The sequence below is a fragment of the Anomalospiza imberbis genome, chromosome 6, assembly GCF_031753505.1.
Source record: "Anomalospiza imberbis isolate Cuckoo-Finch-1a 21T00152 chromosome 6, ASM3175350v1, whole genome shotgun sequence".
In the NCBI taxonomy this organism is placed as follows: Eukaryota; Metazoa; Chordata; class Aves; order Passeriformes; family Viduidae; genus Anomalospiza; species Anomalospiza imberbis.
This window is the reverse complement of record NC_089686.1, coordinates 44,585,466-44,723,778: the sequence shown is the minus strand read 5'-3', so window position 1 is coordinate 44,723,778 and position 138,313 is coordinate 44,585,466. Positions and strand designations below refer to the sequence as shown.

Below are 138,313 nucleotides of genomic sequence, written 5' to 3'. Positions count from 1 at the left end.
GGCCTTAGTAACAGCAACAGTGGTTTAGGGTATAGTAAAACTTCAGGTTTCTGCTAGTAGATTCAGATTCTACAATAAATGTAATTTTTTTATTCATCACAGCATATGATCTTGAGCTGGGAGGTCACAGCATTCCAGTTAACATTGCCAGAAGCAGTTAAACAAATACTACTGTTCTCACAGTTTATACCCCAACCAAACCTCCTACTTGCTTTGGAATATCAAGTCATGGCTGCTCTGGTATCCCTGACTGCTCTCTTGGTACCTGGGCTTTTTGGAAAGGAGTTCCAGCACAACAAGGCCCCATGTACCAGCTTCAAATGATAGCAATGTTATCAGCAATTACAGTGCTCCAGTTGAGTCTGAAAGGGGAAGTCAAGCCCACTGTGTTTGAAGAGTTAACCACACACAGCTCCCTGCTTTGAAAACACTGCTTGCCATCTGAGTCACTCCCAAACCTCTACTAAAATAGTCTAAAAGGGACTTACTTGTTGCCTGAATTCCTCTTTTGCACAGATCATTGTGATTTTCAACTATCATTTATAATATATTTTCTCCTTTCTGTGTGCCGGTTTCATCAGTCACCCCTTCCTCCATTATACCTCTACTTCATTTTACTAAAGGGGAAAAAACATGGGAAAAAGCCCCAAACAAACCACTAAGCAGAAAAGTCCCTCTCCCCATAAGGTAAGAAGAATTTTTATCTACTTTACCCATTCCCCTTCTCACAGCTGCAAGTGAACCATGGACATTTCTCCTCCTGGGCAGCAGCATCACAGCCCTCTCCTGACTGAGTGATGCCCACTCCTCTGGCACCACACCATAAATGCCAGCCAGTCCAGTGCACTCCAAAGGACTTGCAAATTGGCAGGTTGATGCATATGTGAGGTTAGTCTTGCCTCTTAGCTAAAGCCAGCTGCATCCACTATGAGAGGAAACGCAGCCCCCAGCCAGAGGAAGACTGCTGGGTCAGATGACTGCACAGATGATAAGCCTTTCCAAGCTAGAGGGCAAATCGGTGGCATGTGGGATGCAAGACCATGTGGCTGGGGGGATGGAAACTTTAATTGGCCAATATCGCGTCAGAGCCTATCTGGTCTGCAATTAGAGGCAGGTATGCAGTGGGAGAGGTGAATTGTTGGCACTTCCTCAAAGCCCTTGAATATGTTCCAGAGCAAACACAGGAAAAGTCCTAAGCCAGGCTGTGCTGCCCTCAGGCTGGCACACAGCAGCCCATAATATCCCCAGAGGGAAATAAAGTAGCAGCACAGCTGCCACTTGCACAGACACCCTACATGGAGCTCAGGTAAATCCTCCTCTGCTGCTCCATTTCCTACTTCACTGGTGATTGTCACATGCCAGGAACAGCCCGGTGCCATCGGGACAGCGCACAGACCTAGCACTGCCCACCCCAACTTCTTTACATCCCCTCTGAGTTGCGTCTGCCTTGTCTACACTTCACAGAAACACTTACTTCAGACCCCAATTATGCTTGGCACATGATTAAAGCACCTCTTTACTCATGGGTACAGAAGTGCTCTGCAGGCCATGTTGGGATTGCCTGGGAAGTGCTGCCTGCCTCCATGACTTCTGGGTGCAGCTCAGCTGAACCAGCTCCTCGTAGCCAGGTTAGAGGTGTCAGCTCTTCTCTCACGTGCCACAGCTGCAAACCAAGGCATGAGGCTGCACTCAGAGGTAATCAGAATATAAAGCACCAAAGAGTTTGCTCCGTGGCACTTCCCACAAAGAGAGAAAAGAAGACTGTTTTGTTCAGCCCTGACTTCAGTAGGGAATTGTTGCTTTCTACACATCAGGCTCCCAGGGGATCCATTCCCTGCTCAGTGCCACAGGATGCAAAGCAAATCTAAATTAGACACACTACAGGGCATGCAGCCCTGCCTCCTAACTACAGCAGCATCAAAGATAGCTGTAATTCCACCGACATGGGTTAGAGTCACCTAATGAATGCTCTGGGGAGGAAATCTGGCTGGATTTGGATCACTTGAGAGAAAGCAAGCAGAGCTTCCGAGGCTGGAGAGAGAAAATGGGACCAATCCAAGACTTCTTAGGGAAGTTCATCAAAGCCTGGGTGGGACAAGGACTGAAACCTAGATGAGGAAGGAAGGAAAGCACTGGAGGATGGTGTTCTACATCCTTTCTCACCTCCCTGCAGAGTTCTTGGCCCTGTAATCTCCATGTAATTTAGCATCATGTCTGAAAGAGAGAACCACTCCTGCTTTTCAGATGGCTTGTTGCTGCTAAGTGTTTCAAGCCTTTCTATGTTCCTGGATTTTAGGCCTGCCAGAACTGAAAGGGTATGGGATGGCTTTGGTGCTTCTGGGAATATGGATCCAGCTCCAGAAGTGTGTGCAAAGATTAAAGAGTATTCACTGCTGGCATCAAGCTGCTACGGGATACGTTTGTCCCAAAAAAAAAAAAAAATCCTACTGCTTTGAATAGAGAAAGTAGATTTAAAGCAACAGCAAAGCAAAAGCAGGTGGAAAGCACATACTCTTGGACCATTCATTTATGCTGTGCCCATGAAGGGCTTGCAGCGCTGGAAGGACTTCACAAGTCAATACGGATTGGTGTCACCAAGTCCAGCAAGGGGTTAGAACTACTCTCCTGCAAGCCCCTCAAGAGCTCAGCCTTTTTCTTCATGTCCTGCCTGGTGCCCACTGGGCCGCTCACAGGACCTGCAAGGGAGCAGATATGGAGCACCTCTCATTGTGACTCCAACAGCTGGATTTTCTAAGCAGGCACCCAAAACACCAGTCCTCCAGAGTTATGCTGGAGTTAATGAAGCAGCAGCCTCTCCACCTTGTTCCTTACCCACGTTTGCCCTGTTCTGACCTAGCTTCACCAATAATGGCTCCCGCCTTGCTGAGTGATTTCTCTTTGGTGAATGACAGTGAATTAATGAGTTTGTTTGGAACGAGAGAGTCTGTTGTGGAGATGGAGATGTGCAAAATACAGGGAGATGCAGCCAGGGAGCAGGGGCTTACCTGGAGCCTCTGGCAAAGGACCTCAGGAGAAACCCAAGGTCACCCGTTACAGTTTTGGAGCTGGAGTTATTGAGGACCAGAAGCCCACTTATACTCCCACTGAAAAAGAGAAATTAGCAGCCTATGAGGGCGTTCAAACCACCTCAGAAATTGCTGGGACAGAGGCATCTCCTTTTGGGACCACAATTGCCTGTCCCACACTGGATGTTCCAAGGAAACATCCCCTTAACACATCACATAACCAGCGCTAGATGGAGTAAGTGAGTACCACTGATTACACAACGAGCCCGAATAGGAAACCCTGTTTCCTAGGAATCCTAGAAGAGATTATGAACTGGCCAGAAGGTAGAGATTTTGGAATAGTGCCTGAGAAGGCGACTTGTGCCTGAGAAGCACTACCATATGAGTTACCAGAAAAGGAAAGAGGCTATGGGAGCTGGGAGAATGTTGATAACACACCTGGATTCTGGCTACTGCTGAGCAGCACTGTCCCTGTGGCATTCCTTCTCCCCCATGAAGGGCCTGGGAGTGGATAAGGTCCTGGGAGAAGACACATCCAGGCCAGCTGACCCAAAGCAACCAAAGGCATATTCCATACCTATGTGACATCAGCTCAGATATAAAAGCTAAGGGAGGGAGAAGGAATAGGGGACATTTGTTATTCTACAGTGTTTGCCTTCCAGAGCATCCTTACGGATGAGAATTAGAGATGAATGTTTCCCTTTGCTTATGTACAACAAAACTTTTGTTTCCCTTTTTTTGCTTTACTAAACCACCTTATCATGACCCAATAGTTCCCATCTTATTTGGCACACAGCCAAATGGCAGACCTCTTTTGGAATTTATTTGCAAAAGAGAGAGGAACCCAAGACAATATATTTTATACAGAACATTTCACTTCCATTTCTATCCCAGTAATATCAAATCCTGCTCTTTCCCTCAAACATAAGCCCTTCCTACATTCCATTTATATCATAGTAATAGAAAATATTCCCCTTTCACTCCAGCAGAAGGTCTTCCCAGGTGTGCACCACATGTGCAACAGAGTCCACAAATACTAGAGATGCAAAGTACAATAGAATTACCTAGAACAGAATGGAGCAAAACACAACACAAGATATTTTACATGCAACATTGCACTTCCATTTATATCCAAGTATCAGAAAATCTTGTTTTTTCATTCTAACAGAAGTTCTTCCCATGTGTGCACCAGGGCCAGGACTAGACCAGTCAGAGAGATGCACAACAGGGAAGTGAGGAGATGAGCTCTTTGGAATGCAAGCAAAACATGGTAGAGAGGTATCACAGTGTGGGACAGGGACCTTGGTTTGTTTCCTTGTGCATTAAAGGGAGCTCCAGAGCTTTTGAAGTACGAGACTAAGAGAAGTGAAAACACTGGCAGACATGGTCCTGGGGAAACTGTTGCAAAATCACTCCTCTCACCTGATCAATAGTTTTAATTTACTTCCTTCTCCTTTATCCATCTCTTAAATTTTCACTGAAAAAAGCAATTGCAAACATTTCCCACAATTTTTCTTCCCCTATGACTAAATGGATCCAGTTTCTTCTCCCACTCCAGCCTGTGTCTTGGTTACTGGATGTGGTTTCCAGGAAAATGAATTCCTCAAGTCCCTAGTGACCTTCCTGCAGCTGGCCAAGGCTCACTGGGGAGGAGAAAGCCCAGGCAGGCAGCTCTGCAGTGTGGTAATAGCCACCTCAGCAACAGGAGAGAGGCAGCACCAAAATACCACCGACAGCTGCTAAGAACAAACTATTAGAGGCTATTAGAGGATTGCAGCTGCTCCTCTCTGATTAAGAGACAGGGGCAGAAAGAAAAGCACAGCAAGAGAGGGATTAAAATCTGAAAGAGCCTGTCCTTCGTGGCCAGGGGTGAGGGAATTAGCCAATGCTTATTCTCCCTCTCTCAGCACAGGCTGGGCTGTGCATTTTATTCACTGTCCAGCCTGAGCTAATATGCAGCTCCTGAGTAAGGCCATGCTCTTTCCAGCTCTTCCTTCCCACTGGCTGAACCAGGACTAGATGTTCATGTTATGCCAGGAGTCCTGGCTGTACCACAGAACCCCTCATGGGCTCCCTGGCTCTACTGCAAAGGCACCAGGTCTAAACATACCTTTTTTCTTACTACCACTGTAGGAACAGGAGAGAAGTTCAACATGACCAGAGTATAAAAGATCCATACCTCTCTTTTCCTCTTGTCTTCATTTTCCTTAGGTGGAGTTGTTACAAACTGAGCTGAACAAGCCATGCTCCTCCTCCATCTCCTCCTTCAACAGGACCAAGAACCTCAGCAGTGTGAATTCAAGACTCCTGCCCTACTACCAGAACTAGCCCACCCTTCCTGCCTCCCTTCCTGCCTTCCTTCCTGCCTGCCTTCCCATCTGGATCCAGCTGCTGAGGCAGGTCTCATCCCACATCCCCAGACGCCAGTGTGTGGTCCAGGAGGGCAAAAATGGGTGGTGACAAACTGCAGCAGACCAGTCTTTGGGATCATTCTGCTCCCTGCAGGATGCTAAGATAGAGAAAAACACTCTGAAGTGGGAAGTGAGACAGGGTGTGAGCTCAGTAGCCATAAAGAAGGGTACCTTGCCCAGAAAAGAAATGTGTAGTGGCTTCTGGAGATGACTCCTTCTCTTACCCGCCATGAGAAACAGAGTGAGGCAAGTCACCAGGCCTCATGGTACAGCCAGATGAGAGGCTGGCCCTTTGCAACATGAATAAGATCCCAAAATTGCCATCAGCAATCAGAAGGCTCAGAACCGATCAGAAAGCCCAGAACACCCAAAATGTTTTAGCTTTCAAATGGGTGCCCTACCAATTTCTTGGACATTTTATTTTTGGGCTCTGCATTATTGATGTAGTGGGGGGGAATTGATCTCCCCAAAATCTGTGTTTCATTTTTTAACCAACTATTCCCTGCACATGATCTGCAGACACCATGGGCTGGCAGTAAGAAAGTGCACGAAACTGAAGGCTTTGTACTTTGAACCCCTTTCCACATTATGCCATGGTGCCCAGGAGCTCAGCTGAGGGAAGGGGGTCACCCAGAAAGTGGGAGTTGTACCACCAGCAGGATAAAGACAAGCCGGTACTACAGAGCTGGTGCAAGCTCACAGTTCTCCAGGTGTTAGCTAGGGGTGTAACCAGCCAAGGATTGATGGCTTTCCTAGGGCCACATATTCCTTTTCTGGTCTTAGGCATGTTTGCTCCTTGCAGGAGCAGCCAGCAATTGCTGGCAATTTTGGAGCAATTGCTGCTCCTAAAAGCATTGCTGGACTAGATGGCTTGAGGCTCCGAACCTGAGTGGCAGTTTCCACTTGTTGCTACAGATATCATGTTCCTTGACAAGTGTTCAGTTGCACATTATTTCAAAGCCCCTTTGATTTGGCCCCTAAGTTTTCCTGGGGTATCAAGCAGAAACTCAGGGAGCTTGGACTGAATGTGGGAAATGGCTGCATGCTGGAGAAACAGCTGTGCAGGGGGGACACAAAGAGGTGACTGAGGGCTGAAGCCATGTGTGAGCATGTGCAGTGACAGCCCCAAGCCACCATGGATCAAATGTGGGCAGCTGGCAGAGTTCATGCCCTTGTGCAAGGGATTCCAGCATTCCTGGCCCTCCACACAGCCCTGGCAAACCTTGCATGGAGGCAGGGCAGGACTCAGCAAGGTCAGAAGGGTCATGTCCTCCACACAGCCTGTTCAAGGTAGTCTGAGAAAGGGGACAGGGTGACTTAATGCCACTTGATGTTCAAGAGCACTAGGTCATTAGCTGGGTGGAACGATAGTAAAAGAGGTTTTTAGGGTGATACCACCAAAAGAAAGCACCTGAAATGCCCTTCTTGACACCAGCCCCTTTGCTAGTATAAGAGCCCAATCCTGACTTCCCCAAAAGCCCATGATTGTGAACAGAAACACATGAACACACGCCCTAAAGGCAGGTAGCATCCCTTGAATGAGTTTAGCTGTGTACCATATGGATGCACAATTAGAAGATAAAAAGGCACTAAAAGATTGATTTGTCTAATCTCAAACAAGAAATGTAGCTGGGAGCTTGAATTTGTATTGAGATCCTCTCCAGCAGCTCAGAAAGCCATCACCATTTTTTTTTCCTAGTAGCCTGCCAGGCTTGGCTTCTTAGGACTTCCAAATTTGTTACAGTAAGAGTGAAAACAGAGACTTTGGAGACATTGAAGTGAAACTGTCTTGGTGTGAGCCCTACTGTGCTTGCACAGAACAGGTTGGTAATGGGAATGTATCCTCTAACTCTCTACTCTGAAATACCAGAGGCTTTCCATGGCAGTACAGCCATCCCCAAACTGAGCACTGGCACCTCTCCTGTGCTGAAGACACAAGGGTCATATCTCATCTCTGACCTCTGTGCAGAAACAATTTCTCCAGGGAAGGAAGCTGCTCCCAGCATCGAGCACCCTGCACTGGCAGGGCAAGAACCTGGCAGCACCAGGGCGGCTGTGGCTGTGGGGCCCTGCCCTGTCTCCATGTCCAAGGGAACAGCGGTGTGAGACACACCGGACATGTGCCTACCCCACATCATCCTCCTGCTGCAGGAACCTGCCACGGATCCTCAGGGAGGGCTGAAGCTGGATCTGCTTCCCCACCCTTCTTCTCCCCACTCCAGCTGCATCTAATGGCTCAAATGTTTTCTGCACACTGAAGCAGGGAGTTTAATATACCTGATGACATTTTTACTGACATTAATTCTAATGAATCCTGATATTCTTGCCATCCATATCGATTTAGTCTTTCTCTGAATCTTGATGTATTTTTGCCCTTGGGAATTTCTGGAGCATGCTCATTGCATGTCATAGTGGAAAATAAATTAAAGAAAAATAGATTTTCACAGCCTAAAATTTCCTTTCACCTGTTTCACTGTCATGATGTGATAAGAGAGACCCATTTATCATTTCCTATACTCCCAGCCTGTCTTGTGACTGATTTCCCAGGCTTTCAAAGTGGCAAATTTCCTCATAAAAGAACCATCCTCTGACTTGCCTGCAGGCAGGTGTGGGTTGGAACAACAGTCTTCCTTTGTTTTGCATTTTTTCTTAGTGGCACTGCTTAAAAATCCTGCCACTATGCCTTAGTCACAGGACATAAAAGGTTTTACCTCCCAAGAAATCTGTTAAATGCGTGGATGAGTTTTGAGAAATCTGCTAAATGCGTGGGTGGGTTTTGCATAAAGCATCACAAAAATAAAAGAGTAAGGTCACAGAGGCTTCCGTTTGTGTGGAAAGCAAGTGAAAGGAGGCCAGAAGAAAAGGGGAGGGAAGGGGAGGTGCTGAATTGAAATGGGTGACCCTGCAGCCATCCCCATCTTTGCACAGTTCCTCTCATGTTTGCTTGCCCTACAGAATGTCTTTGGGTGGCAGCACAGGCCTGGCTCCTGTCCTGTGCAGGCAGGAAGAAGGAAGCTTGGAGGAGGAAGAGCGGAGGAAGGCTGTGATGCACTGCAGACTGGCGGGGGTGTGAGAGCTGGGATGGGGTGTCCCCAGAGACCAGTGTCCAGCTCTCTGGAGCTGAGCTGAGGTGTCCCCAGAGACCAGTGTCCAGCTCTCTGGAGCTGAGCTGAGGTGTCCCCAGAGACCAGTGTCCAGCTCTCTGGAGCTGAGCTGAGGTGTCCCCAGAGACCAGTGTCCAGCTCTCTGGAGCTGAGCTGAGGTGTCCCCAGAGACCAGTGTCCAGCTCTCTGGAGTTGAGCTGAGGTGTCCCCAGAGACCAGTGTCCAGCTCTCTGGAGTTGAGCTGAGGTGTCCCCAGAGACCAGTGTCCAGCTCTCTGGAGTTGAGCTGAGGTGTCCCCAGAGACCAGTGTCCAGCTCTCTGGAGTTGAGCTGAGGTGTCCCCAGAGACCAGTGTCCAGCTCTCTGGAGTTGAGCTGAGGTGTCCCCAGAGACCAGTGTCCAGCTCTCCAAGGTGCAAAGGCCAGGCAGGGCCATGGCAGTGGGTGACAGCTCAGGGCTGCTTGCAGGAGGTTGGCTCCTGGGTGGTGGAAGCTCTACAGGTAAACAGGATTTTAGAGCTGCAAGTAAGAAAGTACAGAAAGTAAGAACTCTTTTTGTCATCCTCTGTCCACTCCTTCCTGCAGAGGCCAAATGTAATTTGGTTGTCTTTGGGGTCTTCCTCCTTTCATCCATGACCATTTCAGCCCTTCAATCTCCAAAGCTGTCCACACGCAGCAGCAGCAGCACTCTTTGATGCCTGTCACCCTGACTGCCACTCTGGGGCAGAGGCTTTCTCTGGCCCCTTTGAGGATGTACCGCTGCCTGAGTTTAGAGGCAAGTTTAGGAGAAGATATTCTGGAATGAGTTGTCTCTAAAAAGTTCCAACAATCCCTTTCCACCAACAGGAAATGAATATTAATGGATGAAAGGGGGGGGGGGGGGAATAACCCAACAATTTACTAACAATCAGAATGTCCACAACGCAAGAGGGGGGAAAAAAAGTAAATAACTGTTAAGATATTAAACTGTCGGCTCTTATTCCCCGCCCACACACCGGAACAGAACCCCAAAATGCGAGGGGAAACACCTGCTCACGATGTGACCTGCGGCACAAGATGGCGCCGGCGTCTCCCTCAGGCGAAAAACCCCAAACAAACAGGAGCTTCACGCAGCAGTTTGGGCAACAGATGAAAACATGGTGACTCTCTGGCGCCGACCTCTTCTCCAGGGCAGAGGAAACAGCTGGGCTGAAGCCTCTTGGTTTCCTTTCTCGCCCGGGCTCGGCTTCCCGAAGTGTGGGGCCGGATCGGAGCGGCCCCTGTGCCACAGGTCTCGGACTTACAAACTGCCGAGCTCACCTCAAAGACAGCTGAAAGATCGCTGCTGCAGCTTCTCCAGGGCCAGGGAAGGGAAAAGCTTCTTGCCTGGGCTAACAAAACCAAGCTAGCCAAGCAAAAGCAGACTGCACTGCACTTTGTTTTTAGGGAGCGAGGATTAGGAAAAGCCGCCAAAGGGCTCAAGGCTACTCGCTCCTGCGGCCACACATCTTAAAGGTCCGACAGCCACTTTGGGGCACAAAGCGGCAGATCATGGAATAGATTATCATCATAAATCACCCCAAGACAACCACTTGCTCAGGTGTTCTGCGGTGGATGGTTTTTCTTTCCCAAACACAATATATTAGATTCACTTGAGGTTCACCAGGTCTGGTGCTGTGCTGCCTTCATAAGAGCATGAACGGACAACAGGTATGATTCCAGCTGCAGCCAGGGGATGCTGAGTTGAGGAAGAAAAAAGAGTATTTGTATGTATTTATAACTAAATACACTGTGTTTCTATATAAATATATATTATTATGTAATTTAAAAAAAATAAAATTCGGGCAGAAGTACAGACAGTTGGGCAAATAGCTCTGTAAAACCTACCAGGAAAATACCACCGGAACAAAGTACTACCACAGAGCCATAACTTTCCTTTCTTCCTCATGCAGATTTCCCTATCTCAAGGCAAAGGTGTGGAGAAGCCAACTTCTGGCTCACAGGTGAAAACACTGCTCAGGAGACTGTTATTCCACCCTCAGTGTAATGAGTCAGTGTGTTTATACAGTTAAACTATTAAGATAATTTTACTCAAAGTCTCAAAGCTTCCATTAGTAGCCTCGGGCAATTTTAGGTTTGGAGCGATTAACGTGAAATGGAGGTTCATTCCTGTACAATTGCCTGTCCTGGCTGTTGGCCGTGTTCGACTGGTTTGGGGGTGCCTGGGACAGCTCTGACAGTGAGCTGCAGGCTCAAGTCCTTACACAGCTTCTCCTGCCTACCTGTAGTAACTACAGGCAATGATGTTCTTAGGATTATAAAGCAGAATGCCCTACTGAAGTAGCAAAAAAAGTTTAGGTGATGTACTGGAGAGTCCCAGGAAACACACAGGGGCTGGGAACTGTCTGAAAGCAGCACAGAATAGAGACATGAAGGCTTTTCCCTTTGGTCTAGGTGGCTTCAGCAAGAGGCCTTAATTACCTGGGATTATTCCGTGTGTTTTCCAGGGTTTGTGCTTCCTTCTGCAAGCTTGGCTTTGTAGTGCCAGGCTCTCATGCAGGTACCAGCAGATTTGCTTGAGCTCAATGCACAGCTGCTTTTCTGGAGCCAGGATCCAGCTCTGAGGGCCCAGTGCAAGTTCAGCCTGAGACCAGCAGAAGGCCCCAGCATCTCCACAGACTTCATGCATTGCAATGAAGACAAGCTCTTCCCTAAAAATGGCTGTGAGGGAGGGGCTGAAGGAGGGAGATTTCTCACCTTAGTTCCTGTAGTTGCCTGAGGGACAAAAGTGTCATGCACTTTGCTTTTCTGTTAAAAACAGGCCTGAAGGGACCTTTTTTATTTAATGTTTATGTAGCCCTGGCAAAACACCATGTAAGTGGACTTGAAGCAGCATGTCCAGTTCAAGCATACCGAAACACCTAAATTCTTAGATCCCTTTTGTTCTACACTCATATTAGATCTCCTCAGACTATGGCAAATCTGAGATTAATCTCTTGAGACAAATTTTGGGGTCAATCCAGTTCAGCATTTAGTTACAAGTCCCCTAAGCCACAGTGTCCTGTGGTATGCTGCCATACTGGGAGCTCTGAAGGTAGTCAGGATGTGTCACTGAACACTTTGAGAGCTCTGGCATCCAAGACTTGGTCCCAGCCAGGAGAGTCTTCAGACAAGGCTTCGCTGGTAGAAACAAAATTATTATGGATTTGCCACATTGAATGGCACCTTCCTTCAGATGCTGGCCAGGAAAAATAATTTCAGAGGTGCTGGCAGCCAGCCCAGGCACATGGATGCAGGATTGAGCAGCCTTTGATCGGCTCAACTTGTTAATCTGCCCACACGTGCCACATGTCTCCTCCCCAGGATCTCCCAGCTGCTTTGGTGCCTGGCAAACCTCCCATATCCACCCTTCCCTCCCTCCTCCTCTCTAAGCACCTGCTTTCCATGGCAAGGGAGGGAGTAGAGCGCTGGCTCTCCCTGTTGCTGCCAGCCCAGTCATTGTGCAGTGCAAGCCCTGCTCTCCAGACATGTCTCCTCAGCTGAAAGGAAGAGACAAGAGGCAGCTGCCCAGATCCTGAGCCGTGCATCCAGCCCAGACATCTGCCCCACCATATCCATGCTCTCCGTACTTCCGGGCCTTTGGCAGCCCTCCCACCATGACCCTAAAATCATTCCTGATTGTGGGGCTTCTCATGCCCCACATGGGCCCTTTGGGTAAATAAAAGTCACCCAAAATTTTTGCCAAACGTGAGTCCTTTCTCCCCTGCTTGCAGCAGCCAGGCTGGCAGCTCCCTGCCCTGTTCCCTGCTGGGGTCCCCTCCTCCTGGCCTGTGCAGCTGTCCTTGGGGACAGTGACAGCTGCTGGAGTGGGGAGTGGGATCTTTCAAAGTGCCAGTTTGTGATGGGCTGTCACAGGAAGGAGTCAAAAATGCTGAGACTTGCCCCGTTAGCTTGCCTGTGTACCTCAGCTACCCTCCCTGGCACAGGTGGGCATCTTCAGGACCAGGTGAAATCTGAGGACCAAACCAGATCTGGATGCTGTTTATCCCTTGCTGTTGACTTGAAAAATCAAATCCAGGATGATTCTAACCCTCCTGGATGAGCATGATGACAGTGATGGCACAGTGGTGTTTGCTGGTGAGGTGGAACAGCCCACTTGCTTGTCCCCAGCCTTCCCCCACCATCCCTGTGTGCTAGTGGCTGCTGCTGGGAAAACCAGCACTGCATCTTCTCTGGAATAACAAGCGTGCAATTGTTTCTAATCCGACCTAGCCAAAGCAGTCCTGATAAGAACAATCCCTCATCAGGAGTGTTCCTGATGACCTTGGACAGAAGCTGCTGTCCCTGCCAGCCATTCTCAGCTGCACCAATATTCCTTCAGAAATATTTCCTATGAATACAGCACCCTACTCCTCCAGAAATGCCAAACTTTGCCTTTGACACACCGAGCCTGATGCTGGGCAACATCTCCCACTCAAATTGAAGTCTCAGACAAGAGTAAGCCATCACACGCAATGAGAGGTCAAAAACAGGGAGTCAGGAAGCACCCCTAGCTGTGCCTGCCCCCATGCAGCTGTGTCCCCCCCATACACCACTCACACACTCTGCATGGGGATATGATCCCTCTGGGAGCTCCTTTGTGTGTTTCAAGATTCTTTCTGTGCTTGCCAGGGCAGAAGTAGTGTGTGCTTCCTCATGTGGTGTCACACCACTGCCATATGGTCCTCACCCAGTCTCATCAGGTGGTGGTGGCCCACGGCCCCACCCAGATGTGCAAAGCAGGGAGTTGTACCGACAGCCAGCAGTCAGAATTTGTGCTTCCTTCCCCCTGTATTTACCCCACAGAAACAAAATGCAAATATGTGTTTAAAAAAACAAACTGCAGAGAGCTGGCAGGGGACCAGGTGTCATGTCTGTGTCACTGTGTCAGGTCTTGCAGGGCCTACGGCAGCATCACCAAGACAACAACCTTTCAAAGGAGGAGCAGTCAGTTCTCCTGGAGAACACAGCAGCAGCTTGATCCCGCAGCCTCCAAGGTCTGCTTGGCTCTAGATAAGCATCTGCTTCCCCACACAGCACTTATCTCCTTTTCCAAGGCTCCCATCACTGAAGCTAAGAGACTTCATGACTGATTTACCTTCTGCAACAAACTAGCTGGGAGGTGAGTATTATTTCATGCTAGAGATAAGGGCACATTGATTGGACTCACCTAGAAAGCTTGTTAAAAAGAAGGGAGAGAATTTAAACCTGTGGAGCCCTGGTAATTGCTCATTAGTTGCAGGCAGAGGCTTTACTCCATGTGGAAGTGCAGCTGATCTCCCTACAAACCATTTCTCACCAAAGACCCTGCTAGGAAACCATTTTATCCAACCACCCTGTGGCTGGGGCAGAAATGAGAAGATGAAAAGTGCTACCTGGTAGTAGCATAACATTTCCAATCCTGGGTTAAAATGAGAGGTTTTTAGAAAAGGAGATTGGGAAAGTGGCGGGGGGATAAGAGGTTAGAGAAACAGAAGACTGAGTTCCTTATGCCTCTAGGATTTGGCACAGGGATCACGGGCAGTATATTTGGCCTACGTTGCTTAGTCTGTAGCCCTGTCTCCCTGCACACCTGCCTGTGTCAAAGCTGAGGAGAGCCGAGGCTCAGCTTTTCCTTGCTGAGGATCCACCAGTGCCCCACTGTGAGCATCCCCAGTGAGCTGAGCCTGGCTTTCTGCCCCAGCTGATGCGAAGATCTCACGCTTGCTCCCGGCAGCTTCCTCTTCCTGCCGATGCAGAGGAAGCCCAGCACCCACCCCTCCAGACAACCCTGCTGGCACTGCCTGGCTGCAGTGAGCACGGTGGAGCTCGGACAACAAGTGCAACATCTCCTCTGGTCAAAGGAAAGGAATTCCTGAATGGAATGCACTCACCATTCAAGTTCTGGCTTAAGAAATATCTTGCTGTGGTCCCGATGGGGATAGCAATGTGGCAGGAAAGCCTACACAGGAAAAAAAGACACGTGTGGGGGCTGAGGTGGGGAGAGGAAGAAGCAATGTAAGCAAAAGGAGGAAATGCTATGGTGAGCCAAATGAGCCTGCAGGGAGAGGGCTTCTTCATGTGCCAGGGATCTGGCCAAGCACTGACTTCACTGTTGTTCTTTGAAGAGAGAGAAAAACAGCAGTTCACTCAGGCCATGGCCCAAAGAGCTTTGGCAACAAACCCTTCTGTTGCCCTCTCCTGGAGCCAGCTCTGCTCCTACAGGGAAGGTTTGCCATCCAAAGACAGCTGGGCAAGGGTAGAGAAAAAAATTAAATCTGTTGAGTGTTTTTGGTGCCCCAGCAGTTAAAGATCCCATCATAAGGGCACCTAATTTCTCATGAAATTTGAGTACATCCTGGAAGACTCAAGCCTCACCAAAGTGGCATGTTTGGGCATCTGATTGTGTGTTGAATTTTCCTTACTCTAACTCAAAAGAAGCCTGCAAATGTTTCTTGCACCCTTATTTTCAAGGGCAGCAATTGAACAGGTATTTTTATAAATTTTAGTAAAGCAAGACTGGCAGTTGGAAATACTCACATTTTAATGAGTACTGAGAACTATAAATAAGAGGAGTCCTGAAATGAATTCAGGTGGTACAGACTGCAGCATGCCCTGTATGCACACAGGGTTTAGAAATAGATATTTTCAGAAATAACTGCGGTGCCGGTGCCCCAGATTGTTTGTTGCTCAATTTGTGCAATAGTTTCTCTTTGTTTATTTAAGATTAGGCCCCATCATCCCAGGCTCCAGGTTGTTTAATAGGGAAATAGTACCTTTGTGCCTTTTTTTAAAGGCTTTCTGCATGGGGACTCAGAAGTGTTCAGGGGTGACATTTTGGAGATGTCCCTCTCACCATTCTCATCTCTTCCATAGCTGTGTTGTACTGAGCCATTTTCCTAAGTGATGCATTGTGGGAATTTGAGAAAATACCCTCAGCATGCAGTCTGAAATCTTGCTATTCTCACTCACTGGAAGTGAAAGAATTCCTTCCCTTAGAGAAATAGAGACTTCTGGTTTTGGGTCAAAACCACACTAAACATGTGCCTTCTGGGGGATGTCCTTGACATCTGTTTTTAGACATGTGTTAATGAACAAACCAGTGCCTCCAAGCAGAGTCACGGCTCCCAGAAGAACATCTTAATCATTAACCATAAACTGCACAATTTCCCTGCAGCTTAGAGAGCAGGGGTTTAGACGGAGATCTCGTTAAGGGCCATCAGGAAACATCCTGGCTCTGGTGCCTGGGAGGGCACTCAAGCCCATGGTGCATTATTGCTTACATTGACTGAAGATGTTCCCCCCCAGTCACTGATCTGCAGCAAGCACAGGACTAAACTCTCATATACATCCCAGGAGTCCTTTAGTTTGGTCTCTTTACAGCTTAAAAAGAGGTCTCTCCCCTGGATTCATCTTATCATACATTTTAATCAAAAGCATCCAGACATTGCTGAGCTGTTCTCAAGTTTAGTAGTTTTCAGATCTGCCCTCTAGCATGCAGGAGGGAGAGTTCAGGTCAACCCCAAAAGAAGCAACTAGGCTCACAAAAACTCAAAAAGTTTGTAATCAAGGCATCCCCAAGCTAATTTGTTGGTGGTGGGTTGTTTTGGTGTTTGTTTTTGTTACGTAGGCAGATATTCCAATTGCCTTGTGTGAGTGCAGGGAAGCTGCACTGTGTGAAACAAGTGAAACCCAAGGTGTGACCTTGGAAGGCAGAGTTGGCTTTGGTTTTCTTAAGGCTGAGGACAGGGGAGCCACTGAGAGCTGGAGGCACAGAAGTCATGCTGGTGTTTTGCCTTGCAAGGAAGCTGCCCCAGGGGCTGATCACCTCCCTTTGTCAGCCCAGCATCTTTATCAGTTGCCCCACAATCGCTCTGAGTCCAGTCGGTCACGCTCGCTCCACAAACATGGTATTTGCTTTCAAATACTGAATCCAAAATCAGTTGCTGAAAAGGACATCCAGGTACTGAATGGCCCGGAAAGAGAGGGTTGTTTTTTTTTAATATATGTGTATACACAGGACACATCAAGCCAGCTCTGTAAATAAACTGGTGCCATCAACTGAAGGTTCCCAGGGTTTCCAGAAACAGGAGGGGGAAACTGGCATGGAAAAAGAAAAAGCTAAGTCTGCAGCCATCACCAGGCACACAGGAGCTGAAGGAAGAACAGATTCAGGTTATTGGGCCAAAAATGTTTTATTTTATCATACACTTACAGAGCTTGTGCAGTCCTTTCCCTATACCTTAATTCAGCATCCAAACAACTTTGTCCTAGAAAGAGGAGACAGGGCTGAGCAGCTTTTCAGTAACTCATCAGTGCTTGCACTGTTCACAGAAATCTTGATGTAATTAAAATATGGATGCATTGATGACAAGGGGAGTGACCAGTCTTCTGCTCTGTATTGGTGGCAGGTAACAGTAAAGCCAAGAAATCTGTAATTTAGCTAGGGCTTGAGGAAAAAGCACTATTAAAATAACCTTTCCCCTTCTGAGTGACATCCTCATTTTCTGTATTATCTTTCTGTAGGATTAGAAATCCTACACAAAGGGCAGTTGGCCTTTACATCAACTGCTTGGTCCTGTTTTTTCAGAGAACCCCTCATTCTTCAGGGAGGATGCAGGGAAGACCAATGACTTCACTCCCAGTGACCTGAAAGCCACTGGGAACTGTAGGAGAATCCTGTGACTAAAGCTTCCCTTGGGGAAGGATCAGAGTCAGGATAAACAAAGTTATGTTGCAATTTCTGGGTCAAAAATGTGTAAATAAGCTGCTGACCCACTGATCTCCTTCTACAACAAGAGGATAAACCAAGTAGGAGGCTCCACTGAGCTCCACTAGACCCTGAATCCTGCTCCCTCAGGTCAGGTTCTGGTGAACACCACTTAGAGCTTTTAAAGTAGCTTCTTTAAGAATTGTCACCTACTGCTGCTTCAGCTGGCAGCATACCAAGATCCACAAGATCATCTCCGGCTTGACCCAGTGGAGAGGAGCTTTTAAAGCCCCATTTCTTACATCTCCTGCCCAGTGCCTTTGCAAATTTACACGCGTTTCTTGAGCCAAACACATCATCCTATTACACTTTTCAGAGGTCAGCAAGCTTGTACTCACAGAGAATCCAGTTTTGCCAGAGCCTGTGCAGTGATGCAATACCAGCAGCTTTCCAAAACAAAGCTTGTTCAGTAGATGCACAATGCCAGCCTTACACTACCACTGAAGCAACCCATGACATGCAAGTAAGTACTGGAGGTAAGGTTAGTCCTGGAGCAAAATATTCTGCAAGAACAGAAAGTAATTAACTTACAGATTTGGTCAGATCCCTGCCAAGATTTCTAGTCCACTGCACTGTTCAGTGATGACTTAGACTTGACGTGAGGAGTCCAAGACTTGACAGAAGAACATAAGGTCCTCAAGGTAGCATGAACTTGCTTGTTATGCCAAAGGCAGGAGTGCTAAAATGTGTCTGATGCAAACCCATGCTGGAAGAGTCCAACTGAAAAAGCTGTATCCAGAGGCTTAATTTACAGCTGAATTCTGAAAGCCTGTGTCTCTCCCACAGGTGAAGACAAAAGTGAAATATTACCAGGAACTCTGACATCTGAGATAGAAACTCTTTGCAATACATAAATATTTTAGTGGGAGACTGCAGTTTTGTTAGTGCTCTGGATGCTGCATTCTTACGTTGAGCAGCAAGTGAGAGCAAGAGGCCTAGTTTGGGTGTCTGAAGACAGTGAGGATGCTGGCATCCCATTCCTCAGGGCATTCCTGCCTGGAGGACCTTTCCTGGACATGCCCACTCCGGCATCCCAGGTTCATGTGAAGCCACTCTCTTCTGTTGGCAGCTCGTGGCACAGTGCCAAGCTCACAGCCTGGGAGGCTGTGAGCCATGAAGCAGCCAGGCAAAAGTAGAAGCAGCATGAGCTGGATTGGGAAGCCCCTTCCCTGAAAGATCCATTCTGTGTTGCCACCTTGCTCTGGTGCAGAGCAGCAACTCACGGTGCCTTGCAGGGGCCTTGGCAGAGCAAGGCCCTGAGGATGCCCAGTGAAAACCAGTGACTTGTGCAACAAGAGCATTTTAAAGCTGCTACTTACAGCCTCTCCAGTTTTGTCTTTCTTTTCCATCCCTTCCTCTTGTTTTTGTCTTTACTTTCTTGGGAAGTGAAAACACAAATTGTGACACAAAATGTGGTTTCACATATAATACAGCTGGAGCATTCAGCCATGGAAACTTCTGCTTAAGTATGACTTACTAGTTCTTTTTTTGTCTTCTCTTGATTAAATTGAACAGCAGAAAGGATCATGAACATGAGATCCACTTGCTCCTCAAAAAGCATCACTACCTGTCAGTTACTCAATACTTTTGTAGGTGTACAAATACTTTTAATATAAATATTTTACAAAAGTCTGCATATTTCTAATAAAACTGAGCAAAAATATAGAAAAAAATCAAAACTAGTTTGCAGAGGTCAGAAAGGAAAATAAATGAAGACATTAGGATAAACTTCCATTTTACTTTAGGTTGCTCATACTTTCAGACTGGAGTGAAAAGACTTCAGAGAATTTCAAAAACCAAGAGTTTGTCTTGAGCCTTCATCCAAAACATAATTCAATGTAAATTAATTATGATTAAAAAATGAGAAAATGATTCATCTTATTTCTAAAGACAAACTAGTATTTTTCCAAACAACTCTAATGAGGGATTTGTGAAATAACCATTTGTCTTTGCAGCTGTAGCCTTCTAATTAGACTTTCATTCTAAGGTGAATTTTTAAACCCTTCAGACCTGAGAGATTACACAAAATCCTCTATAATCTCTTCCTGAGGAAACGATTGTATTATTTAGTGTTCTTTGTCTTGGGTAATTACAGCAGGCTTCTTTCCTCCTTTCCATTCCTAGTTCTCTTTATGTACATTTGCAATGGGTTCCTAGGGCCACAGTGTCTGCTGCTTTCCAGTGTATTCTTCAGTAAGATGCAGCAAGAAGCGAGGGACACAGGCTTGGAGGGATTGTTCAGCATGGAAGATTTGGGTTTTTAACACAGAAACTGCAATACCCTTTGCCTTCAATACACATACCTAGACAAACACGGCATAGCAGCTGCCTCACAGGCTGAAGGAGGAAGTGCAACGGCAGGGAGAAAAAAGCACATGCAGAGAGGAAGCTCTGAGAGTTTCCAGATGGCAAACACCAGAGCAGAGGTCAGCAAATGTTTGAGATGATTGCAGGCCGTGCTTTTCCTCTGCCCAACCAAAGGCTGAGTGTCCTGCTGGGGAGGAGATCTCTATCTTGAGGCAGATCACAGGCAACTGGTAATGCTTCAACTCTGTTCAAGGCTGTGCCTTTTGGCTCTGCTTTATTTCTCACTTGGTGGAAGCTGGGAGCTTCTTATGGATGCCCTCACAGCATGTCAGAGCTCTTCAGACAGCAGTTGCCAGCCCTGGCTTTAAAGGACCTTCGGAATTGTTTCAGCTTTGAAAATTAGCAAGGATGGCTGATTTTCAAGGTGTGTTTTATTTTCATAAGAAGGAAACAATAAATAAAAGTAATATTCCCTAGAACTGGCAGCAGAGGCAACATCTGTAAGGCTTCTGAGAAGATATTTAGTCCAGCATGTAGGCTGGAATTCAAGTGCTGTGTGCTGTTTCTGGCTCTGCCAGAGTGTGCCTGTGACCTGTAACAAACCCCCTCACCTCTGCTTGCTCTCCTGCCTTTTCTTGCACCATTCCTCAGACAAGCACTCCAGTGCCTGTACCACATCTCAAATGGCTTCTGCTCAGGATGTTTTCTCCAAAGGCAGGACTCAGTGTATTCATGCAAGGCAGACTGGACTGCATTCAGAATTTATTAGCTAATCCCTCTTTAATGAGATTGCTAAGAAGTCATGTGTGTATATATATATATATATATATACACATACACACACACACATAGCCTGGTTTGTGCATTATAATACAATAGCACTTAATGCTGAGGTAATAGGAGCTCTGCATACTTTGAAAATGAAAGCCATAAAAAGTGAATCTTGCATTAGGAAAAAAACAAGTGGCCTGTTTTTTAGTGATCAGTTTTGTTGCCTGGGTACCAAGCACAGAAGCTCCTTTTTGCTTCTTGCCAGGAGCCTGTAAGAGTATGCTGTATTTTATTTCAGTCCAGAGCCATTATGGCCATTTATCCATCTCCACAGAAGTGCTCCATTTGCTGCTTCACATAGACCCAGGCTGGCATCAGGGACAATCCTCCCTGCCTGGTGAGGGAACTCGCCCAAGGTTGTCTCAAGGATCTTTCAGAGGAGGATTTGAACTCTCAAAAGCCTTATTGTCTTGGTAAGGCCCAGAAAAGAGTGATCCTTCACCTACCTGCTTTTCTGTAAGCCACTGAAAGAATGCAAGGCTGTGCTGCCCAGCAGCTGCTGGCTGTATCAAGTGGGATAGCTGAACTGGGGTAGAGAAACAGCAGCAGAGACTGCTGGACTTGGGATTTTACCAACCTGGAAAAGCTGTGATGACTGGCTAATGTAGTCTGCAGACCAGACAAGACAAGAGAGGACAAGACTGGTGTCTTGAGACACCAGCAGATTCAGTGTGACTTAACACAGCCTCACTCATCAGCTGAATCTCAGGAACTCACAGCACTGCAGTTGGAAAGGAGAATACATAAAGCTGAGGTGTTGGCACTTGGGCTAAGGAAAGTCATGTTTCTTTATTCTGGGAATGAATTTGCTTTCTTATTTTCTATTGCAAATCAGAGGAATCATTCTTCAGTTCCAAGTCCTAGAGATTCTTGCAGAATTAAGCCAGATTCCTGCCTTCCCATCAACATGTCTAATAAAATTGCAGGACATACTGGGTTCCTGAACAACAGGCTGCAAGCCCCAGTGCCTTTGAGGGGCTTCCACAGCCATAATCACCGAGGAGAAATAACTACATCCACCTGGAGGAGTGAAACCCAGCTGATTCCATTTAAGCTGCAGTGCAACCTCAGCCAAGTCAATATGCAGGAAAAAGCAGAAATTCTTATTGATAGTAGCAAATTTTCACTGAAAGAGTTGATTTGCACATTTCTCTGTTTTTCAGATCACTTATCACTCCTCCAAGCTGCTATGAAGAAAACTGCCAAACAATCCCAGTGAAATTTTCCCAGAATTATGTTCAGTGCTGGGGAACAGGGATTTTCCAAAGTAACTTCTGAAGCCTTGAGTGACAAAGCCTAGCAGTGAAAACGCAGCAGTTCTCAAACATTAAGAGATCAAAATCTGGTAAATCAGATTCTTCTCACTATGCCAAATACCTTTGCATTTGGTGGAAAGGCCCAGAGTCAGAGAGCAAAAGCTGCTGTTGCTTTTTGCCAGTTTCTCCTTGCTGAATGTGTACCCTGAGGAAGGGCTGGAAATAAACTTTTTTCCTAATTGATTCTATGAAGAAGAGCAACTCCAAAAATAGTGTAATTCTATTTAGTAGCATCACCACTATAAAAGATGTTTAATTTATTAATTGATTGTATGCAATTCAGCCCAGAAAAACCTACTTTTCCAGTTAAAGAGAAGGCCCTAGGACTGTGTAGGGAAAATCCTTAATGAGATGTAGTGAGGCACTTTGAACATACAAGTAGTTGTAGGAGTGATGGGGGTACACACTAAACTGGGCCAATTACCCCCTGAATTACCTCCAAATGGTGGCTGAGATAAGCTGTCTGGATAGACAAGCAATAGCTTCCTTTAAAAGTAACAAATGTTTTTCTTTTAACTCTTACAATTGGTAAAAAGTCACATTTTCACCAGTTAATAGCAGGTCCAGAGACAAGAATTCACAAAGTGGAGATAAAACTCAAAAGTTTCAAGTAAGAGCTCAAGCACAAATTGTTTTTACAAATCAACTGAAAGGAGGATCAATCAGTAGTTTTTAAACTGCCTTTCTGAAAAGCAAGTCAGCTTGACCATAACCATTTTGAAGTTAAAAACTAAGAAATACTTAACTACCTTTATACTAACTCTTATGAAGTGTCAATACATTTAAATAGCTGCTTTATCAGCCCATAAATCAGCTTTAACATCCAGTGACTATGAGTAAGAGAAGGTTTTACTCCAGTTCCTTTGTCTATTCCAAGTTCTCCAAGAATACAGAAGGAACTTGCCATCAATAGGCAAGACTGAAAAAATTACTAGGAACTAACTAAGCATTGTCTCTTCTCACAAGTGTTGACTTCCCTGTGTCCCCACCAAGTGTCCACACAACACTCAGGGGCATCACATCCTTTTAAAAGTCAATTTATATTACAGAAGGCACATCCTGCAGCATGCTTTGCTTTCCTTCAAGGTCTTTCCTCACCCTGAGAGAACACAGTAGGAGTGCTGCTGTATAGCTGCAGTTCTGGGACTTACCCAAAGCATCTCACCAGGGAACTTGAGTTTCCTCTCTGAATTTAAGAGGCACTGCAACTCCCTTAAAGGGAATCACCTCCAATCACACCTCTTATTATGATTTTATTATTACAACTTTTATTACAGTTAGCACTACTGTGACTGAGTCCCCTTCCCTACTTGGTTCTGAGAAATGTGACGTGATGAGTCAGTATCCATGGGTGGTTTCTCAGACCTTGAATTTACTCTTGGAATACTTTCCAAGATTCCAGACACCTATTACATATCAATAATATTTTCACTATGTGCAAAGCCTCATTCTGAAGTGTTTGTTCCCACTCTTTTCCCTATACTATCATTTCTACTGTGTTTGCTGTGTGCATCAACACTGTAAATGAAGCCTTCAGCAGCCTAGAGAAATGACCTGGCTGTTCATACTGGCACACCACATGAAGTGTTTGTAGTAAAATTCCATGTGTGCTGGTACCTTTTAACTTTGCTTTGGGAGTAGCCAACAGGGCAGATAGAGTGAAGTGCTTCAACTAAAACTCTTCCCACCTCTAAAGCTATCACCTTAGAAACTGATGTTCAATCTGCTTTGCATTGCTTGCTTTAAACACCTTTCTTTCTATTAGAATTCAATTATACAATAAATGCTGAAGACACATTTAAGTAGAAGATATATCCCAGAGCACTAAGCCTATATCTCAGTCTGTCTTTGCAAGGATTCAACAGAGATTAGGGCCAGAAAGAGCATCTATTTTATCCTGCAGCTGTAACGGATTCAAGAATATCAACAACAGTGTTTTTAAGTGCTTTATCTTTATTATAAAGTATTAATAACTGAATGTATGGAAAATGATTCTCTGTACAAGAGAGTAACGTGACAGCTTTTACAAGTTCTGCTATACAGTACATCAAATGCTGCACATTTTTTCAGCCGCTTCAAACAGTATTTGCTATACAAGTCAAAAAGGGTAAACTTAGAAGTTTGTTTATAATACAGTGTGTTAGAAAGCACAAACAAATAACATTCAAAATAAACAAGCTCCCAAAAATCAAAAGAAATCTTTAGATGGCATGTACACAGATTATACTCAAGTTTCAATATACATGTTATTGTTCCCCACAAGATGCTCCACTTTACTGGATTCCTGGAATATGATGAGAATTGAAGGCTTAAGAAAAGCACCTCTCAAACCACATAAGAACTGGATGAGCAGAACAGCAATTGCCTGAAGTGCTCTCCACAGTCTTTGGCTCTACTATTTATTACAGCCATGTACTGTGGCAGCACAAGAAGAGAGATGGGCCTCAGTTACCAGTACTGTCAATGCCAATCCAGTTATCTTGGGAGCTGCTAGAGCAATTCAAGGCACTCTTCCCAGTGCTGCCAGCCCACAGAACCCCCTGTGCAGGACACAGCATTTTAAGAGAACCAGGCTGGGCTAAAGCATATTCTTGAATGACATGGAACAAACAGTTCAAAACAAACTCCTTCAGAATGTCCAGTTCAAAGCTCATTTGTACTTCACTTCCCAGGCACACCAGCCTAATAGAAACATTCATGTGTGTGTCACTAACACTTTAAAGCACGCTGCTTCAATGTGTTTATTTGCTTCTGGTTAAAGTGGTGTAAGGTATCAGCAGCTTTGAAGATAGTGTTCTTGGGGCATGGTGAACCTAAACTCACAGTAAGTTTTTAAGCCTACTTCACAGTTTAGCAGTTGGCTCCTTCGCTTTTCCTTCTCCTTAAGAGGCAGTGTCTATAACAAATCAGCTTTTACAGCTGTTCCACTTACAACACAAACCAGAATGCCAACATCCCCCAAAAATGTACCCACAGCAAGTTTGCTCTGATGCATGTGGTATTGACACCTAATTTTAAGCTTCTCCCTTATTAGAAAATAGCTCCTAGATTGAAAAGATTTAAAGATATTGCATGGTTGTATTTTACTTTTGCCTCCCAATCTCATTCCAACTATTTACGGAACTGTAAACAAGTAATTTTTAGAGTCCTCAGTACTGTACACCTGCATTCCCAGGAACTGGAATTCAGTGACACCTTCATTAGAGATACAGTAGCCTAAGCACAGTGGAAGTTCTGTTCAGCTGCCCTCTTCATACAGTAACCAACAGGCTACTCCTCCCACATTCACACCTTCAGCTTCCTCTTCTGATCAAAGTAGGCATCAAATCTGGATAACGCATATTCCTGGAGACATAAGGGACATTCAGTATTCAGTAAACATAATGAGGTATTAACTGTGTTACTTTCCTAATCCATCATCTCAATGCACTAATTAGCTCTATTCAGAAGGATAATCTCTCCAGAGGTGTTCTGGCTTCTTAAGATTTCCTCCGGTTTTGTTTCAACTCTAACACAATTAGCTGCTGCCAAAGTGTCAAAAACAGGTACTAAGGAGGCCAGGACTTCACTGAAAAGGCTGGCTCCTGCAACACTTCCAGTAAGATATTCCATGTACCTACCAGTCCTATCACTTTACAGTACACTGAGCACAGACCACAGGCTGCCCTGATCAGTTTCTCAAGTACAAACTGCTACCTGGCACAGATATTGCTGCACACTGAACATCACCATGGGACAACATGTGCACTTTGAGTTTGCACTCAGTTTGAAATCCTCACTGCATGTTGGCCTCTCTCTTGCCTGGGATGCAGAATAATGCTGCAATATAGCTAGACACAAGGCTATACACTCTCTGCATAACCATGGAAACAATTTCTGAAGTTTTTATGATCTTAGATGTTGTTTACATTCTTAAGGAAGGAGCACAAACTAGTAACAAATGGATTTTTAAAAGCTTTACACCACTTAGAAGATACTAGTTTCTGTGAGAGGCCATTCCATTGCATTTTCAATAATGTACCACAGGTTATTTAGATTATTAATTTTCAGTTGTGTAAAACTACAATTATAAAACTCACCAGGTACCCAAACTCAATGGATGAGATCTTTGCTTGTATAATAGACCACAGACCCCAGAAGAAGTGTGATGCAAGGGCAAACCTGAAATTACAAGGCTATGTTATTGAAATAAATACCCAGCTAAGTCACAACACCTTATTTCCATGTCCTCTTAGAACAGTATTCCCTAGTTTGGGGATGTCCACATCTTTTCTTCAACTATGATACTACAAAAATAATGCCCCATTGAGTAGTATTCTGTTTACTTCACTAATAGTGTATATCACATATCTAATGCTACAGATTGTTCTTTACCACATATAAATAGCTTTCAATCTCTCATGGCTCCTCCACCCAGTGAGATATATGCAAGTATAGGTACCACAGTAGAATTCTGAAGATACAGTTGTACAAGGCAAGTTACCTGTTAACTTCTACCAACACTTCTTCTTCTAGTTCAGACTTCTCTTCATTGCTCAGATTTTCAAAGCCATCATGGAATGCAGACAGGTAACTGGAGAGGAAATGAAGCTGGAAGGCAAGTAAACAACTAAGTTATAACTTTTCATCTCAAGATATATTTGTTTCTTTCAGGCCTAGGCAGAACTTCTAATGAGTTGGCATTTATTTTTTTCCAATAATCAACAGTGTTGGAGTTAGCTTTAAGATTAATGGTGCTTCTAACAATTGCTTGAAAGTCTGGTTTAAGAAAAGTTATAGCATTAAGACAGGCAGCATATTGCTACTGCTAACTAATTTCATAGTTGCAGTCTACAACTACTAGACTTTTTGTGGTGGATGGCTACACCACACAGTAAATATTCTATCCTGAATAGCTATTAAGTTACTATGATTTTTAAAGCAAAGGTAGTCAGGATTAGACAAAGTATTACACTTGAGGAAATTGTGGAGGAAATATCTTGGGACACAATAAGTCCAATAGAGAATTGAAAAAGAATTAAGATGTGAAGACTGGACACTGGCATTTAACTATGTCTTTCATGTCTACCTGCTGTTTCTTTGAAGGATATTTAAGAACACTGGCTTTGAAGAATGGATACTTCTCATATGAGTAATCATACATCCATTCACAGAAGTGATTTCCAATGTCAAATCCTCTGAAAAAGAAATAAAGACAAAGTACCTCAATATTTGCAAACTAGCAATCTGGAGTTTTTTTAAGCAAACTGGGCTACTCAGAATTTACTGCACTTTTGCTGGAGGTCAAGAATTGATAACCAAAAAACAAGTTTTTGCAAGTTATTATAATAACAGTAAAGAGTGGCAGTTAAGAATGAAAGCTACCAGCTACATGGAAGTAGTAGACTTACCAAAGCAAAGCTGCTCTACATACATACGCACATAAAATCTACCCTTTTCCTCAGCTTCCCACCAGAAAGAAATTTTGACATGCAAGCAAGCAGCCATTTGTGCATAACAAACCCTCTAGTCTGAACAATCAAGAAGCCACAACAACTTCGCCTGTGCTGTGTGCCTAAACTCAACAGCATCAGAACTGTTTTGATTAATTATATTTGCTAACCACCACTATCAAAGCAGAACACAATTCACTAAAATAGACTAACAAGCAGTAATGCAGCACTTGGCCTCCCTGCAGCATGCAAAAAGGAACATACTCTCATGCTGAAGAGAAAATAAAGTGTTTACCGGTAATTATAGCTGCTGTATTCAAAGTCAATGAGCATCAGCTTTTGGTTTTCTGAACTCTCTCTGCCTTCCAGAAGCAAGATATTACCTGAAAATTAAAATAACACTGCATATTTAATAATGCAGAAAATCAGAGAAAAGCAATACTGTATATCTCAAGCAACATTGTTCAGCTAATCTCAGTTATCCCTTATATCGGCACGGAAGAATTATAGGTGTGCTGGTTTTGGCAGGGGCAGTTAACTTTCTTCATAGTAGCTGGCACAGGGCTATGTTTGGATTTGTGGTGTTGATAACAGGGATGTTTTTGTTATTGCTGAGCAAGTGCTTCTGTAGAGTCAAGGACTTTTCTACTTCACAGCCCAGCCCAAAAAGGGACCAGGGTGCAGGCAGAGTTGTGAGGAGATACAGCTGACCAAAGGAATATTCCATAGAATATGCTCACTATATAGAGTGGGAAGAAGGAGGAAGAGGGGATGTTTGGAGTGATGGTGTTTGTTTTCCCAAGTCACTGTTCTGTGTGATGGGGCCCTGCTCTCCTGGGGATGGCTGAACACCTGCCTGCCTGTGGGTAGCAGTGAATTAATTTTTTGTTTGCTTTGCTTAGGTGAGCAGCTTTTGCTTTCCCTAATTAACTGCCTTTATCTCAGCCTGTGAGTTCTCACTTTTACCCATCCAATTCTCTTCCCAATCTCACTGGGAAGACTGAGTGGTTCTGTGGGGCTGAGTTGCCAGCTGGGTTTAGTTAAAGCCAAGTTGCACTGGCTGTTCACCAGCTCTCTGGGAGTTGAAATATACAGCTTTACCTTGTAAAGATGAAAGCAAGAAAGTTTTTTTCTGTACAGGGAGAGGCAAATTTGTTCTCCCAAGGATTCTCTTTCCCCAGTTTAGCTTGCAGTTGGCTCAGGTGGGCCTGTCAGCCTCAGCAGTCCTTGCTGCATTATTTCTTTGCACAGTTTGAGATCTATAAATTTCACAGCATTTCTCATATCAGCATAGCACTATCACTGATCATACAACACTTGGGACAGAAATTGCTTTTCAGCAGCTTGAAAGTCAGTCTGATCACTCTGCTGTTCTAATATGTGGCACAACCAGTACGTATACAGAAAGTTTAGGCAATTGCTTCTGTGTCTTTCAATTCACACAGTCACTATAATTCATTTAAAAGACATCAAGTCTGTCTATGTCAAGTACCAGTTAGCAAATAAACGTAGAGCAATGTCAAGTTCTGCAGTAGTGTGACTCTGCAGGTACATCTGTTCTCCATGCACCAACAGAAAAAGCAGCACAGTACTTCACACACATCCCCCAAACCCCTTGGAGCTTTAGGCTCCCCAGCTTGCCTCAGCCCTATTATGCTCTGACTCCTCCAGTAGTGCACCTTGCCACATCAGGAAGGAGACCTCAAACTCCACCACCACTGACATCTCAGGTTAGTGGCCTTTTCCCCTTATGCTGTCTCTCCTTATGTGTCTGCCCTCCAGGGCAGTTCCTCTGCTGTAGCTGACAAAGCTGGGACCAGTGACAACAAAACAGCCCTATACACAGTCCCACTAGAGCATCCTTCCAGCTCAGCCCAGCTTACCCACTGTTCGGGTGACACAGCACACCCAACACACCTTCAGCCTTGCTTCCTTCCTCATCTTTTACAGTAACTGGCTCAGGAAAATTGTTATTCCTTCCATGACTCCCAGACAACACTATAAAAAGGTGGATAAGGTTTCCCTAATGTTTCTTACCAGTACAAATTAAAAACTGCAGCGTCAAACTGTCCTACTCTCCATGTTCACCACTCACTGCACTTCGGCATCTTTCTTTTAAAAGAACTCCAGTATAACCTACTCTGACCACGTATATTGCAGCAAAGCAAGGTATGGTCTAAACAGAAAACACATAAGGCTCCCATCATCAACTGACCTGTACTAACAGAGCAGGAGTACATTCTTGGCTTAACCCAGTCATGACACCAGAGTTCTCTGAAAAAGCCTGAAGAGTTGCAGAAGCCCATACTTTGCTTTGGTACTGTAGCACACCAGTCAGGGCAGTATCTCCACAACGTGGCTACCTCTCAGAGAGCAAACAAGTAACCAGAAAAAGGCTCAACAGTACATCACTGAGCAATATTGAAATAATAGGAGCTTACCCTCTTGACAGTCATTGTGGCAAAATACAACTGGTGAAGAAGTAGCTTCAAGCATAGCTCTAGAAAAAACCAACATAGCATCTATTAAGTAACAAATCAATAAGTTCAGTTCCTCTTCCAGGTAATTTTGTTGTAAGAATTTGAAACACTATTCCCTCCCAGCAACAGCCTATTTTCCTAATTAGGAACAAAACATCAGCACAATAAAGTTTGACTTCATGATCAGCAAGTCAGATTAGCAATTTCATCAGAGAATTTTGTATGAGACTCAGGTTGGTCACAGAAAACAAAAAAAGTCCGCAGCTTGCAAAGTAAAATTAATATAAAGTGTTATACTGTATAACATGTCTGAACAAGTATACAAAAATCCATCCAGAAACTGTGGAGATTAGAAGAGAGTGGTAGACAAAATAAGCCTACCTTAGATTTTTCATTTCCTGGGGGAGATTGTAACTGAGAAGTTTGTTCAGTTTTCTGGTTTGGCATTCTCTGGTAAATTTAATTCTCAGCACTTGATTTAGATACCTGGTAAAAAAAGAAGAGACAATAATGAAGGATTTGTAACAACAAGTATATTATTCTTCCCATACTATGATACCATTTAAACTAAAATCAAGGAAGTTTGAAGGAGTTACTGAAGAAAACATTACTGTTCTTCAAGGTAACTGAAGTCCTTCATGTGATAGTTTCTGGGTACAGTGAAAGCTTGTGTTCTCAGGCATTCAGGAAGAATGATCTGCTTATCAAAATTACAATAGGTCACCTTTTTTCCCCCATAAAGTATTGCATAACTTACTTTTCCATTGTTCCAAAAAGCCACTTAGGTTCCTTATTAAATGGCATTTTCATGCCATGAAATCTGGCCATCTTCTCAGCTATTTCAGCAGATATGTCAGGTAAGCTTAGTTCTTCAGTGCTCAGTTTCCTACTCTGTAATAAAATACAGTATTCTTACAATACAGTTAATTGATGAGTTACAGAATTGTGATTAGTTATAGACACTAGCATTAGGCTCCATGCAGTATAGTGTGAAATACTAGCATAGTACTCAAGCAATACTCTTTTTTGCTCACAGGAGAACTTACAAAGTTGCTGCCTTTGGAAAAGCTGTTAGCCAGCCCTACTAACAACTTAATCAATTCACTTCTAGATGCAAGAACTGGGGAGTATCACATCTCACACTAAGAATATCTTCAAAGCAGATCAAGTATAAATATTTAAGAACATCAAAAATGTCTGCTCTTGTTGCTGTTAAAGGGAAGTGTTACTCCACAGCTTCCCCATGCTATGTTTGGTATCTAATAGGCTTTTTATCTTCATTTATTAGCCTCTGCTAAAGTTGAAGAGTTTTTACATATCTCCCCCTGGCAAGAGCTACAATGTGGCTCTCCAACACCCACTCCAACTGTATCAAATTACAGACAGCAATTACTACAGGCAGCCAAGTATTCCATTCCCACATCCCTGCTTTTCTGGGCAGTCCAGAGACCTTCTTGTCATGGTTAATTAAAACAGCTTCCAGCAGCCCACTAACTAATTACGAGCAGGACTTACGGGAATGAATTCCTCCAGTCGCCCTTGTGGGAAGATTCCATACAGCTTTGGGCCGAGCGCTCTCTCTGCAAGAATGGCAAACATAACACTTTCCAGAACCATGGCTTCTGCTCCCTACCAAAAAAATGAAAGCATTAGTTGGTGCTTGCACAGAAATTACCGTGGGTGTGCGCAACAGCTAAACTGTTTCCAAGTGAGAAATTGTAGGGCTAGCTTTGAAAAGACTCAGCATTCTACTAATCAAAGTTTCTTGACTAATAACTTTTAGTCAGCATGGGAGCAATACAAGTATTTTGCTTTCAAGTTTAAAGCTGGGGAAGAAAATCTCTATTACTTAACTTCTAGTGGGCCAGGTCAAAGGAAAACTGCAAAAACCAAAACACCTTCTCCTCTCTAACCTGTGGGAACTCTGCAAATTCATTTCCTGGAAGAGCTCATCCCACTGAAACAACACAGGAACTACTAATATTATATCCTATAACAACTATTTTGATACTCTCCAGGACACTACCTCTCAAAAGAACATTTTAGCTACACAAGTGAAGGAAGTGAACAACTGAACAAAACTTTTCATTTAGAAGAATGACTTTGAATGTGCTTAATGGAAGGAATTCCAAAGGTGTTTTTTTTTTTTAAGTGAGGAATTCATTGAAGCTCCTGTTAAGGAATATGTGTGTGTGAATAAATGTTCTTCCCTTTCTACCACCAAACATACCTCAAGTTTCAGTAACTTTTCTCTAAGGTTTTCATACATCAATAGGCTTGCTTCATAACAATGACAAGCAGACTTTTTAATATGAATTTAAAAGTTAATAGAAATAGGAAATATTTAGTCTAAAAAACACAGTTAATCACTTTCTGGATGGGTAAGATTATCTGTAAGTAAGCACAGAGGTCGTATTATAAATATCTACTTCTAGCAATTATGTTCACCAGAATCTAGCTCTACTCAAATCCTACAGATCTTCCAAGCCTCTGCCTACTTTTGAGCAGCTCATCTCAAAGTCAGACTCATAAAACTTAATAGTGTAAGAATGACGAGTACAACATTAAGAAACCTCTCAGGTATTTCTGACCACAGATCCTTTTGCATTATTGCAGTCAACACAGTGTCAGACAGTATATAACTCTATACAAGTTCCACTCTTGCTTACACTCCAGGCAGCAATGTTGATAAATTATTTTTATTATTGCCCCACACATTATTCTGAGATTTTCAATAAATTCTAGAGTTTCATATTGAAGTGTAGTAAAGACTCATGTAACTGTGTTCTTCAGACATTAAGGCAGTTTGCATAAGAATGTATTGCATCTATGTTCTCCACCATTTTTTCATCCCAGTTCCTCAAAGCACCAAATGCTTTATCCACTAACATGCCAAGAATATGTTTTAAATCATTTCACATGCTCTCATCATCACAGGTCTGAACGCCTTCCATTCAGTTCTGAAACCTAATGCCAAGCACCAAGAAGGAAATTAGTTACAAGCTACTGAATGTCCACTCTATTATTAACCAACACTGACTTTGACAGCACATGGTACATCACCAGGCATGTTTAAGTCTATTCCCATTTAGGTATCAACTCCTTATTTCCATATCTTACTGAAAAGCAACTCACTATTCTTAAATAACAGAAAGAACAAAAAATCCCTGTTGTTCATTAAGACATGTCTTCATGCATCAGAAGTGACAAGCACTAGAAGAACTTTCCTGTACTGAAACCAAATGGTTATTTGAGCACAAGTCCAGTAAGAGTTTTGGAACAATACCATCCATGTATTGTTCCATCCATGAAGGCTTCTCCTTCATAATACCCAAGGGAGCTTTTACCAAGTTTCCACTCCACACACTGCTGTCAAACACAGGATAGGTGCGGAAATAAACTACTAAAGGACATTAAAGAAATTCTGTAGCATACTTCATAGGGACACTGAACAAATCTAGGTATCTGACTCTTCAGATTAATGTTCACCTGATGACTTCAAAGGATCAGGCATTGTAACCAAGGAAATGATGTACCTCAATGCCTTCAAACACTTTGCAATATACTTACACTGCCAAGACAACATTTTAAGATCTAAAGCTCTCAATTTTGACCAGTTTCAGAGATTCATCCATAAGCACTTGTATTTAGATTTCTGGAGAAGATTGGACCACTCATGTTTTTAAATGAATACTTAGAGATCAATGTTTTATTTCAAACCTAGCAATTATACACATTTTTTACAAGACTTTCCCAGGATGCAGCTCCCATACAGGCAAGAAGAGATCAAAAGCCTTTATACACTTCAGTTGGAGCTGAAGCTTCTACTTTTTTCCTGCCTTGACAAAAATTTCACTGTAGAATATGACAACTTTATGTATTTTAAGGAAGATTACTGCAACTAATAGCAAAACCAAAGTAAAACAATTAAATTCCTGTTAAAAGGCCTTGTGGGCTGACAGAAGACTATCCAATGTCTAGACAATTGTCACACACCAGGCAGGTCAGAAGCTAAAAATAACTTTGCTAGGGAACCCAGAGAATTTTATTGCCTCTAAACAATATAATCTCCTCTCATAACCAAACACAAGAAAATTAACAAATCCATCCTGACAGTAATTCTTGAGAACAGTGATTCAACAGTGACATTTCAGCACTATGAGTTTAATAGCAGAAAACCTATCAGCAGAGAATCAGTATTTTCAAGCAACAAATACCATAAATGAAGTTCTGAAGTTCAAAACCTTGCTTCCTATACTGCAAAACTTCTAAGAGCTTCTGTCACCAGGGTGGGACTTGTTTGGACATTTGGGGTTTTTTTTTTAATAATTTTAACTTTTTTTTACATGATTGTGGTAGACGAAAAATCAAGCCATCTCCATTTTTCATCTTTGAAAAAAACTGGGGTATCAAACCAGTACATTTTTCAGTTCAGTTCAGTACATTTTTCAGTTTCTTGGTTCAACTGATTGAAGCTATTCCAGTAAGCTAAACAAAGTTCAACAAAACTTCAAAAGCAGTCATTCAACAACAAAAAATTTAAAACCAGTTTCAACTCACTAGGAAAAAAGAAAACAAAGAAATGCTTGAAAATGTTTCAGATGGCATTCCCAGAAGGCAAAAATACAAGGGGAGAAAAGCAGCTCTTATCAATTGAGTAAAATGTACTTTTCCCTAGTCACTGCCAAAATCATTATGAGCTGAAAACAGAGTACATAACCAAGGCATCTGGCTAGCATGCTGCAACGTTATCCCTTACTGAAAAAATACTGCCAGGGTAGAAATCTAAATCACCAATTCCTGCTCAGATGACTTTAAGAAAAGATACACTCAGCTAAATAATATGCTGCAGGAGAAAAAGTTATTCCAAATGCAGGAAATTTAAAGTTTGCAGAGCAGAGATGATCCAAGCACAGTGCTAGTCAGGAGAGCAAGTTCTCTCCAGCTCCATGTACTTTCCTCAGAGGAGTTATCAGTGTATTACAAAATTAGGGATTAGGTAAAGCAGAGAACTGACATTCATCTACTCAAGAAGAGTCTAATACTAGAAATAGCAGTGCTGATACCAATATTCAAAATGGTAAGAAACCATTTAGGTTTAGGGTAGAATTGGGGGGCTGTTTCTTCATAATGTGAGATGCTTGAATCTTTTCAAACTATGTCCAGACACTCACATAACGTTGCTTCTGTGAGCAAATAAATTTATTTTCTTCATTACTTTCTACATTTTCTAGACACAGGCCAGGTGGAATAACTACTGGTTTAAACCAAGCAGGATCACCACATTTCCCTATGATCTACAAAATTCTGTGAAATAAGCAAATTTAATTACTCACTTGTAAGTCATTTTCCATCTGAGACTGTACAGACTCTCCCTTATTACAGGACCTCTATGAATGAGAAAAAGCAAACACAATGAGAAGATGAAATTTAAAGTTATTAACCTGCAACCACCAGAACAAAGGGAGTAGAAGTACCAGCTACAGTTAACTAAAAGTCTCAACACTGTCTCAGATCTGTGACAGCTACAGAACTAGTATCCATCTGACCTCTGACCACCACACTTTCAACAATTCCAAAATCTTTCAAAAGGATGTGCCACTGAGACCAAGCCATTCATGTAAATACCTGATTTTCACTTATTTTTATTGTTTCCCAGTCTTTCAAAACAAGATTTCAATGCACCATAAGCTCAGAGGAATGTTTTTAATTAAGAGAAAATTAAGCCCCTCTGCAGGACATCTGGGATGAGATTCTTCCAGCCAAAGCACTTGAGATGCATTACAGAAATTACATAAAAGCCTTACAAGGACTATTGGAAGAGTCATGTTATGAAGGTTGCAAAGCACTTTTTTTGCTTACTACCTTATTTTCCAAATGCCTTGTGGTTACAATTTTCTTATTTAGAGCGTGCTGTCTTGGCTGTATGTCCAGTGTACCACTGGCTGTGCAAATCCAAGATTGTTCTTAGAATGAATTGCCCATGTAAGCTAAAGGTGTCTCAGTAGGGACCACAGTATACTAGCAAAACTTTAACAAGTTCCATGAATAATGTATTGTGCTAGGGTTGTTAAGAGACATTACAAAGCAGTTTCAGAATATTAAACCATAGCCTCAGTAACTAAACCCTCAACGGCACATGCTTTTAATAGAGCTGCACATTTAAAAATACAAGATGTATTAAAAATCTTGTCCTTTAAAGGGTTTGAAGGTAAGGAGAAGAGAAAGCAAATATCTGCTTAGAATTAGTGACAGTTTGTGGCTACTATTTATCTTGCAATTCCACCATTGACTGTTTAAACCAGACTAGCTTTAGAGGCCCATAAAGGCAGCCTGCATCTCCACCTTCTGAACACAGACATTGCATTCACAGAACCATGTGCATACCTTCCTGTTCCAAAGCTCTAACATGTCCAAAACAAGGGTGGAAATATGAACTTAATGGAATACAGTTAAGCAACACCAGCTGCCTTAAGTACAGTACAACAAGCTCTGCAGTTACAGTATTTCAGAAGCTATAGAAGAAGGATAGTTAACAACAATCGATGGTCTTTCAGCAAGTACTTCCCATAACACTACTATGTAAGTTTAAAACAAGACAATATGGAAACTACTATTACTTTATATTACTTTCAAGGAAATGAATAAAGTCCAAACATATTCACTACAGCTAAACGTGTAACTACTCAATAGCATTAAAATAATTTACAAAGGGCTTCTCTGAACAAGCATGGTCTACATCAATACCGCTCTCAGATTTTTCTTGAACAGTCAAAGTTACTCACCATTCAGGAGTCTTTCCTGATAAATGGCGCCCTCAGAATGGTTCAGTTCAATCAGAAGGTAAAGCACATTAGACTTTTCCCTAAAACCTGAACTGGCATCTGCTTTCCAGAGGTCATACTGTATAAAGAGCGAGCCAGTTCCAAAAGTTCACCTCAAATTAGTGTTGGAGACAGCCTAATGGCATCTACTGTGCCATTAGAAAGGGACAGTTAGGCCTTTACTGCAGTCATCACAAGGGGAGACTTCTGCAACATCCCTTCCCTCTTTTCTGTTCCCTCAGCATGAAGCATTAGTTTCCAGAAGAAAATTAATACAAATATGTAAATAACTTGCAAATATGAATGGGAGCTTGGAGAGGATCGGCCTTCACAAGCGGCCATGTACTCAGCCTAGAATTAGGAAATTCTTCACTATACATGGGCAAGGAGAACAAAGTAAGCAGGATGCAATATTATGTTCCAGAAGTTTAAGAGTTTAACACATTAAAGTAATAGAATTTGATTATTTCCTGATTCCACACTCACCTCTGAGAACAGTGGTTCAAAATAAGGCATCTCATAATTTGATCAACCAATTTAGTTCACTTGTTCTTGGCGAAATCAATCAATTTCACTTTTTCCATAACTCTTAATAGCCCACTCCAACTAATGTCCAATTCTGAGAGCTATTTACATCAACAGAAATGAGGTGATTTTAATTACCTGAAAAAGAGAATCACTGTGTAACTGCTAGAGCTTTTAAATTGCTCTCTCTACATGGAAACTAACTAGAAAAAGACACATGTTCTACAGCTTCAAGATTTCTTCAAATATTTGTTCAGAGCTTTTTTTTATTGTGGGAAGATTTATTCTCAAAGCCCTGAGAAAGTTCATTACAGTTTTAGTAAGGGAGGACAACTATATTCAATAGAAGTTGTTTAGAGTCTAATTTGTGATCATGTAAATTGAATGGGAAACACTACACATTGATCTTTACTCAGGTGACCAGACAGTGTTTATACATCTGGCAATTTGATACAGAAAACTGAGCTCAGCATTTCCTTCCTAATGCCCCCAATTTATTTCTTCTGTAGCTGAAAGATCAAGTCTCTTATCAAAAAAACCCAAATGATGCTTGACCAGAGAATTCTATACAGAGAAGGAACTTTTATCTTTTTTTTATACATAACTTTAAGCTCTGCTTACAAATTTAAATAAAATATAACTCAATTTTTCTGAGCTTACTCAGCTTTAGTTTTCAATACTTCAAAATACTGCAATACTTTGAATTAGATAAATCCCTAGGAATTCAAATCTTAAATCACAACATTACAATGAATTGCCTCAGAGGTTAGAGGTGACGTGAGCAGGGGAAAACTTTTCTAGAAGCTGTCAGCAGATGTCAATTTGAACTTCAGTGTATGGAACAAAACCAGCTTTAGATTTCGCAATAACCCTTTCTCCTTCTAAGGATCTGCCACTGAACACTTATCCCTGTCAGACCTGAAGGAAACGATACTAATTTGCTGAAGTCCTAAAAATCCAGCATGTGAAGAATTCCCAATTCAAGCTCTACAAAAGCCATAACTCCAATCCTCTACATTTCAAGTTACCATTCTGTTATGAGGGAGCAGAGAAAAGGAAGGGACAGTTTTTGATAATCTGTTATTGCTGTAAACATTCAGATGCACAGACAGTAGCTGGTGCTACTTAAGGCTTACTTTTAAACAATGAAATCCAGTACTAAAGAAAATGAAAGCTGTAGAGAATGCTCCACTTCAGAGATCTCATACTATACCGTGAATCGTGTCTGTCACCTGGAAACCAGAGTGCTCTAGGCACGATCGCATGGGCAAGCCTGCAGCAGAGAACACATGCATATACAACTAAAGTGGTACATTACCCCCAGAACACCCTTAATGCCACCCAACACAAATATATCCCTGTAAGAGGTGCTTGGTTTCTTTCAAGCCGTCTGCCAGTGCCAGGGATTTGTAGTTACTCCATGCTACAAACAGACATGGACACCAACAACCACAGAAGACGTTGATAATTACAGTTACACAGCAGTCTGCATTTTATTTAGTTAGACAAAATAAAAGGCAGCAAGGCAGGTATGGAAAAAGATTTACCACAGAACTGTGGCAACCATTTATACTCATTTTGCATCTGCTCACACAGAAATTGAGAGACCAGAAAGGAACATTAGGTATCCTGGTTTGGTTTTCCTCATTTGTATACAAGATTTTGTTTTGGCTGTTGTAAAGGTAACAAAGTCCCAGTAAGTCAGAGTTCAAGGTTGTTTTAACACATGTAAAAGAATGGGAATCAATCCCTGAGTTACCTTCTGATAGGTGAACTTAAATTTCACCTTAATTTGAGCTTTTTGTTGATGCCACCTGAAGTTGAAATCCTATTAGCATTTTCAAGATGCTATTTTGAATTTAAGTAGAAACACTACAGTGATATGAATATGAAATCCAATTTTAAAGTCTGGACATTAAATGGCATATTGTTGGATAACCTTTTGTTTCAGTTGTTTACACTAATACAACCAACAGTTAAAGACATTCTGCCACAAGTTTTACTTTCAATGCTCCTCTTTAAATTTAGCAACTAAGCTGGAGCAAGAATAAGTGAAGCAGAGTAAGACATTTCCCTTTTTTCAGTGTAGGACATATCTGCATTGTGCCTCAAACATTGGAGTTTTAATGTGGTTAGTACTTTAACCTGTCACAAGTACAATACTCGTCTTAAAAAAAAGTTCTGCTCAAGGATATACTCAAGAGAAGTCCTTGATTTATAAACATCCATGCCAGTGTGACCATTCATAATAATGGCCGAGCCAGCACAGTTCATCTCCACCCAGCTCCCCCCAAAAACAGTCATGCACACAAAAAATTGGCTTAAACATATCAGCTATGACAGAGGAAGGCACAAAGCCTTCCCTGTGTGGCAGCTTTAGCCAGCTGGCATGGTTTATATTGGATGAGTTTTATGTACTGACATTTGTGTCTTCCAAGAGTCATAATAAGCAAACTGGAGCTATTTTCAAACTGCAAAAAAGGTTCCTTTAAAAGGTGGCTCAAAGAATTATGGTGCCAGTATCATTCATTCTTAAGTTAGTAATGAAGGATCCATTTTCCGCTTGTATTCAAAATTTTACCTTAAACTTTTCATCTGTATGTACAATAATTTGGTGCAGGTTGCTATAGATACACAGTATTTACAGTAAAGGGATAAAGAACTGATATCACTGGTTTGTGCTCCAATTTCAACAGAAGGTAAAATGGACAAGAGTTAAAACATGCTACAAAGGCTCAAACAAACAAGTGGTAACTACTAATACCCAGTGGCAGTTACAACTAAGTCATTGAGAATTAAGTTGTGATTTTAGCATAAGGTCTCAAAACTCAACTTACTTAAGCAGTGTTCCTTAATTCCTACAGGGTTTTTAACTTAAGCAACTTTACTAAAAATGTCAAATTACTCCCACTTAACAGGCTCGTCATAACATTCTGCTTATGCCACCCAGAAACTCATAGAAATCCTATGTGAGGTTTTCAAAATACCCAATAAAACAGTTTGCTTATATTTTAACTTGCATTTAAGGAAGAGGGGCTGGAAGAGACAAATGTTTGTTGACAAAAATTGTGAACCTCAATGCAATCAAAGTTTTACCTTGGGACTTTCTCTGCTTACTTAACCATTAGTGAACTGCACCAACAAGAGCAGTCATTTCACTGCCACTATGGAAATAAAGCAAGTTAGACATCTCAAAAGATCCTTCAACACCAAGAGCAGAAAGGTTAGAAAGTTATGAACACACTTTCAATTTTCAAACCAAATTAGTCCTGATTTTAGAGCCCAAAAATTTATTTTGATTTCTTCCATGGATAGGGGCAGAGAAGAGGGAAGTCAAAAAAAACCCTGAGGGAAGAGGGCAGCCAAATTCTAGAGTCCACTTTATTTTTCCTTTGAAAATTAAGGGAAAGGCTATATTTCATTACAGCTCTTGGGAAACAGAAGCTCTACTACTATAGTAGTTTTACAGCCCATGTTCCTACTCAAGCTTTCTACATATTAACTCAGCATTACATGGAAACCAGTAATAATTCTTAAAAATAACCCAAACTTAGATCGATCCTAGGAGTCATTTGGAAAACAAAGTTTCACACCCCCCCTTTTTCACTCAGCTTTTAGTAAGAGTGAAACTAAAGACTATTTAAGCTTGAATTACTGAACTTCTACACACTTTTCTTGTTTAAGAGTTTAACTTTCCCAACACACACATGGTGCTGTAGCCAAGCAATTCATGCTATTCCAAACCACTGGAATATTTTACATATTTCTGGTAAAGTTTGTTACCACGGGAAAGTTAACAAATCACATAACATAATAAAGGAGCACTTCAAAGTCAGTCAAGCAACAGTATCTAATGAGACTTTTAACAGTAAGTTTGGTCAAGACAGCAGAAGCAGGAAGAATGGGCTGAAATATCAGGAACAGAAAATCTTTTGCAGATAGTGGATCAGGTGTTCAAAGCAAGTGACTGAGTACTGGAAAATATAAAATTAATGGATAATAAAACCAGACCCTCTATGTCAAACAAACAATTGCCAACATACAGATGCAATGTTATGAAGCTACAATTTTTCATAAGGTTAAACACTTACATTGTGATTGCTTATTTTTAATATAATCAAGTAAGTAGCAGAGATGGATAAGAGAAGATCTGCTGTACAGTGCTAGAGTAACAGTCTGTCAGCTTTAGAAGAGACTTTCAGAAGACTACAAAATAGTCTTGCTTTTAAGTGTTACTATTTGAAACAGATTTGCCAACCACTTCACTTAAGGTGTGACAAATTTCAATACTATTTACATTTTACTAACCAAATAAAAGTAACATTAAAAGAGTTTGACAAAACATCTGGTTAAGTTTCTGTGCCAGCTATAAGGCATTTCACACATTCAGGAAAGCATGTTTTGGAATGAGATGACTGTACAATATTGATGTTCACGCTTCATTCTTATTCTAAAACTACAGATCAAATTTTCTAGCAGCACAAGTACTCATAATATCTAATAAAATGCTTGAGCAGTGTATAAGCTTGACAAAACCTTCAACTAATCTCCAAGATTCGTAAATGCTATCAAGATTAAAATTAAGCAGTTTAGTCTCTCGCAATCTAGCTAGTTATGGCAAAATCCTATATTCTGTACAGAAGCAAATTTTTTTGAAACACCACAGTTCAAACTTAAAACCATAAACAAAACATTAGTGCCCAAAGAAACAGCAAATGAGCCTCCAGCCAATTCACGCCAGGCGGATCTGTGTAGAAAGGAGTGTAAGCTCTAGACAATAACAAACCATAAAGAAAACTGCTTTCAGCTTGCAATCTACCCCCCACGACAGAAACATTCCCTAAAGGATAAAGCTGCATAGTGCCACAAATGAAGATCTCCAAACATTACAGTGAAGCTATAGAAACCCTCCCACTCCCAAAGCACTGTATATACTCACCATCTGCAGGATTGCACCGTATAAACGCAGGAGAACTTTCCGTGGCTCATCTGCAACTGTCTCAATGGTATCAGGTAGCGAGCACTGAAACAGCATGTTGCTGAGGCCACCTCTGGAGACACAGAAATACATTGATTAGCTAACCTGGAAAAGCACACCTTTTGTTTTCAACAGATTAGAGGTGCAGTAAACATCCTTTTGGTGGATTAATTGGTTTACTCTAACAAGCAAGTTTTCCAACAGTACCAATAACTCACATGAGACTTCGATAAAACAAAAGGCAGCTTCATGCTTCTTAGTGTACAGTTCACCACCCATAGCTATTGATCCAAATTACAGCTCAAGCTATTAGCAAATGGATGTAAAATGCAACAAACAACTATGTAGATCTAAGTAAATTATTTTCAGTGATGCTGGAGTCTTGTCAGATATACTTTGCTGCACAAGCAAAACAATGGCACAAAAGGTTTAAAACCATGCAGCGAATATAAAACTCCAAATTTGAATTAAGAGCTGCTATCACTGGGATTGGCAGCTACAAAACTCAGCTATAAAGTTTTAACCTGAATACTGTGCTACAGCATTGCTGAAAGAAGTCTTACTTCTGCTGCCTTTCTTAGGGACCCATTTTCAATTTTGAATCTTGCAATTAAAGCAGTTCTTTATTTGAAATAAGCTGCTCATGTATTTGTCAAATCTAAAATCGCAGTCAGTTTCTCCGATCTAGTATCTATCTAGATCAATAAAGCTATGGAAAACAATAAATGCTGTGACTTTTTCCTGTAAAAATACTGTTGTAAAAAAACCAGCATGTCTGTATATCATCTGAATGACTGAAGCATAGATTTCCCTAGTTTCTGTCTATCTTGATGAGATTCTAAGTTTCTTGATGTTCTTGTAGCTCTTGAAACACATCTACTCAACCCACATTTTCTTTACTGCTTTGCCTTTCTGCATTCTTTTTATTATGTTCATGAATGAAATTTTCAAGTTTTCCTTCTGCAAGTGACTTTGCCTATAACACAGTACCTTGCAGTGACCTTGGATTACAAGAATCCACAGCAGATTCAAAATGTAGTGGCTAAAATGCAGTTCTCAGTCCTAACTTGACATTCTTTTAAATGCTTTTTCAAATATTCTTCTGGGTTCTTTCAACACAGTGAGGAAGCAGAAAAGACTTTCTGGAAAAAAAAAGGCTACTAAGAAGGAGACAGGGGCTGGCCTACATATTCAAAGTCAACAACTAAGAAAAAATGAAATTGCAAGAAAACGGGGTAAAACACCAGCTGCACAATATGCTTAAGAAAGGAGACAGAAAAGAACCAGGTGGCTTGGCAGGCACCCAAAAAAGGATGTTTAGAGACAAGATATGAAGTAACTTTGAACCATGAAGGTGAACAGGTTGGAAAAAAAACCAAGAGACAGATAGAAAGGAGATATCCTTTCCATTCTTCAAAGGAAGAGCAGAGTCATCTACCCAAAGACAATTCAAAAATTAGTTAGTTATACTAACTACACTTCTGGCTTTAACTAAACTGAGCTAGACAGATTTTTGTGAAAAAACATTTGCCATCTTTCCTAAGGGTCTGACAAAACTTTTGGTGAAAATATCAATAATTAAATAGAAGAACTAAGCACACTGAAAAATACTTTACAAGAAATACTGGACTAAAGCTCAATAATATATACATAGTTACATGACTTCAACAAATGCTCAGCATGCACAGTGTGTGAAAGCCCAGAAATTCTTGGTTTTTTATAGCAGACAAGCCAAAGTGGAGGGTCTTAGTGATGCTGAACTCCATTAAACAGAAGTTTCACTCTAGCATCTGTGGTGTTTAAGTTCACTATAGTTTAAGTTTAACTTCACTATAGCATTTAAGGCTTCAAAAGTTACCTGGAAAAGTTATCCAGGAAATCCATACAGGAGCATAATAAAATGCACTGTTCTTCTGAAAGGTCACTTGACTCAACAGCTTGTTTAAAGGTCAAAAGGGCACATCTCACTCAGAGATAAAGCTACCAGCTGCTTAACTGACAGCTGTACAAGAACACAATTTTGTAAAATTAATGGACACATTGGAGAATGCACACTGACTGAAACCAGAATCAGCAAACCAATATGATGCATCTTCCAGAGATGAAAGTGGTGAGAAGACTTTTGCCAAAAAAATGCCAACTACCAATTAGCATGGCTTTATACATTCTTAAGTTTCAGCTCATCTTCTCGTCTGCCAAATTTGGAAACCACCAAGCCATTCTGAAGTGTTGTCTCACATGAGAGGTTTCCAAGAAATGCAAAGATAACTGTGCTAAAATGTAAGGCTCTAGAAAGTAAGAACCAAAGTCAGCAACACACCCTAATACAGATGAAAATTTAATTAAGCAACTCAAACTAGGCATATCAGACTAGTCTACTGTTTAGGAATTGCATTGGTTTTGTAAAAATTCTCTCCCTTCATTAACTCCTTATGATCGTGTCAAGTGAGGAGAAACAATCTACAAAAACAAATACTACCTTCACTGGGTCTCAGCGAGTTGTTCATTTTTTCAATAAGGCTTTTAAAATAAATTTAGAAATGAGCAAGATCTGTTTTAACCATACTTTTACACATCAAAGCTTTGTCAACCGTGTATGCTCCCTTAGGTACCTAGGGTAGATGTGTCCATGGTTTGTGCAGGGCAAAAGTTGAAACATAGGGAAAGCAAACTGATAAGAGTATCCTTTGAAACTGTCCTCGACTCTGTGTTTGATCAGGTAGAAAGATCAGTCTGGAAGATGTGAGACAAGCAGTGCATAAAGGGGAAACTCTGAACTAACATCGGTTTAGTTAGAGCAAAATAAAGATGCTATTTAATTCTGCAAAGAAGGCAAAGATCTCCAACACATTACATCATATGGCTTCCAGAACGTCCCCAATTTACATATTTCTGCTGCCAACGTGCTGAGTCACAAGCACTCGTTACAGTGCGCTGTAGATGACTCACATCGCCGGTACACCGCGTTTACCTGATGTCTTCTCAGTGCGGAGCAGCCAGGGCCAGCCCTGCAGGGCCCTTTCCCGCGGCAGGGCGCTCGGGGCGAGGTGCAGCGGTTTCTGCCGGCTCCATCCCTCTCACGGCCGGGCTCGGGGCCCCTCCCCCGGCGCAGGGCCGAGACGGGGCCGTCGCGATGCAGCAGCAGCCGCCGCCGCCTCCCCGCACCACCACCCGCTCCGGGGCCGGGGGCGCGGCAGCGCACCTGGCACCGCCCCCGGGACCCCCGCACCGCCCAGCCCGCTCCCGCTACCCACTAAACCGAATTCGGGAGCGATTTAAAATAATACAATGAAATTAAAGACGGAGCCCCTCGCCTCCCCCGCCGGTGTCGGCTCGGACCCGCGGCGCATCCCGGTCCCCGTCCCAAGGACGGGCCACCTCCCCCTCCGCGCTGACCTGATGGGGCTGATGCGCAGCTGCTCTTCCCGCAGCCCCCGCCAGGCCCCCGGCAGGAACTCCTTACACCACAGATACGCCCGGCGCCGCGTCCGGGGGTCGAGCGGCGGCGACTCCTCCTCGAGCGGAGAAGGCAGCGCCGGGGGCGGGGTCGCGACGCCACCGCCTCTGCCCGCCACGGTGGGATCTTTCCCCTCGGGATCGGGGTGAGCCAGCGGTGAGGGCGGCTGACCGGTCGCGGCGGACCCGCGGCCAAGGAGGAGCCCGAGCGGGGACGGGTCGGCGTCGCCGTTGCAGAACTTGGTTTTCATGGCGCGGGGTGGGGGGGGCGCGGCGGCCGTTGGGGCGGCGGGCGGGGGCGGCAGCTCGCGTGCGTCTCTCCACCGTCAGCGCCGGCGGCGAGTGAGCCCCGCGCTCGCGCCCGGCCCCCTTTTTATACGGCGTCTCGGCACGCGGGCCCGCTCGCGCCTCACGCTTCACGACCGTTTGCCTGTGATTGGCTGGAGCCGGCTCTCGGTTCCGCCCTTGGAGCGGGGGTGGGTAGGAAAGGGAGAGGGCGGGCGCGCGCGCGCCCCGCTCGCGGCCCCTCCAGGCGCCTGTGATTGGTGCGCGCGCGCGAGGGGAGCACGAGGCGCTCGCCCGCGGGGCGGGGGCTGAGCCTGAGGGGAGCGCTGAGGGAAGGTGAGAGAGAGAGAGGGAGGGAGAGAGGGAAGGAACGGAAAAAAGGAGGGAGGGAGAGAGAGAGAGGACACCTCACAGTGCTCTGTGCCGTGGAGCTGCCGCCGCTGGGACCGCGGTGATGCGGTGCTGGATGTAGCCGGCACCCCCACAGGCGGGGCTGGCCTTGCTTACGGCTGCACAACGCGCCGGTGTTATTCACTCCGTGGCGTGACACCAAAATATGTGGGAAATGTCCGTACGATGCGAAGTGGGTCGCGGCAACCAGCAATACGCTTATTTAAAGTCCGCTCCTACTGAAAGTTACCGAGTTACTCAGTTACTGTGTGACGGCTGGCTCATGCCCGCACGGTAAACTGGTCTCTCGTGGCTCGGGAGAGGATCGCACCTGAACAGAAGGGTAAAGCTACGGGAGCAGGAATAATGTCTACACGCAGTGCTTTCGAGCCGAATTTCTTATAGTTTTGGCATTGGAAATACGGTTTCCTGTTTTGGGAAACGCCGGCACCTGCCTTACGGTGCTTCCCCCGCAGCACCCGAGTGTGGGAGCGGTGATGTCACGGCCCGCTGGAGGAACCGCGGCTTTCCCGCCCCTCCAGCGGGCAGGGGCGGGAATGTCGCCTAATATCTTATATCACCTGTCATAAACGAGCAGTAAAGCAATAAATCCCTTCAAGCCTTGAACTACCTCTGCACTTCCCTGATTTTTTTTTTTTTCTCCTTTGGCTGTTCACCTTTGATGGTCATTTTGTGTATATGAGAGACTTGTGGCCTTTTGTAATAAAAGTTGCCGTTATTGTGGTGATCATTGTTAAAGCTGGGGATTGCTGGGTTGTGACGAGTTCCTGATAGGCTCCTTCACTCATCCTTCCCCAAACGATTTCACCTCATGGGCTGCTCTCTCATTTTGTTGCATGCTTCACTTCAGCACTCTAGTGCTGGAAAACCCCCAGGGAGCCTATGGATTTTCTAGGAAGTGACAGGAAAGCTCCAGAACTGGCTTTGGAACAGGCTTTGTGCTGGCAAAGCACCTTCAGCACGACCAAAGCTGTTTTGGTTGAAGCATACCAGACCCTAGTGAAGCGGAAGAGTGATGTATGAGTTAGGGAAGCCAGATTGGGACAGAAGAGACAGAGATTTCTTTTCTCTTTATACCTCAGCTCTTCATTTATACAATAAAATCCATTATCTCAGGCATAGATTAGGATGCTGAAGAGGAAATACGCAGTTACTGCTGGAGATGGCTACTCAGGACTGCAGAGGAGTCATTTCTTTTTCAGGACCCTGCTCAAGTACCTGTCAACATTACTGATGTTAAATAGCTAAACAGAAAAAAACATGTGGGAAGAAGTGGTGAAAATAGCAGAAAATTTTGCCTTACACACAGGCCCTTCTGTTTCCAAGTGCTTAAGATTCACACTGGTTTGTCATGATAGCATGAATAACAGGACTTGGGTTTTTTTTCTAATTAGAGTTGACTGATTTTTTTCTAGATTACTATCAGTATAGAAAGAAAAGGCAGTAAAATCGGAGAAAAGAAACGTTTATTTTTCCCAGATATAGAGAAATCTACCCACTTTTATTAGACAAGAAAACTGCATCTTGTTGCTGCTGCCGTTTCACTGATAATTGACCAAAAGCTTTGCTTCAAAACCTCCAATAATCTCTTCCAATGTATCAGAGAATTTAAAAGGCGATAGGAAAATTATGAACTTTTTTTTTATAACCTTTTTATTACAACACACCTTTTCTTAGTGTAATTTTAGCTTGGGTTTCAGTCCTTTATTGGCTTCCGTTTTGATAAGTATCCTGGATCCATGTGAAGGCCACATGCGTGTTCCCTTTAGACGTTTGCTCTGCACATGACACCGTTTATTGGTTTCATGCTTTCTTAGCAGTGAGCAACTCACAGCCATTCATTGTTGATTTTGCAAAAAGGGCGTAACTCACTTGAAAACAATTCAATGTGTTTTCCAACAAACATGGTCTCACTCCTGGGGAGCCATGAGAGTGGGCAGCACAATAAAGGCAAGAACAAAATACTCCTAAGAGAACTTGTGACATGCAAAAGGTGAATAATCATAAGGGACTGCGGGTTTAGTTGATATGAAGGCAAATAGATATGTTACTTGCCAAAATTATTTTTGTTTCATTATGCCCAAAAGTAAATATTGTTTATTGCTTAAGATTGTGCTCGTGTTTACATTGTGAGTAGGAGTTCTTTTAGCCACGGTACCCTGCATTGTACATTTAAAGTGTGGTTGGCTGGAGTGGGCAGGAAGCAATGTGGCACAAGTTTGCCCTGACTGAAATCCTAGGCAGCAGTGCCAGAGATATGAAGTCCATGGTCTGAAAGCATGATTCAAAACTCAGCAGAGTATGTGGAAAGATAGGAAAATAAATCTGCTCTTATCTGCTCTTATTTTCTGCTGTTATCTAAGAACTTCCCCATTTTGGCTCAAAGCATTCAGGAGGAGCAATGCATCAGAAATTTATATTGCTCTTCCTCATGCAGCATGCATTAAACAGATAAACAGAGTGAGAGTCTCTCCTTAGAGAGCTACTAAGATGTACTTGTCATAAGTTTTAAGTCCACATTCAAATAAAACAGTTAGGAAAAAAGGAAACAAAACCATTTCTTCTACTTGTATGTGCAATATTTTTCTGCTCCTGAGGAGGAATCAACTACACTTAGGTCATGCTTGTAATCAAATTTAACAAAAACTAAGGCTTCTGCTAACTTAAGAATGTATTGAAACCTAAAAGGCATCAGAAAAAAAAACCCTTAAAGAAGAGAATTAAGTACTGAATTAGTGGCTCGGAAGCTCCAACACTGACTGACTAATTAAAGTGCTGAACTTGGGTTTGTGAAGCCTGATTATGTACTTTCTCAGGAGCAACTGATGTCACTTTCCATTTAGAAGCACATTGTTGTTAGGACCAGTGCAATATCTTGTTCCATGGATCAGTCAATCAACCAGCCATCTTCTTCAGTAATGGGAAAAGGCAAACGTGTCTTCAAGATCCTTATGTTGCATTTTACACCATAGCAACCAAGCTGCATTAGCACACTTTTGTAGCAGATATGGCGTCTGTATTTATGTTCAATTTCTACCTCAATCTCATAGGTTAATTTGATGTAGCACCTAATAAACGAGACCTATTAAGAGAATAATTTCTCAGTTGCCTGTATCTCCTGGATAACCTGGCTCTAAATCCTGTGAAGGAAGTAACTGAGATAAGGAAGGTTAGGCTACAGACAAACACACAATGACTAATTCTGCTGTAAGCAAGGTACAAGCTGGACTAAGTTCCCCTCTCCTTGTGTGATCAGAACCTTGAGACTTTGTATGACCTCTGCTGTCAGCATGGAGGGAGACAAAACTGCTTGTCACAGAAATCTCCTTCCTCTCAGAGAGTAAAACACATTTTTTTCTCTGTAATTTGCCTTCAACTCCACACCATGACCATGCAATCTATTACTTCAGTGGCTGGACAGAATCGTCAGTGAATCCACTACGTCCTTTGAAGTAATGGAGACACTTCTGCAAGTCTTGAAGGAAATTTCTATTTTTCATTGCCGGTGAATGCGGCCTTAATCATATATTCAATCAGGAAGTAGTCAATCATGTCTCTTGTCTATGACAGTATAATATGAGCCTTTTGTTAATTTATTAGTTTATGTAATTCAGTAAAATTTATTGGAATATTTTTTCCCATTTTTCTGTAAAACTTATATACCTGCAGCAAAGAGAACTACTGTTGGATTGATGCAATTTTATGTGATTTTATCCACACCAATTGCATTGTTACAGGAGATATTTCTTATTGCTCACAGAAATGCTAAGTCTACAATTCTGACTCATAATGCGCTCAACTTTCTTTCACTTTCTTTCAAGTCTGTCTCTTTTATTCCAAGAAGCAGCAGATTTTACTGACAAGATCAAATGCCATCTAAGGGCAGATCTGCCACATGGCATAAAGAGAATGACAGAGTGCAGATATTTCTTTCAGCTGAAAAGCTTGCAGACATCATAATAGTAATTGTTGATAAATTGTTGATTCTTTATGGACCAGTAGCAGGTTGATACTGAGTTTGTAAATCTCCTTTCTGAAGCTAAGCTGGGCCCAAGACTTAAGACATGGCAACTGTGCAGTTGCTCCAGTCTGGGTGAGAGTTTGGGGTGGTCCTTGAGTCCCTCTGCCTCTTGGCTTACCTCCTCAGTGCACTGCTCAGAAGGGAGCATTTTGCCATAGCAAATTACTCCCAGACTAGTCCCACATTCAAGTTGCACTTGGAGCAGTGAGCCTGCTTTTGTTTTTCAATTCCTTGATTCTACATCTGGTAAAACACTTGCTGAGTTTTAAACAAAAATGAAGGCTGCTGTTTCTTATTCCCTGCATCAACGGCCAAAAAAATGCTACTTTGAAAGACAGGGATTTGGAAGGTTTGCAGGTTTGCAGTTGTGTTAGACACCCAGGCAAGATGCAGCTGCAAGACAGAGACTGCACAGCTGTCCCCCTTTCCTCTTCCTCAGTGATAGGCAGGGTGGTGGGATTGTGGCAGACAACATTCTCCTAGATCTGTGTCTCCAGCAAAAATACTGCATGGAAAAGTAGACAATAAGCAGTCTAGGGAGAATAGGGGAGCATAATATTTCACCCAAAGCCCCCTTTGCTTGTCCCTTCCCAAAAGAATTTGCATCTTCTGTGCTTTGACGCTGTGAGACAAAGAACTTCAGGACTAAATTTGAGACAATCATAGGTTGTTTTCTTTTCCTGCTGTGTTTTTTAGTTTCCAGCACCAAATACTAGCAAAAAACCGAGGTGTAACTTTGACCCTTGAAGTATACCTGCCAGAGCACACAGGGTTAAGGAGGGTAAAGGGGAGGGATTTACCCTAGGCACTGCTTGGTATTTGTGTCTCCTGTGAATGCAAGGGGTGTGTTCCACCAGAAAGTAGCCCTAGAGAAAGGATAATATGCTCATTCATTTGCCTTGTTGGTCTAAGGTAACCACAGAGACCTAGACCTTGTACAGTGCCAGGTAGTCCAAGCAGTACACCAAGATAATATTACCTGGCCCTAGTCCCAGAGAATGACTTTTCCCAGAGTCAAAATGACCAAGCCTTTATTATATTACAAGATACTTAATTTCTTGCTCTGTACTAATTTGGGTTTATTGAAGAAATATATCTGGGAAACTTTCTTAGGACCTCAGATTTAAAAATCCAGTAGTGATAAATATTCTCTTATGTCTTTTAACAACTGCAGCATTGAAACTCCTGGTTGTGACAACACCAGCTTCAGATGTAGCTGCAACCCACAGAACAATACACCATGACGTGAGTATCACTTTTAAATACAGGCTCTCCAACATCTGCTTTACTTTTGGACTAGAGTCAAACTCTTCCACTGCCCTATCGCAGCACCGCCCCCTCCCCCCCCCCCTCCACGATCCCAACAGAGTTCAAGAGTGCAGCCATGAAACCTTTGTCAAAGGAGATTCTTGTAGCAACCTCCCTCCCCAGCCTGGGGACTGCACAGAAATCCCCTTGCGAGGGAGTCCCTCCCAGCCTATGCTCAAAGAAGAGTTGCTATAGTAACCAGTTCTCTACCTGCACGGAATTGGCTCTCTCTACCCTCTTAATCTTCTCTGGTTTTATTAGTTCTGAGCGAGAAGCAGCTCGTCAGGTCAGGGCTGTGTTTGGTTCTGCAGGCTGGAGGAATGCGAAGGCACTGGAGGGGGCAGGGGGTCCTCACCCATCAGGTGGTTGTTACTTGCTAACTTTGCCTGCTGAACAATGTCCTGCGTGAGGGCTGCCAGCACTGTCCTTTTGTGACAGAGCCACATGAGCTGCAGAGGATCAGGCACTTTGCTTCTCCTTCCTGCCCCAGCTTGTGGTGAAACCCTACTGCTATCTTGTCCAAGAACAGACCTGCAACATGCCATCTATAGCCTTCCTTGGACGTCCTTTGCAGCTTCACTGGGATAAATTTCAGTGGAAAAAGAAATTGAATACAGTTTCTTTTCTTTGATAGCACATTTTTGCAACTCTTCCTAAGGTTAAAAATTACCAGAAAACACTGGAAAAATTCTAAATTATGCTAAATTGTATCTTTTCCAATATGTCTGCTGTGGCCAGGCATTAGACTAATAGTTTTCTGCATTATGAATTCCATTGTGGAAGTGTATAAACAAACCTGCTGTAAGGAATAACATTCCAGACCCATCTCTAGTTCTTGACTCTGCACCATGGACAAATTGTCTTCACAAGGTCCCCTGACAGCAAGTGGACTCAGGAAGGTATGATGTGATGACTAGGGAAGGAGAAAAAAGCCACAGAATGAACTACTGTAGATGTAGTTATGGCCACTAATAAAAGGCTGCAGAGAACCATGTAGGACAGAGCAGGTAGTGCACTATAACAAGGCACCAGGCACTGTCACTGCTTGTGTTAAATGCTCAGTCTGTGTGCTGGGAAGGACCCAAAAGCATTGACTGGACAGTGGGACAGACTAGGCAGGAGCAAACCAACTAGAAGACTTCCTTCTTATGTTCATGTAGCTGCCATTACCATGATAGTAAATGGTCTGCATTTAAGTACAACACAATAAAAAGATTCCAGAACACACCCACATCAAAATGTTGCTTGAACAACAGCCAGTAGTAAAAGAGAAATGTGCGTACATTTCTAAAACATTTCAAAATTTATTATTGATCTAAATAATGAGGTAGATCACAGACTAATCTTAGAATGATTTGGACTTCTAAAATACTTTTTTTCACTCTATTTTTGCTTGTTATGCAAGAATTCGCTATGCTAAGCATGCATAGCAATGGACTAATAGCAAGCTGAAATAACTGATTTGTGATGGAACTTGCAACTCCAGTACTGCTGGTTATTCAAGCATGGTGCAGTTTCCCCCCTATGTTAGGATGTAAAAAGGTGGATTCCAGATATGGTTTCCAGAGCCATAGTTTTGACTCAGGTGCTGATTATACTTCAGCAATTGGCATCGCTTTTATGGCATCCTGGCAGCTTCCCATTTAAGACAAAGAATGGTTTCTAGCTGGTTATTTCCTCATGGGCCATTAAACCTCTAACAGTCAGCATAAGGAGGTGGCAGAGGGAAGTTTTGGAATCTTTGGGGAGCCAAGCCTGCAGCAATGGCAGCAGTGGAACTCTGCCTGGGGCAAGACACATGTTCTAGGCAAGAGCTTCACCTATTCACCTCACTCAGACCCATTTATTCATTGCCAGTGATAACAATTAGCAGTCTGAGGTTAAAGAAAGGTCATTGAGTTAGAAAACGATTCCAAAGAGACACAGTGTGATTATTCATGGAGAACTGACTGCCAAAGACGTGGTCACTGGACTTGGAGCACACACGTGGAGGGCAGACAGGGTAAACACAGAAGGGTCACCAGAACAAAGAGATTTGAGTATTTCATGGGCTGGCCGTGTTCTTCCTCACACACATGCACACACATTGATTTTCAAGTGCTCTAGCCTGAAACCTAGAAAACTACAGGTCTTGTCTGTTTTACACAGACACTGACAATTTCTTAGCCTATCTGATGAGATTTAAGTCATATTGCTATTTATAGGAGGAAACACACCACTCTAAATTTTCTGTGCTCATTTATTTATATATATGTATAAATTCTCTCAAAAAAATCAAATAACATTTTTAAAGTCAGTCCTCTGACCTAGTATCTTTGACTAACAATCTCTTGTTATTGTACAGGTCTTTAGAGTTTCAGTTATCTTTTAATTGCTATATTGGTATAAAATGAATGGAGTGGATTTTTGTGTGAAACACTCCAAATCATCCAGATGAAGGGCCTTCCTTCAGAAACAGTCACTGATAATGCCTGGGAGGTGAGGGTAACTTTATAGACAGCCAGAGTGATTTTGTGATATGCCTAAACTACCTAAATGTAACAGCTGTAGACTAGTTTTTGATCCCAGAATTAAGCTGACTGTTAATTATCATCAGAATAGTGTTGTACATACAGAGCTTTTTAATGTGAAATTTTGTAAGTAACTAATTTAATCCTAATTTGTTTCCATTTTGAAACACTCATGATAACAATTACTCATGATAACTAGAAAATACTGGTCACCAAGAAATTAATCCAGATTAAAACCCTCTGAAAACAGAATAAAACCCACTGCCTCTTTAAACAGAGCACATAGTACTCCGTTACAGGTATTTAACAGATTTATGAATTAAATGCTACATGATAGAATTAATTTCCCCTTTCCATTCTGATGATAACACGTGCCAACTGAATCTACAAATCCGGTTTGTTATGTATTAACCAGTCATCTGGGAATCTGATTGAGTAACACAGCAGTTGTTGCAATACCAAGACTGCCATATAAATCATTCTTGAGTCCTAAGTCAATATTGGTTCAAATATTGATTCCTAAGAGAGATAGGGCTGCAGTTGAAGAGGTTACAGGTGCTGACTGAACCACTTCAGAGAGGACTGCTCCCTCCGTGCTCATTTGAGATCAACATCAAAGTGCTCACTTCAGTTTGAATTCATGAGAACAGAGCGTTTGCCTTCACTTTTGATACTGACACTCTCTATCAGAACCTAGTTTTGATGTGCTAAAATCAAAGGTATCACATCATGTTTAAGTACTAAAGTTATTCAGTTATTTACACTCCAGAGAGATGTAACATCTGGGAAGAGGAGAGTGAGACACAAGAAGTTATTCTTTATGGGGCACTAAAAGCAGGAAAGGGAGTGGGACATGCAGGTACTTTTCCTGCTTATAGATTCCTGCTTATATATTTTACTACACAAAAATAAATGAACAAGCAGAAAAAGGAATGTGAAGTTAAGGAAACACTGGACGTCAAAATGAAAAACTGTCTTCAACACTTAGGAAAATAGGAGTCTCTCAGTTGGAGGAAGCTCCAAGCAGTTGGAAAGGAAAAGGAGTGCGGCACCCACTGGTTTTCACTCTTACAAGAGGTATTGTGAGCCACATCTACACAGGCAATCTGCTCTTCCATTGCAATACAGCAATTTCCCTTGCTTAGCCTTGAATCCCAGCTATTCTTCTGAGTAGGACAAGCTGGATACATTCACAGTTAGATCCTTCTGGATACATTTCACAGTTAGAGAGCTAAACGAGAATGAGTTTCCCCAGTCTCTTGGACACTGCTGTCTTGGCAGGTCCTTAGGCAGCAGTTAGAGAAAAGAGCATGTATATTCCATTCAAACCAGTCTGAATCAGTGGACTACGAGTAACATAAGCCAGGTGCTCTAAATCTTTGTGTGTTGTAGATACTCTTTTTAAGAGTGGCCCTGTAATTGCAGTATTGACTAAACCAGTTGCTAAGAAAAGGATTTATACCACAAAAATGAAGATCCTCTTTTGAGCAATTTAAGATAAGTACATTTACATAAAAACAGCTCAACCTGGCCTACTTCTATCTCTTAGAATAGCTCATTGTTTCTACTATTTAAAGGCACAGAAAATAAATCTATGCATTATCTTGGCTTTCAGACTAACACCGTTTTCTTAATAATATTTGTAACAACTCTGGTGGAATCAATGCTTAGAGCATCACACCACATGAGACATGATATAAATCATAACATTTGGAAGTAAATAATACCTAACTAGTCACTGAATTCAGACTAATTAAAATAATAGAATATCCTGAGCTGGAAGGGACCCATAGGAATCATAACATCCAACTTCTGACTACATGCAGAACAACCTTTAAAACAGCTGAACAATCTAAACATGTTGCCCAAATGCTTCATGAATAGTGACAGGCTTGGTGCCATGGCCACTTCCCTGGGAAGCCTGTTCCAGTGCTTGAGCACCACTTCAGTGAGGAATTTTTTCTAATATCTAACTAGCCCAACAAAACATTCTCTAGGTGCTGTCTTTACTGTGATATGCTTTCCACAATGCCATAGCACATAGCGGAAAATTGTTCCTTGAACTCTGTGCAGACTCTCCTTGCCATGAACACATCCCATGCATGCCAAACTGAATACTTTTGGCCTGCAGTATTTGCTGTGGTTGAGCCTCCCTATGCACCATGGAATGAAGAACAGAGCAAATTCAGCTATCCCTCCATTCCTTCTAATTGCCAATAGCTGTAAGACAAAATCCCTACATGTATCATTCCCCAGCACGTTGTGCAATTTTAAACCCTTTTCTTACAAATGTAGTTAGCAGATTGCTCTGAATTGCACAATCAGTTCCTTTGTCCACTGGTTGACAAACTAGTGAAGTGTTAAGGATCATTTTTGCTATTGCAATCCAGGTTCTGCAGCCGAAACAAACATGGTGGTTCCCAGCTCATTGTAGCCATATTTTTTCCCCTGTGTCAGTTGCAGGAATTCAGTTTGCCAATCCTCTTCAAAATGAGTTTCCTTTTTAGGATAGGATTTGGCCAGATGGAGGTCTGCCTTAGCTTCTCTTCAAACTTTGACATGGGCCTGGCAAATCCACCACCTTGGAAGAGCAAAGGACCTCCAGCAGCATATGGGACCTCTCTGTCATGAATTCCAGTAGGACATTAGGGATCTCAGCTATACAGCTCATCAAAACATGTCGTGCCTCACAGCCAGACATCTGATAATGCACGGAGTGATTCATTGCTGCATCTGGGCAGGATGATGAGAGTGACCACAGCACTCATTCCTCTGCATATCATTGTGGGATCTGTGCCCCAGTGGCCTGGGAAAGCTTGTGCTGCCATTTGGAGAAATGCCAGCAGCAGATTCAGCAGCAGGTTGGAGAACCAAAGCTGTGTGGTACCCAACAGAATCACAGCTACATTAGACAGATGCTGAAACAACTAATTTAGGAACTAACTTCAAGAAGTGCTGCTCTGGACCCCATGTGCACCTTTTCTGCTGAGAAAAACAAAAGCCCTCCTGAGCTACTTTGCAGTTATCAGCACCACATGGGAGCAGAGAAAGTATTGTAAGCAAAGTGTGATTGATTGTTATGTCATTTCCTCTCCCCCCTTCTCTAGTGCTGGGTTCAAGCAGGCAATTTTGTACCAGTGACACAGCCATTACTTTATGTAGAGGATTTTCTCCCAGCTTCTCAAGAATAGCATGTAAGAGTAGCATGCTTTCTGGGCATGCAAAGTATCAAAATACTCTATCTCAGCAATTGGCTCTGCTATGAGAAATAAATCTAGCTCATCAACCATTTAAGGCAAAAATTACTGTAATTCCAGGTTTGCACAAGATCAGGAAAAAATCCAATTTAATTTTGACTCCAAGCACAATATCTGTAAGATTCCTGTCACTCTGAGGTTTTAGGACTGTCTTACAGAGCATTCAAATAAGAATAAGCTCTTCCAAACATAAGTCCTTAATTTGTTTTCTTATTCCTGCACATAGATTTTGCCACACATTGTTTTGTAAGGCTCTTTGAAACCTGCATTTATGCTAAATGAAGAGCTAGTGGATAAGATTTTTTTTCCTTGTGGAATAATGAAAAAGCCTATTTTAACCTTTGTAAGAGGTTTCCTTCTTTCACGTGTGCATGCCAAGGCTATGGCTGCCAAGGCTATTAGTAAGAAAGGTTGGAGTCAGGGATGGATAACTTGCTTAGCACACTGACAGGGTATGCAGGATGTCAGTAAGATACTCCCCATGCAGAATGTTTGAACTGCGCAGCTATCATCTTGTCTTGTGACTAAAAAATTGTACAAGAGGACAATTCCCCTCCTCCTGGAGGTTCATTGTTGAGAACATGACGACAAAACCACAGCCACATAGCGTGACAAGAGCAGAACCAGGCCACCTCTTCCCTGTTATTAACCTATTTGGCTTGGGACATCCTATATTTGTCTTTAGAAGGACACCAGTGTCCCCTTACCTGCCTGGCCATTGCTGTTCCCTAGCACAGCCCCAGCAGTCCTGTTATCCCAAGGAGGTGAGAGGCAGAGGTGCAGCAGTGATGGCACCAGGCTGGGTCAGGCCATTCTGGCACTTTGTGCATGACCAGTCTGTCAATGCAGCCTGAGGGATGCTGCCAATCCTGCCTCTTGCTGCCCTTCAAAATTGCTCCTCGTGGCTGCATGGCTGCATGCCACAGTAAGACACTGCTCAGTTAAAGTTCAAACTGAATTTGTAGCCAAAAAAAACAACTCCTGGTCCCTTCCTGTCCTGGATTAGAATGACTTCAAAACAAATAGGGTGACCTCAAAAAACAAAAATAGAAGTGCTCTGCAGTCATCACCTGCCTTCCTAGAAAATCCAGTTTCCATCATTTTCACCTACTGGCAAGCCTCACAGGAGCTTCAGTTTTGTAAGGCTACACATCCCAGCAAGCCAGCCCTGAAATGGATGACTTGCTGCCTGCAATGTTTTGTCACCCACACTGAAGCCTACAGGGGTCTGTTAGACCTATTTTTCCCTATTGAAAAACCATCCATCTTCATGTAAACTTGGTAGAGTCACAACCTGAAAAGGATTTTTTTTTTCTTTTTTTTCTTAATAGATTATTCATTCACACTTTTATTGTGATCTACATCTTCCTTTCACAGTGCAGAATGACTTGGGTCTTAGGATCTCTCCTGGGATTTTATTACACCAAGGGTGGGATTTCACCTGTGTCTTGGCTCAGCCCAAACTCCTGTGTGCAGTCAACATGGGCACCAAGGGCAAGATTCACTTAATCCTGAAAATTCTTCAAACAACTACTAGTTTCTTTCCTTTGGCTATTAAAGGAACCTAGACTGGCTAGCTTGGTGTACATCTCTACTTTGCAGATATCTAGAATGATGATGTACACCATGGAAAATGACTCTGAATTCTTTCTGAGCAGGATTTACCCTCCTGATTATATTCTCACTGTTCACACAAATGAAGTGAAAGCTAAGCAAGCCAGAACACTCTTTTTTTCCATCAGGAGGGCCAAACTTCCTTTTGGTTTGTAACCTTTGCAGCAAGGTTTCTTTCTTTTAAAGGAGAAACATACGAGATTAGAGCCACCTAAATTCTGTATAGTCCTCAACACCTTGGGTGAGACAGTCTCTGTTATGTCCTTAAAGAGTGTTTGCACTCCAGAGAGATACAAACTGCTCGCACAAGGATCAGTCCATGTGTTTTCCCAGTTCTGGCCCATACAGGGGCTTTTTGGTCAGACACGTAATTTGTCTTCCTTGGTTTCAAACCTGGCAACTTGTTTGTGATATGGCCCCCTGGAAATGACAGAAGACTGTCATGCCCACACAGATGAAGAAGAGGCAGCAACATTTAGCTGTGTAAAGTCTTAATGTCTTAATGGCAAAAGCAAGCTAGGACAGAAGGAAGCTGGTGCAGATTTGCACTGGTAGGGTGGGAATGTGTGTTGGCCTGCTGGGAAGAGGGCAGAGGGCCTGTTTTTAGATGATGGCCAGGATTAGGTAGACCAGGTTGTTTGGGGAGGGATGAAGGTGTCTGTGTCTCCTTGTTTCTTCATAAAAGAGCTAGAGAAGTATCAGCATCAGTGCAAAGACTGAGCACACATGCTGCAAAGGCAGAAAGGATGGTATTTTCTGGTTTAGCCTAGTTGTTGCTTTTGGCTGATAAACAGTAAAAATAAAACTTTACTGTCATTTATTACCACATTTGAGAGATCAGTGAGATCTGTGAAGGACAATCCTGCCACCAGATAGAGAGTAATACAGGAGAGAATCTAATAGCTCCCTCCTATCCTTTTCTCTTAGACTGTGCTAAAATGATAACACTTCCTTATCTGCAAACTAACAATAGCTCTGCAGCAGCATAGGAAAGTTAAACAGGCCTTGAGTCAAGGGGATGTAGAGATTACCCCTAGGCACTGACTAAAGCTATAGACCACATATTCTTCTGGGGAAAAAAATCAACCTGCAAAAGGACAATTTTGAAGTGTTACTTACTTAAAACTCTAGTCCTGTGGCTCATCATGTTCCACCTTCAAATATCTCCCCCCAGGTGCTGGTCACAGGCTAGCAAGATCACAGACATGAAGTTTTTTGCCTTTAGATCAGAATTTATCCCCTGTAAATAGCAGATAATGCTCTAGCATTGGATTTCATCAGTGCAACAACAAAAATAGGAAAGAAATTCTGACATTAAGCCAGCCATCAATAGACAGGCACAACATGGTGATTGAAATAACGTGCCCCCAGGAACTGTCCTGCTATGGAGAGGTTTCCTGCACATGGCAGGGCAGAGAAGAAGTAAGCTGGGAGATTTCTGCTCTTTTATTTATGTTCAGAATCAGGTAGTTTGCAGCTGAATGGTAAATTCTTTCAAAGCATTCTTAAAGGAAAGACAGAAATGTAGCTTGGAGCATGTTGTTTCCTTGCTAGAACTGCATTAACTCTGAATAACTCCACTGCACTGCACCCTGCTAAGCAGAATAGAATCCCTCTACTTAGAGAGCTTTCGTGCTGCTAGTTTCTGAAATCACAGACAATATATTTTGCATTGTACTTGTATGATTCTCCTCCCATGCTACATCAACTTATTTAAAATACTACAGACTTCTGAGGAGGGCTTAGTTCCAAGATATACTTTTTAAATGTTCTTAGCTTTCCTCTCTGTAAGGTGTGTGGTGTGCTCTTCCACACCCACCCTTTGGCCTTGAGAAGCCAGTCCCTTAACAAACCATGCCACACTCTGTTTGTTTTAGTAATTCTTACCCAAGGTCTTTATCTTCGAATCCTGTTTGTGCAGCTTTGGACAAGATTCAGTACTTGGAGGGGAGGGTGAGCGAGGTGGGAAAGATTTTTTAGTGCCCTTAGTATTTAATATGTTATCTCACCTGTGACTATTAAGTAGATGATTTACAAGCTTGTTGACACTGAGATGGTGTGAGTTTTTTGCCCCTTACAGTAGATGCAAACACAACTTGAAAGAGCAGCTGTAGGAGGGGTAAGGGCTGCAGAGAAGTACAGTTTCCGGCCTGTGCACAAAACACTCAGGAAATCTTTGGAGAAAACACCGTGGTTGGTGGCCCACTGCAAGCCCTTCACCTCCTCCTGGCAGGTCTGTTCACAACAGCAACACACTAAAATCACATCCATCTTCTCTTGCAGCTACAAATTTGCTACTCCACACAGTGACTTTACTAATGAGAGTTGTGTGTCAGTCCCTGACCAGAACACACTTGCTGAGGCCAGGCTGCTGCAGCCTGAGCAGCATGAGCTGCTGCTGTGGGAGCTTAGCAGCACAGTGAAGGAATGCCTGGAATGTTTCAGTCAGCAGGTACTTCAGACTTCTTTCTCTAGGAAATGCCTGCCCTTCTCATAGAAGTAGTCCCCCAGCCCAATGCCCCTCTGAGAGAGTAACAGTGGGCTCCCTCTTCTCTCCTCCAAGCCCTACACAAATCAAGATTTTCTCTCCAGCTCCAGTGTTAACCCCAGCTCCCCTTTGTGAGGCAAAATCGTCATGAGAAATGAAAATTACACAAATCAGCAACATACCAGTGTCTGTCTAAACATGCTGTGGGTCTGGATACAACCTTGGAAGGCAGGCTGCTTTTAGAGAATGATCCCCTCCATAGCTGTGGGGCCAAATGCTTGCAACCCATCAATTCAACAGCTTCCAACAGCCATAAAAAGATGCTGATCTGCCTGTTTCAAGCAAGAAAAGCTATCTTAAAGACCATCTCTGCTTTTGTAATAATCTTTCCTATGTTGTCTCCATCTTTCCTCTACCTATCCAACACTGAAACACCTTGTAGACACTATGAGTTAAATTTTCTGACGAGCATTTTTCTGATTTTCCATATCTTTTAAACTTCCCACCTCTGCAAACCAGTGCTTGGTAAAAGACCTTTGTCCCTACCACACTAATCACCAGCCCAGCATATCAAGGACTTGCTCTCCAGTGTCTAGGGCTGTTGTGGGAAAGGAGATACAGTATGGAGGCCTCTTTAATACATCCTAGAAACACTTCCTGAACTATTCTAACTGTGAAACACATCTGTACACTGGATTAATTCTTGCCATTTCTGGGCAGATAAAATGACTGTCAAGAAACATCTTTTGTTCATTTATAATTGCTTAAGAAACTTCACTTTAGAAGGGAAGAACGTAAATCACTGTAGCTGGCACTTAAATTGATAGGAAGGGTAGAGGTGTCAAACTGAGGGGAAATGAAAGCAGGGCTAGTTGCCAACTTAGCAGTGCAAACCTCTGGAAAAACACCAGTCAATAATATCTCCTTTCTTGTCTTTGGATTCACTTGTATTACTTGAAACAAGATGCCATCAACCAAATCAAAGACTTGAGGTTCTATACCACCATCTGCCCCATTCATGAGATTTGTGTTAGGAACACACGACCAGGGACAACTGAACCAGCTATTCCAAAATACCCTTTAGTCACCCTGTGCAAATAGAGGTCTCCTAAGTAAGCTGTAGGTACATGTTGGAACCCAGAATGTCCCTTGGACACTCTTGGATGTTCTGGGCCCAGGTCAGAAGCATTTGAGACCCTGGCATGCAGCCCGAGAACCCTGTGGCTTTGAACCTGACCCATGGAACAATTTACCAACTTTGCAGGAAGAACAAGGAATCACAAAAGTTTAGATATTATAGTAGAAGTAGTCACAAAGTGAAAGGAAGAATTTTTGAGTGCTGTACAGGGGGGTTTTAGGCCTTGTACAGAGGAGTCTGAGTTTTGTACATGGGGGTCAGAGGTTCTAAGATGGAGGGACTTGGGTGTGCCCTGTCCTCTTTCCTTCTTCTTCCTAACCTCCTTGTTCTTGGTGATGTTGGCACTCACAGATTGCTTTAGAGTAGAAAGTCACCATTCAGTATAGGTGATGGGCATTGGGGAAAAACCATAAACATTTAACACGTAATGTATGATATAAAAGAGGGCACCAGCCCCCTGGGCGTCGGAGTGTGCCTTTGCCTGACTGCTGAATGGACCGCAGCAGCTCAGGGAGAAAATCTTTTAGATAACATACAATAAATGACCTCGAGACCGGACGACTGAAGACTACTAAGCCTTTCTTTGAAAGCACAGGTTAAAGGAGAGACTTTTCCATCTTTCAGAGTCACCCCAATCTGGGGGTGAGCCCTGACAGGTACATATCTTTTACACAGGCAGGATGTGTAGAGTTTTCTGAAAGAAGAATTAAAGCAAATTTCAGTGTTTCATACACAGTTGCAGGCACAGTTAATTGACTTGCTGAATATAAAATATTAATTTAACATATAAATATGAGAGGAAGGAAGAAATCAATTCACTTAACTCTCATTTTCTCTATGCTGGTAATCTACTAAAATCCAGTAATCTTGGTGTTCAAAGGAGAGATTCCTCCAATGTTCAACCCATTTGTTGTCACTGTTGACCTATAGCACTGGCAGAGGGCAGCTCAATCCTTCCCAGACATGTAGGGCATTTGGAAAGGCTTGTTGAATAGGATGCCTCCATTTCAGTATCATGAAACCGATCCTGAAAAAAGCTGCTGCTGCCTGGGGCTCAGCAGCAAAGGGGCTCTGTCAAAGCCATTGGACTGGGGATCCTCCAGTGTGGCAGTTAGAGACAGAGCTGCAGTCCTGAGCCAAGGAGCCTGGGTACCAAAGCTGCAGCCCCAGCACTGCTGAGAGCTGGGGCGGCACTCCCAGCTGGAGCATCCAGAGCTGTAGCGTGCCAGGCAAGCTGCCTTGGCCAGGTTTCCCAAATGCTGTACCCAGAGGCAGACTGTACAGAGCATGCCCTGCACAGAGAACACCACTGTTGTGCTGCAGCTACTCCTCTGGGACCCAATGTCGGTCACAGATCCTGAGCAAAGGGAGAAATCCATCTGCAAAGGACACATCTAGAGAAGCTCTGAACTGCAACAGGATGGGCAGTGCCCAGTCAGGTGCTTCCTGTTTGTTTGTACTCCTGTAGGCAAGAAAAACCATCCTCAACTATTCCCTGTAGCAAAGCTGAGTAATGGGGGCCCTGCCTAGATTGCTAAAGGGAAAGTAGGGTCTGTCCTCCATGTACACAGGAATGAACTTGAGGATAAAGGTAAGAAACAGCCACCTGAGCTCTTGCATACCACTTGAGGATAAAGGTAAGAAACAGCCACCTGAGCTCTTGCATACCACTTCTAGGGCCCAAGAGAGAGTTACATTAGCAAAATTAGGGCAGCGTCAAGGTTTTATTAACTCAACAGTGCATTGACATCCACACTACAAGTTTTGGTGAACCTGCCAAGTGTGTGGTGGAGTTGGTAGGACAGATTTCACTCAGTCTCTCAGTGGGTCTGCCACTGACTAGAACTTCAAAGAAGATGAAAAATGTTACCTGCTCAGACTAGTTTGCATGGATGGTGCCACAAATGTTAGAGGAGGAGTTAATTTGACATGTCTTAACTTGTACAGAGAGAGGAATTTCCTTTAAATCATTATCGGTCTACCAGTCATAAAATCTCAGATTTCTGTTTGTGCACGACACTTCTTCAAACAAAGGCATTATACTGTATGTATAGTTAAAATCCAGACTCTGGGGAACTGCAGAATTGACCATGTCTTCTGAAGGAATGGCTTCTAGGAAAAAACCCAACTCTGGAGAAAGGGCAAAATTTTTCACCAGATTGGGAGAAGAAACAGGAAAATCCCTTACTCTTGTATTTCTGCTTTCTAACACATGGTGTGATTGTTTATGTCTTTCACTGCATGAGAAAATGGTTGCACAGTTGCCTGGAAATCCCAGTGCAAGGTCCCTCCACCTTAGCACAGTTGAGTCTCGTTAATCTTTCCAAGGTCTCCCCTTTCCACTGTCTGTTGCCCTTCTTTCTCCTGGCCATCACTGTCTGTTATTCTCTCCTGCCAAGGTCACTCTTAACTCTGTGCTTCTTCCACTCTTTCTGCCTCCTCCCCCCTTCTCCTATTACCATCTTTCATGCAAATGCCACTCACCTTCTCTGTTGTCTCTTGCTAACTCATCCAGTCTTTATCCCTTTCCAGAGCAACTGAAAGGCAGGAAATTGGTAGAAATAGGAGAAACAACAGCTTTCAAACATGGCTACAGGACCACTGTTTCTGCTGTCCTTCATAAGTGGAAGTCTTTGCAAAGAGACTTTGCCTTTCTGCTGTGGGTGAAGACATTGTGTTCTCACACAGCGTCTCAGTTTGTAACAAAAAGGTTTGTACATGCTGACTGTAAGAGCAGAGAAGAGACAGAGCAGGAAGGGCTGGGAGGCTGTGTTCACTTGAAACTGCAGCAAATAGTACTTCCAGCTGGGAATAAGGGCAGTCCATGGTGTCAGCTGCTCTATTTCTGATTCACAGCTCAGGAGGCCTCTATTTTCCACAACCTCATGTTCAGCAGGTAGTGTGACACATGTGCTTCTGCAAATGCCAAAGCAGACGAGTGATGCTCACTCACTGGCAGTGGTCTGGCTATTGCTATTCCAAAATTAGGGATTCAGCTCCATCCCTGCATGCCGAGTGCAGCAGCTTAAAACACTGTTACCACCCTTGCTGCATAGTTTGCTCTCGGTGCATGAGTGACATAGGGTGTCCTCTCAGTGCCCCAGAAGCAGGACAATAGCACAGGATTTACAGAGCCTGAGGGAATGATTTGCTGGAGCATACAGTGTTGGCCTGGTGCCACTACCATGGAGGTCAGGGTCGAATCAGCCATTGGCTTATGAAGCAGCTGGTACTATTGAAAAAGGCCACCCTTGGGCTCTGTGAACTTGGGCTGCTTTCTCTATCCCACAGCAGAATTGAAAACCTCTTTCATCTGCAGCACTGTGGAGATGATGGGCAGTAGAGAAGATCTATCTAAACAAATGCCCTTTTCTTCCTTCTTCCTTCTTCTTAATAGCACTTGGGAATCTGCCCTTAAACCAGACTCCTACACAAACTGACAAAATCACAACCCTTTAAACAGGAACTTCTTCCCTACATAGATTTGTATGCAAGTAAAAGTGAGAGAGCCCGGCGGTTGTCAGAACCCATCTAAGGCCACATCCAAAACTTCAGTTGAACTTAGCTTCTCGCAAGAACCTATCCTGTTTGGTAGTTTTCCTCCATGGTTAAATAAATGCCCAGACTTAAGCACAAAGGGACCCACTATGCATGACTGTCACAGTTTAAGCATCACTGTTGTGCTTTTAGATACAGACATATGCAGGCATTACAATGCCAGCAAGTAGAAGGAACATCTGAAAATAACTTTAAAACTTAAGACACACAATTGAAGTAATGAAACATGGAAGCAAAGAGCTAAAAAGACACTAAAATGAAGCCTAAAGAGAGTGGCCAACATCAACAGACAAAATCTGCTGCACACCCAGCCTTAACAGGAAGCAGGAATTCCTTGCCTAGGGATCTCTTCTGAACAAAAAGATTACAGAACAGATTATAAACTGTCTTAAGAGTCTTATCCCTTGGGTGGTACCAGCCAACAGGTCTATGCTGAGATGGCAAAATGAAGTAATAAAGGCTGTTATCTCAGAGCACATGACAAGGCTGAGGTGGAGATGGTATTTATATTGAGGTTCATGACACGCTTTTTTCAATAAAAATGTAATTCTGTGGCCCTATAGCGATTCTTCAGCTGTGGAGGTCCAGAGTCTAAGGCCAGGCCTTCATAAATGGGAATTTACTCATGCTCAGCTGACTGATGTTGCCCTTTGAATGGACACATCAATGATATGAGTTAAACTGCCTCGCCCACTTCCACTTACCTCCTTCATTTTTTATTCCATTTTGTCAATGCAACCTGGAAGCAGAGATGACAACTCAGACCTACAAGAGTGAACTTTGGCTGCTGTGTGAAATGTTTACCCTGATCGCTGTGTAGTGTCACCCTCCAGGCTGCAAAATCAACATGAACTACATGATCTGATGCTTCAGATAACACTCACCAACAGAGACAGAGCAAACTGTCATACTCCAACTAGTGCCTCATGAACTGCAACACTGCTCAGGTTTAATATAGTCCTCCACCCAAAGAAAGGACACACACATCTCAAATCCCACTGTGCTCATGTACAGAAAAGGGGACGTAAGCATGACCTACATACTGTTAAATGGGAGTAGAGGGGGCTGCTCACAACACAAGCTTTTTGCAAGTTCTTCAGCATGGCTGCTTGTACTAACTTAGAAGAGGCTATACTTTTAAGAGTTTACCCTATTTCAGGCTATGGCTCTAGAACAGTAGTCTCCTAGGAGTGCTGTTAGCACTTATACCTTGCGCTGTCCTCAATCTGTCCTTCAGAACTCTGCCTGATGCTCCCTGGAAGATTTCCCAGTGGTTCAGCTGACAGTAGCATTAAAAATCACAGCATGTGTCTGTAGTTTTCTTTGTATCAGACATTCAGATAGCACACTGCAGAGATGCAATTGTTGCAGCTGCATGCTCTTAAAAGACTGCATCTGTCCCTGGAAATGTCTTTACCAAAGATGACCATCTCTAAGCAGGCAGCTGTAGGTCTTATCCAGTGAAAACAGTTTATTCCCCTAAAAGCTTTATAACTTCAAGTCTTTGCTGCAAATCCCCTACTCAAGTTTTGCCCTTAATTTGAGGGTCATCCATACACAAAACCTCTTCGATCTTTCCAGTGGCACACCAAAATAAAGAGTAATACTATTATTCATGCCAGTCACTGCTATGACAGCCTCCCTGGCACACTAGTTTCCCAGGAATGCTGTTGAACAGATACCTTGTGCTGTCCTCCTCATCTTGTCCTTGAGAATTCCACCCATTATTCCTTGGAAATTTTCCCAGAGTGGTTCAGCTTACAGCAGTGCTAAGAATCACAGCAAGTGTCAGTAGATGGTTTTATATCAGGTGCACTGGGATACAATGCAGCAGAGACTTGAGTAACACAAAGTTAGCTCTGTTACATCCCCCCTCCCCCCCTGGTTATTTAAAAAAGAAAGAAGGAAAGGAAGGAATAAATAGTGAAGCAAGTCAACAAGAAACCACAATCCATTCCTTAAGTGGTAACCAGGCTACTGTGCTTTGGAACTATTCCTGACACAACAAAAGACACCATGAAGACAGGAACTTTGGCAGCAGTGGTTTTGAACGCCACAACCCCCAACTTTCATCTGTTTTTCTATGCATTTGTTACTGGAAATATAATCATCTGCTAGGGAAGCAGTCAGCCTCCAGATGGATACCTAACCAGCAGCAAGCCTCTGGAAGTTACTATTGCTAGAATAAAAAGGAGATTTTCAGCAAAGCAGCCCTGAATTCCCGAATTAACCAATGTCCTCCTTTGCTGACCACTGTCACCATAGTGACCAGAGGAGCTGCTGCCGAGCCACTGCTCTGTGGCCTGGGACGGAGGCAAGCGGGACGCCGTGCTGGGAATGAAGTGACTTTGACTCAGGGCCCGGCTATGCAGATGTAGGCTGTGGGACCAGGCACTGGGAGCAGCCTTGGGAGTACTGTGGTGGGAAAGGGGGCTTACAGAGCAAAGAGGTGCAATTTCTGCCCTGAATGCCAGCCTCGAAGGGCCAGCACTGCCGGAGCTGTTGCAAGTTTACCAGAGGAGTCAGAAGGTGAAACAAAAAGAGTTGATAATGAGAAGCACGAGGAAAAAAGACACTGGCAGCAATACAGCAAACACGGTCAAGCTGGAGCTGGAATAAGCAGATTCATTCCCCTCAACATCATTTGTGTGGACTGCTCCCTCTCCTGGGGAAAACTTGACCGGAAAAAAAAAAATCACAACCCAAACCAGTCCTCAAGCAAACAATGCATCCCTACAGTTTACAGGCAGACAAGCCCCCTGCTTCCAGGTTCAGGTTGGAGAGGGCAAGGTGCAAGACCCCCCTGCTGCCCTTCGCAGACGGACTGTGTCCTGGCTACAGGAGCCTGAGCTGGTGAGGGCAGCTGTGACCTCCAGCTTGTGCAGACAACAGCAACACTGTCTTGTCCCTGCTTGGTGCTGCTTCCAAGCACCACCCAGACCATCCTCCACTCTCAAACCACTGGAGTGGTCCAGTGGCGCAGCAGGCAAGGATCCAGGAAACAGTGCTTGCAAGCACTTTTCAGAGTGAATGCTGGAGTACAATTTCCTCTTTGCTGGGAATTGGACAGAAATCACTAGTTTCAGTCTTTAGTGCTGGTAAGGACTGGCAATTTTTAGCCACAGAACTAAATTTTAGAGTCCCTGTGAGTGAGGAAATGGAAGAATAACCTTGAAACATACTCTCATGGTGAGAAATATTCACCACTTACTTAATCTTTGCTGCTTTAGGATTCCAAAGTCCAGTTAAAATCTTTGCAGTGAAGCTAGCTCAGAAGATCTTGCAATAAGATTAGAACCAGCTGGTGAAAAATGGCATATTACTGCAGCCAGTAAATACCCACATGAACCAGCCCTAAAGAGGTGAAAGGCTCTGCTGAGCTTAACCGCTCATGATTATATACCATACTGGCTGATACTGGGGTATGAGTAATGCCTCTTCCTTTTAAATCCTTTCCCAGTTGATGACCTCTGGTGTGGAAAAGTGATGATTTAAAAATGAGAAAAGAATTATATCCATGTTACAAAGAGGGGGACAGGCTTGCCTGTAAACAGAAAGCAGTGGCAGTGGTTAAAACCAAGCAAACAAACACTTTCCAAATCCCCGGAGTTTGACCAAAGTCATCCACCTTGTCTACTTGCATGTGCTATGACAGCTTTGTGGAACATTTCATCCTGGTGAGAAAGCCTTGCTTGATTCTTAGTGGTCTCTGAGAGTTATCATATGATACCACGTCAGGCAATCATGCAATCAAAGGTCACAAGACACACAGCCATTCCTCTTGGCTTTACAGCTGCTTTCCACAGCCAAGACTCCTCCTTCTTACACTGTTTTGAAGTCAAGTGCAGCAGCACTCCTGCCTGCCAAGCACTGCCATAAGTCAGGCCCTGTAAGGAGCACATAATTTTTTTGTGTCTACGGGTGCCAGCAAGAGAGCCATAATGGATTTGCAACATTTAATTAGTCTAAATGGATTCTTACTGGCTGCAACTGCATCTTTTATGTTGCTTGGCAACATAAAAGAGGTGCAAGTCTCACTTGTACAGAAATGGTAGGTTGTGGCAGGGGTAAAAGCTTTTCCAAAAGATAAAAAATAATGTAGGAAAGTCACTGTTGCCCTATATCTTCTACAATCTAAAAGGAAAAAAAAGAGGTGTTCTTATAATTTTACTGTTCTAGCTATGTGAGATACACGTACCTAATTCAAGGCTCATACTACATACATAAAAATTTGTATAACTAGGAAAAGTCATTGTCCTGAGGAGCTTACAGCTTTATTGGACTTAAAGGCTTTATTAGGTGATGGGCAAGATCATCTCTGTTTTGCAGACAGATCACAGATGAGGAGCCAGACTTCAAATGCTTTGATGTGTAAGGGAAGTCTAGTAAGGTGAGTCTGAAGGAAGCACAAGAACAGAAGTAATAAATATAAGGTGGAAAAGTTCAGGACTACACAAAAGAATATCCACTGCAATCTTCCCTGAGCAATGCAGCCAAGAAGTCTTGATCCCCAGGCACTCAAACAAACTGCTCCTTTCCTCCAGAGACTGCACCTGTGTTGCTGGGACTGCAGCATGAATGGCAGCATGGGATGGCTCAGACTCTATAGTGCACAGTGCTGTGCCTGTCACCAACTCACCTCGACCACAGATCACATGTGCAGACTGGGAGAGCCGCAGTGAGGGGGCAGATCCCCTTCTGCCTCCCCAGCCTGCTAGTTCTGCCAGAGGCATTTCCAAGTAAGTTGTGGAAAAGATTAGTTCTCAGGGCCCTTAACCCACTGATAGCTATGACTACTCAGTCACTGATTAAAAACATCTAAAGATGCTGTTTTGATAGATTTTATAGATTTGGTAGAGCCTCCTGTCTCCTCACCTTCCTTTCTGTGAGTCAATTTGACTTTCTGGAGCACCCAACCTAAGACAGACTTTCAGAGCAGATCAGCATTTAGGTATTGTTCTGCTTTTACTAAACAAATAAAATTTGGATTCTGGGACCCAGAGGGACACAAGCAACTTATAATAGCCAATCAGTCAGGGAAATCTTAAACCTCTACAGAAGGTCTTTTCTCTGCACTTTAATCAGTGTTTAGGAGATCAATGCTATTTCAAAGTGTGTTACTGCTCTGTTCCCTTAAGGAACAAACTGCTAACTGTAACTCTGATCTCCTTCAAGACCATTGGGATATGTGGTAGACTGTTGCTGCATTGTTCTGGGTAATTCTTGATCTAAAAAAGGCATGGGCAAAAGTAAGAGTCTGTAGACTAAACTCCATGGTTTCTCTGAGAGCAGCAAGGCAGGGCTGCAGAACAAAGAAAAACGGCCACATAGCCTGGGTTGAATGAAAGTCAGGTAGTGTTCAGCTACACCTTTCATTTTTTGTATTCATCCATCATTTTTGTTAAGACTTCACAGAAATTATTCTACCAGGTCTGCTCAGATAATAAATACCTCACTGTGTGGGGGAGAATAGCGAGTAAACCAAACATGAGAGAGTTCAGTATTCCAGAAAGAGATGCTGCCTAGATGGCCAGGATCTTCCTACAGCTGCTAGCACATAGCATGGAGGTACAACCGCATAGCAAATACTAATTTAAAAGTACTGCATAGCAACAGGACAGGCAGCAGCCAACTTGCTCTCACTTGATTTTGGGAGCTGTAAGACCAGCCAACAACCCTTCCCCCTCCAGAACCCTTACGGCATTCCTGAGGCAAGTGTTAATACTGGATCTCGACCAAGAAAGAATTCCTATAGACTCAGGGGACGAGAGGAGGATGATACACTGCTTGCTTTTTTCCACTCTTTTCCCATCATGTCGCGCTGCTCCTGTACCGGTAGTGCCCCTTGCACAAGGACCTTTAACACAGTGGCAAGCAGCTCCCAGCAGGATGCAGGGCACAGCAGCACATGCGGCCTGCCTGCCCTTGGCAGAAGTTGTTCTGACTAATGGAAACAGAGGAAACTCGAGAGACAGGCATGGAGAAGGCTGAAGGGGGAAATTCCTGGTGGAATGCAAAAGGATTAAAACCGGCAAGAGCACAGCAGCATTCAGCACCAAGTTATTCCCAAACTGTCCTTGCCGAGCATGGCTGGTTGTTTTCTTCCCCCATGTAACACTCAGATACACTCCCAGGATACCTCACATACAAAATAATAAATGGCCAAACAACTCTTAACTAATACAAACTGGTCCCTTAACCGGGAGCAGGGCTGCGTGGCCGAGAAGTCCCTCTCTTGGAATCTTAGTGCCACCTAGTGCTGGGAACGGTAACAGTCAATGGATAAAAGAGCTAGTCCACAACAGTGAAGGAGAGGAAAGGGAGAAGCCATCGTTGGAACAAAGCTGCATTAAGTGTTTTGGCTTTTGGAGGTCTTTCCTCTTGGTACAAACCAGCATAACTCGCACTATCCTGCTGCAGAGTCCTTTTATGAAGGGACAGGTGGGCTATAGTGAGCAACTTTTGCAGGTTTGCCCTGACCCCAGACAGTGGCTCCGATTCACACCTCCGCTGTAACCGTGCACAGAATAGCTGCAGCTGGCAGACGCCAGCACATGCAAGTCCAGGGAGAGACACGGTGTCACCTCAGACAGGAAGATTTTGCTGAGTATAACTGGCATCCCCTCTGGAGCCTGGTTTGCAACAGGTAAACCCATAAATAGTGCAGGTGTGGAAAATGAATCAGTAAAATGCAACAAGCATTTTACAGAGCAATTTCCAGATGCAAAATACTGTTATGCTAAACCAATGCACAGGTGAGACAAGCCAGCTGGCTTCCTTGGGGGGTATAAAAGCAGGGTTTGAATTTCTTATTTATTTATTTTTAAATTATTTTGAGATTTTCCTCTAAAGATGGGTTAAATTCCATCTGGTCAAATTTGAACTTCTGAAAATGCCTGCTTCTTTACACTGAGTTTTAGGGGAACTTAGCATAGTCAGCCTCATGGTTTTATTTGTTAATTTGTTCAAAAATGAGAGGTTATTACTTTGTGAAAAATTGTATTTCAAAGTCAGTTGCAAAGATTTTGCACTGCTGTTATCAGTTAAATTTTATCATTTTACCATTTGGAATGTTTTTGCAACTTGGCTATGGAATTGCAGACAGTATTGTCTTGAGTTTTATTCACCTCAGGGTTTCTTTCCAAACTCAAAGGAGGAAAAGAAAGCATTTTGAAAAATATTTCTGTAGCAAGGTAGGAATTCTCTTGGAAAGAAACAGGATGCCAGTATCCTGCCAAAGGGGCAGGATGAATGAACATGCAAGTATACTGACAGGGATGGGGCATCCACAGCTTCTCTGAGCAACCCGATCTGGTGTCTCACAACCCTCACAGTAGAGAATTTCTTCCTAGCATCTAATTTAAACCTCCTGTCTTGCAGTTTATAGCCATAACCCTTGACCTATCACTTATGAAAAGCCCCTCTCGAGCCTTCCTGCAGGCCCCTTTTCAGTGCTGGAAGGTGCACTAAGTCCTCTGTGGCCCTTCTCCAAGCTGAACAACTGCAGCTCTCTCCCTGTCCTCACAGTCTCCAGCCTCATGGAGCATAGGGTGCTCCAGGCCTCTGACCATCTCTGTGCCCCTCCTCTGGACCCGTCTGTGTCTTTCCTGTGCTGAGCACTCCAGACCTGGACACAGCACTCCAGGTGGGATCTTATGACAGCACAGTAGAGGGCGAGAATCACTCCCTTGACCTGCTCGCCACATCTTATTGGATCTACCAGTTTAGCACCAATGTTGTCATAGTGTGGCCAAACATGGGAATTACAGAGAATCACAGAATATTCTGAGTTGGAAGGGACCCACAAGGATCATTGAGTCAAATTCTTAAATGAATGGGGACTGAAGTAAAAAAAGACTAAAAATCTAATTATTAAATAGAACTGACTTCTGATGAACATCATAAAGCAGCAGTGGAAAAACCTATGGTTTGCTGGCTCCATCAATAGCTCCACACTTGACTGAAACTCACTATTGAACACAAATCTCTGCTTGTTAAGCTAAGGCCATTCCCAAGCACCACACTTTCACTGGCCCCATATCTGTTTCAGTATTGTGATTCCTGCACATGCAACAAGGAGTCCTCCAACAACACCACTTGACCACCCCAAGCTCCCATCTGTGGCAGGAACCGTTCTGATCAAATTCCTTGCAAGAATATATCCAAGTAAAATTACACTTAAATCAAATGCAGATGCCTGGGAAGAAGTAAAGGATTTCCTTTGTGGGGAGGAGTAACAGTGAAATAACCGGTATACCTTGCAATAATAAAAATAGTTATAAAATATTTGTAAACAAGATGGTTGGCAAAAAGCAGGAGCTATAGCAGGCAAAAAAGAGCAAAGAAATGTTACTGTTGCTGCCATGAAGTGAGGCTGAAGAACAGCAAGCCACCATAACCTCCCTACTTTGTGAAATCAAGAGTTTAGGAAGGGCCAACAGAGATTATGCAAGGCCATAGGTTTACTTAAGACCCAGCCCAAACAAGAGAATACTCATGGCGGAGGGGGATTTAGGAAAAGGCATGATACTAGAAGATATAATGCAAATTTATCTTTCAGTAGGTCTCATTCTGCACAGCTCCCAAGCCTTCAACCTTTCATTCTAAAAAGGGCAACTAACTATACAAATATGGGGAGCAAAGAACTGCTCCTGAGCTGATTTTAAAGAACATAAACTGGCAGTACTAGGCAAAATGCACAAGAAACCAGAAAAAAACCCCAGCCAAAAAGAGACATGAACATACTTTGGCTATGTAAGGGGTTGGCAGCATAACTACATGTGACAGGATGCTCCCAAATCTGCAGTCAGCCAGCCTGCCGTTTTCATAGTGGTTGGGGTGTTTCTTTTATAGCCGAACAACCTGTTACACATAATGCACAACAAGGTGACAAAGCTATCTATAATACACTTCCTCCACTTCTTCAAGCTGCTAAAAGGTGCTGTGGTCACCCCAAACCTACTCAGCTGTGGCCGCTTTTCTTACCAGTATCCTGGGCAATGAGATGTCAAGGTTAAACAAGGTCCCTGACAGTCAAAGCACTGTAAGCTCCATAGCGCTTTGCAATCTGGACAAGAAACATGGCCAGGTTGTCAGGTTCTCATACAGGTGACAAATATACACCTTCCCCTGCTACCAAGGTTATGGAAACATTGAGATCCACCAATTCACATACAGATTTAGAGAGAAAAAATGCCCACTTTCTGCATCAGGGGAAGGGGGCACAAATGGGGGGTTGTGGAAGCCCTGCCCTCCTGCCCCACTTGGGGGAACACTTGTTTTCAAGGTATCTGTAACACAAACATCTGTACAGCAGGATGTGGCCATGGAAATGACTAGGAACTTTTGTTCCAGACTGTCCAAGACAGGAAGGTTGTTCAGTGAGCAAGACCAACCTAGAGCTCCTGATGCCCAGTTACTTGTACTTACCTTCACACTAAAAGAAAAGGAAAGCAGCTCTCATTAAGGGGCTGGCTGAACTATGAGTTAGGAGGATCATCCACTCCAGGAAAACAGCTTCTTCCTCTAAGGGCACGATTCACTTCCAATTTCTTCTGTTTTATCATCTGCTCTCGTTGCTTGATGCTGGTTTAGCAAGACCTAACTTCGCTCTTGAGCACACTGGGCATAAATACCTACAATGGTGGGTACTGTTTAGTTGCTGCATTGACCCCCTTTCCCTCATACATCCAGGTGAATGACATTTCTGCAAACCAACCCTGCACCACTACACCCACTGAGGCTGCCAGAGGAGCACTGAGTATGAACCTGCAAGCAGGAGCAGCAGGGCACAGAAGGGCTGCAGGTAAAAGTATGCAGAGACTATGTTCAGCTTTTGCTCGTACAGCCAGAAATGCCTGTAGAGCATAGCATCCAGTCACAACGCCTGTGAATTCTAGAAGAGCTGTATTAGTGTCATTTGTCATCAGCTGTTTCCTGGACACTTCTGACTTTAAGGCAAGCCCTTAATAACCCATCTCTCTCTCCTTTAACCCACTTTATGATACAGTATAATTAAAGACCCCACAAGACCAATCACCAGAGCTGTGAGCATACTCACCAAAGCATCTATGCAGTCTTCCCTGAACTGAAGGCCAAGGTGTGATAGTATGAGCCACGGACTGCAGAGAGATCAACCCACATTCTAAAAACATACACACCCTGGCATGACGCAAGGCCTTTCCCAAAGACTGACAAAGTTACAAGTCTTAGGTTCAATTCTACACTTAATTCGCTCCACTAATGCTTTCACCACTGGGTAACACAGTGGCCATGTAACTCAAGCTCTTGATCTTTAGGGCAGAGAGAGTTGGACTTGACATGAAAATCCTGAGCAGCCAACAGTGGATTCAGCTGACCCAACAGCACCTGTTTTAGCATGAAACTTGTGCTTCTACACCTCTAGATACAAAAACTCAAAACCTTAATCGACAGTCGAGTAGAAACACAAACACTACAGACCAAAGCAATACACAGTTATGTCAACTCTGATGTTTCAGATCTGTTTGAAAAAAATGGCTTAGAAAGCTGATTCATACATACAAACAATCCATTGTGCCCAGAAGTTTCCTAACATTCTTTTATTAAAAACCAAAGAGCCAAAGATTGCCCTGATGCTCTTCATTGTTATAAAGCAGACTCTGAAGTATTAAGTGAATTATGTATGAGCGAAGAACTCCAACTGATGCAGAGTTTAAAACTAGGTTTACAGTTTCCTATTTTATTGGCATGGATGTATTTCTAAACTTAAAAACCTTTCTGGCAAGTTATCTCAATTTCTTATGACAAAATTTCTCACAACACACAAATATTTACAACATATACATATTTTTTCATTCTTTTACAACTGGTTCTTAAAAGACAAACAATTCTTAGGTTACCACAGAACAAAAGCTGTGACTTAGTTGTTTTTAATTTGATAAAACTATCATAAGTTAAAGTGAATAGATTTTTCTTTAAATTCCTTGTAGCATTTTACAAGTGCAACAGAAAAATATGAAGAACCAATTTAGAATAGCTGCAGTTCATTGGATAAATGTTGCCCGTCGTAATCACATTATTTCACAGCAAATTCTTGAAAAAATAAGCACCAATCATTCTTGCAAAGAACAATTTTATCTAAAAGTATTGAAAAGTGTTAAATACAAGGTGTTTAATTTACGTAACAAGCAATAAATACACCATATCCAAACTTTATTCTGCATACTGCTACCCTTGTACATATAATGTACTAAAAAGTCAGCAAATTGTCAACACCTTTTCATTTTTTTTTCTCTTTTTTAAAGAAATCAATTTGACTTCCAACCAACGGTTTGCTACTATAACAAAGGCCACAAACAGTACGTCTGGGACAGCATACAGTGTTAAAACTGACAAACTCCAAGGGGGGAAAACCATCTAGCAAATAAATCGGAAAGCTGTAGATCATTGCTGGTGATGTTAACATATACTAGAAAACCTTAATATGCTGCTACTATGATTTTGTAAATTGTTTAGTCAAATATTGTAAGAGCAACCTAACGCTCCTACTGATCAAAAATAATTCTGTAGCCACACTGTATTCTCATTGTCCTGCATGGAAAGATCTGATGCAATTTCGTAACTTTGCTTGAGCCTTTATTTTACAACAGAGCATTACCTCTAATTCGGAATTGCACATAAGAAGGCTATTAAAAAGTACAATAAAAATCTGCACAAATCAGACTTAAGAAGAGTCAGTATGCTGTACACTTTCTACAATATTATGTTGATAGGTGAATAAAGAAGTGCTGCCACTAAGTTTTTCAGAAAGTTCTTTAGTTGAGGAATAATCGAATGGAATTTTTGTTGGGTTTTCTATTTTTTTTAAATTATTTTTAATTTTTTTTTAGAAATGACATCCAGGTCAGTTTAAGACCTATAAGCTTATGCATTGAGCCTTAAAGACTGATCTTCTCTCCTCCTGGAAGAAATATCAATATCTATTGAATCCTTGCCAACAATAAGCCTTAATCTCTTCGCTGGAGGAAGAGGAATAAAGTCATCAAATTCATCATCATAGTCATCTTCCTCTTCATCGTCCTCTTCTGATGAAGATTCATCTGCTGTTTCCTCTTCGTAGTGACCATAATCATCTACTTCCATTCTCGACTCCAAAAGGGAGAGAGTTTCACTACAACACACACCATTTTCATGAAGGTCCTCCGGGTATGCCCCTCTGTTTTCGTCCTCTCGTTTTAGCTGTATTTTTAATTTTGTTGAACTATTGCCTGATCCTGAGTTAAACCCATTATTTAGCTTTGCTACATATAAATTATTATCTTTTTCGTGGTCTTTACTTAATTTTATGCTTATTTTTGAAGAATTCATTCCATCGCTCTCTTGATCATTTGCCTTGCTACTGCTATCATGGCGCCTACGAAGAGTCAGTTTAGGGATCCCAGAGCTATTTTCAAGGATAAGTTGTGCATCATACCTCGTGATTCGTCTTTTCTTTTTACTTTTTGCAGTTCTAAAGCTGTCTTTTGCTTTAAAATTGTCAGTTGTTACAGAGCAGCCACCAGATCCAGGGATACAGTCTTTAAAGCCAACAGGTGTGTCCACCACATTATTCCTCTCTTCAAGTTCTGAATGAGAACTAATCAAATCTGGTACTTCATCCTTCACAGGTGTGTTGTGCATAGTATCAGCTTCCTCTGTTTTTGAAGATGGTTTCACAAGCTTTCCTTGTCGAGATTTCTTTTTTGATGTGCCTGCATCACTCTTCTGGCACCGACCTTCTCCTTTATGTGATGGTCCATGAGCCACATTGTTGTCGTTTAACGCACGAGACTGCTGCTCTGCAATGTCCGATTGTGTTCCAGTCAAGTTACTCTTATAGCTATCCATTGTATTTGGTTCAAGCTTTGTGTCAGAGGTCTCCTTCAAACTCATCCTTGTTCTCATCGACCTCCTCGTGATGTATGTGCAGGGTGCAATACCACCATGCTCATAAGCACCTTTCACAGAATTCAGTTTATGTTCTCTTGCTGCATGCCTCGTTAAGCATCCACTAGAGACTGCAACTTTGACTGGTCCCTCCAATTCTTTATCCTTTTTAATGGGCAAGTTTTTATACAAAACTACTTTAGGCTCTTTGAGAACTAAATTTCCCATTTCAAGCTTTCGAGAAGCATTCTTTTGCTCTGGCCTTTTGCACTGATTTCTCAGCTTTATCTTTGAAAGTAAAGGCTTTGCAGGCTTTTTCAGTCTCTTTGGTACCCTGGAATTATTTATATGAGTTAGTTTAGATGAGGTAGAGTTTGATGATGCTGGAATTCTTGATATAGACTGTCTGGTTAATGTTCTATTTTTGCTGTTCTTTTTTACACCAATTGAAGATTTTCTGTTAGCTGAAAAAGAAAAAAGCAGTTTTGTTATGACACTACTATATCCTGAATTTCCCACTCCCAAACACTGCAGTTATTTCATTTATTTGGGGCACCTCAAAATAACCCATGAGACAAGATAAATAGTATGTAGTAAGGAATGAGGCTGCTTAACTTGCAACTCAACACATGAAAGGAACTGCCAAACAGGCCACAAGTACATCAACATTTCTAGAATTTCTAGATACACTTCTCCTCACTACCCCCAGTATACCAAGCTGTTTTTACTGAATTTCTTCTTCTACCAATTAAAAAAAAATCTATTTGACATTAGTCACAGCTTTTGCTGAGTATTATTCCAGTAAAATCTGACTGTCAGCATGATCTAATATTATCTCCAGGATTTCTTTCATGGAGAAGGAAGAAAAAATCCCAAACACCTTTATCTAATGTAATGGTTTCAGTTTCAGTGAAACTACTGCCTATTGTGGCAAGCAAAGGAATTTTGTCTGCTCAACAGAGGTAAATTCTAAATACTGGTAATTAGAAATCATAAAAAGATTTGGGGACATTTGTTAAGGTTTTTTTTTTTTCATTGGTTGGTTGGGTTTTTATGCTTTTTTACTATCACAGCAGCAAAGAGGAGACAGATGGAACCGCAGTATTTTACATAGCTCCAAACCTGTTTACCAGTTAAATCAAAGTTTAAATCATTTGTATTTTTGCCCATAATAAGGTTGGTGGAGGTGGGGAAGTGGGGAAAGCAAATAAATCATACTCCCTACTCCATGGAGAGAAGTCTTGCAGGAAGATTACAAACAAAAATCCCTTCCAATTTCTTCTGAAATTACTAACTGTGCACTTTCACTGCACAAGAGGTGCCTGAACTATCAATTCTGGATGTGGAAAGAGAAGAGCTGCCCAATTTAAAAGACCTCTAAAGGAAACAACTATTTGTTTAATAATATCTACTAAGAGTATTTATTTTAAAATTCTTTTCCTAAGAATTCAAACTATGCAAGTTTTCTTTCCTAAACCATACTACTGCCTGTGGTAGTTTACTGTATTTTGAAATAAAGAAATTATTGGCAGGACTTTAACTGACATGTTTATAAATATTTACTTTTTATATTAAAAAAAGGAAAACATAAGAAGAACATACCACCTATTGTTCTTCAAACACTTGTGGAAACCCATGAATTTGCAGTTTAAATTGCCTTCAGATTCCTGAATAAATTAGTTTTAACGACCAGTATGTGAGAAGCATCTCAACACTAAGAGAGGAATTCCATCACTGTGAAGGTTTTCCATGTTTTTGTGAAGGCTTTAATGACTCTAAGCTCTTCTCCTTACTTACTTGCATTACCTTTTTCCTGAGTGGTATCTGCATCAGTGTTAGAGCTGACGGACTGGCTGTCTGAATTCTTGCTGCTGTCACCCAACTTTTTAAGCCTGTTCAATCGTTTGTCTGTTTCTCGCAGTCCATATTTACTGTTAATCACAGGAGTAGGTGCTGGCAATCCCACTCTTGATTTAAAAGCACCAGTTCCACGTCTACAAATAAAAAGAAGACACAAGGTATTAAGAAACCTTAATGTAAACTTAGAGCTTTGTTTCATATACAGTAGTTTGGATCCCAGGTGTATCTGGATCAATGATACCAATAGCCACAGAACTTGTTACTATTTTGTGGGCTGTTTTGTCCTATACCTGTCATCTTGGGTGCCTAAATGTCTCAGCTGGCCTGCAAGAACAGCAGGGTCACCTAGGAAGGGTACATGGACATATGTAGAGAGATGCAAATCTTCCTGGTGATGACTTGTGGAGGCTTGAAAGAAATTGTACTGTGCCAAATTCTCCCACTGCTCCAAACATACACAGAGATCCTTAGATCCCAGCATTTTAACATTGCAAATTAACACTCTTTACAGCATAGTTAAAATTGAGACACTTAAATATTAATTTTTTGTGTTATACAAATTGACTGTTGCCTCATCAGTCTTGAAACAAGCAAAAAATGAGTCCTCACTAACTCCTCCCAAAATGAAATATTATATATTTGACCGCCTCTACTACAGTTTTGTAATTGAAAAGCAGATTCCTAAAGTTAGAATGACCCTAACATTAGCTTTAAAAAATAACATTTTCAGGTATTACAATACAAAAACAACAAGTTAATGAAAACGTTCAGACACAGAAAACTAGTTTGTCCTGAAAAAGAAAGTATGCCTATATTACACTGAAATCAGTGATCAAAAGAACTTGGGAAAAACTCCACATCGCTTCATGTCACAAGGCAAGAACAATTCTGGTGTCCATTTATTCAACACTTTACAGTCTCCAGGACTGAAGTACATTTTTACTTGAATTTCTCGAGATAAAGTCTGAGATTGCATCCTTCACTTGGAATGACATAACATCACATGAGCTTGGAGGTCCATGCCAGAGTGTTTTCCCTTTAACTTCAAGATTTGTTAGTGACCAAAGTAGCCAATAAAAATGAAAGCAGGATTATTAACCTACTTATATGCAGGTGCACTAAGCTATTTCTCAATATGAGCAGTATTTTGTCTTTTGTAGGGTTTTCCCTCCTACAGTTAGATCAAACAGAACAGTGAGCTCTGTGCAGCTCCTCTTGCAACTGAGTGAAGCTCTCTCAGATGATGCTGAGCCTCCCTGCTCACAGTGAGCCGAAGTTTCAACATGGCAAAAACCAACTACGGAATTCTTTCAACTCATGTGAAGAAACCAGGTTGGGACAGCACATGTGAAAAACAAATATTGAATGATGGACAGAGAGAAGCAAACACAGTCCAAACCAGTAGATAATTACAAATACACAAACACCTAAGTTCTAAGAACACTGGGTGAAAAACTACTTTGCCCATTCCCAGCAGAAGAGAACTTCAGGTCCACAAATAAAACACTTATAGAATTTGCTTTATCAAGTACAAAGAAGAGCAAAAGTTGGGGATCAGTTCACAATGGTCTTGTACAAGCTGTAACTGCTTTTCCTTCCAATTCTACTTTATTCAGTACAAGTATTTTTAAGAATCTACACCACTGTTTTGTTCTGTCTCATTTTGGGCTAATCTCCAGAATAGAGAATCAACAGATTAAGACAACACAGAGTTCTCAGGAATCATCACCATTCTGTAACAACACAGAAAAATCATTACAACAAACAGGTAGGAAGCAATTATTTTGTGTCCAAAAATCTGAGTACTCATAATAAAGGACTTTCAGTTTTACAAAATAGATCACGAATATGCCCAATTCCATTTGAAAGCCATTTACATCAGTGCATACCTTTCACAGGTGTAACATTCGCAGTATTCATTATTTTCTCCAAAAAACCCATCTCCGTAGTAACAAGAGATTTCTTCTCCAGGTTCAATATCTCTTAGAGCTTTCACACATGCTGTATCTCTGCCTGTTGATACGAACTGGAGAAGCAGATGATAGGAAGGGAAAAAAAAAAGTTAATCATTAAGGTTGCACAATGTCTGGGTAAGAAATAAAAGTAAAACAGTTGGGGAAGGAAAGTTGGAAGGACAAAGAAATAAAAAGTGGGGTACTTTATTTATTTATGATTTCTTGCTTACCTTACAGTTAGGTCTGCAATCTGAAAAAGGTCCAAAAGATAAAGTCAATTAACTGTGGATAAGACCTGAAACATGAATAGTTGTAGATATCTAAAGTAAGGATTCACTTTGACTTCAAAGACTGCAGAATCTCAACTAAATACTGGGAGTTAAGTTAGTACTGCACAAAGCCATACATCAAAAGACTCCTGATTTGATATAGCTGTGTTTCCAAGCTCTTGCCTATGCTATCACACATGTCCAGTTTCCCTCCTCTTTAGGGTAAACAGTTTCATCTTCAATCCTACCTGCTCTTCCTTTGGTACACAAATGCAATACAATCAGCTAAGCTTCTGCAAAAGGTTAAAGAGCCATAAGTAGTTCACCTAATGAAGATGCTACTGTCAACTGAGTTCACAGGGAATTCAAGGTAACCCACAATATGCTCCACTAATTTAGCTGCTAGTTCCAAAGTCTCTTTCAAGGAAGACAGCATCACTTCCTAGAGCCTTCTCTGAGTTTCACACCTGATTAGCTCTGGCTGGGAAAATCCCGGTGTGATTCTGTCCTACATTAATATAGTATGCCAGATTCAGACATTTTTCTCCAAGTTCTCGTGCTGTTTGGCTCACATACAACACTTCTGAATTTCTCATGCTCTTCAATATGCTTCCTATACTTCCTACTCACCATGATTGATAAATGCAGCAGGACCAAGCCATAGTTGTGCACAGTTCTTTCGTGTGGAATACATGACACTGAAGTCATTTTCCCCATGTCTCAGGAGCATGTTTTCTTCCATTTCTGACAGTTCAGCAATACAGCCCACAAGTAATTCTATTTTATCATTTCGTTTCCTTTAATGTAAAAAGAGTAGCAGAAATAAGACTACATGTGCCAAAATTACAAAATAATTTCACAGAAAGAAAAGTCGTTATAGAATCAATTACATCAAATCTGACATCAGAAACAATTACAACCATTGTTTCTACAATTTCCTGAGGCTGCTTGCAAGAGTTGATTACTTCAGCTTCTGCAATTGTTCAAACCAAAAGCAAGATTTTTTAATTTGTGTACCCTCCCTCCCCATCACCACTTGAGAAATTTTGACTTCCTCCAGCTGCTCTTGCTTGTGTTTCCTAAACTTCATCCTGTGACCAGGAAAACGCAGCATAATGAAAATGCTTTGAGCTCCACAGCTTTTTAAATGAGGCCCAGTAGTGACTCTAACAAAGGCTGGAATTCAAGCAAGATGTTTTCCTCACTCACGAGCAGTTCTTCAGCATGAAGCTGGTCCTTAAAATAGAGTGAGGAGGGGGAATGACACCTACAAAAATCAACAAAACCACGAAGCCTTTGTGTGCAGACAGCCCATGTGCCGTCATGACTAGAGCAGTGCAGAGGCACTGAATGCTCAGCCTAGTAGGAGCACAGAGTTTCCATTTTCTTGCATGGGCGTTGTTTCCACTGCTCTTCAGAGTGGCCATTATTCCGTATTACTCTGACAGAGATGACCATGGAGATACTCAAGGTTTATGAAGGACACGAACTAAAAGCAAAGCCTTTTAAGTGCAAATTTCTCCTTTGACAGAGAGTGCTGAGAACTCTAATCTCTAGTTTTGATTCTTGACAGGTTTCCAGATATCAGCAGGGTTAAGATGCAGCCCTCCTGTCTTGCTCACTTCTCAGGCTACTCTAGATTTTGAGCATGAAAAGTTAATCTATTTTCAACACACCTACATGCAAAGCTTCTACCCCAAAGAATCAGCCAAGGGGTGAATTCAAACAACAGCAACAACAAAAACAACAAAAAAAAAAAAAAAAAAAACAAAAACCTAAAACCAACCAACCAAACAAACCAACCCAAAAAACCACAAAACCCAATCAGTATTTTTTGGGTTGTATCAGGATTGTGGAACTCTCAGCTCTGGTGGTCATGAAGAGCTGGAAACTGTCCTCATCATATTTAAAGCTTCCTCTACAACATGTGGAGGTCGTGTTGCCACCAGCAGGGTGTCTGGCCATTCAATCCCAGTGTGAACAGTGTGAATGAATGGGTACTGCCACAAAGCAAAGCTCATACAATTGGTGTCTACATTTGAAGTGATTTTAAAATCTGAATTAAGCCAGAATCTGCTGGTGCTGCCACAAACATGCTTATAATGAAACTCAGATGTGCCAAAATGAGATGGGGCACACTGGGGTTCCAGCCTTGTGCTTCCAGGAGAGATTTATCTTGCACAATCAAAATGCACAAACAACACCCGTTTAAAAAAGGCAAAAAACTCATTTCCCCCACAATTATTTGCTGTGTAACCAATCTGCCATAATGTCATGTTTCTCATGGAAGTCTAACAACTCCTGAGTAGAGAAAAACAATTCTCTGACTGAAAACAAGATTAAAAAAAAAAAGTATAGTGAATACTATATGCATAAACTCGAACATACAAAGGCATATTGACATACAAAGGCATGTCCTACCTTCCAGAGGCACGGATCCTGTATTAAGTACTTAGCAAAAACAGAGAGAAAATTCAATTTTCAAGTAACAATACAAAACTATCTATTTCACTGGTTGCAGTTTTAATTCTAAATCACACTTTTTAATATATTTTTATAGATTCTTTCAAATAATTGACAGAAAGAGAACACAACAGTAAACTGTATTTCTTACCATTCTTTTGTTGCAACAATTTTGGCTCCATTTTGCTCAGAAGAATACCGATTACAAGGCAGTATCTCAAACCCACTGTCAGTTGCAAACATTCGTAAATAAATAAATACCTGCAATGGAAAAACCCAGTACTTGTCTGTTATAGACAAAATGAAAGCAGTGAAGAACTTCTGATATAAATAATGAAAGTGAACTGTACAAAAACACACACAGCATGGATGCTGGAGCAGAATGCTATCTGTTGAAACATGTTTCTGTACTTTTTATGTTTCCATACATTTAAGCTATACATATTATGTTGATCTTATTTCTTCACAGTGACTTGCAGGAATCCTCACACAGGTACTGTGATTATCCAAAGAGTTTAAGAAAACTAATGATACCTGGAGTGGTACAAAATTGGTCCAACTAATAAAACCACTCTAACAAAGCAGAACTTTTTCTGCTCTTTCTTGCATTACTAGATTTGGTGTATTTTAAAGTAGGCCACAGTCTTTTTGGTTGTACCTGGAAACAGTAGACACATTCTTGAAGAAGCACCTTTTTTTTTTTTGTTAAGTAAATGGTACTATGATTTTTTTGGCTTTGAACTTTGAGAATCAAAAACTGTTATGCTACATACAAAATGGATTTGGGGAGTGGGAAGTGGAGGAGGAACAACCCTTATGGGTATAGCCCCTACACCCAGAACAACTGGGGTATTTTGAGGTAAAAAGACTACTCCCTTTTCCTTTATCTTCCTTTGTCACCCAATTTGATTTACAACAGTTGTAAGTAAAAAAAAAAAACCAAAACAAACCCCAAAAACCCCACACAAATCACAATACAAACAAATTATGAAGGGGAAAAACCCCTTCCTTTCTACACTCTATTAATAAAAGGTAATGCAAGTTAACAAGAAAAAAAAAGGGAGGGTGTGTCTAGTTAGGCTTTAAAAAACAAAGGAAGTTTCTCTTAAAAGTAAAACAACATATAACAGAGCACTTGATTGCTTTACTATTGCTACATTCTTAAGAAATTTTTACTTTTTCTTTGCCTTTCACCCATCTGAAAAAGCACATTAATTACAAATACACCTACATGTTCCTTGAACAACCTTTCCTGCATTTTGTTCTTGTTAAGAAAATAGTGCCGGGCCCAGTCACCTGACGTCAAGGACTTGAAGGCTTTTTCTAAGTGCTCATCTTTCTTAAAACGTTCAATCACCTCTTTGAGTTCTTCTTGCCTTCCTTTAATAGGTCGAAATCTGAAATGAAAAATAAAGCTATTCCAGTCCACCATCAGTCATTCTGAATTCTTCCTCAGTTACAGCACACAGCTCTTTTGCTTCCTATATAAATGTTTAACTCCCTGCATAAAGACACTGACCAACTTTTGCCAAACCCAAAGCCTTTTTATACTGATAAATTCACTACATGAGTTTATGTGGATTGCAAACTTAACATGTGCATTCATATAAAATACAGCTCTTAATGACAACACAAGAAGTATCTACAAATACTAACACATGGCAGATGCTACATCTGTGGAAGATTAAGGTTCCAAAAGTTAGTGCAATTGTAAGAATTTTTCCCCCCAAACAGGAACTCTTGGGCATGCAAATATGAAAACAAACGCCTGTACATTAGCAGAGAATTCTGCCTTCTTCTTAAAGCTTTAGATTTAAGAAAAACTTCCCTTCATATCTTCAGTGGGAAAAAGTAACAGAAGAAAAACCTGCATGACTGCCAGAAGTGGAAGCTTCACTTTGGAGCTCCAAAACCACCAAGAGAAAGCAGCACTTAGAGATTTTGTCAAATCCCTATACATTGCCTTTGACTGAGCACATAGCCATATATGCTCTGCTTTGGGGCACAGGTGGGGTGTGGGTATTTTTAAATGCATGCCACACCCCAGCGGACTCTGCACAAAGATAAAAATTTCCCAGGATCATGAGAAACAGTTTTCTGCAGCTCTTTTTACAACTCTAATGTTCTGCTTACAGAGGGTATAACAGAAGAGCTAAACAAACTAAGAACATTTGAGCACATGAGTAAGAATAAGTCCTGTTACTTGTTGCTGGAAGTCCATTACTATTCTGATTTTATTTCCTCTTACTTGCCAAATGAAATCTGTATTTCATTACAAAAGTAAACAAGGTGGGGGGGGGAAATTCTTGAAGTTGATGGAAGTAAACCTCAATCAACTTCCTCACTGATACCCTGTTTTTTTAAATCACCCTATGAACTGGCTTATTGTCACCTTAGAACGCTGAATGTTGCAAGTAACTTATTTTAAATGACAACATAAGATTTGCCTTTTCCATGCAACTTGTATAAAGGAAACAAAAAAGTGTTACCTCCTGATTTTGTTTCATTTCATAAAACACTAAAAGTCTAATCAGAAATAAGTAACAACCATGAGGATTCAATTTCCTTCCTTAGAAGGAAGATGCTGTGTTTATGCACCTGATACAATGAAGACAGATCTCCTAAGAGCAGAATCACTTTCAGCAGGTTATCAGCATTCCATGCTACTGCTTTTATAAATCTCTCAAATCTCCACCTGAAAAACTTCCTTGTGACATAATAACTAAGCACTCTTTTAGGCGTTTTTGAATCCAGCAAAATTTATCTGCATAAACCAGTGGGCTTTCAGAGGACATAGGACAGTAAGGAGTTCTTGAGCAGACATCAGGTTCAGTTCTCTTCTGGCTGGAATATGACACTGAACAAGACAGCAGGAATCAGTCAAGAAAGAGATGCCTGCTTACAACTGTAGCACATTCCATGCCACAAAGTTTCAAATCAAGTTCTTTATTAAAGAATATACTTCTATTGTCATCCAAAAAGCTAACTACCTAATAAGAGACCTTACCATGCAAGAAAACTCCTCTCAGACTAGAGATGACACAATCATTATTTTTGTTCTACAGCACACCAAAGTCTTCCTCAACTTGCCGGTCACACATAAAAATATCTCCGCTCTCCCCAAACCAGAAAGACTTTGTCCAGATTTGATAGTCATAACTCACAGAGCTTCTTCATACATGAAGGGAATTTAAAATCACACAGTCTGAACTGAACCCGACTAATTTCAGAACAGGACTTGCACTCATTTTCAGTTTCAATCAGAAACAACTTTCCCAGCAAGGAGCCAACTGAACTTACACCAGGAGAAGTAGAGCGCTCACCAATTTGCACAAATGTGTAACGGTAATATGTTGCTTACATCTCTATATGCAAATATTATGTGAGGGGAAAACGCACAGGATTTCCAGATAAAATTGGTCTTCAGGTATGTCTGTTCTTTCTGGGCTAGATGAGTGACTGCCCTCTCCCTTACACTGTATTTTACATGTTGAAATACACCATTTCTTAGCTAAGAGACCTGCAGGAGCACAGATAGGTAGGTAGAAAAGCCATCACATTCAAAATTGCATTAACACCTGAGACAGGCAATATATGTGCTGATGGACATCATCATACTTATTTATCATCAAAAGGCTTGGTCTAGGCTAGCTAAGAAAGCAGTATTCCACCAGTGTGGAAAAGAAATACAGACAAAAAAGGATGGCTAAGCTTAACAGCGGCTCTAAAGACCTACAGAAAAAGAATCAACACCCTATATTTTCTGGCAATTCGAAGCACATCCTACAGCCCCAGGTGCTAATACTTCAGGTGTTTCACAACACATTACCCTCAGAGGCTGACTCAATGTCTACCTGACCAGCTACCTTAGGTAGCTTGGAACCTGGCCCCAGCCCTTGAAAGTCACTGGCATACCTCCATGGATCACATTCAGCAGGTGTCTCTATGGATTCTTGTCTCAGGCACCATACTGCTGGTGGAATTCATTTAAGTGATTAAGAGAAACTTTTGTAACACCATTAATATAAAGTAAAATAGTTAGTGTATGTCCAAGCCCTTCAAGGGCCAAAAAGATGGCTGGAAACAAGGGATGAAGAAACTGTAAAACCCCCAAGACATTACAAGGTCAGATGAATGCTGGACTGCACGGCAGGCATTTCAAATAGGAACTGGGTTTTTCCAAGAACGTGACTCTGCACCCAGAGGTTCAAAAATTAATACTAAGGACTCTCTGCAGCACCTCTATCAAAATGTTGTTCTTACATACTGACAAGACAGAGATAATGAGAAAAGATAAACAGAAATCCAAACAAGCAAGAAGTATCCACAAGTGCATGGAAAGATGCTGGAAACCAACATTATGTTCAACATTTCACTCCAAGGCTTCCCAAACAGATGAAACAGAATGACATTGTGCACCCTGAGCCCGAGTTAGAGGGCTGTTCACAGTTCAACAGCACATGTAAATTGCACTGAGAGCATATGAAGTTTGTAAGCAAATCCAGAATACTATAGTCCAGACTCCTCATGAAAGCTTTAGTCTTTCACAGGTGTATCTCCATATATACTTTAAAAGGTACCTTCTCATTTGAGACACTGGAGAAGCCAAGAAAGCCTAGAAGTCCAATGTTCCTTAAGAATTTGTGTCTGCTGATAGATACTTCACGTGTCCCAGGAGTATAATTAATTAGTTTATTTATTAGTTTTTTGCAACCAAAATTCCAATTGATTTTGAGAAGCAACCTTGCATACTACCATTTTGGTGTTAAAGGGCTTCCACATTTACACATGACATCAAAAAAACCCCCAAAACCTACACATCTGCTGGAAGAATTTACACACTGTTTGAGCTCCACCATGAAGAGAGCCTGAAAAGCCCCACAGCTAAATGTATACATATAAAATGATCCAAAGAAACTGACTTTTAAGTATCAGTAAAACAAATTACTAGTTCAAAGAAGAGAGATAAAAAGAGCACAAGGAAACCAACAGAACAAACCAGCCAACCCAGTCTCTGAAAAAAAAGGCAATTAAAATCAGAATTATTTATCCAGACTTTTGGTTTCCTCCTCTGAACAGTACCCTTAATGAATTCCATCATGGAAACTGAACAAGACACATTGGTGTTTGAATCTGCTCACAGGCACAGACTATACAAGCAGCTTCACAGCTCAGGTCTCATGGGACAGGAAGCCTGCTGCAAGACAGTCAGGTGTTAGAAGTGAGCAAAGAATGAAAACCTCGGCTATGACAGGGTCTTTAAAGAAATAGTATCAGCCCTTCTTCCTGACAACCTGCAGAACAGAAACTTTTCACACTTCCCTAGAAAATACTTTTTTTTTTTCTAGTCAACAAGATCTGATAAAGCTGTGGCTACTACAGTTTCAAAATCAGATAGAAGATGATCTCATCCCAATTAAGGGCCAGCTGACATGGTCTCAACAAGGAAGATGTAGGAAAATGGCTTGGGGAAGCAAAGCTCTTTCTCTCTCAAGTTTCTCTTACCTCAGGAGTACTTAAAGACTCTTGGAACTCCAAGGTATAAAGCCAAAGGTCAGTGAGATGCTTGCCTATAAAGGAAGTTAAAGGAGAGTTTCTGGTAAGTTCAGAAGCACAGTACCTTGCTCAGTCTCAGTCACTGAGAGCAGTGAGTTTGAACAAAAAGGATAAATTGATCCTGCAAGAGATCCAGTATGGAACTCCACACAGCATACCAGTGCATGATAAAGAGTTTTACTTCCAAACCTCGTTTCTTAACTTCTGACTAGGGAACATCAAGAAGACTCAATTTATCAAAACCATATCAACTCATTAGCCTTTTAACAACAGGCACCTTGCCTGGATGGTATTTCTATTTAAGCAGCTCTGGAAAACAGCAAGTTTATGTTCAGCTAGTACCAGAGACTGAGCACGAAAGCTGAAACTGCAAGCCTGTTAAGCATTCAAGACAGCAGAACAAGAGTTGAAAATCATCTATTTAAAGCATAAACAACTTAATTAATTAACATACATTTTGGCTTCCTCCCTGCCCAACCCTGTAGTGCAAGTTTTTTTTCCTCAAAGCTAGTTATACAAGTTATGATCAACTTGTTCAGCATTTATTGCCAGTATTTTCATACAGAAAAAAACTAATGTTCTTTAAAAGCCAAATTTCAAAACAGCACTTTTAATGAAGAAAGTAATCCACATTACTTAAATTTCTTGAACTGACACTAAATACACAACAGTGTGGTCAAAATGCCAATATAGTTGAGAACAGAAATAAAGAAAATTCTCACAATTTAGCTAAGAAGTACTTTTAAAAACTAAATATGGGGGAAACAAGAAACCCCCCAAATCAACAACCTAACACTGTCCTCTAATCCTATTCTGACATTCTACATGGTAAATTTAATTTAGCAGTTAACATGACCACTGGATGCAAGCCATTCCATGTTTTGAAGATGTAACACTTTTTGTTGAAGCTGAAAGTACAAATAAGAAAACTGTAAAAGTAAGGTGGTGGGTGTTGGTTTGAGGGGCAGGGCATGGTTGTTTAGGGTCGTTTCTTGATTGTGATTTTTTTTTTAATTCAAAACATTTGGGAACAGCAAAACAGTTGGTTCCAATATAATTACTGTGTGATTTATATACAATGAAGGAAGACAATCAGGAGAAAGGCAAAGGACTTTATTGAATTAAGCTATCAGTAAAAATAATCTAGAAAAAAATGGAAAAATCAGATTTTATGCAAAAGCCAATCAAAACAATTCTGTAAAGTACACAGACACTAAGGTCTGAAGAATGTAAAAGTTTCACTTTGAAACAGGTTATCACTACATAAGAGTTGTGTACCTCTAATCCAGTATCTCCACAGCTCTACGACACTGAAGCTGAACTGTATGGCCACATAACCTTATTTAGCAGAACCCACATCACTTTTTCAGCCTCCAGACCTCACTCAAGATGAATACCAAACCCTTCAATTATTATATTGAAATGAGCTAAAGAATGCAGAGGAGATTCAGCACAGGCTCATAAATGCAATGGAACTGCTTTGTGCATTTTGTCTCTACTGCCTAGTGGTAACTCTAAGGGATGAAGACTGATGTACCCTGCCAAGTTTGGTCACCTAAGTCAGTGACTGCTGTTGAGGCAGTGTAGAGAGAAGCAGCTTCCTGTGCATCATCCCCAAGCACTTAATGTTTCCAATAGAAAACATGGAAATTCTTAAAGCTTGGTTCTTTAATCCCATGTAATCAGACAAAACCACCCACACCACACACCTCTTTGTAACTTCACTAAAAGCAGCAAACAGACCACAACATATCTCTGACTTCCTAAACCACTTGCAGATTTGGAGACACACTGGAAGTTCTCTCAGTATTCCCTAGCATGATGCTGGTGCTTTAGGGACCCAGGAAACAACACTGCTTGGTAACAGCAGCAACACGATCCGGAGTCTGGCTTAAGGTTTAAACAGTAACACTTTGCTATGTGAGATAGTATACAGAGCAGATTAGCCACTAAGGCATATGACTTCAAGATTCAGTGCTCAGTCTAGGGAAAAGCACCCAAAAATAAGAGATGGTAAGACGGGCAAAAACTCACTTGGCATTTTACAAGTGTCAGTTTTAATCTCTAGTGTTCGTCAACCTTCAACCCAGGAAGTGTAGCTTGCAAAACGAGTTTTGTTTTCACCACAACAAACAAAGGCTGATAAAACAGGATTTGTACAAGAAGCAACAAAATCTCTTAGAACAGTGATACTTGACAAGAACATACTTTCTAAGACATGGGGTTTCTTTTATTAACTGCTAAGCTGCTACTCTGTTGAGATAAGAGCTACAAAATTGAGGAAAGAATGACAACTGGGCCTGTAAAAAGGGTTAGAAGCTCTGAAAACATCCTGCTTTCTCTCGGAAATCCAAGTGGATGAAAAAAATACTTTTGGGTAAAGCCACTGAGGACATTTCCAGAGCTACATTGTTACACTGTCCTTCAAATCCCTAGTGACAAGACATTTTAGAGGAACACTGGACAAACACATTAGGAGATTCAGCTAGAAGCTTTTAACAGTTTTCAGTTCTTTCAGACATTCCTGACTTGACAGTTTACAGAGCCAACAACCCTATTCCCAAGATGATAGGCATTCACAAACTGCAGGAGTTTAGTTTTATACACTCAGAAAAAACCTCCAAACCAAAACACAAAAACTCAGCAAGTAAAGTAACAGTCATGTTCTTATCATCCTACTGTAAGATCATTAACTCAATATAAAGACGATGGAAAACAAGTAAATTTCAACATCAACCTAGATACTTTACTATGAAGGGTATTTTCTTCAATCAATATACTCTCGACAAATCAAATTTACAAACTCTTCACCTGGAAGAATTAAGTAGAAGAAGTGCTCACAGAGAAGACACTCATGCATACAAAAGTACAGACCTGGCTTCCAAGGTAAGGGGAAGAACTTCAGTAAGTGATCATCAACTTACAATGGGCTGCAAAAATACAAACCTCTTACATGTTTCCAACACAGCACAGCAGAACAGTGGCACAGACACTTTCACAGGGCATCTTCACACAGATCAGAACAAGGGAACAGGAAATCGTTGCTTGCCACCATAACTGGCTGTTTTATTTTAAGTGTACCTCCATACACAAACTATGTAACTAATATGACTCCATGGCACTGAAGCAGAAGATGCCCAAATATAAGCTGCAAATCTTCAATTCTACTACATCATAATATTTGGGTACTGGCACCTGGCATTTTGGAAGCAGTGTAGTTTTTTCACACCTGCTTTCCCCCCACCTTCCCTCAAAGCCATTAAAACAACAGTAAGGAGCTCTAGAAAGACTACAGTTTACTAAATGGAAAAAGATAATCTAAGCATCATAGCCACAGTAACAAGCAGGTGTCATCGCTGCCCCAAAAAGATAATCAAGAACTATGCTGATGCCTGGACTTTAATTATTACAACATCAGAATCTTTCTCAATAGGACAATATGACAGAGGCAGAAGGTGTGCATCTGGTAGGAGTTGTAAGCCTCACCTAAGTATTTCCCATAGTGCTCCAAGATTATTAACTACTGTCCTTGAAGACTGCCTGTAACTGTTCTCCAAGTCTGAGAAAGGAAAAAATACATGATGATGGCCTTTGTGTAGCCTTTTGGTTCAAAATAGTAATTAAATAAGTATTTTAGTTGACAACCTATCAACATAAAACAACATTCATGAAAGTAGCTTCTCCAACTATGTAGTCATTAAACAACTACTACATCATTTCCACAGCAAAAAGTGTAAGAACTAACAACCTGTGCATAACCTGCAGACTATCATTCATGCAACAGAACAAAAAATTCCTTCCAGCATATATTCTTAGCTTGATTAACTGAAGAAAAAACAAAGACACTTCAAACTGAACTGCAAGAATATCCACCTGGACAATGTGCTGCTGTAACCAACAGCAGGGAGGGAACAGGAAAAACTCCAATGTCCTTCTTAAAGGTGAATATTGCACTCTCCAGCAAAAAGGAAAGATGTGTTTGGGGTAAGTCTTTACAGTTATTAGGACCACACTGCTGCAATTTCATGTGCAGCTGATGCTGTCAGGCTATACCAGCAACTATTTATGTAATGTGACAGCACCAATTCATTTAGCAGTCATTTTTGAATCAATCAGTTGGTTGCATACATACAATTTGCTTAACTGATACTGTGTGCATGTGACTGTGCTGCACAGGTGAACTGTCCTTTAAAAATAGTCACAGCAACAGTTTGAAGGGCTGAGAGTCTGTTTCTCATGATGTGCTACCAGGAAAATCCAGCTCTAATTATTGCACAGTAGTAAGCACACAATTCCTGTCCTTAGAAACTTATAGTTTATATACAGTTTCCCCACTGAGCTATCAATACAGATCTTGCATGCAGACAAGCTTAAGAGAGATCTATAGAACACAGTTATCATCAGTGATACATCTGTAACAGAGGGAGAAGCACAAACAGCTAAACCCTGAGACCACGCAGAATTCACAATCAAAGCATTCAGACAGATGTGTAACAGTGCAAAAGTAGGTGCAACTCTGGGAAGCAAGTTTCCAGCTGGCACACTCATTTATCTTATCCACACAGACACGTCTGAGTAGCAATTCCTTCAGCAGGGGTCTGCAAGAACTTCAGATCAAGTAGCGCCAACACTGAAGTGCTCAGGAGCTACATCTTCTGATGTTTAAAAGTAAAGAAGGAGAAATAAAGCATCCAGGCACATGAAATAAACAGAAAAGTTAGCAAACACTGGCTTCTGCCTTTGAATAATTTCAAATGACTACTGGTTTCAAACCTACAATTAGTTAAACTAGACAATGTTTAAGCTAGAAAATGATGCCTATTTCCAACCTGTTCTAGAGCACAAATACAGGAGACTAATGGAAAGCCTTATGATGGAGCACTGTGAGAGGCTGCATTTGTAGTGCTGAGCTCCAGACTCACATGCAACACTGTTTTAAAGGCAGAAGCTACTTGCAAATTTGCATTCTTTCTTACAACATGCACAAAATTCCATGGTTTTGCTGATTTACATCAACTAAGAAGATGAATTCTTTTCTAGAAAATTAAAGACAAGTTACCTAGTATTCATTTTGTGTGTCTGAAAACCTAAATAGGGATCAAGAACCAAACTAGTTGCTAGGTCATCATTTTCACAGAGTTCCTTGGCAGACATTCCAGAGGAAGGCACATAACGACTTTGTCCCTCAAATCCTGAAGCACCACTACCTGCAAATAAGAGAGCACAAAGTAGATATCATTTAAGGGACATTATAGAGCCCAACTACATTTAGGAACAGACAGACACACACGCTGGAGGCAAAAATACACAACAATTGAGGAAGATGATGAAGTACCTGGAGAAGCAGAAAAAAGGACTGTAAAGCACATCTGAATAAAGGACTAATTTGCATTTAATCCTTCATCCCAGACCGATAGCAAAAATAAGAATCCATAATCCTTAAAACCACTGCAGAATGGCTATCGATGTAAGTGACTTGATTTAAAAATGGGGCTTACTTCTACAAGTGTACTTGCCCACTGAAAGCTGGGCAAGTACTTCAAATTACATTATCCACTCCAAATCACACTAGCTGTCACTTAGTGCCAATCATGCATTTTATAATTACCACAGTTCAAAATTAATTTACACCCAGTTATTCTTACTTGACTTTTGAAAGTGATCTGAAGAAATCTATATTCCTGAAGGGAGTTAACACATCTATAAAATACATACATAACTAATATTTCTGATGTTAACTCCATGCTGACTGCAGACGTCCCTCATGAATTAAGGTAAGACAGAAGCCTGTCTGGCAAACTAGGAAGTGAATCATAGCACTAAGCAGCAGAAACATGTACATACATCTGCTTGATCTTCTCTCAACTCCATTTTTGCCCGTCTTTGGATTCTCCTTTCCTGCATGCTGCAATTTGGTCTGCGCGTGGTCGTTAGATGACTTGCTTCCACTTCTCCGGCCATTCACTACCATGTTCTTGGATTCTCCCAGCCACTTCATACCCACAGACAATCTGACTCAGTTGCATTTAGTCACTTTTCAAAAGGCTTGGAGAAGTGGATGAATAAATTCAGGTCCAAGTCCTACTGGAAGTAAAACAAACATGATTAGAACTTACTGGGAAACTGTTTCCAAGACACAAAGTTTAACAAAAAATAGTAATAATACCCCAACAATAATAATAATCGTAGTAAAAGAAAACTGAAACACACCTTTACCTCACCCCCCAAAGAAAAAGTGGGGAAAGGTGGGAGGAAAGAAGGCAATCTGCATTTGCATCAGAAAGAAAGAAAAGCCGTTCATTAGCACCAGTACATGAACTGCGTACTGGTGAAGTATTGTCCTACAACTTACAAATGGCATCTGGCAGCAAGGACGGAATTCTGGAGCTGATAGATTGCTAATGACAGCTCATTTTTAAGAGCTGGACTATACCCATGGATATACCTGTACAAGCATACATACATGTGGGTAAACATGCCCAGAGCTATGTGACTCCAGACCCACAGTATTTTCAAATACATATCCAATTAAGATTCTGTCTCCTAATACATAAAACCCAGAACCTACTGGGAACTCTATAGCAAAGAGCACTTTACATGCATCCTCCAAGAACTAAAGATGAGCAGAGTTTGGAAGAACAAAAGAAAAAACCCAACCAGAAAATGGACATTTTTGGTATGAGGTTAGGGGAAAGATGTTACATCTTTATTCAAAAATCAGAGCTCAAGAAACCCTCAATGATGACCTGGAGGACCCAGGCTACTATTCTTACTTTTCCATATTACAAAACAAACCAGTCACAACACACCTGGTTCAACATGCCAATACTAAGTGGGGTCACAAGCAGAATTGCAATTTTGCAGTACATAAATGTCTAGCAAAGCACATGCTAGTTTTTGCCTGCAGTCTCAATGTCTTTTGCATGAATAATTATAAGAAAGCTAATAATGTTTTTGTACACAGTTGTGTCTCACTCTGTATAACTTGCAGGAAAAGATCTGATTTACACAATTATTTTACAATTGCATTTACACATTAGGAATTCATTCTCTTGATTTTAATTCACCCTCCTCCCTACTGCTTCCTCACAAAGAAATAAATTGTGCCTTTTCACTTTACTGTAATTATATAAAAAAAGCAATGCTCTGCTCACAGCTGGTATCCGGCCATTGCAACACACATTTCAATCTGGTGGAAGAAAGTCACAACAAACTAACAGATGTCTGAAATACTGTCTTTTGTAGAAATTCTGCTTTTTAGCAGGTAAAAGTAGTAAATTACTAGATTTCTATTAGACACCTATGTGATCCAGCTACCTAAAGAAATGTTTATGGCCAGATGATTTGTAATTAAGTTCTTTACAAAGATGCAGAAAATTGAGGCAAATCAGGGAAACACAGAAAAGACAAGTGTGTTGTATATTAACAGATGCACTGGCTAAAGCATCTTACTAGAACTTATCACCCAGAAACTGACAGGTTTTAGAACTTTTTACAAATTGTTACAGAAAGGCAGTAAAGACTATCAACAAAGTGTAACATAATCACACTGAGCAAAAGCTGGCTCAATTACTGCATCAATATCAAGATAAAGAATTGATATTGTTTCACTGGACAAAGAATTTTCTTGCTGCCAGTAATAAAAGGGATTTTCTTTAACCTCAATATTAATTCTATTCATCCAACTATAGGTAGACCCAGCCCTTTTACAAAGTACCTCCAAAACACCCTTGGATAGGCTTTTTTTTTTTATTTCACAGAGTTTGCCTGATAACATACACATGTAAGTTTATGATAACATACATATAAAAAAAACCAACCCAACAAAACCTCAAAAACAACCAAACAACCCCCTTAAACTTCCTTGTTAAGCATCCCACCTGAACTTCTGTCAGAAGAGCAACTCCATGAAGATCTGCCACTGACTGACTCTGATGTTAACACTTAATGACAAACCCACTCTCAAACTTTGTTTTTCTTACTTCTCAATCCATGAACTTTACAGGGCTCTATACTCTAACTAACCCTGATTCTGTCATGTTTTTGTAACATTGGTAATGAAAAGCATTAGAACAGAAACTACTTTAAAGACTTACATGAAATTCAGTCTTTGTGTCTTTGTACACCAGGACTGAACTCCATGCTGTGCTGTGCTACAGCTCAAAAGCAGTACAGGTGAATGAAACTGCCATGAAGTCTGACTGTAGGTGAATCCTGTATTGTATCCAGCAGTCTGGGGGAAATGCTTACTGTGGTATTTTCTGACAGTCAACAGGTACAGGAGACACAGTGGGCTGAAGGAAAGGCGTTCTCTGCACAGAGAAGGAAACCCATCTTTCGCAAGGGACATTTATTTGGGCAAGGTGAGTACTGTCTGTGCTAACACGCTTCTGCTTAACCAATAACAGCAGTGACAAGGAAGGTACCACTGCAAAGGTAAGAAGCAATGTGGCCACAGAATGATACGCAAACCGTCCTAAACATTAGGAAAAATACTTTGTTCTGCTCCAAAAGAGATTGATACAGACAGCAACATAAGTCCTCCTCAAGCAAAATCAAGCCATTTAATGATGCATAGCAAAATTCTGGTAAAAAGTCATTATTTGTTTGGGCTCATCAGCCGAATGAGCAAGAAAACCTTTGCCTCAATCTACTGCTACCTCTATTTTCTAGTATCAGCGAAATGACAACCTTGAAGGCTGCAAGTGTGCTTCTTCAGCTACTCTTCAATAGGACAAGAGACAATGGGCAGAAATAGATGCACAGAAGTTCCACCTGAATATAAGGAAGAACTTTACTGTGTGGGTGACCGAGCACTGGAACAGGCTGCCCAGAGAAGGTGTGGAGTCTCCCTCACTGGAGATATTCAGGATCTGTGACACAGTGCTGTGCCATGTGCTCTGGGATGGCCCTGCTTGAGCAGGGAGGTTGGGCCAGAGGATCCACTGAGGTCCCTTCCAACCTGACCCATTCTGTGACTCTGTGATTCCTTCTCCCAATACCCAAAACTAGCTTTCCAGACATGATACCAAAAGCCAGAAATAACAGCGAGGATTCCTTTTCCCATGAACAACTCAGCAGATAATGCCAACAGAAAACCTGAAAGAAGCAAGAGATGCACCACTAACCACCAAGATGTGGTGTTTAATATATCTTCTGATGTGACTTGTTCTCACTGCTTTCTACATCAGATTCATACTGACAAGTCCTTTAGGAACTGAGGGAGGAAAGGCAGAGATGAATACTATCTTCCCATGCAAGAAAACACTCAAATCTACTTACACTACCACATACTTCAAAAGTCTTGCTACAGAGCTCTGCCATCAAAATCTAACACTACACCTGGACCACTTAGGATTTCAGGTTTATCTATAACTGTGAAGTTTACCAGCACAATTAAAATTTCCAAGGGACCTTTTGTATTTCAATATAAATGACCACAATGCTGCTTTAACCCTTTATTAATAAACACCACTACTCTTTAGCAATTCTATTATGGTAATTTGACAGGCACATTTCCTCAAATGCCAAAATATAGCTCAATTGCATTTGGTACCTCTCACTGAGGTATCTGGCATTTCATTGCAACAGTACTCTTAAATACGAAAACTCAAGTTTCATTTACTTGGTTCTAAATTTATTAAACCTATTAACACTTTCTGAGCATTATTTGCATGTCAGTAACATTCAGAAGCACCATTCAACAACTGAAGCACAAACACAATTAGTACAGACAATCAACAGACCTCCTTTAAAATACAGTTTATGGATTTTTAAAAAAAATATTTTTAACAACTCAAACACCTACATTTTGGCTTGCTTGCTTTTTTTTTTTTTTAATTAACAGTAGCTGCAAGAAAGTTTTCTTCAACAAGACAATCCTACAAAAAGTAAACAGACCTTGGAATTTGGGAAGCAGAGCAAAACTGTGCAACTAGTTTTCCTATGGGATCACCAGAATAAAAATGACTAATCAAAATCAAAGCTGAAGGAAAACTTGCACAGCTTTATGGAGCTATTCAGAACAGTCAAGCCTTGTTGAGAAGACTTGAGACTACTGAATCTGGAGGTCCAGTAAACTGGACCCCCAAAAAATGTTTTTGAGTGTTTCTTTTCAGCTAGTTAGTGCTGAGAATAAGCTCAGTGCAGAACTGGACACAGAATAATAGTGGCATGGGGAGGCTGTAAGACTGTGTCAAAACTGACTCAGGTCAGTCCAGAATGTTGCAGAACTGCAGCCCCAGGATGGAGGTTTGGGAGAGAACACCTGGATCCAAAACTGACCCAAATCCAGGCTCCAGTCGCTTACCAACAGCTCGGCCTGTACATTCCCCTTTTTTCTTGTGCAGCCACACGATTTGTGTCAATTTGGATACTGATCCAGGCACAGAAACAATCCAGTACCAGCACAAAATGAGCGTCAAAGAGCAAAATATACTTGAGCAGCTCCAGTTCCTCCTCTGCCCTGCCATGTCCTCCACTGGGGGCTCTCTCAGGGTGAGACTGAGCACAGCACCCCAACGCCTGTGTGATTGATTCCCCCAAGTCACTGCAACAACTCCAGTGTTCAGCAGTCACAGAGACAATATAAAAGCTCAGCTGTTTCCAGGAGAGGGAGAACCTCCTTCCTCCCACTTGCCAATTCACACAAACATTTCCACCAATTCCAGTGCTCCGTGGACTTCTCCATAACCCAAATTAGCTCTGTGTGTGTGCAGCTATATGACTTACACAGGTTCAGGCTCAGTTTGGGGCAGCCCCACCACGGCTGGGTCAAACAGTCCAATGAAGACTCCAAACCAGTGTAGCTCCAAAAGTAGTGCTTCTGCCCCCCCATCTGCTTATGCTCTCATCCACGCCATCCTCCCTCTGTGCCAGCAAAACACATGCAGAGCCAAGTGACCCAAATGATTCGGTCACCAAATCAGGGGAGTCACCAGACAAATCTGAACCTGGCTGGCTTGAACCAAGAGTGGCTGTTATGGGGCAGGGGGAACACACAAGGTCAGGGAAGTGGTCAGTAGTACTCAAGCTGGGATTTCTTTGCATCTTCAAACCACAGCTCTGGTTTGGTACAAGAGCATCACACCTTACACGTACCATGCTGACTTGGGCAACTGACTTGGGCCTTAAAGCATGTGCTGTTTGCAGTGAAGAGCATACTGGGAAGTGCAGTCCTGGAATAGGATAGTGCTAACAGAGCAAAGAAAGCATTCACGAGCCCTATCAGTCCTGTTACCGACTATGCAAGGATACATCATCCCACTCGTTCATTTTATATGCAATACATTAAGCAATTGCTTTAAATAAGTCTGAATTTCCAGTTTGTGAGCTCCAGTGGGTATATAGCAGAAATGTCTGTGTCTATCTGGTCCTAATAAGAAAACAGCCTGATAAAGAAACAATAACATCCAACTTTTCAACCAAGTAAGCCTTGATTTCCTCCCATATTGTTACTTGCAAGGAAGAAAGCTAAGAACTGAGGAGAAAATTTCAGTATTAATGAAAATTGAGGCATCTGCATCTGTAGTTATAGTGGTCAGACTATGGAAACAAGGCATGGCTCCGTGAGAACTTATCCTACGATATATTTTAACCTCATTAATAAAAACGTGCCAGTAGGCATTTATAGCTGCACTATTGAACACTGATCATATTGCCGTTTCATATCACAGAATCAATTAGGTTGGGAAAGACCTCTGAGATCATCAAGTCCAATCTGTGACTGAACACCATCCTTTCAACTAGACCATGGCACTAACTGTCACGTCCATTCTTTCCTTAAACACCTCCAGGGACGGTGACTCCGCCACCTCCTGAGCAGCCCATTCCAATGTCTAATCACCCCTTCTGTGAAGAAATTCTTCTTGATGTCCAACCTACACCTCACCTGGCACAACTTAAGATTGTCGTCTTGTCCTGAGAAGTGTTCCTCTGCACTGAATTTAACGCACCAGAAAACTCCACAAAGTTCTACACTTCAGGTTCTCACTGCCTGAGACACACCCTGACAAAACACCACGCACTCTCCCTCTCACTCACCGGTTTTCGCGTTTCCGAGAGTAACGTCTTAAAGGTAACGTCACTTTAAAGTTTCAGATACAGATGTTGGACAAATACGTGCCTTTTCCTCCTTCCCTAATGGCATGTATCCCCCGATGAAAAATCACAAAAAACAACCCTAACCAAAAAAACCCCCAAGGCAACTAGTCCGGCCATTCCATCAAACCGAGGCAAGATCGAGAGGGTCACTAAAAGCATCAAGCCAGACGCTGAACTACTGGGACTGGCTGGAACTCCCGGCCCGGAGCGCAGGGCCGGGCCGGCGGAAAGGGGAGCAGCACCGGGCCCGGCCCGGGCGGCGCCGCCCCCGCGCCCGCTGCCGCCCCCTGGCGTTCTCCGCGCGGCGGCGCCGCCGCACGCCCCGGCCCCGCGCGGCCCCCACCGCCCCCGGCCCGGGGCCCGGCCCCGCCCGCGGCCGCCCCTCCGCCCGCGGGTCCCCGCTGCGCCCGCCGCTGTCAGCGCCCCGACAGCCGCCCCCGCCCTGCCCGCGGCGGCCCCGCACGCTGCCGGACCCCGGGCGCGGTTCCTCACGGCCCCCCCGCGAGCAAGGGCGCAGCCCCCTCACGGCCCCGGCGCCTGCCCTGCCCCACAGAGCACACACAGGCCCTCCCCAGAGACCCAAACTCACCGCCCCGCGCTGGGGTCCCCCGCCGCCGGCGCTGCCCCCGCTGCCACCGGGGGAAAATGAATCATCAAAGGCAAGGGTGCGGGGGGGGAGGGAGGGGGAAGGGAGGAAGCTGAAGAGGGGAAAGTGAAGACCGAGCCAGGGAGGGGCGGAGTGGGGAGGAAAACTAAGGAAGGGGGGAGAAAAAAAAAAAGCGGCGATAGTGATAAAAAATAATTCCAAGTGGGGGGAGGAAAAAAAATGGCGGATTAAAATCCAAGATGGCGGCGCCGAGGGGCGAGCGGCGCAGGGGGGAGGCGGCGGGGAGAGCCGCCCGGAGATCCCTCCGCCGCGCCCCGCGAGAAAGAGTCCCCCGGGCTCCCCCGCAGAGACCCCGCGGGGCGGCGGCGCGGATCGGCCGCCGCTTCCTCGTCCTTCTCCTCTTTCCCTGCGGGGAGCCCTCGTTCCGCCGCCCTGCCGAGCCCGGCGAGCGCCGCGCTGGCCGCCGCGCCCCGAAGTTTCTTCTTGTTCCTCCCGGCGGAGCCCGCGACCTCCTCGCCCCGTCCGGGGAGACGCCGAGTGCCCCTGCGCTCCCGGCGGCGGAGGGACACCGCGGACAGCCGCCACCGCGCTCCCCGCCGCCGCGGAAGGATACACCGCTCGCAGGGAAACACAGCCCGCCCCCAGCCGCGCCGCTCCCCGCCGCCGCCTCCTCCCGCCGCCGCTTCACCGCGGGCGGCGCGGGGGCAGTCGGGGCAGCGCGTCCGGCCGCGGAGCGGGGACGGCGGCGGTCGCGGGGCCCATGACCGTCCGGAGCGGCGGAGGGATCCCGCCGAGGAAGGGGAACGAGGCCCGGGCCGCCCCGCACGGCCGTGTGTGCGGGAAGAAGTCCCGCTCCGGGATCCCTCCGCGCGGTGCTGCCCTTTAAACGCGGGGGACTCCCCGCCGCGGGGCGCGCACCGGGATGGAGCCGGGATGCGTCTCCTTGTGCCGCCTCGCGGCTCCCCTGCCGTGCTGGTCTCGGGGGTCCGGGAGGCGACAGCTCCCCCTGCCCCGCATGAGATGGGAGTGGGACCGCAAACTCAGCCCTTCCGGCACCTGCTCCCCCCGCGCTGCTGCCCGACAGGGGCATTTAAAAATGGCCCCCGCGGGCTGGAGGGGCCGGGCCGGCACGTCCCTCCCTCCCCCTCCTCTCCCCGGCGCAGCGCCGAAGGCAGCGGTGGCCGCGGCCCGCACGGGGCCGTGGCGCGGGAGCGCCCCCCGGTGGCGGGGCGCGGCCGTGCCCCCGCGCCCGAACAAAGGCGGCGCCGCCAGCGTCGCGCCCTGTCGCGATAGCGGGGCGGGGAGGCACGGCTGCGGTACCGGCCGAGGGCAGGAACGGGCAGGATTACACGCGCTTGTGGGGAAAAAGCTTGTGAATGCAGTAGCTGTTGAGCGGTACTACCTTCGCGGGGCTTGGAAAGCTCGGAGGGCAACGGTTTCCTGCTGGAGGCTCAGGAATTCTGTGATGTGCGTGATGTTTCATGGTGCATATTCTGTATTTTGTTGTACAATAAGCTTGTGGCAGTACAAAGTATTCTCGAATAGCAGCTTTGTTTTTATAAGTTTCTCAAAGCTTTTAGATTGTTTGTTCTAAGGCAACCAGAAGCATCTGCGGAAGAGGCAAAGCTTTTCCGTGTAAAACCTATCCTGTCAACAGCTACTCACCCAGAATACCAAATTCTCAGCTTTATGCATAGTAGCATGCTAAAGGTTTTCAATTGAACATAACTTTGCATGTGACTTTGTTTGATTTTGCTTTAATAACACCAGTGAGATGATACTTGGAAATGCCATGTGTCTCAACAAGCTAAATTGCTAGGCAAATTGATTTTACTCTAATTTGATAACAAGAAATTGCCTCTGAAGCTGAGATTTTGCCTGCCCAGTTGCTAAACCAGGTTAACATAGACTTTTACAGGTGAATTATAAATGTCTAAAATATTTAATTCAAACCAGAATGGACTGTCAGCAGCATTGCAAGCAGTGCAATTGCAGGCACTGTGATAATATTAGTAACAATCTCTGAATATTGTTTTCTAGTGCACCAGGTTGCTCTGTAGGTTTATGGGAATGGCTACAGTCCTCTTGGAAGGTTGGATATTGCTAGATTGGAACATGCTGACTTCAGTCTTTATGGCAACAAGAGTTTTCTATAGCTCTGGCAATGGCTGGTGAATCCTTAGTGTGGTTGAAAGCAGCACACAGAAAAGCCCCTATTTGCATCCTTTCCAGCAGGTGATCTGGTGACAAAGCTCTGGCTACATCTGAAAGGACAATTCCCCCCCCACCCCGAATTCATTTATCTGAGATTTATTTCTTCTGGAGACAATTACAAAAGCTTAATGAAAAAAAATAATCGCTATTTCCAATTCAATTACAGTTTGTATTTCTTTTGCATTGTAGGCCTTTGAGTCAATAGAACAAAATACTGTCTTTGAAAGTAAGAAAGCTGAGTGACCAAACCATGGTCAGATTATAATAGGATGCTTCAAGAATAAATTTCCTATGTTAAATATGCCTTTTGGTTTGTTGCTATTGTTGGATTTTGTTTGGGGGTTTTTGTGGTTTTGTTTGGGTTTTTTTTTTTTTTGTGTTTGTTTGGGTGCTTTGTTTTGTTGGTTTTTTTTTTTTTTTTTTTTTTTAAACCAGCAGATACATGGCAACTATCTCCCACTAAATGCAATTTGGGTAATTTATTACATTTTGTATAGTATGTTCAGACTTCAATTTAGAAACTGTTTTGGTTAGTTTCAACATTAGTTTTACTTCCTAAGTTAATGTTACCACATCAGCCTAGACCCTCACCACAACATGAAAAAATCTCAGGTAATAAACCTCTGTTGTTTCTGCTTAGTTATCAAAGGATGGGAATGATGGAATCATTTGTTAAAGGTGTAAAAATTTCAATCACATGTTACTCAGGATATCTGTGTTGGTTTTGTGACTTCTGGAGACTTTTTTTTTTTTCTGGAGCTATTAGACCAAAAGATTTTCAGCATGTACCAAGACCTAGATAAATTTCAGTGTGCATTGGCAAGAATCAGTAGTTTTAAATTCCTAAAGTAGTTTTCCTAAATTGTTACAGTTATATATAAAAAAAAATCTTTTTGCAGATTTTCCCACTTTTGGAATAGCTTTTACATTTTCAGCTTCCCATATATGCTATGACAGCACAGCTCTAATATTGTAAACATCTTTGGTCATCCAGTTTTTACTGGAAATTTGTAGTTACTAAACTATTCATTTGATGAGTAGTTTTGTACAAGCCATATCTTTTAAGAAGCAAAAGGTGAACTTTAGACTTGAGTTGCGTGTAGAAGCTGCTGCTGCACTGTGATCTCTGGGGCTTTGTGTGGGCCCAGACCTCTGACCATGGCTGCAGGGTCAGAATCCAGCCCTGAGCCTCTCTCTTCCAAACCACCCCTGCAACAAGACCTTGCCATTGATATGAAGCCAAATCCAGCTTAAGCTGAAAAAGATGCAGCTCTAGCTGAGCAAATGGTGTTCTGTGTGCCCTCTCTGACTTTATTTGCAAATCTGATTTACAGGCTGTGGCAGTGGGTAATTTGGAGAACTGCAAACATACAACCACAATTGAAAAGTCCATCACCTGCCTGACAGTTCTACTCTGCCGTGCAGGCGTTGGGGTTTTATTTCTGACTTTTATTCTGCAGTGCTTTTACAGAGACCCAGCATCAGCAGCTGTGACACAGACATCTGGGAGTGTTCCTGTGCCAATGTCAAAGCCGAGTTGTCAGGTATGTTCTGGCTCTTTAGCACGCCTGCCAGGGTCTAGGGCTCCCTCATGCCATAAAAGTTTTAAAGCACACCATGACTTGTGCTATGTCTTATGTAAAACCTGTGCTGGAATTCTAAACTGGAAATACTGTGCCCAAATCCTTACCATCAGTTCTGACAGCCTTAGGAGCCCAGCAGTATCACCGAGTGGAGCTGAAGTATGCAGAAGCAGAGAGTGTAACAAGAAAGGAGCCAAAGGAAATCATCAGGTGTAATGAGCCTGATCTTTCATTTGAGGTGTTTTTTTATATTCTGTGCAGGGCAAGGAGTTGCTCTGTAGCCGTCATTTTCACTACTGGGAAGAAATGATGTGCGAAGAGGTAACAGGTTTCACGTGTCAAACAACACTCTTCTGTTGGCATGGTCACACTGACAATTTGTTTCCTTTGTGTGCTGGGTGAGTAAATACCTTCCTGTGGTAGCTGTGAGAGGATCAGTCCCTTTCCTCTGTGCAGGAGCAGGATGTTAAGCACCAGCCACTGTGAGCTGCTGGCAAGTGGACTTGGGCCATCAAGATGTGACCACCTCTGGCTGATGTCACAAGTTGGTTTTGACTGACGGTCACAAACCCAAAGCTGGATATCACAAGTGACTATACTTAGGAAGAAAATAAAAGATGTTTCCCGCCAAAGTCTTATTAATTTATCAAAAATATATGTATTCTTAGTAGCAGATGGTCAATAATAGATGATAGATAGCCTCCTCTGTGTAAATTAATGGCTGTAATTCACTTGAGGGGATCTGCTGATGTCATAAGCTGCCAGAGTGCAGCTTGAGTGATTTATTAACAGCTGCAGAAACCCTAGGCTGAATCACATCCTTGTATTCACTTAGGGTCTGCAGATATTTATTTATAAAATGTGTAGGTTTGAATTTCTTGATGCTTATAGAGATGTCTTCTGTGACTCCAATATAGGGGCACAGTGAAAAAATGCTGACTATAAAAGCTCAGATGCCTACCCATGATTAAAGGCAGATTTTTTCCACTGGTGCATGTCAACATCATCCCTTTTCTTTATGTTTCAAATCAGCTAATCAGTATCTGTAGAGGTTTACATAAGTCCTGTTTTGGGTTTTGTTTCCCCCCACCATCAAATATAAATGATGTCATTATCTTCACATGCAGGACCCTCCGTCACTCAATGTTGTAGTGACAGCCTCGGTGCACATTGGGCTGTGTCCAGCCCAAAAAGCTGGGAGAGGGTCGAGGAGTTTAGCTGTAAGTGCTATCTCTAATAATAACTGGATTTTGCTGTTTAGAAAGAAGGCAATGGACACAGAAGGCTAGAAAAGGTGCCTGGAAACCAAAAGTGTTTGTGTACAGGGAGGAGATTCTCTGTGTTCAGGGAGAAAACCTTCCTTTCTTCCATGAAAATGGTGAAAATAAATTCTTTCTGAATAGGGATCCTAGATTTATTACACCCTTCTAACATATGAACATATGCAAGCAAATGAAACAGTAATAATTTCAATTCCTTTTTTCTTCTCCCCAAAAAAATTGGAGCTGATTAGGACGATATTAAATCCTGTTTCTCAAATAAAGGATGCATTTCCAAAATGTAATTTGAGTTGCAGAGGAAGAGGAAAAGGGAGATGAGAATAAATTATGAAGAATTGCATGGCAGGAAGGAACAGTCAGAATTCATTTGCAAATAACTATGCACATTACATTTGCTAAAGATGCAGAATTTCTTGAGAGAACTCCCAGCAAATGTTAGGATGCCAGTTAGAACTCACTGAAAACCCTTCCGGTTTTCTCTCTTTTCTCTCTGCTCTGAGATTAGTTTTGTTTGTTGATAGTTAGATTTCACCAGTCCTTGGAAGAATGCTGCAGTTACTGTTCTCAGCAAGGAATGCTGATTTGCTATTGAGCAAATACTGATTAGTTCCTGCTTTCCTTCAGCAATGTCTGTCTGTCTGACCTGTCTCTGTGTAAGAGGTACGGATAGAAGGAAGGTGCTATTTGTACAGAAAACAAAGGTTGGAACTTGAAGAAAAACAGGCTCCAGGAATTGTTCACAGCCTTGAGGCAAAGCCCTTCCAATTCATTATGAATTTACTAATTTCAATAAGCCTGTTATTGCTCTTACAGTGTCATGTACAAAGCCCAATTGCATGAGGGACCCACAATATTAGATGTTATAGAAATGTAAAGAAAGGTATCAAAAAGGTATTTTAAATAAAGATGTGGATTATTGTTTTGGTTTTCATTTTGTTGTTGTTTTTTTTTTTTTGTTGAGTTTATTTCCTTTTTTTTTTTGGGTTTTTAAAAATTTTTGTTTGATTTTTTGTTTGTTTGAGTTTTTGTTTTTTGTGGTATTTTTTTGTTTTGGTTGTTTGTTTTTTTTTTGTGTGTGTTGGGGGGGGTTGTTGTTTTTTATTTCCCTGGAATGAAATGCTCACTTCTGGATGCTTTTAAAATTGCTTATGGTTTTGTAGTAGCACATCCCAGAAGTTTGACTCCCCTGGCTCACCTTTAACTTCATAGGAACTGTACATGCAGCAGGTGACCAGCTGGACCACGGCCAGCCCAAGATTTGCAACTTCCAGGGCAGTTGCAAAAGTGTTCTCCATTTCCTCTTGAATTGTACCTGAATCCATCCCTTTTTTTTTCCAAACTCAGCTTAGGTTGTTTGGAGTTGACTTTCCTTGTCTCTGTGTCTTTGCTTTGCTTGCTTACTTTGGATGCAGTTTGTATGAAGGCTGCTCTGCAAAAACTTTGAGAGCTTGGCAAGCTGTATTATCTCTGTGATTTTCATGCTTTGGAGGGAGGAATTGTTATTGTCTTCCCAAAGCTCCATTGTTACTCAGAAATTCATTATATTGGCCTGAGTTTTTCATTTTATTTTGTCATATCAACAAGGAAGGCTGCTAATTCTGTAATGTTTTTTATAATCAACCTTTTCCTCCCTGCACAGACAGGCAAATCTGCAAGACTAGAGTCCCAAGGAGTTACGATACAGAGTGTTACTTCCCATTCCTGATTATTCTGCAAGTTCAGAGAAAATTTGTTCCACAAACAGCAGCAAATGCCTGGTGCTCTCAGTCCCCCAAGTCCTCTGAAATAGAGACAAAGCAGAGGTAGTTGTTACACCTGACCTAATTCTGAGTGGCCACCAGAAGAAACAATGAACTGCTTACTATCTCTCATGGTAAATAGTAGTGAACCAGGTTCTGCTGTGCAGACTCTTTGCGCTGCCTGGACCACACCTGTTAGAAGGGAGGAAGGAATTGTATTCATCCATTACAGGTTGCTGAACCCAAAGAGATGGTATTTGCAGTTCTGTTACTGAGCAGCCTCCAGCCATGTGAACAGCAGTAGGAACCTGTGTATTACGAGATAGAGCAAAGTCACAGATTTCACCTTGCAAGCTTTGTTCTTGTAAAAAGTTTGGGTGGGCGCTTTTCTTTTCTTGGACAGAGTTGTTTTGGTTTTGAGGGTTTTTTTGTTTGTTTGGTTTGTTTTTAAAGTAAAGGATCATGGAATATTCTGATGGATACTGATCTGATTCCACCTGAGTACGCTGATACGTACTGATACGCTGATACGCTCCACCTGAGTTATTTGTCCATCTATATTTAGCTACATTACTTTTACTAATACACACCTGGAAAAATTAGTGTCTGTTTCTAAAATGATCCAAACAGCAGAAAAAGGGCAGAAAGGATCCAGAAATGTGTCTGTTTGATGTTCTCGTTGCAGATTTTCATGCACACGCACTGTTCTGCCACTGTCTAATTACAAAACCTAACAGTATTTTCTTCTCATCACTGCTTTTGGATTTGTTGGAGAGATATGTGGGTATTCATCTTTCTCCCTCTCTTACCAGAGCCTGTCAGGCATTTGGCTTTTCCTGATGGAGGATGGTTCTCAGGTGTGTTTTTGGTTGAGTTTTGTTTTGTTGTTTTTTTTTTTTTTTTTAATTAATGAGATGCTCATGTCCTTTTATGCTCCATCAGCACGAAAGAGTTACCTCACAGTGAGCACTGGATGCACATGCAAATCATGTATCTCTTCTGACATAAACCACACAGGCACTTTGCCAAGAGTAAATCCCATGAGAAGGGCAGTAAATCAAGCACAATGTTCTCTTTTCCCTGTGGGTACCTCTAGCCCCAGCTATTGTTTCCAGAGAGGCTGCCTTACCCAGCAATGGTGCAGTAGCATGGATAATTTGTGTGCTTGTAATTTTGGCTTCATATCCCAGGGCTGGCACAAGAATTTTTCCTCTCCTTGGGAAAAAAAAAAAAAAAAAGGGAAAAAAATAGAGAATTTCTGTCAAGTGTCAAAAAATAAGTTGAGTGCATCTCTGCAGCATTTCCATCAAGCAAAATGGAGTTTACTTGTTCACTATTTGCTCAGAAAGGGGAATAATGTCTTTTTACCATTTGATTACACATTTTGGAAGAATGCAAGAGGTTAATTTAGGGGAGGGAAGGATAAGGAGTTTAAAAAAATTCTGTCCTTTTTTACTTCATTTATGTATTTTTGGGAAGAATAAAAAATCTGAGCTGATGTAAGTTTGGACCAGATGATCTATCAACACCTGCAAGAGTGGAAAATGTCTCAGGATTTAATATATGCAACTACTGAGCATCATTTTTTCTTGCATGTCTGTTACATTGGAGGCTTGCATCTTATGGAGGTAGTTTTGAGAACAGTTTGGAAGAAGGCCAGAAAAAATCTCTTTCAAAGCCAGCCAATTTTTGTTAGACATTTGGATACAGTACCAGCTATGAGTTATGTGGGGAAAACCACTTTGGTTTTATTTGATGTTGAAAGATGTACAGGAGTCTTGGTGTTCCTCTGGTGATTCAACTCTAGAGTGCAACATATCTGCTTTGCTGTATCACCCTTACAATTCTGCAGATGGGAGTGTCACACCATTTTACATGACATTGGCCCTAAAACTACTTGATCAGCCTCAGGAGAGGTTCGTGAAGGTCCAAGGCAACTGTCACTCTGTAGAGGAGGAATTTTCAGCGACTTTCCCTTTGGTTTTTCAAAATCATTATCAATTTAAGGTGCTAAGCTTAGGCTGATTGAGAGAGATTGTTGCTCTGCTCTTTTGGCAATCAGAGATCACTGTTAAATGTCACAAAGTGGGCACTCTATCTCTGTCTGCTTTTCAAAATTTTGGTCATAATGCCCAGTTGCCTACTTTGTTCATGTGATGGTGAGTTCTGCTAAAGTCTCTGTGATAAATAATTTGTTTACTCAGAGTGAAAGAAAAATAGATCATTTGTCTGTGCTTACTTTTGAGGCTTTCCCTCAGTGTGCTTGTGATAACTATGTGTATCTCAGTGCAATGGCATTACAGCTTTGATAAGATGTCTTCCCTAAATATGATAGAAAGTCTTGCTGGACTCCAAAGAGCAATGCAGTAAATCTGCCTCAGTTATTATCACTTCAGGAACTGTCATCATTGACCTGCTTCCTTGTGGCTGTAAAGCACATTGAAATATATTATTGTAAAGAGCCTTTTCACTCTTCTCTCAGCTCTTTCTGGGACTGAAGCATGGAAAAAAAACTTGGTTACTGCCATGGATGTTCATGGAGGAGGCTTGATGCCTCTATTCTAAGGTATGGAAAGACTGTGTTATTCCTGGAGGTAGAATGGAAGGCAAGAGATGGAAATTTAATCTATATTCGTTTTTTCATACAGGCTACCAACACATCTGGACTGGGCTTTGCCTTGGCAACAAGGGGTATTTTTGGCTTGACAGGGTTTGGTTTGGTTGTTTTTGGTGTTTTTTCCTCCATCCTGATGACTTTGGCATTTGTGTGACACCACAAAGTGGTAGATGCAGGAGGCAGGATTGCAAGCTCTGAAGTTGGTGAGTGGGCTGATACTTTGAAATGACAGAAGGATAGAATCAGAAAAGAGGGAATGTAATGTGTTCTAGACATGCCTCCCTATTCTTCTGACTGTTTTTCTGCTGACAGCACCTTCCTCTTGGTCAGTCTCAGAAGCTGTCTGTCTGCTTTTCTTCTTAGTTGTAACACTTCACTAGCAGTTTACAGAGGGAGCATAATGAAAACACAAAATCCTTCACTGGAAATGGTACCATTAGAGGATAGGGAAAGGCTGGGATGACAGATTCCTCAATGCAGTTCTAGTTTTGCATGTGAAACATTTCACTAATCTCCTGTCTCCCTCTGTTATTTCATTGTCCTTCTAATCTTCTTTTTCATACCCTATCAGTAAGTTAGTGAAGTCTACCTCAAAGGTTTGCTATGTGACTTAAGAGTGTTTAAAAATTGCATTGCAGTGAAGTAAAAGACTCTGAAATCCAGCCTTTAACATTCTCCTCCTTTCCCTTAATTTAGAAGAAGAATAAACTTGTGTCCAGCTTTCTAGATGAGCTAGAAAAAAAAGTTCTTTTTGATTTGCTGAAACTTTCTGACATTCCTTCTCAGCCTTCTGACAGAAGTAACCATGGCCATGGCAATGCAGTGATAGGTCTTGCAAGATGAAGGCTGATTGGAAATTTTGTCTTGAAATTTCTGTGGGTTTTGAAGGCCTGGATCAACCTTTTGGGAGGGTATAGTTTCCCCAGCAGGAGCAAGGAGGGCCCAGTGTGCAAATACTGCTTTAATGAAGCATTGACAAAGAAGCAGCCTGTGCTTCAAGACTGAGGGAAGTCTGGCTCACATGATTCAGGGTGCTGAGTCTGTAGCTGAAGGCTAGTCGTTAAATGCCAAGCCCATTTACCTCTTTGAAGAATTCCATGGTGCCTCTGAGGAGAGGTGGAGACAAACAGGGAAACCTGGTCAGTGACACACCAGGATAAACAAGGAGTTTCCCTGTTCAGAGTTAGTGAGAACATGGATGGAGTGATCAGAGTAGGTGCTTGCATAAAGCAAATCAGTTTTGCTTCTCCTGCTTTGCTGTCCTTTCTCATTCCCATTACCTGAAGGCAAAAGAACATCTGATGATAGGGGAAATTTTTCTTGATTCTTCTGAATATTGATGGGAACCCCCTTTTTTTTTTTTTTAGGGTGCTCCAGCTGTTCTAGTCAGTGTTTTTTTTCACACAAAGGGGAACATGATGTGCCATCGTGTCAGAAAGCTGCTTCCCCAACAGATGTCTGCCAGCATGAGAGGTTATATCTGCCTGACCTGCCATGAGCAGAGAGAGGCTGCTCTCTCCCAGGGGCTCAGAGCCCAGTTTATCAATACAACTTGTTCACATCCCGACTACTCTGGAAAAATAGCTACTTGCTGGCAGCTAATAAATTATTAGTCCCAAAAAAAGGCTGCTAGGTTCAAATCTGTAGGTGACATGGCAGGAGGATGGCAGGGAACAGCTGTCTAGGTGGCTGCAGGATGCAATGATTTTTCAGGGAAAGCTGAAGTCAGTGGAAGGCCCTGGTTTCACAGAGGAACCTTAAGGGTAAGAGCAATATCTTATTAAATGTCTAAGTAGTCTGATAGACTGTCTTATGAACAGAATTCCAGGCTTGAGATCAGGCATTAATCAGGCCTTGTGTTCCTGTGCATAAAGGGCACTGTGTGTGAGGCCCAGCTGCCAAAGATGTTGCTGCATGTGCAGTGTTGTGCTGAATGCAGAGATTACTGCACCTTCACAGCAAACCCTGAAGGTTTTCCTCAGCTGCCTCAAGAAATACAGCGACTTTATTCTTTGCATTGAAACAGCTTCTGTGCTGAAACTGAGAAGTACAGAAGAAAAACCTTCCTTTTCCCAGTCCAGCTTTGCTTTTGGTAGTGTATTCCTCTCCTCAAAAAACCTTAGACCTGGTATGTAAGAGCAATATCTTTAAAGGACTCCACGACTGAAATCAGAACTTGTTCTTTATTATAGCTCCCTCACAGGTCTTAGTCTTCTTTTCATTATGGTTAAATAATATAAATTCACTTTAACTTTTTCATAGTAACACCTAACATCTGATATAGGTATGCTTTTGGTTTCTGCTATCCTTTTTTGTCCAGAAAGTATAGATACCCTGAACAGATCAATGCTTTCAATTATGTGTTTTGGGTTTTGGGATTTTTTTGGAAATATTGAAATAAACTCCAGGATTCTAGCTTACCAGATCCTACCCTGCCTCAGCTTCTTTGTGAAGCTGCAGTCTGTACAGTCTGCCAGTCCTGTTACACCCTATAATGACCATTAGCCTTTTCTCTAGGCTTTTTATCCTTTTCATCTAGTATCCATCCATTAGGTGTAGCAGGCAGAGCTTGTAGGACAGGGTTGGCCAGTCTCATCATCCTTGCCCCAAAGAGGCCACTTCCCTGCGAAGCCCCCTCCCCCAGGCACTGTGTCAGAGCTGCTCTGGCCATCTGGCCATGCTCAGGTTGGGCAGTGGGCATCCCTCGTGAGGCTGCTGCATCTCTGAACCCGAGCTCTGTGTGTGGGTTTGAGGCCATGCCTTCTGCATTCACACAGAAATGCAGACACTTCTTTTGCATTCTTCTTCCAATTGCTTTGTGTTGGGGATGGAATTTTAGATTACAAATCTGACAAGCAGCAGTGGTCTAGTTACAGTCTCTGTTAAGCTTTTAAAAAAGAAATGGCCCCTTCTAAGTGAGAAGTTATCAGTGTAGAAGCCAGTTATTTGTTACTTTAAAAATGAAAAAAAAAATCCAAATGGCTCTTAGCTATTCATTTTTTCCTCATATGCTTGTTTATTCGAGGCAGAAAAATGTGTTTGGTTAAAATACTAGTAAGAGGAATTTCCAGGCGGAGCTCTACTTTTGGTGTATTTTTCATCAGCATTTTGTAGCTAATGCCCAAATGCTGTACTACTGAGTTGTGCTGCTAGAGCATGTTCTAGCCCATATTCCTCTCTGTTCTGCAAGGGAATGGAAACTCCACAGGTCACAAGCCAGTAATCTATTGATTCATTATATCAGCCGGACACTATAGAGCAGGCATTTTGCAAAATCCTGCTGCCTTAGTGTGGCTGTTCATCTGTCTGTTTCTTGTTGCGGAAAGTTTTATCATATCTCGTGGGCCAGATGATCTAATTTTTATGTGAATTTTCAGTTTCTTTTGAAGTAAAGTATTTTCTGAAGTGAAATTTTGCTGAGGAAATCTGTTAATGCACCGTGCCTCTGTAGCCTCTTGTGGTGAGACGGTAGTTACAGGCAGGACAGACTGACAAGGCCATTTCTATGGAGGCGAGGGCAGCACAGAGTAAAGCTTGCTTTCAAACAAGGGATTACTGAATCCTTGTTTGCTCTCCTGTTTGCAATCTTATTTATGAGTCTACTCTTAGTCCTCCTATTTTAGGAGAGAATTGTGAAAAAGGTGATTCATAGCTCATGATGCCTGACACCGTCTGACTCTGGAGCCTGGATAGTTTGTGTACCCTGTACAAACTTGGGTGACTACATTAGTTTTGTGGCTTCCTGTGATCAACATTTGATTGTTTTGGGTAATCTCTCTCTGATTCCCTTGACCATGGAAATACTGGCATGCTTAGACATTGTGGCAGGGGCACACATGTTCTCTAATGGCCTTGGCAAAAGACACCAGTAAGCTTGGCTTACCTGTTTTGACTCTGTCCTCCTCCTCATCTCAAAGTGAATTGAGAATTGTTAATTTTTCTGTCAGCCTCTCCTCAGTGCTAGAGCCATTTCAAGGTAACAGTGAGACCCTGCAGGTCATTCCATCTGCAAGGTGTTGAATTTCTTGTTTGGGTTTGTTTAGTCAGCTACACATTATCCTGTGGGCAGGACACAGGGCTGGACACACATGAGGTCACCACAGCTGTCAGGAATGAATTTAGGTTCAGAAATTGGAGAAAACAGCAGTCCATGCTTGTACCACCTGAAGGATTCCACACGAACTCTATGCTCTTCATACTGCTTGTGCCTCAGGATTAGCCATGAACTTCAAGAGTCCATGGGCAGACGGAGTGTTTTCTTCAGGAAACAGCTATTTATGCTGTGCAATTTTTGCTGGCTTCTGGATTGCCAGATGAAATGTGATGCATGGTGTCCTAAATGGATTGATTCCTGGTTACCTGGAGAAGAGGAACTGATACTGCTGGTTACAAGACTGTCTGAGGTATCTGGGCTAATAAACTCTTCACAGTAAACACTGTCTGAGGTATCTGGGCTAATAAACTCTTCACAGTAAACACTGTCTGAGGTATCTGTGCTAATAAACGCTGTCACAAGACAGGTGCCAGAGAAGGATCTAGGGCTTTCATTCCTTTCCTTGATAATGAATTTCTGATGAAATGTTTTTCCCCCATCAGGCTGGTACCCTAATTTATTGACTTTCAGTTAATATTTTGTGTCTATACTTGTTTTCCTGAGCCCTTCAAAATGCAGATGCCTGTGTCCAAAGTTTCCTAATGCTCTGAAAAGTGGGGACTTGGACATACTGCCTTCTGTGGAAAGCTGGTTCTTGTAATAAGTTCAAAAACTGTATTCTGTAACTGCTTAACATTCTCCAGTATTTAATAGGAAGATCCTGTTACCCTCCACAGGCTATGAACTTAGAAAACTGAGAACTAAATAGAGATTAGGGATTGTCCCAGTACTGACCTTCTGATTACCCATTTCTTACTTACTGCCCCAAATGACTTCTTTTCTATAGCAGAACAATGTAATGATCTTGCTTGAGCTCTATGTTTCTGTAGGGGCAAAAAAATTAACAGGATATTTTAAATTAGCTCTTAATAAAGCCTTTTTGATTTATTGTAGACTCTTCTGGAAAGTTAAGTTTCCCATAAAATCCTGTAGCAGTGATTTGGAGATTTAATTATGTTTTTGCTTCAGAGATTATGAAAAGAAATTTCTTTGTGAGGGAGGAAAAGGGAGCTGAACTTTTGAAATCCATCTCTTGCACTGAAGAAGGCCAGCTAGAGCTAGGTTCATTAATAAAACTTGTTTTTATGGAGCAAGGTTTCTAAGCAAAGGAAAAGACAAACTGTAACTGAGAGCAAGCATTCAAGGAAGCTCTTGAGGCCAACATCAGCAAAACTTCTGGTTTATTACGACAGCCCAGGCACAGTTATACTCATGTAAAATAACTGAGCCAAAAGAATATTACCATTTACCTCTGTTATGAATGCTAAGCATTAGTGCACGCTATTGCCCATTCTGGGTGGTGGTGAGGATGATGATGCACAGGCAGGACATTACCACCATCTCTATCCAAACCCATGAAAATCCCTCACCACAGAGTATTCACATGGAGGAGTTGCTGATGCTGCTTTCAGAAGGAAGAATGAGTGTCAGGGCCTTGTTCTATCAGCTTTAAGACCAGATCTTGCCCTTTTCACCCCTTCTGTGCCATTCAGATAGTGCCTTTTAACAGTTTTATTCTAGTCTTATATATTTACCTGCAGCCACACATCAAAATCAATACCTTCTCTTTAGAATTCATTTGATGCATTACAGTACTGGAGAGAATTTCCAGTGGGAACACTGGGAAATTGAAGACTTGTTGCCAAGTAAATATCTGAGGTCTGATGCCAGAAGGCTGTTCTGGTTTCATAAGCACAATTTAATAATTTTTTGCCTTTGTGTATGTCAAAATCATAGCTGAATGATTCTTGCTTGTGATTCTAAAGAAATTTGACTGAGATCGTTTTCTCCTTTTTTTCACTCAGTAGCAGCTTCTGGAGTTTTTCCACTCTGGCTGTGGAAAAACCTGGTCTAATGAGGCTGCACAAGACCAAATGCATCCCCCATCTTGGTCCCCTGGGTCATCAGAGCTCTTCTTTGCTTTGTTCTTCCTGATGCTTAATCCAACCTGCTGTGCAAAGGAGGTTGCTCTAATTGTGTTTTCTCCCTACACAAATTTTTGTGGTAAACAAAGGTTTTGCCATACTTTTAATTATACTAGAAATCTTAACAAAACACTTCCTCAACTAATGACTTTTTCTCCCCCAACAGTTTGGGTCCAGCTGTTCATTTTACAAATAACAGTGTTGCTCTTTTCTTTTAGCACCCTCTAATAAACCAAGAGTAAATTACTGACTGACCTACTTACTGGGATTGTTTAAATAATCCTCAATATGACAGTATAAATTGATGCCTTAAAATACAGGGCATACAATTTGCAATTTAAAAGAAGAAATATTGGATGGTAACACAAGTGGGTAACATAATAGCCTGAGGAATTTTATGTTTCATAGCTAAGGTCCCCCTCCTTTTTTTATTCCTTTCAGCAACAGCATTTTGTTCTCCCCTCTTGTACATGAACTTATTCCTGAATTTCTGAATGAATATTTCACCCATCTCTGAGTGGTCTGGAGCTAAACTAAGATATGTGTTTTCTATCTTTAATAGCAGTATGTTTTAAAGGGAGAACAAAATGCGTGCTTGCATCACACCATTTATTGCTTTGTGCATTCCTTATACATCTCTGAGCATTTATCAGTGATGGCCCATTTGAAGAAGAAGAAAAGTATTTCAGGAGTAGAGGAATCAGTAAGATACTTCATTTTCTTTCTTAAAAAGGTGATGGAAACATTTCGATGTCAACAGTCAGGCAGTTAGATTCCTGATTTAGCAAAATATTGTACTTAATTCTACCTAAAAAGCATTTTGTGTTACAGATTCATGCTTTAGCACTGAATCTCAATTTCTTTAAATCCAGAATGTCATAAGTCTATGACGCTATTTGTCTGTTTGGGGCCATTTCACAGTATCACAGAATGGGTCAGGTTGGAAGAGACCATAGTGATCTGATCCAACTTCCCTGCTTAAGCAGGGCCACCCCAGAGCACATGGCACAGGATTGTGTCCAGACAGATCCTGAGTATCTCCAGTGAGGAACACTCCACACTCTCTCTGGCCAATCCAGCGTGTGATCACCCACACAGTAAAGAAGTTCTTCCTTGTGTTCAGATTAAACTTCCTGTGCATCCGTTTCTGCCCACTGCCTCTTGTTCTATTGCTTGGCTCCCTCCTCCTGGCACCCTCACTTCAGGTACTTATTGACATTGATGAGGTCTCCTCTCAGTCTTCTCTTCTTGAGGCTGAAGGCCCAGGTCCCTCAGCATTTCCTTGTGAGATGCTCCAGTCCCTTAACCCTCTTTGTTGCCCTCCACTGGACTTGTTCCAGGAGCTCCATGTCTCTCTAGTCCTGAGGAGCCCAGAACTGGACACAGAACTCCAGATGTGCCTCAGCAGGGCTGAGTAGAGGGGCAGGATCATTTCCCTCAACCTGCTGGCAATGCTGTTCCAAATGCACCCCAGGATCCCATTGGCTTTCTTGGCCACAAGGGCACTGCTGGCCATGGAAAGCTTGCTGTCCACCAGGACCCCCAGGTCCTTCTCCACAGAGCTGCTTTCCAGGAGGTTCCCCCCAGCCTGTCCTGGTGCGTTTCTTTCAGTAATAAGTAAGATATGAGAAAAGATATCCCCTCAAAATTCTCTGCTGAATTTTCTTCTTAGTTGCTACCTTCTTCTATTATGTTGATTCCAGTGCCCGTATTATAAAATTTTTACACACTACTGCCTGCCTACAGAAATAATTATCAACTAACTTCAGCTTTTTATATATGACAGAGTTCCAGTTCAAATATTGACAAGGATGGATCTACTTTTGATTATTGCTGCACAGGTGTGACAAGCTCCCAGTGGTCTCTAGGAGACCTTCAAGGCCGTTATATTCATCAGGATTCACCCTGTTTTATAACAGAGTTTGGCCTGAAGTTCCTGAGAATGGCTGCATTTCAGAGTTGCTGAATGCATGTCCTGGTCATGACTTTGAATAAGTTATTTAATTGCAAACCCATGAGTAACGGGATTTCTAATTTCCACTTGGTTGCTTAAGCAACCTCTTAGCATTTGGGCCTTCGTGTAGATGTCGCTGAAGACTTCCAGCAAATGTGTGGTTACTGGCAAACTAAAACATGTTGCAACTTCAGATCTGTAGAAGCTTCTGCTTATACATACAACCTTGGGTTAAAAAAGAACTATTTATTACACAATTAGGTATACTCTCTATATGGGTCTATTTGATTTCTGTTCTAACAAGGACAAGTGCCAGACATTTAAAAAATTAATGTCTGATCCAACATACTTTATTCTGTCAGAGGAAGGAGTTTATTGAATTAGAAAGATCTCCACAGGAAACTAAGAGAAAACAGAGCAACTTGAAGTGGTTAGAAAAATGCATCCAACCTACCTTAGCAACTTTCAATAAAGAATTGGGAACATCTGGATTTAAATTAAATGCTCGGTCACTTCAGTGTGTGTGGAACAAGACAAAAATTACCTAGTGACAGTACTCAGTTACTGGTTCTAACCAGACATTGCATCTACATTCAAACAAGACAATGAGGATAAAAAAAGGACTCAAGAAAAAAGAACTTGGCTATGCTACAGAGGTTTGATAAATATCTGGTGGTAGTTGAAATACGTGAAGAGAAAAGTTGTGGAGCCAGGTTTGTTTACCAGATGTCTTGCAGAGGAATTAGAATACAGCTTCTCTTGCCTAATTTTTGGACCTATGTACTACTGTCATGTTGTCTAGGAGACTGATGAATTACCTCACAAAGAAAATGATGAAAACATTGTTATGACACATGTAAGACTGGACTGATAAAGCAGTAGACCATATTACAGAAGCAATTGGATATTGACCCTAGATGGGGGAGGACTCGGTAGATTCAGCAATCAGTAGTGGAGACTAGGGTTAGGAATAGGATAGAAGAAGAAAGGAGAAATTAATAAAATGCATGTGATGCCACTCAGCTGCATTTCTCCATCTTCTTGGTATCACAAGTGTTTAGTCAGCATTTTTGGCAGAGGCTTATTTTAACTCCTAATTTTTGTTCAGTGAGAGGCACTACAACACTTGCTAAATAAAAGTGCCAAAACTGTGCAAAAATTGGAGGGAAGAATGAAGTTCAGTAGATTCTTTGCTTTAAGAAACACTTCTTCACTGCTCTTCCCAAACAATTAATTCTGCTATATGATCACAGAGGTATCATTGTTAGTTGCCCTCATAGTAAACACTGCAACATATGTTACATTTTTGACATTCTCTCTCTCTGCCTTCAGGAAAACTCCATGGAGATATTCAAACTAATTGCAGAGTAGCAGGTGTAAATTAGCCTGTATGAATCTTTCTGCTGCATATGCTTTAGGGTTTTCAGGATCTGGGCTAGCTCTTTTAATACTCCATGCCATGATGACATTGGAAGCCCACCAGTTTCAATCTCCATGTTGCTGTAAGTGAGGTTTTCCCTATGGCATGACCAGTTCGAGCTGGGTTGTGCTCACCTGTTTGATGATGTTCTTTGGTGAATGTCTGGTATTTGTTTTAGCACCGTGAGGTGCCGGAAGGAGACTGCAGAATCCCTCATTGCATCAGCCTTTCTTATGCAGCAGGGTGTCTCTAAATTCAATAGACATGTCAAATGAGAAGTGTTTCTCAATTTGGAAAGAAGGGTTGAAAGAAAATAGGAGTAGAGGATTTTCTCAGCAGTATCAGGATTTCTCCCAACGTTTGCATGGTCTACTGAGACACATTCCTTCTTAATTTCCATTCCAGAGGTCAACAGGTGGAAGATCATGTCTCTCAGTGGGAAAACCTGCTCTGAGACACTCCTTCCAAAGGGTTTGAAAGGGTGTGGTTGTACGTGCAAGTCCCAGCAAGTGCCAGTTGCACTTCTTTACCTGGCTAGAAACCTTCTTGAAGTCTTCAGTAGTAAGGCAATGCTCTACCTGAGAGGGAGCAGGCAGAGAACACAGTATTCACAGTATTTAGAAGATTTTCATGTCTGTGGACAAGATAAATTAATGCACTGGGAACCACAGAAGAAATGCAAGGGAAAAAGAAACACAAATTAAACAGTCAAGAGACTGTGGTTTCATGTTTAGTCTGGAAACTTGTCAGGATGTCCTGTGGGTTCATTATGGCTCCAGTGGTGTTTCCCACTATATCACACTACAGTCTAATCAAATAGAGAGTGTATATAATTCTCAGGACACTTTAAGGGACCTAAACCTGTACTTTTTCTGTCTGTTGTTTTTCTTTTGGGAAGGCTTTGTGAATAAATTGTGAGATATTTCCTTCTGAGCCACTTGTTTTGTACTAGCAAGAGAAGGCAGCCTCCTTTATTGCTCAACAAAGGACAGCTCTGCAGTGAAGTGTGTGTCTTGACAAATCAAAAATATGCCCTGGCAAAGAATTGCTCCAGTGAGATGGGTGTAGGGAAGACATTCCCATCCCTCATGGATCTAGGGGCAAAATGGCACCTGGAGTCAATGGCTACATTAGGCAAGATGTCTGAAAGAGCAACATCTCCAGGATGAACATAGGAAGAAAGCTTGGACTGTGCAAATCATTTTGTCCAACAGATGAAGCCCTAAAATGTTACTGGAGCATCTGAAAAAGAAAGATAGTCTCTAAAATCAGGAGAGATAAAAGTGTTTTTCCAAGCCACAGCAAAGCAAAAGTTTTTTTCTGACCCACACTTACCTTTGTGAAGTAGTCAGTCTGAAACCTTGTGCAAACGGCTTCTAAAAGCCCTGGAATCCCAGTGCCTGCTAGTTTGCTGAGGTGAAATAGAGCATTAATTTGGTAGACTTTAAGAGTCTGGCATGATGTCAAAGCTGATCTTCAGTGTGTTATGAGGGAAAATTTGTGTTTGCTGTGATCTAATCTCTTTTGTTCAACAGTCCAGTGATGTCATTTAAGAGGTGAGAGGAAAGAGTGTTTGGTCTTTGTGCTGATTTTGTTGGGGTAGAGTTAATGTTCTTCTCAATAGGCAGTGGGGGCCTGAGTTTTGGATTTGTTCTGGAAACAGCTCTGAAAATTCAAGGATGTTTCAATTATTGTTGAGCTGTTCTTACACAGAGTCAAGGCCTTTCCTGCTTCTCACACCACTCCACCAGCGAGGAGGCTGGGGGTGCACAAGGAGTTGGGAAGGCACACAGCCAGGGTAGCTGACCCCAAGTGACCAAAGGGATATTCCAGACCATGCGGCATTGTGCTCAGCACATAAAGCTGGGGGAAGAACAAGGAAGGGTTGGATGATGTTTGCCTTCCCAAGTCACCATTACACATGATGGAGCCCTCCTTTCCTGGGGAAGGCTGAGCACCTGCCCATGGGAAGTGATTTCATTACTTGTTTTATTTTGCTTGTATGCACGTGGCGTTTGCTTTCCCTATTAAACTGTCTTTATCCAAACCTACAAGTTTTTTCGCTTCTACCCTTCTGATTCTCTCCCCCATCCTCCTGTGGGGGATTGAGTGAGTGGCTCTGTCTGGCTAAGGTGCCACCTGGTGTTGAACCGTGATGGTCTCAGATCCAAAAAGATATTTAATCTAAGAACATGGAGGACAAGCCACAGGGTCTAAAAAAATTATGTATGGGTTTTGTATATTCCAGTTTTCAGAAGAATATAATTTGACATGTTCATAGTTTGATATTTTTTTATCTCCTCCAAAAATCCTTGCTTCAGTATTGTATCTATTTGTACTTTTTGATTGGTCCCTGTTGATGTTTCACATCAGTAGAAAACTGGTCTTTGGAGAAAGTAGAAGCATCTGGTTTTGGAACACTATTAAATATACAGTACAGAAGAAGCTGGATGCACTGCACTTATTTTCAGTGCTGCTCCGTTTCATTTGAGACCATGTACTTAGCTGAGTCTGGAAATCTGTTTTCTAGGGCCTGCACAAGCACACGGCTCCTGTTCTGAATGGCTGCTAGACTGCAATCTTTCTGTCTAAACAAAAAGTTGGAGTTAAGCAGGGAGGGAAAGGACCAGTTTCAGAGATGGGCAGAGCTGAGCAAGTCTGATCCTTACTAGGGTGATTTGCCAACTTGCCATGCTATCGAGGGAGCAGGGCAGTTACCTGTCTCTGCCAGGGTGCATACACTGCAGCTGCACGCAGAAGTGCAACAAGTCAGGCAGCAGGCAGGACACAGGGAGAAAACAGCAGTGCTTAATTTGAACTGACAGCATTTGATGCAACACATGAGGAGCTGTAAAGGGACAGGAGGCATTTCTCTTTAGCTGGACTGCTGATGTCAACTTGGATAGCAGATGCTTCAGCTAGATTCCAGAGACAGGATAGAAAAAGTCTCACTTTCTCATAGGGTTTTCAATCTCCTACTGTTTTCCTCTAGCCTTCTCAGCTTTCTCTTATGTTACACTGAGACCTGTGATTTTCATATGGAAAAAGTGAAAATGTGAGGTCCTAGTTCTGCATCACTTTTCCTACACAGGGGCAGGATTGGCAAGAAATGGTGATTAAATATTTGCACTTTCTCACTTTCTATTTATTTCAGGAATCAGCCCACACCTGCACACCTGCACACATTGAAAGCTGAAGCTGAATGTGCAGTAGTCAAGGTTCATACCATCCTTTAATTATGCCTTGTGCAGTCAGATTATACTCAGTGGTATGATGCAGAAGCATTCTGTGGGGAACACAGCAGTGACAACCCCACCAAATCATTGGCAGGAATGCATAATCTACAGCCCTGCATAAACCCTGGATCCCACAGGAATCTAAATCTGACCTATACAGCATAAGGAATTGCTACACTTGAGATAAACTGAAGCAACTGGAGAAGGCTCAAGTGCTGACCTTCCTCTGTTTTAGACCCCTGCTGCCCCAACTCAAGGAATTCTATCCTGAGCCTGCAATTGATGCATATTCATACTGCTTATTGAAAGAGACAACGCCCTGGCTATTAAATCTCAGACTTGCTGATGGGTTTGATGTAATTGCTGCAGCTGTTAAGCAAAATGTGTAATTTTTACCTTCTTTTTACTTTGTTCTCTAGGAAGTTGTTTTAGCATGTCCAAGTTGCTTTTGGTATCATGGGTTGACTAATCTCTGTACATTGCTGTTATTCCAGTGCAGCCTGGAGAAAAACTTGTGTTTTGATTGCCAAGTAGAAGGCACTGTATGTGCATCTTATGTGCTTCTCTGCAGTGCTTTGTTCTTGCAAACTTGCTCTTTCAAAACAGCACAGAGAATGACAGGAGAAAGTGAGACCGAGAATTCAGAGCTGTGGAAATTACCAGTTAGCTAAGGGTTTGTTCCTGTTCTTGGTGCCTTGGATGGCTGTTGGCTTGGGTTTTTGTTTTAATCCGTGAAGACTGCAGTAAACGAGTAAGAGGCAGTTCCTTTGTTTCTGCTCTGTTTGTATCAGTATGCAGCTATTGGTATGAAATGCTGCCATTCCCTGAGCATCCCGGCTAAACAAAAACCTTTGGAACAAAGTGCTTAGGAGGGGCAAACAAGAAGCGTGGGAATGCGTGTGTGAACGCTGGTGTTTGATTTACACTGATATTTCTTCGTCCACCTAGAAAAGAGTTAAACGGCAAAATCACCTGATCCACTTTTCACCTCCTGAGCTTGTTCCTTAGAATGAGAAATACTTTCCTGTCCGCTTTTGAAAGGAACAACTTCAAAACCTTTGTGGCTGGGATGGCATCGTGCTCTGCCCTGCCCGGCTGGACCGAGATGCAGCCACCAACAGCAAGACAAAGGCAGAGATAATGAAAACGGGAACGAACCCAAAGAATTAAGGGCACCGAGCAGCATCTGATGAGAGCTGAAAGGAAAACCCGGCTGGTGTTTCCGAGCGCTTATGCTCATCTCCGCTGCAAGTGACCGGGTCCATCGCGGGATGCCAGGAGGTGCGGACGGGACCAGCAGGTCCCTCCGCAGAAGGTCCCGAATCAGTCACAGCATAGCGTGCTTCTGGCCAATTACAGGAGGGGAAGCGACGTAAATGGAGTTTTCTCTTCCCCCTCCGGCAGCACTTTGCAGAGAGATTGGAAGTGGAGGGAAGGAGTTAATCTCTGTGCCTGTGCAGTCAGACTGTGCCTCCTCCCCGCTATTTTCTTCTCAACTCCTCTGTTGTTGCAGCACTGTAGTGCTCGGCCTGAGCTGCCGGAGCAGCTTCCTGATTGCACTGCCCAGGCACGAACACCACCTGCTTCAAAACTCAGGCGATTTACTTTTTAAATTACAGAAAAGGAAAAAAAAAAAAAAAACCCACCACCTCCCTCCCCACCAAAAAACCACCCCCCAAAAAAAAAAAAAAAAAAAAAAATTAAAAAAAAAAACACACAAAAAAACCAACCAAACAAAAAAAAAACCAACCCCAAAAAAACCCTCAAAACCAAAACCACATATAAAAGGGCTTATTTAGTGTATGCTAGCAGTTTGTTTTCCTCTTCCCTAAGGATTCAGCTTTTTAAGTCTCTGTGGCAGAGCCTCAGCCATTGCTTTCTTGAAAGCACTCCCAGACACTGTAATTCTGCTGCTTCTGTGCATTCCTAAGCAACAGCTGCCACCACTGTCAGCTCTGCCATGAGGATCATCCTGCCTTCCCACTACTTCTTTTATAAGCTCTGCTGCTTTCAGAGATCTGTGTGATTGTTCCCATGGGGCTACTGCAGAAAGGCACAGTTACAAACTTAAATCAGAAAGGATCACTCTTACTGCCGAGCTCCACCCTTCCCATTTAATAGAGGACACAAAGCTTCTTGCTGGAAGTCTTCAGTTGGATCTTTTAACTTTTGCCTGAAGAACAGAATTGCCTAGATACCTGTCTCCACCAAGAGAGGATAGCAGAGCAAATTCTGGATCACATCAGCAGTTTGCTTTCCTAGAATCATATTTTCTTAGGTGCTAATGTAATTAACACCTCACAGGCAAATGATACAACATTTTACTTGCAAAATTGTAGCCAGGGTTTTGATCATAATACTTTTGGATTTTGACATGAGCTATTTCCTGACAAGAAACAGGAAGAAAGTTCTCAGTATAAAAATTTGGAAGTTGCTGAAGTCCGTCATGCCAGTGTACTCATTATTATCTATCCTTACTTTGTGCAGACTGCAGACTTACCCACAACATCTGACCTAAGCAATAACCCCTTGAAAGGTGCAGGCAGGATGTTTTTGTCCATTTTCACATCTAAGACTTGCTGCACCTGGAACTCCCTATTTTGCTGTATGTCTGTGGGTGCACACAGCAGCCTGCACTGTGCTTTTCACGTAACAAAGTCACCTCCTCACCACTTGGCCCTGTGTTGATGACTAGTCTGAGTTTTTATTTTAATATTTAAATGGACAAGCATTATTCTTTTCAGAATCTCTGAACATCAGCAATTCTAAACTGTACTTAGGATTTTTTATGACATATCTTTATTGCATTGTAGTCTTTTGGAGTTTATTTCAGAGGTGTGCACAAGTTCAAAATCTTCCCAAGTACCAGCATGTGCGGTCTCACTTGGCATGAGAGATATCTGCTGTGCCTGTGGGGAAAATTACTGAACTGAATTTGGCCCAGAGGCATAAACCAGCCTTCTTCCTCCCTTGCACAGTATCAGAAATACAATCACACAGCCCTGTTCCTAGAACACTCCTAGACAACACAAGCTCTGCCAGTAGGATCCCAGTTTTAACTGAACAGTGAAACCAAAGAGCTGTTGACTGACACAGGGTGGTGATAGTACCAGAACTCATAGAAGAGTTATTGACTTTTCTCTGCATCATTTTATTTTCAATTACAGAATCAATCTAATCTGGAAAAGCATTGTAGGGAAATAGTCTATTCATTGACAAAATCAAAGCATTGACTAACATGATTTTAATTTTAGGACTAGCAATAAACTTCTCTATTTAACACTGGGTTTAGTTTTATCCTTTGAAAATCAGCCATGCTGGTCTCCAGCTTTTCACAAGGAGCTCAACTTGCCAGGACTCAAAGCTTCAGTCTTCTTTATGAAAGAAAACGAAACATTTTTCTTTTAGAGGAGAAAGAAGAGTATTTTTTTGCAACGCTTGAAGTCATATTGCATCCTCTTGCAAAGCATGACAGAAAAAGGATGTGTGACTCACTCCCTTTTTCAGGGCCCTCAGACACAAAATATTAATCTTATATTATAACTCCCTTTGCAAAGAGGTGTTCCTCATTAAGAAGTTGATAAGGTGAAGTTGATAATGTAAATTCCCCTTACCTGTGGGAATGCGACCGATTGTGCCAAACCTCAGTAAGTTCAGTGACCCTTGGGGTGAGCTGGGAAGTATGTGCTTACTTCAGCACTCGTTGAAACTCAGCCCATCCCCGTACCTTCAAGGATTTATAGAGGACTGGATCTCTGGAAAGTGAGCTACCCATGGACAGGCAGCATAAATGTCATCAGGCATGAGCTCAGCCTCCACACAGTAGCAGTGATCCTTCCTGAGCTGACAAGTTGTTGGGTTTCCATGGCAGTTTAAGACATGCTCAGATTTCCACTCAAGCCTTAAAACCTTGCCTTGAAAATCTTAGAATTTGAATCCATGGATTGGCTCTGTCACTTCTCATCATTAATAGGAAGACAGAAGCATCATGGACTCATTTTCCCTAGCCCAAAGGGCTTCCAAAAAAAGTTTCTCAGGGACCAGGGGACAACCTGAATCATAGCTCTTGTTGGCCACAGAGAATTTCTAGCAGACAAGTGGGAAGCCAAGGTGAAAAAACAGATTGATGTAGTTTGATCCCTTATTGCTCTCAAGTGCAAGCTGTGCAAAAATGAATGTGTGCTTTGGGCTCCATTTTATACCAATGATCTCCACCAGCAACACAAACCTTATCATTAGCTATGGGGATCTCATTGTTGCTCATCCCTGCTTGTTGAGTCTTCCTTGGTTAATGAAGCCTTTACATTTTTGAAATGTTGTCTCCAAAATTGGAATTCCATCTAGAGGGACTACAGCAGATTTGGTTCTTCATTGCACTTTTATGACTGTCCCAATGACTGGGGAAAGAAGGTAGAGGACTGGTTGATTTGCACTTGTTTCTGCAGAGCTGTTAAAATTTCTTAACAGCATTCTTAAACTAAGACCTAATTCAGTTTGCATGTGGTATCCAAGGAAAAGGCATTTGGGGCATTTCCAAATACTAAGGCTGTAAATTTTATTACTGAGCACAGTTAGATGGGAGGAAGGGAGAGAAGGAAGGTGGGGCTGCTGCTCTGTTGCTTTTCTTAATGTCTTCATCTGGACACAACAACCAGAATGCTGCTGATTTTTTGCATTGAGCTGTGAATGAGGAGTGTATTTGTGTATTTGTCTGCCTGGCAGCACATGCCAGTTTAGAGGTAAGGAATTCATGGCAGGGGGGTGCAAAATAACTTAAGCTGCAGAGCTGGTTAGTGCAGGAGTCCAGCTGTTTAGTTTTCTGGAGCCAGAGACGTTCATAATGCTGCCTGGTGAAAATCCCCTGCACTGAAGGACAGCCATGGGGGGGTCCTCATGGATCAGAGTACAATTTGGTGTCCAGAAACACCTTGCTTCTAGCATAGCTTCAGAGTCTAATCACCATGGATATCCCATGTGAGGTCCTGACCCATGTTTGCCCACACAGGGTTCAGAGAGCACGAACTCTGAATGTGTGGCTGCTGGATGGGACTGTCCATTGCCTGCAATGCAAGCAAGGGAGTGTATATCTGCCCCTTGTTCACATTTCAGCTTTAGTTATGGGTAAAGGGGACTTTGAACTGAGACATGAGTCTGTGAACTGCAGCACCCGGCAGCTTCTCCCATTCTGCCAACTGTGCTGCAAGGCTCTGCTAGCTGCAGGGCTAGCAGAAACGTAAGAATGGTGGTATAGTAGGCTGCCCCAGGAAGAATTCATTAATTTTGCTCACCTGAGTCCATAAATATGCCTCTATAAAATTTCTACAGTGGTTTTAATTGTTTAGTTTCATTCAATACTTACAAATTAGGCTGGGGAGACTTATTCTTGTAGATAAAGCCCACACCTCTATGTTCTGCAGCATATTAGAAAGGGAAGATGCCCCTTTATTCTAACTCAGAAGGATGTTTTTATTACTGTGAGATAGTCTGAAGATGAGAGTAGCTACATAAATGAGAGGATATGGACCTTGCATTCATGTATGTGCATATACATCACAGAATCACAGAATATATCAAGTTGGAAGGGACTCCAATGATCATCAAATCCAACTCCTTGCCCTGCACAGGACACACAAAGGATCCCATCAAGGGCCTTGAGAGCATTGTCCAAATACTTCTTGAGCTCTGCCAGGCTGGTGCTGTGGCCGCTTCCCTGGGGAGCCTGTTCCAGTGCGCAGCCACCCTCTGGGTGAAGAACCTTTTTCTAATATCCAAGCTAAACCTCCCTGATGTGACTGCAGGCCATTTCCTCGAGTCCTGTCACTCGAGGAAGGTATTACCAGAGAGAAGCAATCTGTGTCTGCCCCTCCTCTTCCCCTCAGGAGGAAGTTGTAACTGCAATGAGGTCTCCCCTCAGTCTCCTCCATGCTGAACAGACCAAGTGACCTCAGCTGCTCCTCACGCAGCTTCCCCTCAAGGCCTTCACCATCCTCATGCCCCTCCTTTGGACACTCTAATAGCTTCAGGTCATTTTTATACTGTGGTACCCAAAACTGGCCCCAGCACTCGAGGTGAGGCTGTCCCGGTGCAGAGCAGAGAGGACAATCCCCTCTCTTGCCCGGCTGTGCCTGATGTCCCCAGGACAGGGTTGGCCCTCCTGGCTGCCAGGGCACTGCAGACTCAGATCCAGCTTCTCACAGACCAGGACCCCCAGGGGCCTTTCCACAGCACTGCTCTACAGCCTCTCATTCCCTAGGCTGTCTGTGCATCCAGGATTGCCCACATACATATGTGTGTATATATAAGCAGCGTTAAATGTAGATCTTATTTGCCACAGACTGATCTAGAAGCACTTTGGAAATTGGAAGTGCTCCGCCCCCCTTCCTCCTACACAGATTTACTCATGCCCTGGCACTGGTGTTCTTTGGACCCTCAGTGGTACGTGCAGATTTGTAAATGGGGAAATGTAGATACCAGAGCAGCATAGACAGAAGGAAACAGAAGCCAACATCTGGGGGGGACTGATCACAGCCCAGGGACAATCCTCTCCATTGGTAAGGGTGGCATGAGATCTCTAGTAACCCCACAGTTCATCCAGTTCAGCATGATTAAAAGATTGCCCTCATTATTGTTTAACTTGGTGTCATTCGTATTGAAGAGTGAAATGGAAATGACATGGAGAGTGAAATTCACAGGCAATGGAAACATAGGCTGAGCCCAAAAAAACCCCTGTTGCCACAAAACCCCTCTGGCCCCCCAGCAGTTGAGTTTTGTGTAAGTTAGCACCCCTGCTGCCCCTCCTGAGGACACAGAATTCTGTGTGAACAGAGCACAGCCAGCAGTAGCATGGCTGCAGGCCAGAAGTGAGGGGAGGAAGGCTAGTTCTTCAGCTCTGAGCTTTGTTGACACTGGCTTGTATTTTTTATGTTTAGATGCTAATATGCTTAAGGAGAGGCAGAGCTGGTTTGACAGATCCACACTTGTGTTACAATGAAATTCCTGGAGCAGTGAAAATTTTCAACCATGCAGAAATCTTTTCATGTTGCAAACTGTGTTCAGAATGGCAGCACTTCTTCTTGGAGCCCTTAGCCATGAGCATGTACATACTGACTTTAGACAGGGACAGGATGGCACTGGGTGAAGGTTTTATTCATGGGACACTCTGACACACAGACCTATTTGATACAACAAAGGTAAGGAAAAGTCTAAAAGCTAGAAGATTTGTTTTCTTCACTCTTGTGTATAAGGGGTGCATAGTCAATGGATGTGTCACTGAGTGAAATCAGATTTATATCAACAGGATGAACTGGCTGAGCACAATATTGCAAGGGCCAGTCCTAATAGTCAATCTGAAAAGGTAGAATTGCAGTCATTTGATAATAACAGTTTTGTCAAGTGTGAACTATCAGTTCAGAATTTCATTATCAAGTACTGCTGGAAAATGTATATGTTTATATTTGGTTATAAAGCAATCTGCAGCTACATGAGGAGAGCAGAATTACAGTGACATATACATGATGAAGCTTCAAGCGTTATTCCATTACTGGAAATCTCTCATGTCACATGATTCCAGATGACTGTGCTTTATCTTAAATCCTTTAAGATTCAGCTTAGAAGTGAGCTTTTGGGGTGAAATTGGGGTGAATCCAAACAAAACTTTCAAATTTTTCATTACTTCCACCTGAAGTTACCACTCCAAACAAGCCAAAAGCTTCTGACAGTGAGCAGGTTTCAGATAATCCAGTGAAACAGTGTGTTTGCACTGAAACCTGAAACTTAACGAGATGCACGTTTGATGACAAATTCTGCAGAGATCCAGCTGTGGCATATGGGTAGGCTTCAAGTGTGTCTCTGAGCACACTAGGCTGCTAAATGTCAAACAAAAGAGCACAGGGACAGAGTATGGTGACAGCCTGCATCGAGGAAAGAGCAGATATTAAAAAAAAATCTTTTTCTATTCATTGTTTTAATTTGTCATGAAGGATTTATCTTGAAGCCTGTCTTGCTCTTCAAGAAAACAGCAATACAAAATGTGAGAGACCTGGAAAGAGAGGTAATATTGAAAGGTGCTCTTGAGCCTGAGCAGCCTTGAGAATCATGGGACACACAAATGATATGTGGTTGTAGAAAATGGAAATTAAATATTTCTGGCACAGTGATCTGGAGGAGCAGGAAAGACTGCTCAACAGTGTAGACCCAGATGTGTGACATGAGACTGTCACGCTGTGTGATGGAGTGTGGGAGCAAGGCAGGACATTTTGTGAAAAGTCTGGAAGTGCTAAAGTATTCTTGCCAGAAGAAAAAAAAAGTCATTTATTATGGAAGGGCTCAAGGTGACAGCAAAGGGAAAACAATACAGTGAGTTGTTCAGGAATAAGAGGTTATGTCTGTCATTAAGGGATATTAAAAAGTTTACTGACTGGATAGATGCTGGATGCTCTGTCTTTCCTAAAGACAAAGGTGCTGAAAAGATCACTTGGTGCTCATGGCTGTCTGTATTAGGAAAAAGTTAACAGAATGAAACCTGATGGAGGGCAGAAATATGAGAAGCAGAAAACAGTATCAGCGGTGTGGCCATCAGTGCAAAGGATGCAAGAAATATGTAGAACTTGTAACAGGCCCAGGTCACTGTTAAAACATTTACAAAATGCAGGAAAACTGTGCATAGAGAGCAAGGAAAGAGATTCATGTGTCATGAAAGATGTTCTTTGGATTGTAACACAGTGCATCAAACTGGAAAAGGATTTTTCAATTAAGAGTCGCAAACATGGCATTACTGGCAATATCACGGTCAGTGTGAGGTGTATGTCAAAATGGAAAGGTTACAAAGAAAGCTGCAATGAACTGCTGTTTGGAAGAACCGTGCCTGAGCTGGTAGAGCATGCCCTGAGAAAGGGAAAAGTTTCGGAAATTAAGATGTAAGTCATCTAGTGTGGTGATGTAAGTCACCTAACTGTGTGTGACAGTACACACTCCATCTGTCAATACACAATCATGTTGTCTGCATCAGACATTTCACATCCAGGATAAGGCCACTGTATCTCTGTTCCTCTGGCCATATGGGTCTCCAGTGTCAATCAGGTAGAAAAAAAAGGCTGCAGGCTTGCTATAGGTTAAGGAAGGAGACAAAGCTTCACCCCTTAATCTTTCATTTTTGTACTGTAAAAACGAGTTATCTCTGAGAGGCAGGTGCACAAACCCTCAAGGAATGCCAAGGGGCACTGACCCTGCTGTCCCCATTTATGTTCAGAGATTGTTCCTGTGCCTTCTTGTTGGGATAGAGCACAGCATTAAACTGGCAGCCAAAATATCCTGTGATAGCCCTGATTGCACTGGTCATGTGATGAAAAATTACTGGACTGAACAGCAGAAGAGCAATTACTATATCCAAAAGAAAGAGGCAGAGAAGTTCTGTTTTGTACATGGATCAATGAAAACAAAACACAAATGCAAGAAAAACATCAAGCATGGACCAACCCAGAAGAGCAGGGATTGTTAGGAGAAAGGACTGAGATTGCTCAGTGAACAATTTTCAATTTCAGGGAGAAAGATAGAATTTTGTGAGGATGTGACCAGCTGTGGCTATGTCTTGTGAGAGACCATGGGATGGGACTGGGGTGTATGACACTTGGCTGATGGAGGAGATGTAGGAGATGTTGAGACAGGTATCAGCAGGTCAGCCAGGAGTGGGTGTGTAAGAGCCTGTCCTCCTGAGACAACATACGTGCCCAGCCTATCCCTGGCAGTCACATCCAATGCTGGAAATGACAGATACTGTCAACAGGCATATGGATATCAGCTTGCTCGTGTGGCCCCTTGCAACTTGCTCAGAGTCATAAAAAAGGTGAAAAAATCAACTCTACACAATGTGAGTGCATACCCAGGACAAGGAAATTGAGATCAGATTCAGAGGTTGGAAATTATTCACTGAATTATTTCCTTATTAGTTCCAAAGCTGAACAATCTGTTGCTAGTATGGATTTATCTAAAAAAAGTGACATCACAGCAGATTAGTAAGGTTGACTGAAATTCCAGAAAGTGTCATACTTACCATGATTTTCGAGCAACCTGAAGGCTTACGGTATTTTGTCTTTTACAGGTTGCTATCTTTACAGGTTTTTAAGTAAGAAAGGAAATTTCAAATGGGTTCTAAAAAGTGGTATGGTTTGATATAGAACAGCAGTTTTTAATCTGTTGTCTATAAGACATCAGGAGGTAGGCTGCAAAGCATTATCAGTTTATTTTCTTTAAAACCCACGCAACATATTCCCACGTATGCAGACTGGGAAAATCACCTCAAATTTAGAAACATCCTACAATATATCTCAAGAACACATGTATTTTAAAAGAAAGCACTGTGCCTATAATATCCCATTCAACTATTTTTGTAACAATTACACCCGCTGTACTTAAAATTGCTTTGTTTTCATATGACCTGGCACAATGACAAAAACCAATGACACATGAGCACAATGGCAAGTGCTTGTCCCAAGAACCTCAAGTATTGTGTTATACACTTCAGGGATGGGTGGGGAATCTGATTCGAGGGGGGACGTTTTGCATGCTGTCAGGACAGCGTGGGATTGAAAATCTGGTAAAACCTGGTTGCTGGCAAGGGAAGACTGGGGAGGTACAGAACACATTTCAAGTTTTAAGTACAAAATTGGTGGAAGTTTTTGTTAGTTTATTTTGTATGAAATTTCTACTTTTAGTTATAAGTTCATCTGAGATCTGTCTTGTCTGTTAAGCAAACACCACTTGTGACATTTCAACACCACAGTGTTGGGGTCTACGCACCATGAAATACAGTGCTAATGACTTTAAAAGAGCCTGGCAGGACTCACTTGGCTCTCTGTGGTGAAATTCTCTGCATTTTTATGTGCTCTGCTTGGCACACTGGCCCACTGAGCAGTTGCATGATGTCAGATTTCCTGTCTAGGACTTTACCTTTCTAAAGCTTTATGTTGTTACGGTGTGAGCTGCAGAAAAAGCATGCTTCTCATACAAGGAGCTGAATTAAGGGTCCTTGAACTTGACTCTTGAGCAGCTGAATTATTTTTGGTTATATCTTTATGCCTTGTGAACAGCAGAGTGGAAGTTAACAGAATGAAGTTAACGTGCTTTCTGGTTCTCAGGCGAGCCAGGGTGTAAGAAACATTTCACTACTGCTGGTAAAGCTTGCACAGATTTTTTCGTGAAAAGAATTGCAGAAGCAACACCAACATGGCCATTACACATATAAGAAACATTTGCATTGTTCAGAAAAAAACAGAAGGCTTCTGTATGAAATAATTATGAGGTACCAGTAGTAAATACTAAAAGATAAAGACTTGATCATGTAAATGGGGTGTGTATGTTTGTGTGTTTGGATTTCTGTGAAGATTGCTGGAAGAAAATTATTGTACATTCGTAAATTAGGATCCTTTAGGCCTATCTCATCTCAGGTCAGTGAGCCATCAACCTGCTGAACAGTGTCTTTTCTGCCTGCTCTGTGCATCCCTATATGCCTCAGAGACAAAAAGGTCTGCCTCTTTTTGGCCAAAGCTTGGAGCTCCTTTTAACTAGCAGCACCAGACATGGATCACTTCTCTGTCTAAGGGTAGGAGGAGCTACAAGGGGGAGTTGAGAGAGATTTGGGGAATAGGAATCCACACTGGACACAAGAAGCATCTTGTTTAGTGCTTTGTTACAGAAAAAACTCTGGCACTAGTGATGCATGGGTGGAGTTGCAAGCCCTTCCTCTGCTGGAAACAGCATCTGGTTGTATCTCCAACACACCCTTCCTCCTGCCCTTGATGCCCAGCAGTGGGGATGTGAGAGGGCTGTCACTGCAGGAGAAAGCAGTCCTCTGTATGGTGGTTCTGCAGGGAGTTCTCCCTCCAAGGGGAGCCCGTGTTGTCCTTGCTAGGTGTTTTAGGGATTTCTTTGTGTAGACTTAGCAAACATGAGCGTGTGGTTTGGTTCTGCCAGGATGGGCGGAGTTGCTCAGGACTCTGTTAGGAAGATGAATTGCCTGCTAACAGCAGGCAGGGGGTCCTGCAGCTTTCCTTGGAGCCTCTGAGCCTGACCTTGGTGGTGAGGAGACTATGGCCAGCCAGATCAGGGGTAGACGAGGTGCTACACACTTGGCTGAGCTGCTCTTGAGTTGACAGTTCCTACTGCTCCTGTTTAAACAAGCATACTTTAGAAATTGCAGTGCTGTTACCTGGCTTGTGCATCACCTAAAAGGCAAGCAGGCTTGACAGCAAATGGGACCAAGCAGTAAATGGACTTGTGCTGTGTGGCTTCATGTGGTGACCAGTGACAGGACCAAAGGCAATGGCCTGAAGTGTCAGGGGAGGCTTGGTTTAGATATTAGAAAAAGGTTCTTCACCCAGAAGGTGGCTGGGCACTGGAACAGGCTCCCCAGGGAAGTGGCCACAGCACCAAGCC

At 42.4% G+C, this 138,313-nt stretch overlaps 2 protein-coding genes and 4 long non-coding RNA genes across 14 annotated transcripts; 4 read left to right on the top strand and 2 right to left on the bottom strand.

Moving 5' to 3' along the window:
• The first annotated feature begins 9,910 nt into the window (after positions 1-9,910).
• On the top strand, positions 9,911-10,985 carry LOC137476667 (uncharacterized). The gene is made up of 2 exons (XR_011000513.1): positions 9,911-10,033; positions 10,471-10,985. It is a non-coding gene; the product is annotated as an uncharacterized lncRNA (long non-coding RNA).
• A 12,708-nt stretch (positions 10,986-23,693) lies between these two features.
• CHKA (choline kinase alpha) lies at positions 23,694-45,792 on the bottom strand. 2 transcript variants are annotated; one of them, XM_068193827.1, is made up of 12 exons: positions 45,396-45,771; positions 41,961-42,072; positions 35,009-35,062; positions 31,188-31,301; positions 30,430-30,563; positions 30,054-30,158; positions 29,634-29,692; positions 27,488-27,575; positions 26,829-26,937; positions 26,244-26,350; positions 25,840-25,921; positions 23,694-25,105 (listed from the first exon to the last, which is right to left on the bottom strand). In XM_068193827.1, the coding sequence occupies exons 1-12, from the start codon at positions 45,704-45,706 to the stop codon at positions 25,046-25,048; spliced, it is 1,335 nt and encodes a 444-aa protein (XP_068049928.1). In that variant the 5' UTR covers positions 45,707-45,771; the 3' UTR covers positions 23,694-25,045. The 2 variants fall into 2 exon arrangements, with proteins under 2 accessions (XP_068049928.1, XP_068049929.1); XM_068193828.1 differs by lacking the exon at positions 35,009-35,062 and having other exon boundaries at positions 45,396-45,792.
• Positions 45,793-45,929: 137 nt separating this feature from the next.
• Positions 45,930-100,531, top strand: LOC137475939 (uncharacterized). Of its 5 annotated transcripts, none has more exons than XR_011000144.1 (6): positions 45,958-46,076; positions 47,010-48,144; positions 51,347-51,417; positions 53,825-53,958; positions 81,989-82,579; positions 99,330-100,531. It is a non-coding gene; the product is annotated as an uncharacterized lncRNA (long non-coding RNA). The 5 variants fall into 5 exon arrangements; XR_011000146.1 differs by lacking the exon at positions 99,330-100,531 and adding an exon at positions 93,812-97,139; XR_011000142.1 differs by lacking the exon at positions 99,330-100,531 and having other exon boundaries at positions 81,989-82,647.
• LOC137475940 (uncharacterized) lies at positions 68,922-77,722 on the top strand. The gene is made up of 2 exons (XR_011000148.1): positions 68,922-74,320; positions 74,435-77,722. It is a non-coding gene; the product is annotated as an uncharacterized lncRNA (long non-coding RNA).
• On the bottom strand, positions 77,898-97,052 carry KMT5B (lysine methyltransferase 5B). Of its 4 annotated transcripts, none has more exons than XM_068193813.1 (9): positions 96,899-97,052; positions 96,114-96,261; positions 86,730-86,895; positions 85,650-85,759; positions 83,666-83,832; positions 82,997-83,016; positions 82,701-82,837; positions 80,749-80,945; positions 77,898-79,415 (listed from the first exon to the last, which is right to left on the bottom strand). In XM_068193813.1, the coding sequence occupies exons 1-9, from the start codon at positions 97,050-97,052 to the stop codon at positions 77,950-77,952; spliced, it is 2,565 nt and encodes an 854-aa protein (XP_068049914.1). In that variant the 3' UTR covers positions 77,898-77,949. The 4 variants fall into 4 exon arrangements, with proteins under 4 accessions (XP_068049914.1, XP_068049915.1, XP_068049917.1 ...); XM_068193814.1 differs by having other exon boundaries at positions 80,758-80,945; XM_068193816.1 differs by lacking the exon at positions 96,899-97,052 and having other exon boundaries at positions 86,795-86,895; positions 96,114-96,150.
• Positions 100,532-110,171: 9,640 nt separating the features above from the next.
• On the top strand, positions 110,172-124,478 carry LOC137475931 (uncharacterized). The gene is made up of 3 exons (XR_011000137.1): positions 110,172-110,642; positions 111,392-111,436; positions 122,561-124,478. It is a non-coding gene; the product is annotated as an uncharacterized lncRNA (long non-coding RNA).
• The last annotated feature ends 13,835 nt before the right edge of the window (positions 124,479-138,313 follow it).

Excerpts from the sequence above, each read along its gene's own strand:
- KMT5B (XM_068193813.1), bottom strand. The coding sequence starts at position 97,052 with ATGAAGTGGCTGGGAGAATCCAAGAACATGGTAGTGAATGGCCGGAGA. Across the intron at positions 96,262-96,898 it reads TGAGAGAAGATCAAGCAGAT|GTAGTGGTGCTTCAGGATTT; the intron begins GTATGTACATGT and ends TCTTATTTGCAG. Across the intron at positions 79,416-80,748 it reads TCAGGAAAAAGGTAATGCAA|CTAACAGAAAATCTTCAATT; the intron begins GTAAGTAAGGAG and ends TTTCTTTTTCAG.
- CHKA (XM_068193827.1), bottom strand. The coding sequence starts at position 45,706 with ATGAAAACCAAGTTCTGCAACGGCGACGCCGACCCGTCCCCGCTCGGG. Across the intron at positions 26,351-26,828 it reads ATCCTTCAAAGAAACAGCAG|CTTCATTTCCTCTCCAGTTA; the intron begins GTAGACATGAAA and ends CTTGCCTTCCAG. Across the intron at positions 25,922-26,243 it reads GTGTTGGTAGAAGTTAACAG|GTTTGCCCTTGCATCACACT; the intron begins GTAACTTGCCTT and ends TTGTAATTTCAG.